Source organism: Stenella coeruleoalba (assembly GCF_951394435.1).
Source record: "Stenella coeruleoalba genome assembly, chromosome: 3".
In the NCBI taxonomy this organism is placed as follows: domain Eukaryota; kingdom Metazoa; phylum Chordata; class Mammalia; order Artiodactyla; family Delphinidae; genus Stenella; species Stenella coeruleoalba.
Window position 1 is genome coordinate 26851862 of NC_137148.1, and position 144179 is coordinate 26996040.

At 42.0% G+C, this 144179-nt stretch overlaps 1 protein-coding gene and 1 pseudogene across 2 annotated transcripts; one reads left to right on the plus strand and one right to left on the minus strand.

Annotated features, from left to right (window-relative positions):
- The first annotated feature begins 37022 nt into the window (after positions 1 to 37022).
- NPR3 (natriuretic peptide receptor 3) lies at positions 37023 to 101909 on the plus strand. Its single transcript, XM_079918272.1, has 8 exons — positions 37023 to 37906; positions 47181 to 47303; positions 61832 to 61998; positions 89922 to 90057; positions 95655 to 95749; positions 97579 to 97714; positions 99460 to 99547; positions 100549 to 101909. The coding sequence occupies exons 1-8, from the start codon at positions 37150 to 37152 to the stop codon at positions 100658 to 100660; spliced, it is 1614 nt and encodes a 537-aa protein (XP_079774398.1). The 5' UTR covers positions 37023 to 37149; the 3' UTR covers positions 100661 to 101909.
- On the minus strand, positions 67676 to 85517 carry LOC307184048 (coiled-coil domain-containing protein 167-like; annotated as a pseudogene). Its single transcript has 4 exons — positions 85513 to 85517; positions 85165 to 85226; positions 83945 to 84105; positions 67676 to 67953 (listed from the first exon to the last, which is right to left on the minus strand). The product of its transcript is annotated as a coiled-coil domain-containing protein 167-like (transcript).
- Positions 101910 to 144179: the final 42270 nt, after the last annotated feature.

The following is a 144179-nucleotide window of genomic DNA, read 5'->3' on the forward strand; positions in this document are numbered from 1 at the left end:
GCCAGGTCATACAGCTACTCTGTGCAAAATTTAAAATGCACTCTTTCTCTGGGTGGACACAGCCGCAACTGGCCACATGCCCTTGTGCAGTACACAACCTGCCCAACCACACATGGCAGCTCTGATTATCCATAGTGTTTTATACATCCTAAAATCGTGGATATGTTACAAACAATTTAAATGTGCAACCCCTTGCTTGGCAGAAATTTTTTAGGGTCTCTTTCCTCTGAACTTGCAACAATATGCATGCAAATGTGTTTGCTTTGCTGAGATGGCATGTGCAGTAAGAGGCATTTTTGTTCCTCTGCATCTGCATGTCCATTCAAATGGTCTTTGAGTCAGGACTGTTGAGTCATTTCTCCCACTCACCCCTTGTTCCAACATGATGGCCCCAATAGAGCCTGGGGAGGGGTGGTGGGAGCAGGCATGTGTTCAGGGCAGTGATCCATGTGGGGCTCCAGCAGCATGAGAACAGAGTAGTACAATTGTAACTTGGTTCTGCACACAGACGGCACCCTTGAGTAGAAACAAAATAACCTGTGCGCCAAGCTATATCTCCTAAATATTTTTGCAATGCCCACATGAAGGCTCCTCCCGTCAGCTGAAAGTCAGCAGTCCCAGGAGACTGGAATTCTGAAACTCAGGAAAGCATGGCACTGGGAGCTTCTTGTGGCTGGAATACATGACGGATTTCTTTTATTATTTAATATGCCTCCCTATAATTGGCTGGGATTAGAAAATTCCAAAAGGAAAGAAAAGCTGGAAATGTCCTGTTGAATTTTTTCAGACCATTGTCTCTGTTTCAATCAGAATTGAATTAGTGTTTCTATATGCACTTTAAGAAATATATATGTGTATACATAATACACACACACACACACACACACACACACACACACATATATACATAATTTTGGACCATCACACAGAAAAGTTGCAAGTACAACTCAGAGAACTTCTTTACCTCTGAAACTTCTCTTTTCCCCTTTGTAATTAATAAGTATTTTGTGGGGAGAGAATCTGAAACTATGTAAATATGTTCTACCTGTAAACTTACAATTCATTGGTTGTTTTATCAATATGAATATGGGTACATGTGTTTGGGTAATGATCTATGACTACCATAATTTATCTTGATATATTATCCCTGTTTTGCCCCCATTCAAGCTGGCTTTTGTGTCCTTTTGGCACGTCCCCTCATTCTTTGAGCACCTCTTACTTTTCTGGCATAAGATGCTCCCGGCTTACCTTATACTTTCCCCGCCCCAGCCTAGAGTCACCATTTCCTCAAAGAGTCCTGGTTCCTTTTAGTGGAGAATGGTGTTTAGGATTCAAGAACTGGGGACTTAGGTGTGCTCATTGCTATTGGGGTGTTGTTGCTCCCAGGCCCTTTTAGTGGATAGATTTTCTGCCTGTCTGTATGTCTCTCTCTCAATTGATGTATGTATATAAACACATACTTCCATCTAAGTTTATTGAAAACCATGACGTCACACCAATATCACCAATTCCAATCCATCACCATTGAGTTCATTCATCCCTCTCCATATTTACACCTCTCTTCTACATGAGAAACCTGGCTCCTTTATCTTTATTTACTCCTTTGATCAACCCTCCTGTATATTGTCAATCTACCATCTCTGCTGCTATCCCTTCCCCTGCCCAGAGGCCCTCCTTACTGGTGCTGACATCCCTTGCTGGGCTGCCTTTCCACAAAGACATCCTTCTCACCCTTGCCCCTATGCTCCACCTGGCACCTCCTCAGCGGGGACACCCTGTGCAAGAGCTCTGATTCCCCCCTGACTGTCCCCGTGTGTGGGTACCGTGTTCTCCTTGCTGAGCTCTGACACCTGCTCTGGGTCATCACGGCTCTTTCCTCTTCTGGTGCAAAGCCGCCTTGTCCTGCCTCACCTGAAAGCCTTAGAACTGCATTGTTTGAGAAGGAAAGAGAAGGGCAGCAGAAGGAGGGGGAAGAGAAGGAGTTATATGCACTTTTTTTTTTTTTTTTTTGCGATACGCGGGCCTCTCACCGTTGTGGCCTCTCCCGTTGCGGAGCACAGGCTCCGGACGCGCAGGCTCAGCGGCCATGGCTCACGGGCCCAGCCGCTCCGCAGCACGTGGGATCTTCTCAGTCCGGGGCACGAATCCGCATCCCCTGCATCGGCAGGTGGACTCTCAACCACTGCGCCACCAGGGAAGCCCTATATGCACTTTTTAATAATAAAAAGCCCCTAACCCTAACCTCACTAAATAAATGTTGAGCCATTTTTAAAAGTAGCATTGGTTTGAAAACGTGCTACATTGACGGCCTTCCCGGGCACCTTGTGTCCCTGCTCAGCCCTGGCTGTCAAGCCCTCTTATGTATGTCTTAGTTCCTTCCTTCTGTATGATTCCAGAGCACAATTCTAAGGAAGTAGGCTTCTCTCAGCTTCCTTTATCTTCTTAAGCGCTCACTGCAGAAATGCTCTGTGATTTACCTTCGTTTTCTATTTTCAACAATCCCACTTCCACCCCTGTTCTTCCTTATCTAAATATGCCCGTCAGGAATGACTTGGGTTTACTGGAATCAAAATTCTCAGGCTTGCCAAAGAGATGGATAGCAGTCAAGGTTTGTTGCTAGAATTCGTCTACCAGGAACTCGTGACTGAATTTCTATACGTGTTTATTCCTGAGTCTGAAGCTTTTTTAAAGTAAATTTTTTTGTCTTTTAAGACTTGGCATTGTACCTGGTACATAACAGGCAGTCAGCGTATGTTTGTTGGATTATAACAAGTGATCTTGCTTGATATTATAGCCCACAAGGTTCCAACACCTGAACCGAAACTAGAAAAACTGTCATTTTCAGTCTTCTGACTTTTAAATTTTTGAGTAGGTTGTCCCTTTGTTCTGGGGAGAACCAGTCAGAATGGCCTTTAGCAATGAAAGGTGGAGCAAAGACCCTCTTCTGGAACGGAGAGGTGTGCGCTAAATGATCTGTCGAATCGCGTACACGAGGGCCATTACTGGGCCGAGCTGCCTCGCTGCTCTCTTCCCTTCAGGGAGGGGAGGGCTTTCTAGGTCCAGATCCGGGCTGTGTTGTTTTGTACGTCGCTGCTCCAGATACTGGAGCAATGTGTGTTCTTCAGGGTCTCTTCAGTGGAGATCCTGGGAACACACACAGGCCACATCTTCCCTTCCCTTGTGGTGGAGGAGAGACTGTGTCAAGGAACTTTGCTGGGAGTAAAGGGACCGTATGGGATTATGGCTGACCCCACACGGTGTGATTAAAGAGTGAACCCTCTTGGCAAACATCCTGATCTAGAAATATGTTCTGATGTCTTTCGGAGCTAAGGAACACTATCCAGTCCCGGGGGTGGAGGCTGGAGTCTCCCCTGAAATGAATGGAGAGTCTGACCACCAGTCATCCTGAGAAGAGGTGGGAGCATAAGAGGAGGGGGAAGAACGTCCTTTCTCTCCGAGGCCTTGGGTCAATCGGGCCTGGATGCTGACAAGTGGAAGCAACCTTGTGTGGTGGTGGAGTATGCAGGGCTATGTGACCTGAACACAGATGGGGAAGGACCCAGACAGGTGAAGTGTTCGAATCTATTCTTTATGTTGTACTTCTTTTCTGTGATTTTGAAAACACACACAGACACACAGACAGAAACATACACACAGAATTTAAGTCACCTAGGTTGGAAAAAAAATCCCTGGAGCTATGGGTAGAGTTCATCACCTATAAATTAAAGAAAATACGACAGGCCACATAGGGTTGCTGTGTGGATTAAGTGGGGGTAACCTCAGAACACCTGTAACTGTGCTCATTAAATGTGAGTTTCCTCTACTTTGCACAGTGAGCTGCTTTAGGAACTATCTCCAGGGAAGCTTCTGTCTCACAGACTCTTAGACTTGCCTTGAGTCCTTCACTCCAACCAACCAAAGCCAACTCCTTACTCCACATTCTTAATTTTGATAAACGTGCTCATGTGTGTCATGGTGGCTCGCAGCATTTAATTATCTGGTTCATCCGACATAAATGTAAAGAAACAATGACAGAAAATAAAGTGATGAAATGTCCGAGTGAAAAGAACTTAGAGGTGATCTAGTTTAGTTCCACAATAGGACTCTGTTGGTTTTCCAGAAATAAAACAAAAACAAACCAAAATTTTGTTTATGGGACTATTCCCCCTGCTCATCCGCCCACCTTGTTACAGGGCATTTAGCGTGTTTGATTCCCTTAGTTTTTGTGCCAACCAAAGAACACCCCACACATTTCCAAATGACCCCGAGGGGGGAGGAAATAATGTTCTGTTGAGAACCATTAAAACTTTCATTTTCACTTGAAGATAGGTAGGGCTGGTGAAGTCATATGATGTGTTGAAATTACAGACCAGATAAGAGAGCTAGAAAGGAAACCTACAGGTAAATCTTATTACCCTCTTTACCTGGATAAAGGAATTGAAGTTCAGAGTGGTTAAGGACATGCATTACATCACACAGTTCATAAATGGCAAAGCCTGTATTCAGCCCCAGACCCAGCTGGTTTCAAAGCCCACATTGTACTTCATTATGTGGTGCTCATAAGCTGATTCACATTCAGTTAGAAAATGAAGACCCTGACATGCTTGACACTTTCTGCTGGATGTTTCCCCCACTCGTAACTCACAACTAACCCAGGGATAAGCCAGAGATTTTCTGGTATTTTGAAAATTACCTAATTTTCTCTTGTAAGTTACTGTAATTTTCACTCATAAGTTACTGTAAAAGTGATAGATAATATAGAAACCTCTAGAGAATTTGTTTTTGTTATTACCTACCTATTATCTCATTTTGAATTGTGCAAATAAACTTGCCCAATCCTACATTCTTTCCGTATGACCAACTTCATCACAGGAGTTTTCATACAGAGATATAAAATGTCGGTGGAACATTTTACCCTAACTGTATTATTAATAAAGGCCAATTCTTTGAATAGCTGACCATGGAAGTTAAAGATAATTATATTTCATAAAATGAAACTAAATATTAAGAAAAGGTTTCTGTATAGCCTCTCTTCACAAACCTAGCACTTTATTGATAGCTCTGTTAATATGTCATCAGAATCATTCTGTCATTTATAATACAATCAGTACACACAAGATTGCCTTTTCTTATATGGATGATATGAGAGCTATTCTTCACCAAAATATTCTTAGTGCTATCTGTTTGTGTTTCCAATATATTTGTAAACAAGGCATAATTATAAATTAAAGAGACTGATTTCACCAGTGAAAATAAAAAGATTTCTCATTGTTATAACACAGGTGATCAACCAAATAAACCATAACATACTAATATATAGTTTTTTGAGATTATTTTAGATATATAAATGCAAAATTTAAACATTCTTGGGGCACTCTTATCTCACATATGAAAACATTTCTTCACAGCTATCAGTGCTCTGTCCTTTTTTTAAAAAAAGATGCTGTAATTCTTAGTGTAATTCAGCCATGTAATTTAGAATAATTGTTAGAATGCAATTAGAAAGACAATGCATGTAAAATTTGGTTATGTTGAGGACCCTCAACATGGTGGAGGAGTAAGATGTGGAGATCACCTTCCTCCCCATAAATACATCAAAAATACATCTACATATGGAACAACTCTTACAGAACACTCACTGAATGCTGGCAGAAGACCTCAGACTTCCCAAAAGGCAAGAAACTCCCCACATACCTGGCCGTCTGGCTGACAGGGTCTTGGTGCTCCAGCCGGCTGTCAGGCCTGAGCCTCTGAGGTGGGAGAGCTGAGTTCAGGATATTGGACCACCAGAGACCTCCTGGCCCCACGTAATGTCAATTGGGGAGAGCTCTCCCAGAGATCTCTGTCTCAGTGCTAAGACTCAGCTCCACTCAACGACCAGCAAGCTCCAGTGCAGAACACCCCATGCCAAATAACTAGGAAGACAGGAACACAACACCACCCATTAGCAGAGAGGCTGCCTAAAAGCATAATAAGTTCACAGACACCCCAAAACACACCACCGGACATGGTCTTGCCCACCAGAAAGACAAGATCCAGCCTCATCCACCAGAACACAGGCACCAGTCCCCTCCACCAGGAAGCCTACACAACCCACTGAACCAACCTTACTCACTGGGGGCAGACACCAAAAACAATGGGAACTACAAATCTGCAGGCTGTGAAAAGGAGACCCCAAACACAGTAAGTTAAGCAAAATGAGAAGACAGAGAAATATGCAGCAGATGAAAGACCAAGGTAAAAACCTACCAGACCAAACAGATGAAGAGGAAATAGGCAGTCTACCTGAAGAAGAATTCAGAGTAATGATAGTAAAGATGATCCATAATCTTGGAAATAAAATGGAGAAAATACAAGAAACGTTTAGCAAGGACCTAGAAGAACTAAAGAGCAAACAAACAATGATGAACTACACAATAAATGAAATTAAAAATTCTCTAGAAGGAATCAATAGCAGAAAAACTGAGGCATAAGAACAGATAAGTGACCTGGAAGACAAAATAGTGGAAATAACTACCACAGAACAGAATAAAGAAAAAAGAATGAAAGGAATTGAGGACAGTCTCAGAGACTTCTGGGACAACATTAAATGCACCAACATTCGAATTATTGGGGTCCCAGAAGAAGACTTGAAAAAGAAAGGCACTGAGAAAATATTTCCAGAGATTATAACTGAAAACTTCCCTAATATGGGAAAGGAAATAATCAAGTCCAGGAAGCACAGAAAGTTCCATACAGGATAAATCCAAGGAGAAACATGCCAAGACACATATTAATCAAACTATCAAAAATTAAATACAAAGAAAAAATATTGAAAGCAGCAAGGGAAAAGCAACAAATAACATACAAGGGAATCTCCATAAGGTTAACAGCTGATCTTTCAGCAGAAATTCTGCAAGCCAAAAGGGAGTGGCAGGACATATTTAAAGTGATGAAATGGAAAAACCTACAACCAAGATTACTCTACCCAGCAAGGATCTCATTCAGATTCGAGAGACAAGCAAAAGGTGAGAGAATTCAGCACCACCAAACCAGCTTTGCAACAAATACTAAAGGAACTTCTCTAGGCAGGAAACACAAGAGAAGGAAAAGATGTACAATAACAAACCCCCCCAAATTAAGAAAATGGTAATAGGAACATACATATCGATAATTACCTTAAACGTAAATGGATTAAATGCTCCAACCAAAACACAGAGACTGGCTGAATGGATACAAAAACAAGACCCATATATATGCTGTCTACAAGAGACCCACTTCAGACCTAGGGACACATAGAGACTGAAAGTGAGGGGATGGAAAAGATATTCCATGCAAATGGAAATCAAAAGAAAGCTGGAGTAGCAATTCTCATGTCAGAAAAAATAGACTTTAAAATAAAGACTATTACAAGAGACAAAGAAGGACACTACATAATGATCAAGGGATCAATCCAAAAAGAAGATATAACAATTGTAAATATTTATGCACCCAACATAGGAGCACCTCAACACAAAAGGCAAATGCTAACAGCCATAAAAGGGGAAATCGACAGTAACACAATCATAGTAGGGGACTTTAACACCCCACTTTCACCAATGGACAGATCATCCAAAATGAAAATAAATAAGGAAACACAAGCTTTAAATGACACATTAAACAAGATGAACTTAATTGATATCTACAGGACATTCCATCCAACAACAAGAGAATACGCTTTCTTCTCAAGTGCTCATGGAACATTCTCCAGGATAGATCATATCTTGGGTCACAAATCAAGCCTTCGTAAATTTAAGAAGATTGAAATCATATCAGGTATCTTTTCCGAACACAACACTATGAGACTAGATATCAATTACAGGAAGAAAACTGTAAAAAGTACAAACACATGGAGGGTAAACAATATGCTACTAAATAATCAAGAGATCACTGAAGAAATCAAAGAGGAAATCAAAAAATACCTAGAAACAAATGACAATGAAAACAAGACAACCCAAATCCATAGGATGCAGCAAAAACAGTTCTAAGAGGGAAGTTTATAGCAATACAATCCTACCTCAAGAAACAAGAAACATCTCAAATAAACAACCTAAACTTACAGCTAAAGCAATTAGTGAAAGGAGAACTACCTCCCCACCAAGTTAGCAGAAGGAAAGACATCATAAAGATCACATCAGAAATAAATGAAAAAGAAATGAAGGAAACAGCAGCAAAGAGCAATAAAACTAAAAGCTGGTTCATTGAGAAGATAAACAAAACTGATAAGCCATTAGCCAGACTCATCAAGAAAAAAAGGGAGAAGACTCAAATCAACAGAATTAGAAATGAAAAAGTAGAAGTAACAACTGACACTTCAGGAATACAAAGGATCATGAGAGATTACCACAAATAACTATATGCCAATTAAATGGACAACTTGGAAGAAATGGACAAATTCTTAGAAAATCACAACTTTCCAAGACTGAACCAGGAAGAAATAGAAAATATAAACAGAGCAATTACAAGCACTGAGATTGCAACTGTGATTAAAAACCTTCCAACAAATAAAAGCCCAGGACCAGATGGCTTCACAGGCAAATTCTATCAACCATTTAGAGGAAAGCTAACACCTATCCTTCTCAAACTCTTCCAAAATATAGCAGAGGGAGGAACACTCCCAAACGCATTCTATGAGGCCACTATCACCCTGATACCAAAGCCAGACAAAGATGTCACAAAGAAAGAAAACTACAGACCAATATCACTGATGAACATAGTTGCAAAAATCCTCGACAAAATACTAGCAAGCAGAATCCGGCAGCACATTAAAAGGATGATACACCATGATCAAGTGGGGTTTATCCCAGGAATGCAAGGATTCTTCAATATAAGCAAATCAATCAATGTGATACACCATATTAACAAATTGAAGGAGAAAAAACATATGATCATCTCAATAGATGCATAAAAAGCTTTTGACAAAATTCAACACTGATTTATGATAAAAACTCTCCAGAAAGTAGGCATAGAGGGAACTTACCTCAACATAATAAAGGCCATATATTACAAACCCACAGCCAACATGGTTCTCAATGGTGAAAAACTGAAACCATTTCCACTAAGATCAGGGCCAAGACAAGGTTGCCCACTCTCACCACTATTATTCAACATAGTTTTGGAAGTTTTAGCCACAGCAATCAGAGAAGAAAAGGAAATAAAAGGAATCCAAATCGGAAAAGAAGAAGTAAAACTGTCACTGTGTGCAGATGACATAATACTATACATAGAGAATCCTAAAGATGCTACCAGAAAACTACTAAAGCTAATCAATGAATTTGGTAAAGTAGCAGGATAAAAAATTAATGCACAGAAATCTCTTGCATTCCCATACACTAATGATGAAAAGTTTGAAAGAGAAATTAAGGAAACACTCCCATTTACCACTGCAACAAAAAGAATAAAATACCTAGGAATAAACCTACCTAAGGAGACAAAAGACCTGAATGCAGAAAACTATATGACACAGATGAAAGAAGTTAAAGATGATACAAACAGATGGAGAGATATACCATGTTCTTGGATTGGAAGAATAAACATTGTGAAAATGACTATACTACCCAAAGCAATTTACAGATTCAGTGCAATCCCCATCAAACTGCCAATGGCATTTTTCACAGAACTAGAACAAAAAATTTCACAATTTGTATGGAAACACAAAAGACCCCGAATAGCCAAAGCAATCCTGAGAAAGAAAAATGGACCTGGAGGAGTCAGGCTCTCTGACTTCAGACTATACTACAAACCTACATTAATCAAGACAGTATGGTATTGGCACAGAAACAGAAATATAGATCAATGGAACAGGACAGAAAGCCCAGAGATAAATCCATGCACTTACGGTCACCTTATCTTTGATAAAGGAGGAAAGACTATACAATGGAGAAAACACAGTCTCTTCAATAAGTGGTGCTGGGTAAACTGGAGAGATGCATGTAAAAGGATGGAATTAGAACACTCCTTAACACCATACACAAAAATAAACTCAAAATGGATTAAAGACCTAAATGTAAGGCCAGACACTATAAAACTCTTAGCGGAAAATAAAGCAGAATACTCTATGACATAAATCACAGCAAGATCCTTTTTGACCCACCTTCTAGAGAAATGGAAATAAGAACAAAAATAAACAAATGGGACCCAATGAAACTTAAAAGCTTTTGCACAACAAAGGAAACCATAAACAAGATGAAAAGAAGAATATTACGAAAAAATGTTTGGTTATGTTGAGTTGATCTTTTTAAATAGAGCAGAATGTCATTTAATCTTACTGGATGAGAAATATTTCAAAATCAAGTACTGTGTTTCACAATCACTAGTCAGTGAAATTCTCCACATGTGCATTTACTCAGGAGAATAGCTAATTATTAGCAATTTCATAACTAGAAGAATGGTCTGAATCTTAAACTGTACTCATGGATTCAATTTACATGCTTTTTTATACAATTTGAAAAATATATATTAATATATTCATGGAAAGTAGAGCTTTCACCTACTTAATAGAGATTATCAGAAGGCTGTAAGGTATTTTTCTTTTTAAAATACATTTGCAGAATATCAAGGGCCTAAGAACTATCAGAATGCATGTGGAAATTTTACACCAAATACCTATCTAGGAATTTATAGCAGCAAATCATTGCCAAACCCTTCAAAGGGTTTATCTTAGGAGGGTACACATTTATACTAAGGGGGATGCCATTGCTCTAAACCACTTTTTCTCAAACTGAGGGTCATGATTCCTGGGGTTCCAAGGACATAGTCTCAGATCCTCCAATAGATAGTTTAAAAGTCGCATTTATATTTCTAAGGTATCTCAAAAATTTCATATCAGCACTCAGTTATGATCATCTGAGTGACCAGCTCATAACTGAGAAGTGCCAAGAATTGTTACACCTCTATTTGCATTTGGGTTTTCAATTCATTAACAGCAAGTAGCAGTACTCTAATTATCATGGGCTGATAGGGAGAGATATTTTCACACCAAACGAAGAAAAAGCAATGAACTGGCCCAGCTGTCGCAAGGTTTTCCAGTGGATTGAAGGGAAAAATGTTGGGGGAATTGAGTCATCATAAGGCACGCAGTGGCATAGCAATGCTGAGCTCCAGGATGCCCGCAGTATAGCCATCAGTACTACGTTCACGTCGGGAGTCGCAGCTCAGTTTCAGAAAAATATCACCTGTCAAGTTAAACTTAGGTAAGTAATTTGAATTATATTGGTTTTGTCATTTTGTTTGAATTGAGTGGCTGTTGTGTTAAACCTTGCTGTGGCTTTATAATTTTATAAGTGCTATAAATCCAAAGATTTTTACCCCTAGTTTTATATTGGTACACATCTAAGTAACATTGCAGTAAAAAGGTAATTGAAGACAACACTAGATGATCCACGAGGGTGTTTGTTTTATAATCTTTTATGTATTTTTTAAAAAGTGGTCCTTTTGAGAAACAGTGCTCTAAATGTTTTGGACTCTTTATCAATTGCCTCTATGTGCATTTCTTTTTATATTTTCAAGAGTATAAATCTTTCTCTCTGATCATGGTTGTGTTAAAGTCATTGCAGCAGACCTTTTGCACTTGCTTGCCTAGCGCCCGCGAAGCCTTCTTTTGGTTACTTCCCCTCTGTTTTCCTTTCTGGAATGCAGTCTTGGTGGAGCTGCCAATCACAGTGCCCCATCCTTCCTCCACCCCCATCCCCTGGCGTAGGGCTGGACAGAGGATCCAGATGATGTCAGTCATACTCTCCCTGGAATTTGAGGCTTGAAGCAGAGTGACACAAGGACTGAAAATAGTTGAAGCTGATTCATCCCAATGGTGGAGTCTGTCTACTACTTCCTGTTACCTTATTCCCTGCCTTCGCCTGGATTCTGTCCTTTCCAAGATTTGCTGGTCAGCTGCTGCTTGAATTCTGTGGACTAACCTGACCTTTCAACAAATCCCTTTATTTTTGGTAAATTTAGCCAGAGTTGGTTTCTGTTTAACAAGCCACCATTGATGGGGATGTAAGAGTGAAGTCTGATATAAAGGGTTAGTGATAATTCCAGGAAATTTTGTTCGGGGTCAGTAAAATAATGTGGAAATGCTACGGATAACATTTACTGGGGCTCCTCATTTGGCTCTTCATTCTGTAAACACTACTGAAAGAAGCCATGGAGGCTTGTGGCTTTAGCGTCCAAGAGCTGGTTCTTTCACTTACCAGCTGTGTGACCTTGAGGATGTTACTTATGTTAAACTCTCTAAGCCTCAGTTTTCTTCATGGATAAATGGGGGGATTAAAATGGTGTATACCACATGGAATTGATGTGAAGATTAAATGAGACAAGGTATATAAACCATATAGTAAACATTCAAAACATAAAGATTATTGTTACGATAATTTTGATATCACAAGAGGTCGTTTTATGAGGCCACAATTGAGCTACATGCTGGGGCTGCAAAAATAATAAAAGAAATTAAATCCACTCATATTCTTCTTGGAAAAAGCATTGACTTTGTTTGAAGCAGCACACTGATATTCTATTTCAGGTAGAAAGCAAGGAATTAAGTACCCCCAAGGAAATGCTTAATTAATAGTCGAGTGAGCATGGAGAGAGAAGAGACATTAGCCAGGGAATGACAGATTAGAGATTTTAGACTGAAAAATGATGTAATATGATCCAGCCCGTGTAAAATGAGGGGACAATTGCCATCTGTGTTTAATTCTGGCGTTCTATGTGGGATTATTGAACTAAGGGACAAACCCAGTTATAATTTATATTCGTTCTCTTTATACATAGAAAACAGATCCTTGAAACAGATTTTGGGATTGGATTGTGTGCATGTTCAAGGAGCACAGAGATTACTTCCTTGACAGGGGTCAGGGGAGTATGGGCTGTGGGTAGTTCGTGGCCTGGAGTGGCATCATGACTATTCCAGTCATCACTGCGTGGTATCCAGGAGTGAAGTGCAGGTGGCAGGAAAGGCGGGGGGAGATCAAGTGGCCGTGGGACTTAGTTGCTATAGTGACAGTAGTGTTTGTAAAGACTGTGGAGTCACTTGGCTTCTGAGAACCCTAGACAGTACGAGAGAAATGAAAAGCTATGATCATAGACTTAAGAGTACTCATAGGGAACCAGAAGCCCTTCACACAGCTTTGAAGGAATTCTCCATCCCTTCTAACTTCAGGGTTGATACAGCTGAGGGGTAAAGGATGAAGAATTGTAAGTCAATTAAATGCTTAAATTGCTAGGCTTCTTAGCCTAGGGTAAGGGCACTCGTGGGGCTCCAGTGGGACAGGAGCCATGGCTTGAAGACATTAGGACAAGGCTGAGAACTTGGAACCTGTAAATTCCCTTCCACTCCCTTGCCAGCAGAGAAAACCTCACCCGCCTCCGAGGGAATAAGCCTTCCTCTGCTAAAAGCCTTTAAAATGGAAACATCTGGTGATTGCCTCCTAAACTAATGTTACCACTTATTGCCTTGAGGCCTGTAACAAGAGTTAAAATCCAACAGAGCCCTGACTGAGAGGCACAAAGGCCAGGCTTGGAAGAGAGAGTTTATACAGAGTTACAAGATGTCACTGATCAGGCTTGGCGAGAGTCTGAGGAACATACATGAGAGTGGATTCTAAAGGTGTTAGACCAAATAAGACAACATTGAAGGCGCTTTTGGCTGGAATTGATTAACACTGGAGCATTCTTACAGCAGTCCAGATTTCACGTACTGGGTAGACTCAGCCATGGCTCGGCAGCATGGTGTATTGTCCAAGGTGTTTGGAATATATATCCCATCCCGTATATGTCAGTTCTCTTGCTATCACAGTATAGTTTGGAGAAATAGTGGCCATTTTGATATTCCCATAGTAGTTGGAATTATGCTAATGGGACTTGGTGATCAAGAAGTAGAAAATTCTTTTGATGCCTTTGCATGCCCCGGTATGAAAAATAAATACTGAGAAAGATTAGGGCTTTGCCATCTTGGTGAATTTCCAGAGTCCAGTGATCTGGGTATTTGGGGATGTTCTTTCTACAGTGAGAGAGGTGTTGTTGCACCACGCCTTGCTCACCAATAAGAACTGGTGAGCTTCTGTGGAGTTTGGAGGCCTATCCCATAGGGCAACAGTTTTGAATGGGACCTGGAATAAGAAATGGCTCTGCAGAAGGTCTAGGCTCTGACCCAAGCTGACCCTGGCTGCCCTGCCACTGGAGCCTTGTGACCCAGCAGAACCAGCAGTAGGAGAAAATTTCTTTGGGAAAAGAAACTCCAGTATAATAAAATAAAAATAAATATTTTTATTGTCTCATCTTTTCCCATTATTTTCTCATTTTTATAAAATAATACATACTTATAGAAATTTTAAGAATATAAATATGGAGAAAGAAGAAAATAAATCAACTATAATCTCACAGCCCATATCTACGGTGGATCCCATCTTGGTGCACATTCTCTGTATCCTCCCAGCCTCTTTTTTTTTAATGCATGTAAATACTTTTTTTTACAGAAAAGCAGGTCACCTAGAACACAGAATTTTGTAACTTACATTTTTCATTAAGTGTATTGAAAATATTCATTGTTCTTCAGCAACATTATTTGAAATACCTGTTTCATGTTTCATTGTATGGATATCTCATCATTTACTTAATCTCTTAGCTTTGGGTATTTAGATTGTTTTCAATTTCTAGCTACTCTGATAGGTTTTGCTGATAAACACATGTTAATTTTTATTCTATTCAACTAAACCACAGCCTAGAAAAGAAGGAAAACTGCTATTGGAAAAGTAATATACCTTTAAATAAAAAATGTTAATGCAGAAAGAAATATGTACATATGTACAGTTTTTTTTGTTTTTTTTTTTGTTTTGGCTTAAGACAATAGAAATTTATCCTCTCACAGTTCAGGAGGCTAGAAGTCCAAAATCAAGGTGTCAACAGGGCCATGCTCCCTCTGAAGGCTGTAGGGAGAGGATCCTTCCTTGCCTTTTATAGCCCTGGTGGTTCCAGGCATTCCTTGGCTGGTGGCAGCCTCATTCCAATGTCTGCCTTTATCCATATATACATTCTAAATTGGAGAGGAGGAGGGCAAAGCATCCATCTATCCTTACAATAATGTAAAACTTCCTGAACTTAATTATACTTCTGTGATTTAGGTTATTAGTTCAGTAATATATTCTACCAGCATTGATCAATGTTTGGGACAGAACCACATATAAAATCCAGAGATTGTAGATTTCCTCTTTTTTTTTCCGTAAGACTTAATGAATATTAAAGAGCAGTTCTACCATGATATTTTGTTTTTGGTTAACTCCACCAAAGAACAACTTGCCTAATAGTTGCCTTTTGTATTAATCATGATCTTTATCTGCTTTGACATCTCTGGCCACCCTTGCTGGCTTGGGAGAGACGGCCCCTCCAGGATGAGCTGCTTCCTAGAGAGAGCAAACAACTTTTCCATGAGCTTAACTTTCGTATGCACACTAACCCATCCGAAGACCCTGTCCCTGGCCACCTCCTTTGTTTAACTCACACACCAAACCAATTTCCTTGCCCTCAAAATCAGATACTGGACAACTGGAGACCACTCCAACAGCCCATAGCCCTACAAATTATTCAAATGATTCAATTCTACGCTTGTTCAAACTTGCCAACCCTGCCTTGCCCATTCCTTCCCTCAGAAACCACGAAAAAGTCTCTGGCCATACTTCTTCCTTCTCCCCTTCTGCCTCCTGACCCACCCACTTCGGTGCTTCCCCACGTGGTCCTGCGTGGTGTGTCAAGCCCCCTTCTCTTGGGAAATGTAAGCAATAAACTCTTCTTTCAAAGGCAGTGTCACTTCACCATACCTGATTAAAACAAATCCCGGGTACAGTTTAGAACACCTTCTTTCTCTTCTTAACCATAAACATTCCAAAGCTGCCTGGGGTCCCAATTCTATGCCTATCCTCAGCGCACTTTTCCAGTTTATAGCAACATCCAGGCAGGGTCAGTGTGCATCTGAGGTTTTAGGATTGCCCAAGCCCTGAGGCTCTGCACACTGTGTGGGCAGAGTTTTTTCCATAATACAGAATGCCTTTTGGATATTGCAATTTGTTTTTTATTTTTCTTGTTTTTTAACTGTGTCTTCATGGTTCTTCCTTGTTCAAAGGAAGAAGAAAACAATCTATTACTTTGCTTCATCATCTTTGAATAGCTGAATGAAACAAGAGGCCCCCTGGATTTTCTATGACGAAAATATGTCTACGGCTATGCAAATTTTACACAGTGTGAATCTTTCCCCAAAGTCCAGTAACTAGTCATGTAAAAGATGTGTCAGCCAAAGCTTCCGTTTGATCTTTGTGGCTCTGGCAGCTTAAAAATAACTCCCGTTGAGAAATAGAAGAGTGTCTACTCATGATGACACTAGGAAACACAGGAACTTTTAAGAATGAGTGATTCATTAGGAGGATAAACCAAATAGAAATATAACCCAATTAAAACCATTATTCCTGAAAAATAAGATGTGTAGATTTTAAAAAAGGACTTACTTGATAAAAGGCTGAATATAGAAAATTTAGAAAATTAGGTCAAATACTAAACAATCACCGAGTAACACCTCCACACACTTCAGGCTCAGAACAAAAATCTCCAAAGTTCTTAATAATAATGTATGATAACACAATAAGACGTATCCTACCGAGCGATGATAGAGTCGTGATGCCTTGCTTCTTGGCTTGGCTTTATTTGGCGGCACTGGCCATTCACGGAAATTTCTAGGCTCTCCTTTGTCTGTGAAATGAAAGATGGGACTGGCTGAATTCTTCTAAAAATTTGACATGTTAATAATTTACTTGGGATTTGTTCTATGACTGTTCAAAGCCCATCTTTAGGTCTTAAAATAGAAGCCCCCAGTAGTAGAGACCTTTCCTCTTAATTTATTAGCAGTACCTAACACTTTTGATATATGCTGAAAAATAGATGCATGGACTTACATTTTGTAATAAATGAAAAATGACCTGATTTCCACAACAGGAGGCAGAGCGCCAAACCCCACCCATATCACCCTAAAATCGGAAGGGGTGAAGGTTGGGGAGGCTAAGGGAAGAAAAGCCTGACAAATATTCATTGCAGCCATCACTTTGGCCTCTCGATTTTCACCCTCAAGAGTATCCCCATACCTCACAGCCAAACAAGAAAATCACCTCACATGATAAGTTATTCCTCATGTGCCTAAAAAGGCACTCACTCTTTCTCCTGAGGAAGAGCAACTCAGATCACATTGGTGATAGTAACCAGACTCTGGATCAGGAGTTTTCGATAGGGTCCATTATTTCTCTAATTCTGTGATGATCCCATCTCAATATTCCACAGCTGATGGACCACATTGTAAAGTTATCAATGTGACAGTGGAGCAAACAGAGAGAAAAAGAGAAAGTAGGTAAAATATACAAACATACGCGGGATAGAATGAGGATGGAAACAAGAGTAGAGATCAGAGCCCTCAAATCTGTACCAAATCAGGAGGCTATCATTGGGTTTAGGGACTCTGCCATGCCGTGGATCCTTTGACTTCAGCCGGTATCTCAGCTTGTTACTGTTCTTCACCTGATGAATTGACCCCCAAACCTTTAATCCACTGGAGTCTGATTCCTTGGCTCAGATATGCTGCCTGTGTTCTGAGGGTCCTGGTAGTCAGCCCTGTCTGCTTATCACTGGTGTTTTCATGCGAGGAGGACCTCATGGGAGCCCTTTAATTCCATTCATATTTCTGTGTTTCGGCACACCTAGTTCCCCTTAATAGTTAGGATTAACCCTTCTAGACAATGTAAGACCAACTTAGGACTCATTCTATATTTTGCTTATTTACTCATTGGTACACAGATTCCAAGTAGCCATTGTCAATTGTGAAATCATTCCTTCCTGGGTTCAAAACCAGCAGAACCCAGAGTCACAGAGGTGGCAGCATAACATTTGAAAGTGGGTCATTAGGAGTAATAATGACATGTGACAACCCCATTTCTGTCCCTTCATTCCTAGAGCCATGTATTCTGGCTGTGGGAGCAACAGCAACGTATTTTGATTGAACCTTAAATAGGTTTTTCCTATGTTCTTTAAAACTAGCTGCTTCTGACAGATAGCGAGTATGTGATAAAACCTGCAGATCTCATGGGAATGAGATTATTACCTACCTTTTTTCATTGTAAAGTTAATTCCTTGGTCATAAGTAATGGTGTGTGGGATACCATGACAGTAACTCCATAGATGATGGAGCTGGCAGAAGCATTGTGATAAGGAAATCAATCCAAATACAGAATAAGTATACATTTCAGTGAAAATATTACATTGCTACCCAGAGGAAGGGATTCAGTGTAGTTAGCTTCCCTTCAGAGAGGTGGATGTTTCACCCAGAGAATGGTTATCTCAGGGTTGGTCCCTGCTGTTGTCAAACTGGGTACTCATAGTAGCAGTAGCTAAGCCAGTTTTGCTAAGGCAATGTCTATTTTGTGGAGGTGATGTATAACCTCTGCTCCTGAGAGCATGGATAGTTTGTTTATGAGTCCTTTGAACAGCAATGGAGTGGCTGGGGAAGGAAGTTGCTAGACAAGGTCATCTTTCCCACCTGAATAACTAAGACCCTCCTCCAGGGTAGGAAATTTCTGCTGAGCATTGACATGGAACACAAATATTCTCACACTCTAGGCCCATTCAAAATGTCTATCAACATACCTTATCCCTACATCTCTTTGTCAGCAATCTTCAAATCTTCTTCCGACCAGAGCTCTGACCATGGAGTCATTCCATTAATCTTTTTCCATTACGTGAATTTGGATTAAGTTCATCTGCATATCACAGAAAAACTCAATGTAGTGGCTTAAGCAAGAAAGAAGATTATAACCTAGAGAAATCTTCAGCTGTACCATTCAGGGCTATCACTACCTCTTCTTCTTTAGGTGTGATCCTCATCCCTTGATCCAAGATAGCTTCTTGAGCTCTAGACATCATGTTTCCTTCTAACTGGAGAAAGGAGGAAGGGGGCGGATAGCAAACTCTGATTTCTTTCATAAGCCTCTCTGGAAATGACACATGACATTACTGCTTACATCTCATCATTAATCACATGTCTACATCAAGCAATGTGCCTAGCTAAAATCACCAAGACTGAAGGGGACAGTGGATCTTGAAAGGCAATTAACAGTCTCTCCCATATACATAAATCAAATATTCTTACTCAGGCCATATCTCCTTCAAGGTAAAGTAGACAGGTAAAACCTTTTCCACTGTCTCTTCGAGGCCACTTGCAAGTGGGTGAGATGGGGGGCTGTAACTTCAGAGTCTGCTTCTAGCTGATGCTAATATACTTTGCAGCATTATCCTTAAACCAGGCTTGTTTTTCTCCCCTTCACCAGTGAGTTGGCTGGAATATATTTCCTATGACCAAAGGTGTAAATTAAGGAAGGAGTATCAGTATGGAATGAGTAGTATTTATTCAGAGAGAGTAAAAATCTTCCCCATGACCCTCCAGTATCTGGTGGGCTTGAACTTATACATACTTCTTCCATTTGATGTGGGGAACTGCTGGGCATGTTTGGCTTTATGTGAAGGGGTTAGATAAAACTCAGTTCAGGATGGACAGCTCAGGACACATAGTCACTTGGTGGTCCATGGTCAGACATTCTGTCTTCATCAGGGTCCAACAGCAAGCCGAGGAATGCTCCTCACGAGGAGACTATTTACTTGCTCCAACTCCAAGGCCAGCTATTGTGATGCTTCTAATGAAGCTTGTATCTAGACAGTATCTCCATCTTCCACAGACACTTCAAGGATCTCCTACATCATAATGACAAGTAGCAGACTTCTTATACTTCAGCCTAGACTTGTTGGAGAGCTTGCATTTACTTTGGTCCCCACTTAAAGCTAGCAGTCTTTCAGTTTAGCTGGGTCGCTGTAGCAAACCCAAACACAGTATACAGTGCCTCCAAAATTCAAAGAGGCCCAGCAAGTGAAATGCATCTTTCTCTTTTAAGGGTATGGAGTATAAGATGCGTAAACTTGTCCTTTATTTTACAGTGCAAATACATGTATTTTCATGGGTTCTATCTTCTGTCTTCACCTAAGCATATATTTTAAATGGTCTGAATAGTATTTGTCATTTTATGTTTCCAGATACACTTAATATGTTACAAAAGTACTTGATCAGTGTGATGACCTATGAGATATTAAGACAGTCAAGGTGCCTGCAAAATTATGTTTCAAGCTAGTGAGTTGAAATACACCTGAGGTGCTGTCATAAAAGTATATTGCTTTCCCTGCCAGGTCAAAGAAACTTGATCTGGGGTTTTTAATTTATTAGGCTAGAGCTGGTGTCAGAAAATTACAGCTTTCTGTTCTTGTAAATCAAGTTTTATTGGAACACAGTGATATGCATTCATTTATGGATTCTCTATGGCTGCTTTCATGCTACAAGGACAGAGTGGAGTAGTTGAGACATACTATATGGCCAGCAAAGTCTGAAATATTTACCATCTTTATTGGCAAATTTTCTAAATCCTGGGTTGGAGAAATAACTTGTTAAGTCAGTAGTTGCATAACAGTTTCGAGGGGGCTGTTTGGTTTGCCCACATCTGTTTAGATGACTACAAATACTGTCTCTATAAGATTGAACATCAAATAGTTCACTGTCATTTCCCCAAGATTATACTCTTTTCATTCCAGCCAAATTGGACATATAAATGGACATGTGATAGGAATCATCCTCTTCCCTCACATATAAGAAATATTTCATGATGCCCCCAATCTTGGTAATTTCTCAGAAATGCAGAATTGCTTTTGGTATTCAATTTTGGAAAGGAGGGGAAATCCTTGAGTTTCCACTTGGTCTTGTCTACTAAAATAGTCTTTACTCTATGGGTTAGAAGGCAATGAAAGTATTCTTGAGTTGCTGAGGATATCTATATTTTTGGTAATCATGGATAGTATGACAGTCCCATTGGATCTCTGGTGAGGTGGATAAAGTTAAAGAAAAAGTCAGCATATCGTGTGTCCTTTATTATCTCTCCTGTGATTGGTAGACTGTAGTGATATCTGGGAGCTCTGGGAGTTAGAATTACCCTTGATTCAGTGTAACAATAGTTTTCCAAAATTTGGGGTATTTCCCTTTTTTCCTAGTGCATGGTTATACTGATGAATAGCTAAAGGTCCCTTTGGAGAAGAGTCGGAAGAAGAGCCACTGTACCCACTTGTGGTGTTACTTCAGGTTCCTTCTTTCCTCAATGGAACCCAGACTTTTCTTCACCAACTGTGTGAATGGATTCAGGACTGAAAATTGGGCAAAGTGTTGTTACTCTTAGGACTTTGTGTTTTTTATTCAAGTCAAGTAGGACCTTAGCAGTTTAACTTTATATTTTTATTCTAGGGACCAAATAATAAATTAAAAGTCACCAAAGTTTCACATGGATCAGAACATTTTAATTGCAATGATGACATTGCTGTTTATAAGAGCAGGAAGGGGAGGAAGGTAAGGCAAGCAAGGTGCCTAGGATACAAAATTTAAGGAGGCACTCACTCTCGGGGGTAACATGAGTGCTAAGCCCTTCACTGCCACAACCTTGAGAGTGATTAAATTTTGTGTCCGGTGTGTCTTGATTGCCTTGCGCTAGTCCCAGTCCTGTGGAATAGTAATCATGTGTTTCTACTTTACCTTGGATTGCTAAGTACTGCTTCTGGGTCTCCAGCATCTCTAACACATTGGATTCATTCATTCTTGTTGATATTTAAGAGACCATTTCACTTGCGGTGTCTCCTCGGCTATGGTGAATGTGTTCTGTGCTTTCCAGATCCCCGTTTTAGGGCAGAGACACACTCATTCCATCAGCTGCTGGGAATGTTGGTAGCTGAGGACTGTCAGCTGAGTTGCTCTCCAGGAATTGCCTTTATAAGCTGAAGAAAGCCACTTCATCCAAGGTCATTCATCTCTTAGGGGTCACACTTCAAGGTGAAGCTGGATACCTTGCTTCAAACTTGGGCATCCTAGCTCCAGAACTCTTGGTGGGATTGTATTGCAACTCAACCCCTCTCTCTGCCTAATTCTCCTGCTTCACTCTCCCACAGATGTTCTCATCATGAAAACATTTACTAGTAAATTTCCTGCATACAAATCTTCTCTTAGAGTGTGTTTCCCAGAGAACCACATCTATGAGAGTTGGTGTCAGGTGTGGTATGAGGAAGCCAACCCTACAATGAGATTTTGGAGCCGGATCATCTTCCAGCTGACTGGCATTGAGGACAGCATCAATGGTGGCAAGTGGAACACAGATCACCCCAGGCTTGTAGCAATGCATTCATTAAAACTGTCACGGTTGGTGTACTGGGATGGGATACCAACGGAAAGGAATTTATGGGTGGATTGTGGAAAGGAGTGCAGAGGTAGGGGCAATACCACAGGTGTCTGAGAAGTTTGGTGGAAGTAGTTATTATAAGAACTGTGGAATTGGATGGCTATTCCTGAGGAAAATTAATCAAATAGAGTAAGACAATGAAAACTGAGGGATATTAGCTATTAATTAAAGGTTAAGTATGAAAGTCAGAAGGCCTTTTGGGCAGCATATAAGCAGACGCTTAAAAATCAAAGGGATCAGGCATAGTGCATATAAGAATACTAGTGCTCCAGAGGTGGTTGAATTTTTAACATTAGAAAGTCTGTGACACCAAGGCCATGGCCCTGACTGGGAAAAAGTAGTAGCCTATGACATGAAATGGGGAAATCGGAACTTCCTAGGGCTGCAGAAAGGGCCCACTACTCCTTGTTAAAGGACGTTCCCTCCCACCCTCTTGCTTGAAAACAACTTGGAAGTCTCTGCCACGCAAGACAATAAGAAGTCCCCTTGGGATCCACACCCATCTCACATCCTGGCTACCAGGTCAATAATTAGGGTCAAATCACAATAAAACTCATCTGTGGAAGTGCTGGCCTGCTAAGGAAGGATAGCGACTCTACCTGGAAGGAAGTGCAAGAACTTACCAACATGGTAGCTGCTGCTGGGAGGATGGGTATGGAACTGGGTCCTGAGGGTGCTGCACGAAGGGAAGTTAGAACATAATAAAGGAGTTTATCACGTGAGCACGCTTCCATGATACATGATTTAACGATATTGGCAATGACCCTGAAAAGAAAGGGAAGGCTCACACCAAGCGAAATAGAAATTCCAGAGCTGCTGTGGTAGGCAGTGAAAAACAGATCAGAAGTTTCAGAGAAGAGGGCATGCTAGAATAGACATACAATCTAAGGTCAGTCAGCCCATTAGCTGATTATGTTCTGGGAAAGGGCCCAGAGAATAGTCTATTTATCAATGTATTAAACAAATGCTCTGGTGAGAGGGCACCAGATTCAGTGAAATGCTCACTGGTATTTGTCCTTGATGATAGGAGACGCTGATATAGAACTGAGCTTCCTGGTAACAAGGGGATAATAGGATTCTAAAATAATAAAGACCTGTTGGTCTTTAATCATCAGAAGAAACGAGGCTACAAAATCAGAGGGGCATGGGGTGAGTGGGTTTGACCTCTAAGAAGGCTCAGGGTTGGTTAACAGAAGATGTCTTCCCTAGGAGCAAGACAGAAGGCAGGCAATAAGGGTATTGCTTAATTTATGCAACAAGAGAAATCAAGGATGGATGATAAATGGACTGAATGCAGCCAGACCCAAAAGTCATGATCCTTTGCTCAGTTTCCAGACCCTGAGCTGTTTTAAGACCTAGAACCCCTGAATTAAGGGAGAGGCCATATCTCCAGGAGGAAGGACCCTGCAATACCATGGCAAGTGTATATGGTGACAATCCCCCTAGTCCTTTCCCAAGGACACCTATGGCATTTACGCAGATAACCAATCACTGGGGAAAAGGCAATACCCAAACATTACAAGGACTGTTGGACCTGGGGTACAATTTAACATTGCTATCCAGGGAACCAAAACATTTTTGTGGACCACTTTTATAGTGGGGGCAAATGGGAGACCAGGTAATAAATGGAGTCCTGACTCAGGTCCATCTCACAGTGGATCTGAGGGTTCTATAGACCCACCAGTGAGAAAAGTCTTCAAAGGACTTTTCTGTATAACAGGAAAGAATAAAAGGAAAGTAAATACCAAGTTTCAAGAAACCACAACAGCCTAATTTACATAATACAAGTTATTCAACCTACCTTGATGGACTAGGTTAGGACTAGGTTCATGTATATTGACCAAAAACTCAAACAAAGAGTGGCATAAAAATATGAATTCATTCACTCTTGTAAAAGAAGCCTGCAGGTCTATCATAGGGGACTCAGACACTGATTTTTCTATTCCACCATCCTTAACATGAGGGCTCTATTTTCAAGGTCATTTTATAGTCTGATATGATTGCTGGAGCTCCAGCCATCATGTACATATACCAGGAAGGAAGAATAGAAAGGAACAAGCGCCTTAGTGTATGCCCTCCCTTTAAAAAGAGCCTTCCTGAAATTTTTACCCAACTTCTAATGTAACTTGTAGTTACATTTGATTAGCTAAACTTCGTTTCACATGGCCATGATAAGTGTCAAGGGAGGATGATCAATAATAGTTTATCAGCAGAGAAGATTGTTTCCTTGAATAAAGTGGGGTTCTAAGAACAAAGGGGAGAATGGACATTGGATGGACAATAGCCCTGTCTGCCATTGTCATAGACGGCATCCATGGCTCAGAAGCTATATTCAGTAGATGTCCTTCAGCTTTAAAGAACTGGGAAAAATCCAAAGCCACATTGCCTGTATTTTGTCTGTACCTTGAGCTCCTCTCCAGAATCCATGGGGAGTTTTCATCTTAGAACCCATCACCTCAGTGCTCCCTCAGTCTCCTAGGCTGGCTCAAGCCAGAAGAGACAAATTTTTCTCTGGGCTTCTCCTACTTGGTTTCAGTTTTGGGCCAGGGAGTCATACCTCTTCCCTAGGTGACTCTCAGTAAAACTCACCATTTTAGGGTAGTATGTTGTGGAATTTTCTGTCCTCTAGCATGGTAGATTCTTATTTTAATGGCTGCCAATGAATCATGCATCTGGTACTCACTCCCTTATGTATTGTATCGCCTTCCCACACTGACGCTGGCCTTGGCCATGTGACATGCTCTGGCCAATGAGACATCAGCAAATGTCAAGCCAGAGACTTGATATGTGCTTTTGTACTGGGACTTGTATTCTTGGATCACCTGTAAGAAAGTGTAAGAAAGCTAGGTCATCTTGTTGGAGAGGTTGCATGGATGAGAACTGAGACTTAACAGCCAGCAGCCCCAGCTAATCTCCAGGCATGTGAGTGAGGCCCTCTTGGATCTTCCAGCCCTAAATAAACTACCAGATGATTGTAGCCACGTGAAAAATCATAAATGAGAAAAATCCCAGAACCACCCGGCTGAGCTCATTTGCAGAATCATGAGTAAATAAATGGTTGCTGTTTTAAACCATTATATTTTGAGGTGATCCTTTATGTAGAAACAGAAAACTGAGACATATTGGAAATTGCTCAGAGAAGTTATGGCTAGGGTTAGGGTTATGGGTTGGTCATATCCCCTAACCACAAGGCTATGGTTTTAAGAATGTGCTCTTCAGTAAGCATGTGTTGTTTTTGGCCACCCAGCATCCGTTCCTCCCTAATTTGGTAAGAACACTAGGATTTTACTCAGGGCAATCAATTATTCAATTCTCACATGTGATTCCTTTGGCCACAGTGTTTAGACAGGAAGAAGTAGGTGACTTAATTCAGACAATTAAATGTCTGGTCCAGGACTTTTGTTCAAACTCTCTTTTCATCTAGAAAGCAGACTCTGAAGTTATGAAAGACCTGAGGAAACTGGTTTGGCCCTCCTCTTTGGTAGTGGAGACATACCAAATAGCCACTGGAAACATACTGAATTTTTACTGTAAAGAAGTTCCTAAAGGAAACCCTCATGTAGAGCTGGAGGGAGTATAAATTGATGCTGCCATTCTGTTGTAATCTGACCATAATAAGTAAAGTAAAAACACATATACATGTTGATGCAGCAAAATATACCCCAGGGAAACTCTAATATAAGTCCAAAAGGGGACACAGATGAAAATCATCATCAGAGCAGTTTCTGGTAGCAGAGAATGGACACAGGTATCAAAAACTAGGAGAATGGGAGTTCCCTGGTGGCCTAGTGACTAGGATTTGGCACTGTCACTGCAGTGGCCAGGGTTCGATCCCCGGTCGGGTAACTGAGATCCTGCTAGCTGCACAGGGAGGCCAAAAAAAAAAAAAAAAAACAAACTGGAGGAGTGAACAAGTAAAATATGGTAGAATACTATGCGGCATTCAAAAGTAATGATGTAGGCCAGCAACATGGCAGGCTAGGAGGTCTCAACGCTTGCCTGCTCAACAAAAACAACAAAACAATAAGTGAGCAACTACAAACTGATAAAAATAGCTCTGAGAAAGCTCTGGACTGTAGTGAAGAAGTAGTAGAAACTCTGCAGGGCTCAAAAATGGAGGATGGCCACATGGAAAAGAGTAGGAAGCATTTTACCTGTGTCACCCATCCCCCAGTCCAAAGCAGCTTGGCACTGAGCGGGATCCCCTTGGAGGGATTTTACCCCAAGAGGCAAGGGACAGCAGTAGAAACCCAGCAAGCCTCATTGCTGTGGACGTTTGCAGGCTTTGCTACTGAGGACCCCCGCAGTCCTCACCAGCACCAAACTCAGCTAATGGAGCTGCCCACTGCTGTGTCCCCACTGCTGTGTCTTCCCCAGGGTTGAAACTGTCACTGTGGTGACATAATAAAGGCTATATATGACAAGTCCACAGCTAGCATCATACTCAACATTGTGAAGTTAAAAAGACTTCTCCCCTAAGATCAGGAACAGCAGTTGGCCACTCTCACAAGGAAAAGGCAAGGAAAAGGAATAAAAGGCATCCAAATAGGAAAGGAAGAAGTAAAATTATCTCTGTTTGCAGATGACATGATCTTATATATAGTAAACCCTAATGGCTCTCTGAAAAATTGTTAGAACTGTACATGAATTCGATAAAGTTGCAGGATATAAAATCAACAAACAAAAATCAGTTATGTTTCTTTACACTAACAATGAACTATCTGAAGAGAAATTAAGAAAGCAATCCCATTTACAATGGCATCAAAAACAATAAAATACTTAGGAATAAATATAGCCAAGGAGGTGAAAGACCAGTACACTAAAAACTATGACATTGATGAAAGAAGTGGAAGAAGACACAAATAAATGGAAAAGATATCCCATATTCTTGGATTAGAAGAATTAATGTTCTTAAGATGTCCATACTACCCAAAGCAATCTATAGATATAATGCACTGCCTATCAAAATTCCAATGGCATTTTTCACAGAAATAGAAAAAACTGTCCTAAAATTGTATGAAACCACAAAAGACCCCTAATAGCCAAAACAATCCTGAGAATGAAGAACAAAGCTAGAGGCATTATACTTCCTGATTTCAAACTATATTAAAAAGCTATAGTAATTAAAATAGTATGGTTCTGGCATAAAAGCAAGCATATAGATCAGTGGATCAGATTTAAGAACCTAGAAATAGACCCATGCATATGTGGTCAACTAATCTTTTTTTTTTTTTAATTGCGGTGCGCAGGCCTCTCACTGTCGCGGCCTCTCCCATTGCGGAGCACAGGCTCCAGACGTGCAGGCTCAGTAGTTGTGGCTCACGGGCCTAGCCGCTCCGCGGCATGTGGGATCCTCCTGGACAGGGGCACGAACCCGTGTCCCCTGCATTGGCAGGAAGATTCTTAACCACTGTGTCACCAGGGAAGCCCAGTCAACTAATCTTTGACAAGGGCACCAAGAACGGAAAGTCTCTTCAATACATGGTGTTGGGAAAACTGGATATCCACATGCAAAAGAATGAAATTGGACCTCTATCTTACACCACTCACAAATAGTGACTTGAAATGGATTAAAGACTTAAATGTAAGACCTGAAACCATAAAACTCCTAGAAGAAAACAGGGAAAAAGCTCCTTGACATTGGTCTTGGCAATGATTCTTGGATAAGACACCAAAGCACAAGCAACAAAAGCTAAAATAAACAAGTGGAACCACATCAAACTAAAGAGCTTCTACACAGCAAAGGAAACAGTCAATAAATTGAAAAGGCAACCTATGGAATGGGAGAAGATACCTGTAAACAATATATCTGATAAGGGGTTAATATTTAAGATATATAAGAACTCATACAACTTAACAGGAAAAAGCAAATAATCCAATTAAAAAATGGACAAAGGACCTGAATAGACTTTTTTTTTTCCAAAGAAGACATACAACTGGCCAATACATATATGAAAAGATGCTCAACATCACTAATCATCAGGAAATGCAAATCAAAACCACAATGAGATTATCACCTCTTACCTATTAGGATGACTCTTACCAAAAAGGTAAGAGATAACAAATGGTGAGGATGTGGAGAAAAGGGAACACATACACTTTTTGGTGGGAATGTAAATGGGTACAGTCATTATGGAAAACAGTGTGGTGATTCCTTAAAAAATTAAAAATAGAGCTTCCATATGATCCAGGAATGCCACTTCCGGGTATATATCCAAAGGAAATAAAATCAGTATCTCAAAAGAGATATCTGCATTACCGTGTTCATCACAGCATTACTCACAATAGCAAAGATATGGAAGCAACCTAAATATCCTTCGATGGATGAATGAATAAGAAAAATGTGATGTATATGTATATGTATGTATGTATTACAATGAATATACAATGGAATATCATTCAGCCATAAAAAAGGAAATCCTGCTATTTGCGACAACATGGATGAAAATTCAGGACCTTATGTTAAGTGAAATAAGGCCAGAGAAAGAAAATTACTATACACTGTATGGTATCAGTGGAATAAAGAAAAAGTTGATTCCATAGAGAAACAGTGAATAGAATAGTGATTGCCAGGAGCTAGGAGGAGGGGCATTGAGGAGATGCCAGTCAAAGTGTGTCAACTTTCAGTTATAAGAAGAATAAGTTCTGAGGATCAAATGTACAGTCTGGTATTGTACACTTGGAAGTTGCTGAGAGTAGATTTTAAGCATTCTCACCACACACACACACACACACACACACACACACACACAAATGAGTTACCTCTATGAGGTGATATATGTGCTAATCATCTTGATCTTGGTAACTACTCCACAATGTATATCACACCATCACGTTGTACATTAAATACGTATAATTATATTTGACAATTATTCGTCAATGAAGAGATGACTAGTTCTAAAAACTAAACAAAATGAAACTAATGATGTAGATTTTCTCCCTAATAGTTTAGTTTTGTTAAGATCAACCCATGACACTGTCTGTGAAAATAAGAAGTAGCATAATACAGTTTCTGTATTAGAATAACACATGTATGCACAAGACACACTCTTTTTTAAGAACATAGACTTATCTACAGTATGTATTAAACACATAAAGAGGATCTTATAGAGTGAAGGGAATATGAAGGGAGCAATGAAGGGGAGAACTTAAAATAAGACAAGAACCGTACAGATTGATCATGAATGTGCCAAGAATTGAGGCTATAGTTAATCAAAACAGTTGTACCTGAGGTTAAACAAAAACCCCCAAATGATTCACTAGAACATGAATGACTTGCAATTTGAGACAATTTGTACACTTATATACACTTGAATATGACAATTTGCCCAAGTGGAAAGTCATTTCCATATCTCACCTCCAGACTTCCAAAAGTCTGCAAAGCAACAGGGTTTATGTTAAAATAATTCTTACTATTTTCCCCAGGCAGTTAGTAAAGGGAAAAAGCACATAAAGGCTGAAAAGGGAATATTTTTGTGGGAAGGATGAAGAGAAAAGAAGAGCATTTAATGTAGAGGAATTACCAACAACTGAAAAGTAACAATGTTAACTTGATGAAACAGTTTTCTCCACTAGTGTCAGGGCGAAATTTGATGTCACAACATGATCACCAAAAATATGAGAGGGCAAATGTCAAGCATTTTCCTGATGTTTTCCTCATGGCATTCTATTCTATTTTAGTCTCATGCATCAGCTTTCCAAGATATAATACCTCTTGGAATGTACTTGCTGGAAAGAAATAAAAAACTGTATCTCACAACATTGTACACGGTGGTAACACAAATTTTCCTCATAATCTTTCATTCCTGTTCACAGCGTTACAAAAGATAATGTACTGAGTTTTTCTTTTTTCTTTTTTTAGAATACTGCATTTTTCTCTTAGCGAGGAAATAATCAAGAATTAGGTATGAGTGATGAGGTGCTGGTATGTCAATGTGTTAAGATCTCTTGAAGTTAGTATTTAGGATGTTTGGCTTATGATATTATTTGCATAATCGTAACTCCAATGTGATGATATCTGAATATTTAAAAAGTTATTTTAGAAGTTATGTATATGAATATATATGAGCTAATTTCTCTTTGAATTATCTTTTTCCTTTCACTGCTTTATTATTTCTCTTTTAAATTCTGTTTTATAGGAAACTTGCATTTTTTGGATTTATCATTGGTGAAATGAAATTTCAAGTGCCTATTACATCATTCTTGAAGGAGAGAATGCAGGATTAAAGAAAAAAAAATCCCAGTCCTCATGGAGTTTACATTCTAGTGGATTAATGCTGATTAATTTGGAGTATAAACTGCTCAATATTGTGATGTAATAACATCAGGAAAATGATGTTTATAAGATTAAAAAAAATGTTATGTTTATAAGATGAAATTTGATATATTTTTGTCCTGATAATGTTTCTCTTAAACTTTGCACATGCGACTATCACATAGATTCAAATATAACTTGGGTCAAATCATATCCCCAAATAAAACAAGTGAATGTCTGATGCAATAGGTTTAAGCTAGAGAACACCATTGTCCTTGACACACTGTAGATGTTTAAAAAGGTTTTTTGAATTGGACAAGAGCATTAAGCCCTGGGTCTGACATTTTTACAGCCTGGGTTTTAATACATTAGGACATTCTACTCTTTTCTCATTACTTATGGTAATATCCATGATCTATAAATTAAATACATTCCTTCCAGTACAATCCTCTTTGTGCTTCCCTACAGCATTTGTTCCCCTTTATCTTGAAGGTCCGGCCCCTTGCAGGCACCAGCCACTTCTATTTCTTCCATTTTTAAAACTGCTCTCTGATTTGCCCCATTTCCCCTTGCTCCCTTTAACCTGAGTTTCTGGAGGAGCCTTAAAGCTGTGAAGGGTAGCTATGCGCATGAGCTCTTGTTCTCTTTGCCCCACTATGCAGAGGAAAGAACACTGAACAAGCTCCTGCCTCAAGCTTATCAGGAAATATTTGAGTCTGGGAATCCAGGGCCAATATCAGAGTGATTGCCAAAAAGTTTCCTCCAAAAAAGCCACTGTTAAAGTTAAAAAAGAAGGCTTATTAAATAAAGTCTGTTGTGATCAGGCAATAGATAATTCCAAACAAGGTACGCATAAACCATCGTGGTTTTGGGTTTTAAATTCATTCATTCACTCATTTCATAATGAATTTATGGAACATTGATCGAACACTTACTTGGTATAGTACTCTTCACCAGGCATTGAAGGGAATGTAATAGCAAGAGCTGCCATTTATTAATTTCCTACTGTATACGAAGCACTGTGAGTCTCTCAATATTTTTTTTTCTGACTCTTACTTCTACAGCACCAGGGCAAGACCGTTATCTCCATGTTAGAAGGAGAAAACTGAGGGAAACAAGGAAACTGAAGGGCAAAGAAGTGAGGAGATAATCTTGGGACATGTTGTGAGGCTTCCAGATGCGTGCTGTTCCCGCAGGACACCGCTCTGAGGACTCGATCCCTATCCAGACTGCTTCCTTGTAAATGGAAATAAAATTGAGTGTGATCACGACCCCGAGGGATGCTGTGGGAACTCAGACGGGAGAGGTGACCATTGCCGAGGCTTGCAACCGTTAGTAAAACCTTAAGAAAAAAAGTAGAAGAGTAGGATGCAATGGCTGTGCATTTTGCCCTGAGAAAAATTCTCTAAAATTCCATTTTATATTTTTACATACCTTCTTAAGTCCTTTTTGGAGTAATGCCATGTACAACTAAATAAACCAATTAAATGGAGTCAGAAGTGTTATGGATAAAGTTGAGGCACATACACTTGTTTTTGTGAATCTAATGATTTATATTAAATGACTTGTCTATAAACGGTGAGAATTCTTGATGTAGCTTGCAAATCCTAGAAAACCTCATGCCAGCAACTCAGGTTAAATCACAGATGAGTTCTACATTTTTCGGAAGTGTTTCTAATGTCATTTTATCTCAGGACATCTCCAAAGACATGAAGAGAGATTGCGGTTGATGGAAACCTAGGAGGACAGTAATACAGAAACAGATCTGATCATAAGGAGATAAATCTGGTAGAGCGGCATCTTCAAAAGAATCCCTCGAGGCCACATTTAACTGCATTTTCTGATGAAAGTAAATCATAAGTTTAAATAGAAAAAATATGTAATTGCTTTTACTTACAGTGCTGGCAAAAAATTGTAGATTTGTATAAAAGAAGAAAAGAGATCAATTAACAGAGTCCCTGCTAAGGAAAGCTAAAACCTAGAGGCAAGGTTTCAATTTAATTTTTTGCCCTTTATTGATTTTCCTCCCATGTCTTGAATGGATGGTTCCCTCTAAAAGATCAACTATATGTTAAAAACAAAATCTCAACACTTATGGAATTACAGAAATGTTCTTGAATTATGTGTAATATTCTTTCATCTTTTCTGCCTCTAGGGGGAAGTGTGTTTTCAACAATTCTGTCCCCAGAGGACACTTTCTTTGTGGGCTACAGGCTTCATAGGGTTATTCTTCAATATGACTTCAGGGCTGGCTTAACAAGGGAGAGGAGATACTCTTTGAAAGGCACTTTAGAGATTGCTGTGCGAATTCTGAGGGAGATCACACAGACTGTGACAGTTGGTAGAGAAAACTTCCTTCTGATACAGCATTTCTAACACATTTCAAAGAATCACCTGTTGAGGTTCCCTATAGAATGTTGTCTTCCCTGGTGGAAAAGGAATGCCATAGAGACATGATTTCATTTCACAGATGGAAAGCAAACAGCTGAATACTTTATAGAAAACTTGCCACTTGATTTTAGTAACAAAGTTAAAAAATATGATTTGTGGATATCGATGAGAGTTCTAAATCCTATAAAAAGTCTATTATTGATGTTTTCTGTAATATCACATTTAGGGCTAACATTGCTTTTTATTTGGCTAATTTTATTTTATTTTGCAGCATTTCCCTGTAACTTCCTTTTGTTTTCATTCAGTAATTGTAGTCAGAAAGAATGCACTCGGTGAAAAGGTTAGCAATCTTTTGAATGTTAAAAAAAGTGCTTCTTTTTCCCCCCATTTCAAGTTTTACAGAATTGAAGGGAACAATATTGAAAAATTGAGTCCAAGGGATGAGTTATTTCTATTTTTTCTTTTTTCCTACCTTCTGGATTTGATTCATCTTTGTGATTATGACGCTGCAAAAGTTATACTATAATCTATTAGTAATTGTGTTACTATGCTGCATATTTTCAAAACAGCTTCATATAAAATCAAAGTTTGATATAAAGCATGTTACTCCTTAATGAAATTTAACTTTGTTCCCAACACTCTTTTACATGGTATAATAAGTATTTATTTCTAATCCAATCCCATGTAAAAATATTCTCTGGGGATGAAGAGGTATTTATATTCTTTGGCCTAGATTCTCCACATAGAGAGTGAAGGGTCTCAGGCTAGGTGACTTCTAAAATTTTTCCTGCCCTAAGATTGGAGAACTTCATGATATGCACACTTTCAGTTGCCTGGGAAAATCTAATTTGATGGAAAGTGAATAAAACTGGTAATGTTAAATCCATATACATATATTACTTGGCAGGTCTTCATATAATCTTGTGGCTATTTTCATTTGAAAAACTTTCTTCAAAAATCCTAAATTCTATAAAATGACGTCATGGGGATGTAATGTACAGCATGGTGACTATAGCTAATAATGCAGTATTGCATATCTGAAAGTGGCTAAGAGCAGATCTGTAAGTTCTCATCCCAAGAAAAAAAGTTTTTGTAATTCTATGGTGACAAATGTCAACTAGACTTGCGGTGGTGATCATTTCACAATATATACAAATATCATATCATTGTGTTATATCCGAGACTAACATAATGTCGTATGTCAACTATACCTCAATAAAAAAATCCTGCTCAATGGAAAAATTTCTGTTCAATGGAAAAATGTAAGGGGTGCTTTGAGCATTAGCAAGAGAGGTAACATTGGCTTTTCTGGTACTGCTGCCTAGTTTGGGGGCTCTCCCTTACACGGTTTGTCAGTGCTCTTGAATGACAAACTGGAAGTTGAGAGCTCTGATCCAAAGGCCACTGAGAGGCTGCGATACTCGCTCGAACATAAATGCACTGACTACCCTGCCCGTGACCCTTGGCGCGAACGGGCAGCGCCTGTTAGGGGAGAGGCGTTCACACCCGGTGCCACTGAAACCCCAGCCTTTCCGACTAAGCCCACGTTACACAGTGTGCGGAATCATATCGCCGTTGGCCAGTGTTCCCCAGACACGGGGCATAGCGAGCAGTAATAGTAAACCTTGGGTCCTTCACGTCTCCTGGCAACCAGTTTCGAAATCCATTAAGACCCTTGGAATTCGGGATTTAGCTTGTTTCTCTCTCTCCCTCTTCCCTCCCTCCCTCCCTCTTTCCCTTCTTCCCTCCCTCTTTCCCTTCCTCCCTCCCTCCGTCCCCCCTTCCTAGAGTTCAGGGGGGATTTTATCGCTGTGAAGCTCTACATCTCAATTTCCAGTATGTGAGGACTACCCTTTGTGTGGAATTAAATTGTACACAGATGCCTCGTTTGCTACTGGTTAGCAGCTGTAATAAAATAAATGAAAGTTTTCGCAGGAGTAATAAGGTCCTACTTGAAGATTCAGGGATCACAGTGCATAATCTGAACTCTAAATGCCCCGGAGGATGAGACGTTACTCATAATTACATTTACGGTGCCAGAAAGAGCGATAAGGAGGGTTCTGTTAAAGGTGACGAGCGCTGATGCCTGAAATTGCCACATCTCCGGAAACCCCAATTTGCCTTTTTATCGTCACAAATGAGAGCGACTGCTCTTTGAGGCCTCGGCGTTAAACAAAGAAAAATAAAACAAAGACCAAAAAGCAAACTCAGCGCCTGGGGTGGTGGCATCGGGGTTACAAGTCAGCTACAAGTTTCTGCCGAAAGAGGGCGTTGGTCTAATAGACTAATAGAAATTTGTGGACACGGACGCCCAAATGAAAGACCATTTTCAATTTATTTTAATTTGTGGGACTTCAGTGTCAGAATTCACCCGTCCAATGTAGTACGTTCCCAGCGCAAATGACCTCGGTGTGTTACCACGTTCAGAGGGTCAAGCTCCCATTCGGACCTGCCCTGCAGCACGGCGGACTCCGGCGAGGCTCCTCTGGCCACGGTCTTCTCCACGGCCGTTTCCACCCTCGTCTCCACCGCTGCTGTGCCTGTGACAAGTGGCAAGACTGGGTCTTGGACGCAGGACCTTCCTCGGCACTACCGGAGCACAGGGTCTCGCGCTGCCCGCAGGAGAAGCGGTGGGATTTCCGAGCGCACGGATTGGAGCGGAGGACGCGCCTCCACCCAGGGGACCCTCGGGGTAAAGCTTTAGGGCGAAGGTCTCTTTATTTAATTACCTGGCTTAGCAAGTAAAGCCCAGACGACGCCTTGGAGATGCTTTTCAAGCTTTCTTTCTGCCACCTTCAGAAGAAATGTTCTCTCGCCTTTGGAAGCAACAAGTTTAACTTTTCTGCTCGCAGCGCGCCGGCGGAGATGTCAGTGCGCCGGGGACCCTGGATGCCCGGCAGCACTGCGACTCTGGCGCGAACTCGCGCGGCTCTGGGGGAGGAGGCCGGCGGGGGTGGGGAGCGCGGGAAGGAGGGATAGCTGGGACGCCTGGGCTAGCTGGGCGCTCCAGGTCCGCGACCGAGCCGCCTGCCCCGGGACCTTGGTCCCTGTTCCCTGACCTTGCGCCAGGGGACCGGGAAGGTCGAGTGCACGCCCCGAGTGGGCGCATCAGGAGGGAATGTGGCTGGAGTGAGAAAGAGGTGAGAGTCATCGGGACCCTAGGGTGTTTTTTTGTTTTTTATTTTGCAACGAAACCACCAATTTCCAGGGCCACCTCCTTCCTTTAATCCTGTTGTTTTTTGCACGGCGTGGGGTGTGTGTGTGTGTGTGTGTGTGTGTGTGTGTGTGTGTCTGCGCGCGTTTCTTTACTTTCAGACATATTTCCATTTTTAAAGCCCGGAACTGGAAAGAGAGCTGCCGCGTGCGGGGCCAGGGAGAGGCGGGGACCCCGCTACACCCAGGTGGCTGTGTAGCGCGTTGGGGGCTCCCGCCGGTACAGAAGTGAGCGACTGTGGCTTTAAGGAAAAGGCCCAGGTCTGGCGGGGAGCTGGGAGTTAGGGACAGGGGAGGGGTGGGAAGAGTAGGGGTGCGGGGAGGAGTCCTGATGTAAGAATGTTAATGAGAGGCTCCCCTAGCCCAGCCGCCACCCCCCCCACCCTCCCCACCCGCTGGAAATACAAGCCGGGCCTCGGCGCGCCTTGTGTGGTAACACGCTCCGCCGCTGCCACGCTATTTAAACGCGGGTTATGGATCCAGGAACCGGCGCGAATCAATGAGATCAAACGCGAGGGAGATGCACCGTCAATTACAAGCACTTGGACAAGTCTAACTTTTTCTTCTTTTACAAATACGCTTTCAAAAGCAACCTTAGCAATGCCCAAATAAGAAGCCACCTCTAAGCAAAATAGTATATATTAAAGGGAGGGCGAATATATATATTTATAAGAAGTATATATATAAATATATTACAGACGTACAGGTTTACACCCGGTGAACTTTTTCTTTTTTTCTTTTTTTTTAAACGAGTGGCATTGCAAAGGAGGACTCTTCCTCTCTCTTTCGGCGAGTTAGTGAAGGGGGTATTCTGTTTTCTTAGAGCGCCCAAGGGGGCGCAGGGACCTCGGAGAGAAGAGTGGGGAGGAAAGAGGAAGGGTCGGTGGGGGGCAGAGGGCGAGTCCGCACCGAGGGCAGGCGCTTTCCTGCGGCACGATGCCGTCCCTGCTGGTGCTCACTTTCTCCGCGTGCGTCCTGCTCGGTTGGGCGTTGCTGGCCGGCTGCACGGGTGGCGGTGTCGGCGGGGGCGCGGGCCCGGGCGGCGGGCGCCGGGAAAGAGAGGCGCTGCCGCCGCAGAAGATCGAGGTGCTGGTGCTGTTGCCCCAGGACGACTCGTACCTGTTCTCCCTGGCTCGGGTGCGGCCGGCCATCGAATACGCGCTGCGCAGCGTGGAGGGCAACGGGACCCGGCGGCGGCTTCTGCCACCCGGCACTCGCTTCCAGGTGGCCTACGAAGACTCGGACTGCGGCAACCGCGCACTCTTCAGTCTGGTGGACCGCGTGGCGGCGGCGCGGGGCGCCAAGCCCGACCTCATCCTGGGGCCTGTGTGCGAGTACGCGGCGGCGCCGGTGGCCCGGCTAGCGTCGCACTGGGACCTACCCATGCTGTCGGCCGGGGCACTGGCAGCCGGCTTCCGGCATAAGGACACGGAGTACTCTCACCTCACGCGCGTGGCGCCCGCGTACGCCAAGATGGGCGAGATGATGCTCGCCCTGTTCCGCCACCACCAGTGGAGCCGCGCCGTGCTGGTCTACAGCGACGACAAGCTGGAGCGGAACTGCTACTTCACCCTCGAGGGGGTCCATGAGGTCTTCCAGGAGGAAGGCTTGCACACGTCCGCCTACAATTTTGATGAGACCAAAGACTTGGATGTGGACGACATCGTGCGCTACATCCAGGCCAGTGAGCGAGGTGAGCAGAAGTGCGCCTCGGGCCCCAGGCCCTAACCCAACCGCTCTCCGCGGCTCTCGCTACACGCTCGTCCGCTCCTCTGGGGACCCCACTACCCGCTGCGGCACTGAGGACCCGGGGAGGGCGCGTGCGCTTGGACTCGCCGGGCTGTGCGCTGTCTGGCTGCGACGACCTTTGACCATCATCCATGGCTGTGGTCGGGTGTACGCAGAGCGTCCAGGGGAGGTGGTGGAGCCTGGGGGAGGGGCATGTGAGCTCGCAACTCGCTAGTGCTCTGGTCCAACAGGTGCTGTCAAAGCTCCTGGGTTTTTTCTTTCTCGCTTCCCTGGCTCCGGCGCCGGGCTTGTGGTTAGGGGCTCACTACGGGTGCCCTTCTCCAACCAGGGTCTGAAAGCGTGACGAGGCCGAAGGAATTTGTTACCCGGTCTTTGCCGACGTGCGCCCCCTCCGAGTGCGGAAGTGTACGCTCTACAGCAGACGCTCCGCCTCACGGTTCGCTCCGGTCTCCGGGTTTCCCGGCTGCTCCTCGCACAGATCCCAGCTTTCTTTTAAAGGCTCATTGTATCGCCCTTCTCATTCCTTCCCTGGCCCCTCCAGCCGCTTATGAACGGGCTTCTGTGGTTTCCATCAAAAATGCCTCGCAGTGTCTGGACTCTGGCGACACTCACTGCCCCCGGCGCGTTCGGCATCGCGGTCTAAAGCGCCGGCAGCTAGGCTTTGCTAGAGCGCGCGCGCTGGGGAAGCGGGCGCTGAACCTCCTTTCCACGTCCTCCCGCCCCCGCCCCCTTGAAGTTTTCTCCGCGGGTCTTTGGGGGTTTGAATAACCACCAAACTGGCCAAAGAGCTCAAGGTTGAGGGTAGTGTCTATGGCTACAGGGAATGGGAGGAGAAGCGGCTGGTCACGGATATATAATCGCGGAATCCCCCAGTGCGGCTGCCTCATTGTACTGCAGAGTAGACCTGCGGGATGGCGGGCGGAGATGCCAGCATAGCGCAGCTCCCTCCTTACCGATGTCAGGTTTGGGTGCATATCACTCAGGGAATCCTGCCTGCTCCCGCTCGGCGCGCACGCGCCTCTATTGTCAGTGGGGTGCAACCCCAGCAAAGCTCCCCACTACCCGACACGGGGAGATGGAAGGGGAGAGGGGCCGAGCCGGGCGCGGGGCTAGCCCACGACTTGGCACGGCTGGGCACCTGGGCGCTGGCCGTGGGAGACAGCGCAAGCGGAGGCAGGGGGCCTCAGGAACAGGTGAGAGTGGGTAAAGGTTCCAAAGAGGATGGCGCTGCGGTCATCCCCCTTCCCAGTTTGACTACTTCGGACTCGGAGTGAACGCACTCTTTAGAGCGAGGAGGCGGGAAGTGTTGACAGTGGGGATGCACGGCCAAGTTTTGAGCATTCGAACTACAGGCTGTCTGCGCCGAATTCCTGCCAGCCAAGCAGGCGGGGCGCCGGCTTTGCTGATTATGAAAAAGGGCGCTTGTATACAATGGCTGCGGATTCGCCACGCCAGGCTGAGAAAGCCACATCTGCTCTCCCACTCCCAGTCCCCAGGTTACGGCAGACCCCTGCACACCTCGGGCTGCTCTAGCCCCCGAACCTGACTATTCAGCTCTCGCTCTCGAGGGCTTGGAGCTAGGAGTTGGAGACTTCCCAGCTTGGGCTGGGGCTGGGGGTGTGTCCCCCTACGGGCGAGATCCGCGGTCTGCCAATGCGTCCGTGATGCTACTGCCCTGAAGGTCTCAGTGCCAGTGGTGATCTCCTCGCACGTGGCCTGGGATTCGTGGCCGAGGTCGGCCCAGAAGAGGGCAGATCGAGGCCACCGGGGCCCCTCAGCCTCACAAGGGTGTGGCTGAGCCAGAGGGTAGGGAGGGCGTCAGGGCCCTAGTGGGTCTGGGGGCTTCAAAGAGATTGGGCTACAGTCTTGCTGCTGATTATTTTTTAATTCCGAAAGCCTCGTAGATGTTCCCAAGCCTCTTTACTTTTTTTCCCCCCCAAGTTTGAATCTAGCGGTGAAAGTTTGTTTGACTGACCGGTATGTTTTACAGGTGAGAAGGTTACCATTCTTACTCTAAAATACATTTCCAACAGTGACTTGGCAGTTGTTCAGAAATATGAAACAAAATAATTTCTCCCCTAAGCCCTCCTCCCTCCCCTGAAATTCCCTACTCTCAGGAGAGAAAGCTGCTTGATAACAGAGCTCTCTCTGGGGGTCTTTCAGTTTTACTAATCACCTTTATTTCACCATAAGTGGTTAATGGGTTAAATAGGGGTCCAGTACAAGGATTTAGTGGCGTTTGAATTTTCAGAGCTCTTGGCCTGGCTGAGGCATTCACTGGGGAGGGAGCTTGGGCTGCCATAAACCTCTGTACCTCGGGCTCCTCAGGTAAAGTGGGGGGATGCTGGGAGGAGCAAATGAGCTATCTTACAGGAATGCTCTGAAACAGTGCAGATGCCTCCTGAGTGCTCCATAAACCTAGGTTTTATTAGAGTTGTTATAATTATTTTATATATATGGTGATAATCTCCTTTACCGGAAGGCGAGACCCTGTCAAGGGTGAGAAGCAGACCCTCTGGATCTGGCGGCTGCACTCAGCTGCTGCAGGGCCTGCCTAAGTCACTTACTTTCTCAGAGGCCGAATTTCCTCTTCTGTGAAACGGAGGTGGGATGAGAATCAGGCCTCTTCAGACTGGTATTTGGTGGTTCTGATTTCTGCTCACTCGAGTGTAAAATGGAACTGACTCTATTTTTGTCTTTGAAAATTCCATATTAAATATCATAGAACTAGAGAGTCACCCCCCCCCCTTTTGAAGATAATGCTTTTAGCATCTTTTTGGACTTAAGTTCATCTTTAAAATCAGATCACAAAAGTTTTAATCTCTCTTTTTTTAAAAAATTAATTAATCAAGTTTTTGGCTGTGTTGGGTCTTTGTTGCTGCGTGCAGGCTTTCTCTAGTTGCAGGAGCAGGGGCTACTCTTTGTTGCGGTTCACGGGCTTCTTATTGCGGTGGCTTCTCTTGTTGCGGAGTACAGGCTCTAGGCACACGGGCTTCAGTAGTTGTGGCACACAGGCTCTAGAGCGCAGGGTCAGTAGTTGTGGCGCACGGGCTTAGCTGCTCGGCGGCATGTGGGATCTTCCCGGACCAGGGTTTGAACCCATGTCCCTTTCATTGGCAGATGGATTCTTAACCACTGTGCCACCAGGGAAGTCCCAAAAGTTTTGGTCTCTTAAAGGGTAAAACTGATAATGCCACCATCTCTAATAATAATATAACTAAAATTTCATTTGGCTACGTGTGTGCTATAGAATGAAAAACTGAGGGGTATTATTTATTCTTCTTAGGGATTTACTATCAAAATCAATAATTAACATTTTTTCTCTCATGTTTTTAGCTAACATATATCACTAAAATACACACACCTGAGCATGTATTATTTTTAAAAAGTCAACTACTACCCTCAATATTCTATACTCAACGATAAATTTATTTTTAAAAAGGGAAGTTTAAAAAGAAATATTTTTTTAAGCAATAAAAGCCAGCAGTTGTTTTGTCTATACATCTCATAAGATGCAGAGCCAGAAGTGTGTGCACACAACATTTTTGTATGAAGAACTGTAGTTTTATCTTTTTAGTTATTAATATGTCATTATTCTTGGCCTGCATAACAACTGTAGTGATAACAGTATTTAATCAGTAGAAGAGTCATTTATTTTTAGAATTAGGCTGGGGTAAATGACAGAGAGTTTGGTCAGAGTTTTTAAGCAAAGAACCCACGATAAATGTAAAATAACTAATTCATAGCGGGGGTAAAAGAAGCATTGTAGGCTGCAGTGTAGAAATTCTGAAAGCCTTTGGAGTAGATGGAACTTTGTGAAGAAAAAAAAATAAAGGTGCAGTCTCTATTTTGCAAATGAAACCTATTGCTTATGTAAAGTAAAAACAGCCAGAGAGAAATATATATTTTTAAATAATAGATTTTATTTTTATGAAAGTTATACAGCTATGTAGTTTAGAAAGTCAGAAAATGACACAACTCTTACTAGGAGTAAGAGTTTCCTATCTCCTGCTCCCCATATCTCACCTCCCAGAGGCAACTATTTTCAACTCCTGTAGCTATGTCTGTAGGTATTTGACTTCAGACCTCTAAATAACATTATTTTTTATTTTTTTCAGGTTTAGGTCTTATTTCTTGCCATCCCAGGGGAAGATAGTGATTTAGTTTTCTTCTACTGCCTGTTAACCACACACTCAAGCTTTCCTTCCAGTCATCCTTTCAATATGATCGTGTCAGGTTTTTTTTTGGTTAGCTCAGTATTCAGTGTCTGTATTATTATTACCGTCTAAATGCTATATGTAGTTGAGCCATATAAGCTACTACAATGATATTTCTTTATTGCCCTACTTGTTTTCCTTGGGGTTAAAAATATAGTCTATTTTTGCTTAGTTTCCTATGAACTTATAACTAAATTATCTACCAATTCTCTATTTTAAGCCTCCTGAGTTGCTCCAGTTTGGTTATTTTCTAAGCATACCACATGGTTGCCACTCTGGATTCTTTCTTCCACATCCTCTGCAACTCTATCACCTCTCCCTTTTGAGCTAGATCCCTATGTGTTCCTATTTCTTGGTTTATGGCCTTCTTTTGGTGGAGCACATCCTCCAGGAGCTTTCTGAGAAAGGATGGTTGAGAGCTAAAGTTTGAGACCTTTCATGACTGAAGTTTCTTCTTCCTACCCTTATACATAACTATAGAATTCCAGGTTGGAAATAATTTTTCCTCAACATTTGAAGAATTGTCATTTACGTTCCAGTGGTGCTATTGGAAAGCTTGATTCGATTGTGATTTTTGACCTATTGTTTGCTATTTTTTCTGTAAATTTTTAGAATCCCCTTTTTCTCCCAGTGTTTTAACATTTCATTTTGATTGTACTTGTGTGCCCATATTTTGCCGTATGCCCTTTAGGGTATTGAAGGGTAAGTCTCTTCCGTTCACAAACTCATGTCTTTTAGTTCCGGGAAAATGTCTTAAATTATTTCTTATATCCCCTCATTTTCTCTGTTCTCTCTTTCTACAATTTGTTTTATTTGTATGTTAGGCTTTCTGATTTGGGACTCTGTTTTTCTCATCCCTTTTCTCCTATTTACCACCTGTCTTTTAAAAAAAAGTTCCTCTTACTTAGATGTTTCTTTGGCTACTCCCACAGTTACTATTGAGTTTTAGTTTTAAATTTCTGCTGTCATATTTTCAATTTGCAGTACATGGCATATCTTGTTTTGCTTCCATGGAATAACCTCTCTTCTCCCTTGTAAGTTTAGAATTTAGTAGAAGATGGATGCAAGAGTCAGATGGAGAATATGAAAATGTCATTTTTATTATTGATAACCTGTTGGAGAACATGGGTTTAGATCTGTTGCCAAAAGGGCCTGCCTGCTATTACTTCCCCTCATAATTAGGCAGGGTCATCCACTAAATCACAGGTAGCGCTGCAGGCCCCCCTCCAGGACACGCCCCTTACTACAGGGTGAAAGTTGCCCGTAATGTGTACTCTCTGCAAGCAGACACACCCCAAAGAGGAAGGAAGAAAGGGCTGCGTCCCGTATGCCCAGTTGTCTTTTCCAGACTCAGCAATCAGACAGTTCCCTCCTTCTCCTCCCCCACGGGAATGGGGGGAGAGGGACAAATGAAGGCACATGGGGAGATGAAGAGTGGCCTTCTGTTAGAGGTTGCTCCAAATGTAAACCTGAAAGGGGGAAAGGGTATCACCCTAACTCAGGTATGCTTCCTGGATTGTTTTGGGGTCTCTGAATTGACTTCTCTAGCCACCCCTTTGTACTTCTCTCTGCTGTTCTTAGAGTGATTGCAAGAACGTGTTGCAGTAGGGAGAAGCCACTTAACAGAAGACATTGTGGGAATCAGATAGTGGAGGGTAACATGGAATATCACAGATAGTGGAGGGTAACATGGAATATCACATGTTCTTTGGCAAGGGGGAAAAAATAGAGCAGAATGATGAAAAGTCTATCCAGAAACTTGGAATTGCATCATCATTTCCTCTTCTAGAAGTTTAACAATTTGACCAAAAATGTTAGTACTTATATATTTAAATATCTATTTAATATACTTAAATATACTTAATATATGTTTAAATATTTATATATTTAAATATACTTAAGTGTAGCAGAAATTATTTTAATTGACCTCCACTTAAGCAGCTTGCAGCGTTAGCTGATGCTCTCCTTTTCTCTATAAACTTTATTGGCTGTCAGTGAACGCTGGTAGCCGGTATACTTCTCCCATGTTTGCCAGCACATTTCTCATAAATCTGTTTAAAGCAGTTGTACTTATTATTATAAGTATGCAATTTAATTAGTTATTATGTAAACTGATGAAACATGAGTAAGAAGAGAAAGCTATTTCAGTGAAAACTATTTTCAACCTTCCGAAAGATTGTATAGAGGCATGTTGCTAAAAATACTTGCTGTTGAATTAGGCATGAATGAAAAAGCCATAAGAGATTAAGGAACATTCTACAAATGTAGAAGGACTCTGCATTCTGACTGCTCGGCCAGTGTCATTAAGTGCTTGCTCCAACTTAAACTGGGCGATAATGTGCACTATGGGTTTGTTTTGTGGAAGAAAAACAATACCTGACCCATGAAGATGGGAGTTAGGATTTCGTTTTCAGAATTGGACCACATCGTCCACACAAAACAGATGGGATCTACAATAATTCCAGTCTGCTCAGATAGGCTCAGTGCTGCTCTGTGTCACTCTTGCTTGGTCCAAGCAGGTACTGACATTTAAAGAAAGAATGTGTCTATCACAAGGGGTTGATCTTAGTGGTGATGGGAAGAGAGAGAAGGAGAAGGGCCAGGGCTGTAAACATAGAAAAGAAGTGACAGAGAGGCCAGTGTTGGGCTGACAGACAGCCCATCCAGGACTTGGGGAAGCCTGTGCTCTGGCCTGAGGACACAGCCTGTTCAGGCCTGGGCCAGGTGTAGCTCTTAGACGGATGCTTTGGGTTATCAAGACCTGATGCCTTTGGATGCTTGAACCCTGCAGCTGATCTCCCTGATTCTGACGTCACCCTCACTAACATCCTTCTGCTTATAATTTGGCTCCTCAACGAGCACTCCCAGGTTTATGTCGGCACAAACATGTTTGTGACCACTGTGGTCCTCATTGAAATTAATCTTCACTTCAGATTATCTAAAAATATCTGAGTTAGGTTATCGGGACTCTGCTCCCCCAAGCAATGACTCTACTCTTTATGTGCTGACAGAATCAGGTTCTGTGTCTTAAGGTTTAGAGCCAGACTCTGGACTATGGTCAAGTGATCAAAACATGATGAGGTCTGCCAGTGGAGAGTCAGCCAGGCTTCCTGGAGCCTCCCGGTGCTGCCCACCCTTGGAATCCACACTCTTCCAACTTGTCCAGCCTTAGCCCAGGTTGTTTTGGGAGACACCTTGGCTCTTTTGTCATTTAGAGGACTAGAATCAAATTGGAGCTAAAACAAGTGTCTAGATCACAGTGAGTAATGAGGAGTTTCTTCAAAAGCTTCCTTACTGAGACATCTTGAAATTTGACTATTCATCCCAAATATATAACTGTATTTCCAGGCACAAACAACACCTACTCCCACAGTTATAAATCTATCGGAGTTTTGTATTGTTTTAAAAACTTGTTCTGCAGACTTTGAGCCTGTCGCCTGAGCCCTTTTGTCGAAAGAAATGTCAGAGTCATGATCTAACGCTCTGAATTAACCTGTGCAGTAAACGAAATGTCAGCAAGCGCCTGGCCCTTCGCGCAGGCTGCCAAGGAGGCTTTGGCACAGCCTGAAGTTTGTTCTGCATCTTTCAGCACCCATGCTTTTACAAAGAACATACACAACCTGCAGGGCTGGCACGCATGGCGATAATGTGGTTATGGCGCCCAGGCTTCTCCTCTCCTCCATGTGTGCAGAAAAGCACAGCGGGCACTGTCTTGGGGGCCAGGGGCCATCAACAGTGATCAAAATAACTGGATGAAGGCCAGGTCCCCACTTCCCTCTAGTCCGTTGCAGCTCTTACGTGGCAGACAACGCTTTTCTGCAGCTGCTTAAAGCCTCTCAGCTCTGACAGTGTGGCTGTGAACTGAGAGCACGTGGGGAGGGACCTGGAATCTTGGTAACTATTTCCTATATATGTTGAGATAGCTTGAGAAAAAGGGTTCTACATTCAGACTGCAGAAAGCCTGTAGCGCTCGCTGCATCCTCTGATTTGCCAGATGAAAGCTTTCTCAGGAAAGTAGGTTTACTATGCGAGTAGAAGCATAAAAAGCAGCTGACAAGCCTCACTATCTTATATTGGGCAAATCTGGGAATTTATTGGAAGTATTTTTTTTAAAGGAATTCATTCTGAAACAATTGTGTATGTTTGGAAAAGACGTAAGAACGTATAAAGCACCTCCTATAGCCTTCACCCAGACTTTTACCAATGGTTAGCATTCTGCCGGTATGCTTTGCCATTCTAATCTCCCCCTTCCCTCCCTTGCCCCTCCAAATATATACACAGGTACATATACATGCACAAATATTACTATCTTTTTAATGAACCATTTGAGAGTAAATAGAGCTATCATGCTCTTTTACCCCTGAAAACTGAAGTGTGTGTTTCCTAAGAACAAGGACATCCACTCATATAACCACAGTAGAATTATGAAAAGCAAGAACTTTAACACAAACACAATACTATTATCCAATTTACAGACCTTATTCAAATTTCTCCAGTTGTCTCAATAATGCCCTTTGTAGAAAAACTTTTATTATTATTTTTCTAAGGTCCAGGATCCAATCCAGGACCACACACTGCAGTCAGCTTTCTGTTTCTCTAAGTCTCTTTTAGTCTAGAACATTTCCTCAGGCCATCTTTGTTTTTCATGAAAGTGACCACTTTGAAGGGCGCAGGTCCGCTATTCTATACACAGTCCCCCAAGCTGGGTTTGCAGAGCCTTCCTTCTGATTAGATTCAGGTCGCCCACTGTGAGGTTTGGGGCCCGGGGTGTGTTACACCAGGGGACTCCTGAGTCTGCTCCCATGGTGGGTGATGTTGATGTCCATCACTTTGTTATGGTGGCGATGGATAGCTTTCTCCATTGTCAAGCTATTATTCTGCCCTTTGTAATTCATGAATAATTTGTGAAGATTCTTTAGGACTTTAGCCGTGCCCTGCTCCCCGTCAGATGCTGTCCTCCGTGCAGGGGCGTTTCACGCGTCTGTTTGTTCCTCCCCGCAGTGGTGATCATGTGTGCGAGCAGCGACACCATCCGCGGCATCATGCTGGCGGCGCACAGGCACGGGATGACCAGCGGAGACTACGCCTTCTTCAACATCGAGCTCTTCAACAGCTCTTCCTACGGTAACTCTGCCTCCGGTTTCCCCTCCCACTGCCAGGGTGTCAAAAAGGGATTGTGAGACAGGGCCAATAACTTGAGTCATCTCTGTAGATTTGATTTCCATAGATAGAGTTTTAGAAATTTGTGATTCTGAACACTCCCACTTCTCATAAGGTCTCAAGCTTTCCTTCTCTGAGAACTCAGAGCAAAAAGTTACCACCACCTGTGATGCCAAGGGACTTGGGGAGAACATAGCTCACTCCAGCACTCCAAAGGATCATAAATCCAGGCCCTGAGGACCCCTCCCCAGTGCATTTCCAACTTTGGGTTGCCACCATGATGGACTGCTGGAGTAATTTTAGAGAGATTTGGACAGAATTTTTAGTAGCATGGAATAGACTCGAACACATCAACGTAATAGAATAGAACATGTCAAAGTGTGTCACACATAGCATATGTACGGTTTCATACAACTTTTATTTTAGGAATATGATTACATGTTTGTGTGTATATATTTATGCATGTTACACATGTATTTGTAATGGACCACAATGTGAAATAAATAAAATAACCATTACTGTAAATCGAGGTAAAAAATTTTGAAAGGTGCTGCTCCCAGTCCCTCCTCCTTCCAGATTACTGTCTCTTAGCTTCTCTTATAAAAAGTTGGGGAACTTGGGCTTCCCTGGTGGCGCAGTGATTGAGAGTCCGCCTGCCGATGCAGGGGACACGGGTTCGTGCCCCGGTCCGGGAGGATCCCGCGCGCCGCAGAGCAGCTAGGCCCGTGAGCCACGGCCGCTGAGCCTGCACGTCCGGAGCCTGTGCTCCGCAACGGGTGAGGCCACAACAGTGAGAGGCCAGCGACTGCAAAGAAAAAAAAAAAGTTGGGAAGCCACTAACAGTTACAATCAAAAGCATTTAACTCCTTAAAATGGATCTGGGGAAGTTCCCAGGGTTCCTGTGATGGAGGGTGTTCTAGGAAGTCATCAAGATCGCAGGTATAAAACATTTTCCCCAAATGTGGTTAGGGCTCTCTCTGAAGTAAACAGTGTAGGGCTATGGACCATTTTCTCAAGTCCTGCACGTTGGCAGTTACAGGGGAACTGTAAGTGTGTGTATCACGAACAGCATGTTCACGCTGAGCTCCACTTCTCAGTTATCATGGTCGAGATACAGTTAGATGGGATCTAAACCTTAAAGCATATGCCTCAGTTTCCTGCTCTGATAAGCTCCTGGCTTACTTAAGCAGTAGATCATTGTGTATAAACATAATGAATCATACTTCTCACGGGAATAAAGCAAAGTTGTTGAATCAAAAGTAACCTCTCTTCCTGTAGCGGATAAAATTGAAGATTTCAGGCTTGAAGGATAAACACCCAGTTTTCCCCTGCTTGCTCCCATCACTGTCTTTCCCCCTATCTTTACACAAGCAGAGTGGCAGTTTTGCTTCTTGACCCAAGATCAGAATGTAATTACATCATTGGTTACAGTATTGAATTCATTGAGATAGTGGTAGAGACTGGTGAAAAATGAAAAAAATTTATTCTGAGTTTTGCAAGTTGGCTACTGCAAGCATAGCATTTTGAGGCAATGCATGTGAATGCATATTATAAGTGCGCAAGTACAAATTAGGTACTGGAATTCCTTTCATCCACGGATAGAGCTTGCATTACTTTTCCCTGCTCATTACAATACACAAGTATTACAGAAAATTTGAGAAACATAGAAAAGCATAGGGAAGAAAATAAGTTACTGAAACTCTGCCCTGCAGATAAAGGTACATTGATAATATTTAGATGTCCGTCTTGTCTATTTTATTAAAAATTATATATTTATGAAAAATGTTCAATAAAATGATCATACTATCTACAGTATGGATACATAGTATTTTATAATGCTGATATGCCATCTTTCTTAATCAGTCTTTTGTTTTTTAATATTTATGTCGTTTCCAGCTTTTTGCTGTAAGAGCAATGCTATATTGAGTTGCCTTGCCATGTGCATTCATGTGTGCACATACATACACACGTATGTATGTGTGTGTAATCTGTAAGACAAGCTTCTAGAAGTAGAATTCTGGGTCAAATATTACATGCATTTAAATTTTGATGGATATTGCCAAAGTTGTCCTCTAAAGAGGTTTGCCAATTTACATTTTTGCAACAGTGTATGAGATATTTTGTTTTCCTGTATCTCTGTCAACCCTGTATCATCTAACTTTTAAATTATTTTATTTATTTGAATTTCTTTTTGTGTCCATAAGCAGAGTTTTGCAGTTTTCTTTATTTGAATTCTGCACCGTTCTTGCTGAGTTCATTCTTAGACATTTTATGTTTTTTGGTTTTTATTATGTTCATGATCTTTTCCTATTACATTTTGTAACTGTAGTTGTTATAGAGAAAACAAGAATTCCACATATTAAATCCTCTGTTCTAATAGATTTTCTTAATCACTTTCAAATAATAACAATAGTTATGCCTCCATTTTGATAGTTGAATGTTCTATTTATCTTTCTTTTCTTACTGCATTGGCCGTAGCCTCTAGAATAATATTATATAACAATGGTGATACTTAATTTCTAATATCTTGTCAGAAGTAGATGTTAAAATATTCTTTAGTTTATGAAGTGTGGTTTTAAAAATTGGAAGTGAGTGATGAGTGTTATCAAATATATTTTATCTGTACTTTTAATAAATTTCCTAGTATTGAGCCATTATAGTATTCTTGGAATTAAGCATAGTTTGTCATGATTTTTTTAGATGTATTGCTGATTTTAACTTTTTAGTGTTTTATTTACGATTTTTGAATCTATACTCATGAGATTAGACAGTTTTCTTGCATTCAGGTGGTATTGTCAGATTTTAATATCAGGTTAATATTAGCTTTATAAAATTAATTGGGACACTTTCCATTGTTTTTATGCTCTAGAACAGTTTATATACCATAAGAATATTCCTTGAAACAATTCAACTCTCGATCTGGACCTAACTTCTTTTCAGAGGTCATTTTTGGAAAATTAAAAAACAAATCTATTTTGAAATAATTTTAGATGTACAGAGAACTTTAAAAAAAATAGAGTTTGTGTATACCTTTTACCCAGATTCCTCTAATGTTAACAATTTAAATGGGCATAGTACAGTTATCAAAATAAGAAAATTAACATTAGTACAATACTACTGACTAAACTACAGGCTTTATTTGAAATTTACTACGTTTCCTCCGAATGCTCTTTTTCTGTTCCAGGATCCAATCTATTTAGTTGTGTGTCTTCTTTTTGTTTGTTTGTTTGTTTGTTTTGCAGTACGTGGGCCTCTCACTGTTGTGGCCTCTGCCGTTGCGGAGCACAGGCTCCGGACGCGCAGGCCCAGCGGCCATGGCTCACGGGCCCAGCCGCTCCGCGGCATGTGGGATCCTCCCGGACCGGGGCACGAACCCGCGTCCCCTGCATGGGCAGGCAGACTCTCAACCACTGCGCCACCAGGGAAGCCCAGTTGTGTGTCTTCTTAATCTTCTCCAGTCTGTGATAGTTCTTCAACCTTTCCTTGTTATTTATGACCTGACACTTTGGATAAGTCTGTTATTTTGTAGAATGTCTCTCAATTTGGATTTATCTGGTGTTTTCAAATGATAAGTTGAGTTTACACATTTTTGGCAAGAATACTACAAAAGTGGTGCTGTATCCTTCTCAGTGCAAAATACGAGTGCATAAGAAGTCATGTATATGTATATACATAGGTATATGACTTACTATTGGCTTTATGTATGTATGACTTATTGTTGGTGATTTTTGGGACAACTTTTTAAAACTTATTTTTCCATTAGTTCAGTTTTTCTGCTTCTTGAAAACTGAATTGCATGGAGTTATACAATGTGCTCTGATACAATCTACCAAATCCTTGGTTTTTCTTTTTTCAAATTTTTAAAAATTTATTTATTTTATTTTTTAAAACGTTTTACTTTATATTGCAGTATAGTTGATTAACAATGTTGTGATAATTTCAGGTATACAGCAAAGTGATTCAGTTATACATATACATGTGCCTATTCTTTTTCAAATTCTTTTCCCATTTAGGTTGTTACATAATATTGAGCAGAGTTCCCTGTGCTATACAGTAGGTCCTTGTTGGTTATACATTTCAAATATAGCGGTGTGTGCATGTCAATCCTAAACTCGGTAACTATCCCTTCCCCCGACCCTTTCTTTCTGGTAACCATAAGTTCGTTCTCTAAGTCTGTGAGTCTGTTTCTGTTTTGTAAATAAGTTCATTTGTATCATTTCTTTTTAGATTCTGCATATAAGTGACATCATATGATATTTCTCTTTCTCTGTCTGACTTACTTCACTCAGTATGACAATCTCTAGGTCCATCCATGTTGCCGCAAATGGTATTATTTCATCCTTTTTAATGAATGAGTAATATGTCATTGTATATATGTGCCATATCTTCTTTATCCATTCCTCTGTTGATGGACATTTAGGTTGCTTCCATATCTTGGCTATTGTAAACAGTGCTGCAATGAACATTGGGGTGTATGTATCCTTTCAGACCATGTTTTTCTCTGTATATGTGCCCAGGAGTGGGATAGAGGAATCATATGGTAGTCCTATTTTTAGTTTTTTAACGAACCTCCATACTGTTCTCCACAGTGGCTGTACCAATTTACATTCCCACCAACGGTGTGGGAGGGTTCCCTTCTCTTCACGCACTCTCCAGCATTTATTGTTTGTAGATTTTTTTAAAATTTATTTTATTTATTTATTTTTTAGATGTTTGCGGTAGGAGTTTATTAATAAATTAATTTTTGCTGTGTTGGGTCTTCGTTTCTGTGCGAGGGCTTTCTCTAGTTGTGGCAAGCGGGGGCCACTCTTCATCGCGGTGCGCAGGCCTGTCACTATCGCGGCCTCTCTTGTTGCGGAGCACAGGCTCCAGACGCGCAGGCTCAGTAGTTGTGGCTCACGGGCCTAGTTGCTCTGCGGCATGTGGGATCATCCCAGACCAGGGCTTGAACCCGTGTCCCCTGCATTAGCAGGCAGATTCTCAACCACTGCGCCACCAGGGAAGCCCTGTTTGTAGATTTTTTGATGATAGCTGTTTTGACTGGTGTGAGGTGATATCTCACTGTAGTTTTGATTTGCATTTCTCTAGTAATTAGCGATGTTGAACGTCTTTTCATGTGCCTCTTGGCCATCTATATGTCTTCTTTGGAGAAATGTCTATTCAGGTCTTCTGCCCATGTTTTGATTGGGTTGTTTGTTTTGATGATATTAAGCCACTTGAGCTGTTTGTAAATTTTGGAAACTAATCCCTTGTTGGTCACATCATTTGCAAATATTTTCTCCCAATCTGTGGGTTGTCTTTTTGTTTTATTTATGGTTTCCTTTGCTGTGCAAAAGCTCTTGAGTTAAATTAGGTCCCATTTGTTTATTTTTGTTTTTATTTCCATGACTCTGGGAGACAGATCAGAAAAAATCTTGCTGCAGTTTATGTCAGAGGGTGTTCTGCCTATGTTTTCTCTAAGAGTTTTATAGTGTTCAGTCTTACATTTAGGTCTTTAATCCATTTTGAGCTTATTTTTGTGTATGGTGTTAAAGAGTGTTCTAATTTCATTTCTTTTACATGTAGCTGTCCAGTTTTCCCAGCACCATTTATTAAAGAGACTGTCTTTCCCCCATTGTATAGTCTTGACTTCTTTGTTGTAGATTAATTGACCATAGGAGTGTGGGTTTATTTCTGGGCTTTCTATCCTATGCCATTGATCTATATTTCTATTTTTGTGCCAGTACCATACTGTTTTTTTAAAAAATTTATTTATTTTTGGCTGCATTGGTTCTTTGTTGCTGTGTATGGGCTCTCTCTAGTTGCGGTGAGTTGGGGCTACTCTTCATTGCAGTGTGCAGGTTTCTGATCGTGGTGGCTTCTTCTGTTGTGGAGCATGGGCTCTAGGCTCACGGGCTCAGTAGTTGTGACTTGCAGGCTATAGAGCACAGGCTCAGTAGTTGTGGCGTATGGGCTTAGTTGCTCCACGGTATGTGGGATCTTCCCGGACCAGGGCTCGAACCCGTGTCCCCTGTATTGGCAGGCAGATTCTTAATGACTGTGCCACCAGGGAAGCCCAGTACCATACTGTTTTGATGACTATAGCTTTGTAATATAGTCTGAAGTCAGGAAGCCTGATTCCTCCAGCTCCATTTTCTTTCTCAAGATTGCTTTAGCTGTTCAGGGTCTTTTGTGTCTCCATAAACATTTTAAGATTTTTTGGTTCTAGTTCTGTGAAAAATGCCATTGGTAATTTGATAGGGATTGCATTGAATCTGCAGACTCCCTTGGGTAGTATCGTCATTTTGACAGTATGGATTCTTCCAATCCAAGAACATGGTATATCTTTCCATCTGTTTGTGTCTTCTTTGATTTCTTTCATCAGCATCTTATAGTTTTCAGAGTTCAGGTCTTTTGTCACCTTAGGTAGGTTTATTCCTAAGTATTTTATTCTTTTTGATGTGATGGTAAGTGGGATTGTTTCTTGAATTTCTCTTTCTGATCTTTTGTTGTTAGTGTATAGGAATGCAACAGATTTCTGTGTATTAATTAATTTTGTAACCTGCAACTTTACCAAATTCATTGATGAGCTCTAGTAGTTTTCTGGTACCATCTTTGGGATTTTCTACGTATAGTATCATGTCATCTGCAAACAGTGACAGTTTAACTTTTCTTTTCCAATTTGGATTCCTTTTATTTCTCTTTCTTCTCTGATTGCCATAGCTAGGACTTCCAAAATTATGTTGAATAAAAGTGGCAAGAGTGGACATCCTTGTCTTGTTCCTGATCTTAGAGGAAATGCTTTCAGCTTTTCTCCATTGAGTATGATATTAGCTGTAGTTTTGTCATATATGGCCTTTATTATGTTGAGGTATATTCCCTCTGTGCCCGCTTTCTATAGAGTTTTTATCATAAATGGGGCTGGGTTTTGTCAAAAACTTTTTCTGCATCTATTGCGATGCTCATATGGTTTTTATTCTTCAGTTTGTTGATGTGGTGTATCACACTGATTGATTTGTGGATTTTGAAAAATCCTTGCATCCCTGGGATAAATCCCACTTGATCATGGTATATGATCCTTTTAATGTATTGTTGGATTCAGATGGCTAGTATTTTGTTGAGGATTTTTGCATCTATGTTCATCAGTGATATTGGCCTGTAATTTTCTTTTTTTGTGACATTTTTGTCTGGTTTTGGTATCAGGGTGATGGTGAGCTCATAGAATGAGTTTGGGAGTTTTCCTTCCCCTGCAATTTTTTTGAACAGTTTCAGAAGGATAGATATTAGCTCTTCTTTAAATGTTTGATAGAATTCGCCTGTGAAGCCATCAGGTCCTGGGCTTTTGTTTGTTGAGAGTTTTTAAATAACAGTTTCAATTTCAGTGCTTGTGACTGGTCTGGTCATATTTCTGTTCTTCCTGGTTCAGTCTTGGGAGATTGTACCTTTCTTAGAATTTGTCCATTTCTTCCATGTTGTCCATTTTACTGGCATACAGTTGCTTACAGTAGTGTCTCGTGATCCTTTGTATTTCTGTGGTGTCAGGGTTTTTCTGATTATATCCCCTTTCTTTTCCCTTTTACAGCCTGGTTGCTTAGGCTTTGCACTCGGCTGTCAGCCTGCCTGAGAGTCTGTGCCATGTACTAGCTCTTGGCAAACTGACATAACCCTGCCCTTCCCCTGCAAGTCTTAGTTTCTTCTAATGATAATAATAGTACTTATCTCATGGCATCAGGCTGAGTAATAACTGAGGTGGTGTATGTGAGAGAAACAGAAAACTTCTTGGAACATGATGAGTGTTTAGTGAATGTTCACTATATTTACTATTAATTTTAGTTTACTTTGACCATTACATATAGTACTTTAAAAGGGATAAGTTAAGTTTGTACATTTTCTTGTGGTGCAGTTATATAGCTTGATTTAGGCCATACTTTTTTTTTTTTTTTTTGTGGTATGTGGACCTCTCACTGTTGTGGCCTCTCCTGTTGCGGAGCACAGGCTCCGGACGCGCAGGCTCAGCAGCCATGGCTCACGGGCCCAGCCGCTCTGTGGCATGTGGGATCTTCCCGGACCGGGGCACAAACCCGTGTCCCCTGCATTGGCAGGTGGCCTCTCAACCACTGCACCACCAGGGAAGCCCTAGGCCATACATTTTTTTGTTACCAAATTAGTCAACTTTTATCTAGCACATCCTCAGGACCTGGGTACCTTAGGAATTATATCTGCCTGCAAATAACCAAGACTTCCAGCTATAGTAATTTAAACAAATGTAGAGGTTTATTCTCTCAACTGTAAGAAGTGCAGAGGTGGGCAGTCCGGGGCAGAATGATGGTTCCATAATGTCATCAGGGACCCAAGCTTCTTCTTGTTTTCTACTCCCTCAATCCTAGTGAATGGCATCCATCCTCAAGATCATGAGATAGTGGCTAGGATTCCAGGGATTGTGTCTTAATTCTAGGCAAGACAGAAGGGGAAAGATGAGAGGCAAAAAGAGATCCTTTTCAGTTGACTCAGTTCTGTTTGAAGGGCTCTCTGGAAGCCCCACTCATTAACTTTCGCTTACGTATCATTTGCTACCCGTGGTTGGGAGGGGGGCCAGGAAATGTGTGCTTTTAGCTGGGCTCACTGCTACCCCACATCAATTCAGGAATCTGTTACTAAGGGAGTAACAGAGAGAATGGATGGGAGAATGGATGTAGGGAGGTTTGCCGCAGACCCTGAAGCACTTTTCCTCTTCAGAGTAGAAGCAGGAAATAGAATCTTATGGCAGGCACAGTGACCTAGACCAAGGTTCTGGTGTCTGTCGCTCATAAAGGACTTTCTCTGAGATTTTTATACTCTAAGAATCAGATATATTATCCTGAAAATTTCTCCAACATCCTCTTCTCCCTGTGCTTCCTCACATCAAAGTCTACACCAGTTCTAGAAAAAGGCTCTGTTTTAAATAATACTTGAGATTGGTTTTTTAAGAAAACATATTGATAGCGTGTCCATATTTACTGATTATTACATTGTCTTGGTGAGCACTCAGAAAAATTCTCAGATCTGCCCCAATTATATTGTTACAGGAGTTCTGAATATATTATGAGGGAATTCAAGTGATGGAAAATAAGATTGAAAGGATAGGTTTTAAAAAAATCCAGAGTGAAGATGATATATATTGCGCTGCAGGGTTTTGAATAGCACCTGTTGGCATTTTCATTCGCTGGCATTATGTTCTTTGGATGTAAGTTAGGTGGAAAGTCATTTGCGCAATCTTGTCTGGGACTGTAAGGTTATTGTAGAGCTTTCCTGACTTCCTGAGACCACAGAGGCACTCAGTAAGGTGAGGATGGGAGAATTCCAGGGCTGGTCATGCACATAAATTACTTGACTCGCTAGAAGTAGAAAAATGGCAGAAAAACTGGGGAAGGGTTAGATTTATATTTTGCTATTAAAGTGATATATTCCTGTTATCGTCAGTTTAGGGTAATGAGAAAAGAGAAGGAATTCTCACACAGTCTTTCAACTGTAAGAGTTGTTAAACCACGTTTAGACACTTCCTCCTCTGATCTTTCTTCCTCTGTTACTTTTATTTTTAACATTCTTGTCCTCCACTGAATTTGAAGTTTTAAATCTTAGAACGCACCAAACTTTGATGAGATGAATGAAGAACAGGCACCGCACTGGAGTTTGGAGGCTGGCTTGCGTTTGAATCCTGCTTCTACTTATTAACCAAGTGACTTCGGGCATGTTAATCTCCTTGAGCCTCAGTTTCCTTATCTGTGAGATGGGGATCATACTTAAATATTCCTCATAGAGTTTTCATTAGGATTAAAAAATGAAATGCTCCAGGCAAAGCCGTTCACAATGGCATCGCTCAGGAAGTGGTGCTGTTATCACTGATGGGAGAATCTGGACCAGCCTCGCTCAAGGCAAGCAGGTAACTCCTGGGTATTTGGAGAGGTTGGGGTGAGGCAGGGTGGCCAATCCTTTTGTCTCACTTAATTGGCTTCCAGAGGGCAAGAGCCACGTACTCTGCCGCCAGCCCAGGTGTACTCCGGGCATCGTTTTTTGGATGTAGTCTGTGATGTCTCAGCTCCGTCATTCAGCGCACATTTACCGAAGGCTTTCTATGTGCTGGGTCCTTGGTAAGTGCTGAGAGCTACAGGATGACACAGTTATCCCCGTACTGCCGACTCTCACCAGCTCCCTGGCTGCAGGATTGCCAAGCACAGGGCTTGGTGCTGAACAGGTTATTTCCTCTTTCACAAATATTCTGTACCCTTCTCACGCTAAATGCGAGCTTGGGGCTCCATGATGTTTAAAACCAAACCAAACAAAGAAAGCAAATTCACTTTCCCTTATTCCTGAAGCAACTGCAAGCATCACCTTCTCTGCCCTACTTCTCATTAGCCGACTTCTTTCTCCTCTTCTTAATCCCTTGTTCAGGACCATTGTAAGAGTATGACAACAAGACCCACCACTCCTCTGAGAGTGTTAGGTCGCCGCTGACCTTCTCATCACCAAAGCCATCAGCCTTAGTGCAGACCGTGCCTACATGTCTCTAAAGCAGTGTTGTCCAGGGGAACTTTCTATGATGCTGGCTGTGTCCTACTGTGTTGCCCAGTACAGGAGCCACTGGCCACATGTGACTATTGCACATTTAAAATGTGGCCAGTGCGAGTGAGAAACTGAAATTTTATTTAACCTTGAGTAATTGAAATGTAAGCAGTCACCCATGGAGCTAGTGGCTGCTACAGTAGAGCTATATACAGCTCTAGTCCTTGCCGTACTGTTTCCGTCCATTTCTTTCCGGAAACCCTGTTTTTCTTAGCTTTGGTGGTACAGCATTCTTTGGGCTTTCTCTTAGCTCTTCTGTCTCCTTTTAGTCCTTTGCCCACTAAAAACAGCATCCCCAAAGTGTGTGTGCTCACCCTCCGCCCTCTGCTTCTGGGTACTAAGTATAAGACATATGGACGCGACAGCCAGCATTCTCTCTAGCTCTCACTTCTCTTGCTGGCTTCAGACCCCTCTTTCCAACCCCAGCCTGGTGCTGCCCCTTGGGTGCTCTGTAGTCAGTCACCTTGGATTGACCATGACCCTAACTGAAATCACTGTCATTTCTGTGTCCACGTAACCCCTCCTCCTCCCTCTGGCTCTGCTATTTCTTCTGACAACCATTTGCTTTTCCCCTCTGGCATCACTGGTGACGCGCGTCCCTCTCGGCTGTCGTTCACTCCCTCACTCTTGTAGAGTCTTCAGATTCCTCTTGCACAGCCCTCTGCATTCATTCTCAAGGGCCCTCCCTCTTTTTATGATTATAAAAGCAGTAAATATACTGCTGAAAATTTGCTAAAGTCAGAAAAACACATAAAAAAAGAAAAGAAAAGAAAAGAAGCCTGTAATTCTAACCACCCGGAGAGCCATGTTCAATTTTGGGGGTGTGTGTGACTTCCCACATATAACCTCTGGTAACCCCTTGCCTGGATTACTGTGGCTGTGAACCCTCAGCGTCTCCCCAGTCTAGTCCATTGCTATTTCCCAAGGCATGAGTCTGATCATGTCATTCTTCTGTTCCGCTCGTAGATCTCCAGAGGCACCCAGTGTCTGCTGAATTAAACTTGTCCCCACTGATGGGGCATCATGCCAAGCCGACCTCTGCTTTTCCTAGGGTTCAGTGGCCCCGAGAGGTTACTGACATAGTACAATAAGAAACACACACAAAGCAGGAAGTCATAGTATTGGTTATGGTTGTGACTAGATACCTTTAGTTTGGCTTACATTTACTAAGCACTTTTGTTTCCATTCTTCTTTCTCTCTTTTTTAAAATTTTTGTTTGTTTTTATTTTTTGGCCGTGCCACACGGTAGTGTGGGATCTTAGTTCCTCGACCAGGGATTCAAACCCATGCCCCCTGACCACTGGACCGCCAGGGAAGTCCCTTCTTTTTTTCTAGAAAACGAAACCCCAAGATCATTACCTTTTAGATTGTGGTAGACAGATTTATTGTACTGTATTTCACTTCTTTCAAGATTAAAAAAAAAAGTTTTTTCCATATTAGTAACTAAGATAGTTGCTGTTTCCAGTTCTATGTGAATTACACAGCATAATACCCTATAGGGTTATTTCCTTTCTTGTGCCTGGAGGGTTCTCTTACTCAAAGCCGAGAAACTCTGACCCTCATTGCCTAAGAAACACCATTCCTGCTGATTCTTGATACCTCGAGTCAATTAAAAAAGAATCGATACATGTGGATTGCACACCTAGAAGAAATGGGTTCCTTCATGGGTTGAAGATGGACATTCTTAGAATTTGGGGTCTTGCTGGCAAATGGATTTGGCCTCTTGACAGAAGGCTGCGTTGTCCATGTCTTCAGCACCCAGAGGGGTTGGCCCTGGCGGATGACAGTGTCACACAGCTCACTTGCCCTCTGAGCAAGCGCCGGCATAGCTGTGGCCTCCCTGGGATTTGGGAGGTTTCATAGTGGAGGAGGAGGACTTCATCAAGTTTTGTTCAGTGGCTTGAAATTTACTCTTGTGCTCATTGCGAATGGATCGAGCCCTTAATGAATTCTGTCCTTGACTCTGTCTTATTTATCTTTTAACAGCTCCCTGGCACATACTAAGCAATTAATAAATGGCTGCTATTTTTAGGATTATGATTAAACAGATGCCTCCACAAACAAATTCTTCGTCTCTGCCTTTTCTCATGCTCCAGACAGAGGTTCCCAGCTGCCCACTGGATGTCATGCACATTTGCACCTCTGCCCGTGCCGTAGATTCTGCCAAGCATGCTTTTCCATCCCCTTCTCCTCTTATTAAAATCCTATTCACACATTTAGGGCCAGGCTGATGCCTCCTCCTGGCATGAAATTTCCCTCTTTGGAGCTGGTTACCTCTTCCTCTGTACTCTGCGTGGTTTCCATGTACCACCGCCCGCCCCGCATAGTAAGCTAACTGTTACCCTGTAATGACTTCAGGTGTTTACATGCCCATCTCTAAATTCCCCTCTTGAAGTGGTGGAGACTGTTCAAAACATTTATGGTGCCCACTGTGCTGGCTGTCACAGAAACTTGCACGTAGTTCAGTTAATCCATGTTTGTCTGATTTAAGCTATGATAGAAATTCCAAAACCACCAGCTCCTAACTGAACTTTTTCTGTAAGAGTAGAGCAAGGGCCATGGAGCCCTGGCTGCACATTCCAGAAGCATCTTCACTTAGCCGCTGGGCTCTGGGCATCTGCACTGGACTCTGGGCTCAGGGCAAACAAATGACTGTGATGTTGGACTCCAGCTGGTTGAATGCCTTGTTGTATTTGCAGAGATCTCAAGAACTCATAATGATAATTCACAGAATTATTATTATTATGGTCAAACGTTAGAGGTCCATGTTTCCTTTTGGGGTCCTGCAAGCCACATGTTTTCTCAAAAATGAAATAAGAAAGAGAAGAGGAATGATTCTTATCCATGTAATTTGCCTTTGCTTTTGTGAAAGGGAGAGCTGTGAAGCAGCGGGGTACCCAGCTTCTGAATGCCTCAGTTTCCTCATCTGTAAAATAGAGAGGATAATTGTACCCACAGTCACGGGATCTTGTGAGGATTAAATGAGTTTATAAATATAAAGTGTTCAATAACTAAGCTTTTACTATAATATATACATACATATATATATATATACACTCAACAAATGTTAGCAATTTTTATTTTATTACTATTGATGCACAGATCGACTTGTCCAATAAATAATCTTTTTGATGTTGCCAGCACTAGAGAGATATAAATCCTCAAGTTCACCTAAGCTACTTTTCAGTCTGAAGAGATTCGAGAAACATTTCAAGAAATATCAATAATCTCAAACCTTTTTTTTTTTTTTGCGGTACGCGGTCCTCTCACTGTTGGGGGTCTCTCCCGTTGCGGAGCACAGGCTCCGGACGCGCAAGCTCAGCGGCCATGGCTCACGGGCCTAGCCGCTCGGCGGCATGTGGGATCTTCCCGGACCGGGGCACGAACCTGCGTCCCCTGCATCAGCAGGCGGACTCTCAACCACTGCGCCACCAGGGAAGCCCTCAAACCTTTTCCTTTTAGCACCAACTTTATAATACTCGTGTTGTCGTACGTAGCCATCCCTGCCTTCCACATCTACATAGTGTCGGGTTTACTGTAGCGCAGTAACATCTTGGTTGACCTCCACAGTTGATTAAAAAATATTAAAAACTAAGTGTGAATGGAAAGGAATAGACCTACTGTTTACTCCTGCAGTGCTGCAATTCTCGGGGGTTGAAAATTAGTTACAGGGTTATTATAAGGCAATGAACCCAACAGTGCTTTTGTTTCTGCCTCACATTTCAAAGGAATACGTGTTCTTCTCCTTTGAGGATCTTGACATTGTCACTTTCTATCCAAGTGCAAAACTGTGACAATACCTCCTGCCCCAGCCACCAAAAGAAACATGTAGAGACACTTCGCAGTTGGAAAGGGAGAATGGCCCCTTTATGGTGACTGGCTTGGAATTGTAAATATTTTTCCTTCTCCCGTAGGAGATGGCTCATGGAAGAGAGGAGACAAACACGACTTTGAAGCTAAGCAGGCATACTCATCCCTCCAAACAATCACTCTACTGAGGACAGTGAAACCTGAGTTTGAGAAGTTTTCCATGGAGGTGAAAAGTTCTGTTGAGAAGCAAGGGCTCAGTGAGGAGGATTACGTAAGTAACTGATTATGAGTCTAGACCTTCGCATCCTGAAAACAGTCTTCGAATTAAATCAGGTGTGATAAAGCGTCCTGTTCTGAACCATTCCTAGGTTCTCGTCTGAATGTCACTGTTGCTTCCTGTGTGTTTTTTTTTTTTCTGGCCAGCTCTCCCCCCTCCTCCCCACCAGGCGCCCATCACCCCACGCTTCACTTACACTTTGCCCGCTGCTGAAGGAAGGGAAACTGCTTTCTGTGGGTACTTGTGGTCATGCTGAGCAGAGATCTGGAGACTTCCATCACCTATTCTGCTAGGAGCGTGTTGGGGGAGAAGACGGATGAAGGATTGCCAAAGTTTTGCATGCCTGATTTTTCCAGAGCTTGGTGAGGAAGGTATTTTGGATTTTAGAAGGCTCCTTCTTTTGGCAATCTGTCTTAGCTTCGTGGCCAGTCTGCTTCTCTCTTTTGTGGCCGTGTTGTCGCCTCCTTCTGCTGCAGGCTGTTCCCTACTGAAGTATTCCAGAGTGTCGCACACCATTAGTGAGGTTGTTACTCATGCCTCTTCCAAGAGTGGACTGGAGTCAGGAGCTCAGGCCAGGCTCAGGATTAAGTAGAGGGACACCTAGCTGTGTGATCTGGGGCAGATTCCTCAGTCTCCCTCATTCAGATGAGGATGGGAGGGTTACAGATAATCTAGCTGAAGTCTTTAGCACTGTCAGGTCAAAAAGTTGGAACTCAACGAATGGTGCCTCTTTTGTACTATTGTTATAAGATCATGCCTATCTTTATAGGAATTTGCTACCAAATGACATACAAAGTGTCTTATAAACATGCATTAATGTCTTAAATGCGATTTATATATTATACACGTATCATTTAAAATACCTTTTGACTTTCTAAATTAACACTGTCTTCTAGATATGTAATGTGAGCCACAAATGTAATTAAAAAGTTTTTAGTAGCCACATTAGAAAAAGTTAAAAAAAACAGATGAAATTAATTTTAATAATACATTTTATTTCACTTAAATAGAAAAAAATCATTTCAACATTTGATCAATGTAAAATTATGACTGAGATTGTATATATTTTTTTCTTGTATGAAGTCTTTGAAATCCAGTGTGTATTTTACCCTTACAGAGTATCTTAATTCAGTTCAAGTGCTCAGTAGCAATAAGTGGCCAGTGGCTGTCGTGTTGGACAGGGTGTTCTTAATTATGAAAGAAGTAGAGCCCAAGTTTGCAGAAACCTATGATGGTATTGTCATCATCCGAATCTTTTGCCTCAGGAATGTGAAAGGACACAAAGGACATTGTAGTTCTCTTCAGTAGTTCTGCCAGAGGTGGCCTGTGTCAATACTGAAAACATCCAAGTCTTATACCTATGCCACTGTATGTTACTTTACTTTACTGGGTTCATATTAATTTTCTGGTTTAAAAACTCAGAAATGGTGTCATTTTGTCTAACCTCTTTCCTAAGGTTGTTGAAGTTCAAGTATTTCAGTACAGGTCGTCCAACATGATGATACTTAGTGGGCAAAAGTTGGCATTCCATTGCACTATCAGGTACATCTTCTTGGTCATTAGTTATCCTGTGTTCAGAATGTTAAATCTTATTTTAATGGTAGTCTAGGCAAAATCTCCCTGGAAGGTGTACCTACTCCAGAGATCCATAATACATTCCAAATCCAATACTGCTGCTTTAGAGATTATTTGTAGTTGTAGATTACAATATCGCTTCCCTCTGATGGTGGGATCATTAAAACGGATTTTATATGTAAATAAAAATGATAATGTAGAAATTGGAGCTCCTCATAATGACTTATTCTGTCTTTCGTAGTTATGTGTGTTTTAGCTGTGCTCTTTTGAGTGCCACTGCAGCCGTTTATCAGGTTAGTTTAGACAGGTGGTCGTGGTGAGTATCGCGGAAGAGGGAGATACGGGGCCTCGCGGAGGCTAGAGCTTCATCTCCTGCAGCGGGAGATGCTGGAGCGGAGTAACAAGGCTTGGTGGTCTTCATCCTAAGCCTCAGCTCTTTCCTCATTCTTGCTGCTTCTCATGGGTTGAGACAACTCATGGGTTGTCTCATCTACTTAGAATTTCTGTTAGTGACACCCATCGTGAGCTCTTCAGTCCTTGTTACTGGATCTCAAATCCAGCAACTTGGGTGGACTCTATTCTAAAGTTTTACCATGCATTTTCTAAACAACCACAAGACCTGTGAACAGTAACAGTTTTGTTTCTTTTCAGTTCTTCTTTTAAGTATGCTTAATCAAGAGATATTTAATTACATTGTCTATTAAATTAAGTATAATTAATTAAATTAAAACTTAATGATACTGGCTAGGATCCCAATACAGTATTGAATATAAGTAGTGGTAGTGGGCATCCTTGCCTTGTTCTGAACTTTAAAGTGAACAGCATGTAACAGATTTCATATCTGTTCACATCACCATTTAAGTGTGATGTTTACTGTGGGGTTTTGGGGAAAGAGTCTTTATTAGATGTGGAAGTTCTCTTTTATTTGTTGGTGAGGTTCTGTTCTGGCAAAATGATACCCTTTATTAGGATAACTGAAACAAAAATAGCACAGAAAACATAAAGATTCACATAATGTAGATTAGGAAAGGATCTGGACACAGGTTTTTTTCTTAATTGAAGTATAGCTGATTTACAATGTTGTGTTAATTTCTGCTGTACAGCAAAGTGATTCAGTTATACATATATATATTCTTTTTCATGTTTTTTTCCATTATGGTTTATCACAGGATATTGAATATAGTTCCCTGTGCCATACAGTAAGACCTTGTTGTTTATCCATCCTATATATACTAGTTTGCATCTGCTAACCCCAAACTCCCTCTCCATCCCTCCCCCACCCCCCTCCCCCTTGGCGACCACATTTCTGTTCTCTATGTCAGGACACAGCTTTTGATTGTAGGCATTGTAAACTAAATGATATCCTTGACCCCATGTCATGTATGCTAGTATCACAGTCATCAGATTAGCATGTGGTTGGCATCTTTGGAAAGCTTGGGATCTTCTCAAGATGCAAAAATTTGGAGCTTAAAAAATTTTATAAGGCTATACTGAAACATTAGAAGGATGGAATGGCAATTTTTAATAAAATTATTATTATATATTTTAAAATTACCAAATTTTGTTATTAATGTTGCTTTGTTTCTCCCCCTCTCTTATTCTCTCTCTCCTTCTCTCTTTCTCCCTACCTTCATCTCCAACTCTTGCCTTCTCTTTTTTTAAAGTGACTTTTTAACTGAGATGAGTGCAAATTTACATGCAGTTTTAAGATGCAATATGGAGACATTCCTCGTATATAGTGCCTAGTTTTCCCCAGTGGTAACATTTTGGAAAACTATATGTAAGATCACAACCAGGATATTGACACTGATACAATGCACTAATTTTACTCACATTTCCTCAATTTTGTTTGTACTTACGTGTGTATGTGCATGTGTGTGGGTATTCAGTTCTGTGGAATTTTATCACCTGTGTAGGTTGGGGTGTTGGAATATTATCAAATGCGTTTTCTATATCTACTGAAATAATCAGATTTTTTTCTTTATTCTGTTATAATGTGGTGAGTTGCCTTACCAGGGTTTTCCCTCTGAACCCCAGTTTTATTGAGATATAACTGACATATAACATTGTATAAGTGTAGGTACAACATAAGGATTTGATATTTGTATATATTGAGAAATGATCATCACAATAAGTTTGATTAACATTGATCATCTCACATAGTTACAAACAAATTTTTTTTCTGGTGATCAGAACTATAAAAATCTACTATCTTAGTAACTTTCAAATATACAATACAGTATTGTTGACTATGGTCATCTTGCTGTACATCTCATCCCTGGAATGTATTGATATTTATCTTATAATTGGACATTTGTATCTTTGAACCACCTTCATTACTAGAGTTTTCTAACTTTAATAATCTCTGCACTCCTGGAATAACTCTGCTCTCTCTCTATACCAAGTCTTAAACTCCTCGATTTCCCAGTTCATACCTTGGAGAATATAATTGTGGTTGAACCTGTACAAGTTTGCTTTGGTGGAGATTTCCATGCTGGGTTGTCTCGAAGGCTATTGGCAGCCTGTAGATTAGGCTCTCTAGGTTGGAAGTCCACTCCTGTTTCACTCATCTCTGGTGGGTAGTTGGGCGGGTACACATGTGCGATGCGATGGAAAACAGGATTGCTTAGGGCTGGGCTATCACTGGGGCTCTGGGTGTTGCATGTACTGTAATTGTCTCATTATTACCACATGTATCTAGGACAGTGTCTCCGCCATTCCTTTGGGTACTATAATAGTATTTTTAAAAGTATATTTGTCCTTTTACTAGTGAACCTGGTGGAAACCTTATCTATTCTGATGCATCATCTTTTAATAGGACCCATTATATTGGGAGATGGTATAGCCTGATGGTGAAGTGTGCAGGCGTGGGGTTTCACAGACCTAGCTCTGCGTCTTACTGTTTTGGTCTTGAGCATGTGTCTGAAACTGTGCCTTAGTTTACTGACTCTAAAATGGGGATAAATAATTTTTAACTGACAAGGTCACTGAAAGAACTCAAGCATTGTATATAAATAATATTGAACACAATGCCAAGCACTAAGTAAATATTCAATACGTGGTAGCCATGATTTCTCTTACTTTTGTTTCTCATATTCCAGGCCAACGTAACCAATGTTTATGAGGCTTCTGTATGTCAGTGTTCTCCCCAGCACCCCTGCTCATCCTTCAGAAGTTAACTCAAACACCACTTTCTCGGGATGTCTTTTCCTGACACTCCAGACGAGTCTCACACACTCCGCTCCTTTCTATCATAGCATGCCTCTCTGGTTGTAACCACATGTCTATGTGTGGGATTTTTTTAAGTTAACGTTGGCCTCTTTTGCCAGACAGTAAGTTCCATGAGAGCAGCCACCATGTCTGTTTCTGTTCACTCTTGCATCCCCCTTACTGTATGCTCGGCACATAGGACGCAGCCGATAAATGTAATCTATTATTATTATGCTTATCATTTGGGGTTATTACTGGACCAGAAGACATCAAATCCAAGCCCCTTCCTGTACAGTGGTGAAAACTGAGGCCCAGGGAGGTGAGGTGGCTTTTCCAAATGTAACCGCTATATTGCAGTCAGTACAACAATGCTGGGTGGTGACAGAGTCCTGTGCTTAGATCTTATCAGGTACACAAAGCCAGGAGTTCAGATCCACTTATACTGTGGGAGATGGTACTGGGGGGTAGTAATGGGTTTTTACAGTGGGGATTCTGAAGACCTTCTAGTGGGCGGCATCAGAAATCTGAAGTTAGAAGTAAAGCCCCACTGGAGAGGCCGTCAGATATCAGTGGGACTCCCAGCGTGGCTCAGACAAGTGCTTGCCAAGTGTCTGTCTAGCCTCCTCTGGTGGGGTTTTGTCTTGCAGCCAGGGTGGTCTTTACTGCCTTTCCCTTGGGCTAAGCCAGCACAAAGTCCTTCTGGAGACTCAAGCCCCACAGCAGGAACAGGAGGCGAGAGGGGCTGGGCCGACAGGAAGCCCTGCTGCGATGTCTGGGTCAGGCAGAAATGGCCCTTGTACCTTGGCCCTCTTGAGGCTTGACGGGCCTGCTTGGCCGTGACCACGGCGCTGAGGAGAAGCCTGTGCTGACTGGAGAAATCTCAGGCTCACAGGGTCCAGTAGGCGTCGATGAGGGTCCGAAGGAGGAAGATGGCCACCGACAGCAGCATGTTTTCCGGTTCTCCTGCCGAAGCAGCTGCAGCTCCTTCTCATAGTCGGAGGCTTTGTTCATCGGGCTGCTTTTCTCCTTCTCCAGAAACCTCCTGGCCTCTGAGCCCAGCTCCGCCCCGTAGAGCCTGGAGTTCACAGCCTCCAGGTCCCTCCGACGTGACAGCTTCTTCTCCAGCCCATCGATCTCTAGGGCGATGCCCAGATTCTCCAGCTTCTTTTTTTTTTTTTTTTGCGGTACGCGGGGCTCTCACTGTTGTGGCCTCTCCCATTGCGGAGCACAGGCTCCGGACGCACCGGCTCAGCGGCCATGGCTCACGGGCCCAGACGCTCCGCGGCACGCGGGATCCTCCCGGACCGGGGCACGAACCCGCGTCCCCTGCATCGGCAGGCGGACTCTCAACCACTGCGCCACCAGGGAAGTCGTCCAGCTTCTTTTTAGTCATGTTACTTGCCGGGTTCCCGGAGTCATTACTGGACGCTCTCTGGTGGTTTATATTGGGTCGCCCACATGTGCAGTGGCTCTCACTCCAGGGTGTCTGGATGGAGCTGTTTGGCCTCTGCCACCGAATTGTTCCAATTCTAGAGCACTGGTATTTGGTTTTAGAATGCGCTGTGTGGTGGCCAAGCCAAGATTAGTTGCATCCCCTGACTCCTGGTCAGTGGCTTTCTTTATCCACTACATCAGTCTGACCTTTTTAACAACAATGTGCCCAATATGGGGGCAAACCCATGACCCGAAGATTAAGTGTCTCAGGCCCTACAAGCGAGCCCGGCAGGCGGCACAGGCAGGAGCGCTTCCTTCCTTTTCCTGCCCCCTGCCTGCCCAAACGCACACTTTTAACATATCAGTGTCTCTTTACTCTTTCACATACTTAACAAAGTCCGGCTAGGACTGCGTCTCCTCTCCATCTGCAGCGATCTATTTTGCCTGTTTTCTTCTGAAGTGTCAACCACCATTTCCTAAATCAGCAGATGCTGTTTATTGAGCACCCCAGGGACCATGGCTGTGAACTTGATCCTGGACCATGTAATGGTCCCATCTTGGGTGGGATCTTCATCACCTAAAAATACTTGAGCAAGTATATAAATATCCATGGCCATGAGCTCTGGGAGGCTACAAGAGCTGCATTCCTGTGCCGGCACAGATTGGAAACATCATTCACTTCAGTGTCAGCACTCTGACACACTGATGGCATTCACACAAGTCTGGACCGTTTATCTTGCAGTAGACCAAATGTGGCACATGTGTGAAAATATCCATGTTTCTAGAGAAATGAAATCAAACACGGTGGAGTGGGTTCACTTAGTTCGTTAGTAGGAGGCTCCCTCCAAATTCATCCAGCTTTCCACGACCTCTTTAAGTGGATGAGGGTTTCCTAAGTTAGGGTGCATTAACTCTTTACAATTCTGTGCAACATTTTGTACGTAAGGGCACGTGTGTATATTTCTGGAGAGAGGGGCCAGCACCCTTCATCTGATTTTTAATGGGGTCCATGTCACAAAAAGGTAAGAATCATTGAACTAGACCAGAGTTAGTCAGCATACCGTTTGACCAGTTACTGTCCCAAGCCCTATTTATTCCTACGGATAGGGTACAACATTGTGCAAGCAAGGTTGCATTGAAAAATCACTCCCCTGGAAGAAAATGAAGAGACACCTGAATGCTCTAACATTTTTTAATCTTATATTCTAAAACCATTGGTTTTATTTCTGAGATGAAAGAGATACTAATTCATTTATTTATTCCTTCATTCTGAACTAGGGAGTCAGTCCAGTCTTTACAACTACCAGTGTTTTCACATGAGATCTTTAAGAGGTAGACTTAACTTTGTTGCAGCTACTATTTCTCAGTTTAGACTGAGCCAATGTTGGAGACCTCTTTTCCCCTCTGGCAGCTGCTCTGACTTCTCGGTCCTGTAAATCCCACTCTTGGCTTTGCCCCATTCTCCTATTGTGTTTGGCACTTCTGAGACCCATTCACTGGCTGGCCCTTTAACAGTTGGCTCTGCCCTTGGGTGAAGCTCACCCTCTTTCCTTGATGTTGTAGTTGTTTAAATCAAAACGATACATGATTTTCTAGATTGAATACAATGAAAGAAGACCCACACTGAATTAAAAATGAATTCATAATACTCTGAGAGTTAAGGCAAACACAAGTCTCCCATTCTGCTCTTCTCCACTCCTGACTGCCATTCTTTGGAGGCCATAATCCTTAACGTTTTTATTGGCCTCTGCTGTTTCCCTTTATATTTCTAAAATAGCTTATCTATATTGATGTTTTGAATATTAAAAATTTTGATATTATTTTGTGATTTTGTAAAATGGAAAAAGATTTAGCTCCTTTATACACTCTTCCTCTACCAATACTTCTTTTTCCTCCCATCCTCCCAATATTTTGTGACATAATTTTTAGTTAAAGGTATAGTCACAAAATAAAATTTGAAGCTAAAAAAATAGAGCTTTTATTATTATGACATGCATATATATGTATATGTGTATACAACTGAATCATGTAGTGTTCTATGATTACATTTCTTTTCCTGCCTAGCTTTTTGTTTTTTCTGCAGTTAGTAATTTCCTTGGTTTTTTACTTGCTTCCATGTAATTCTCACTATTTCATTCTTATTCCCTCAGCCAAAAATTTTGGATAATGACGTTTCTTTTTTCCCCCTTTTGTCTTCCTGCTCTAGTTTAGAGTAATTGCTTTCTTCAGTACCAACCTTTAGTTCTCTCCTGTACTGGATCCTCTTTTTCTTGGATATCAAATCTCCTTCTTTGTTGAATTTCACCTTAGTTTTGAAGGACAGGGGTGCAAGGATTCTTCGGTATATGCAAATCAACCAATGTGATACACCATATTAACAAATTGAAGAATAAAAAGAACCAGCTTTTAGTTTCATTGATTTTTGCTATTGTTTTCTTTGTTTCTATTTCATTATTTTCTGCTCTGATTTTTATGATTTGTTTCCTTCTACTAACTTTGGGTTTTGTTTGTTCTTTTTCTCTAATTGCTTTAGGTGTAAGGTTAGGTTGTTTATTTGAGATTTTTCTTGTTTCTTGAGGTAGGATTGAATTGCTCTAATCTTCCCTCTTAGGACTGCTTTTGCTGCACCCCATAGGTTTTGGGTCATCGTGTTTTCATTGTCATTTGTTTGTATATAATTTTTGATTTCGTCTTTGATTTCTTCAGTGATCTCTTAGCTATTTAGTAGCATATTGTTTAGCCTCTATGTGTTTGTGTTTTTTTTACAGTTTTTTTTTTCCTGTAATTGATTTCTAATCTCACAGTGTTGTGGTCAGAAAAGATGCTTGATATGATTTCAATTTTCTCCTGCTGAGAGAGGAGAAATTTACTGAAACTTCATTTGTGACCCAAGATATGATCTATCCTGGAGAATGTTCTGTGTGCACTTGAGAAGAAAGTGTATTCTGCTGTTTTGGGATGGAATGTCCTATAAATGTCAATTAAGTCTATCTGGTCTATTGTGTCATTTAAAGCTTGTGTTTCCTTATTTATTTTCTGTCTGGATGATCTGTCCATTGGTGTAAGTGAAGTGTTAAAGTCCCCCACTATTATTGTGTTACTGTCAATTTCTTCTTTCATGGCTGTTAGCATTTGCCTTATGTATTGAGGTGCTCCTATGTTGCGTTCATAAATATTTATAATTGTTATGTCTTCTTGGATGGATCCCTTGATCATTATGTAGTGTCCTTCCTTGTCTCTGTGACAGTCTTTATTTTAAAGTCTAGTTTATCTGATATGAGTATTGCTACTCCAGCTTTCTTTTGATTTCCATTTGCATGGAATATCTTTTTCCATCCCCTCACTTTACCTGTATGTGTCCCTAGGTCTGAAGTGGGTCTCTTGCAGGCAGCATATATATAGGTCTTGTTTTTGTATCTGTTTGGCCAGTCTGTGTCTTTTGGTTGAGGCATATAATCTGTTTACATTTAAGGTAATTATCAATATGTATGTTCCTATTACCATTTTCTTTATTGTTTTGGGTTTGTTTTTGTAGGTCTTTTTCTTCTCTTGTGTTTCCTGCCTAGAGAAGTTCCTTTAGCATTTGTCGTAAAGCTGATTTGGTGACGCTGAATTCTCTTAGCTTTTGCTTGTCTGTAAAGCTTTTGATTTCTCCATTGAATCTGAATGAGATCCTTGCTGGGTAGAGTAATCTTTGTTGTAGGTTTCCCCCTTTCATTACTTTGAATATATCCTGCCACTCCCTTCTGGCCTGCAGTTTCTGCTGAAAAGTCAGCTGAAAACCTTATGGGGATTCCCTTGTATGTTACTTTTTGCTTTTCCCTTGCTGCTTTTAATATTTTTTCTTTGAATTTAATTTTTCTTAGTTTGATTAATATGTGTCTCGAAGTGTTTCTCCTTGGGTTCCCCCATTTTTTCAACTCTTCCAACTTCTTTTATTTTCTGTGATTGCCACAACTTTATCTTCCAACCTGTCTACTGAATTTTTAATTTTTGATATCATATTTTTAATTTACAAGACCTCTTTTTTGTTCTCTTTTAAAAGAATAACACACTGACCTTGTTTCCTGGATGCAATATCTTCTTTTCCTGAGTATACTCTTTCATCAGTTCTAGAATATACTTCGTTCACATTTTAACTTATCTAAAGTTGAGATTCATTTTATAATTGGTGGGCTGTCATAATTTTTTCTTTCTAAGGGCACATATAATAAAGGTGCTTCATATAATTGCAGATATTTCATCTTTGTTGAGATTTTTTTAAAGTTTTCTTGTACTTCCTGCTTGCCTATTTCTTTCAAATTCCTTTCTAAAAATATTCATTTTGAATTCTTTCTCTTTCATATTATAAGCTTTTCTTAAACTGTTGGTAATCCTTATCTAAGTTCTATGTGCATGGGAACTTGTCTAGTGGTGGACTTTATTGTAGGGTAATAACATGTCAAGTTGGCTTTTTCAAAGGGTTATCCCAAATATGATTATGTGAGGGTTGTTTCTCTTAGGCTGGTCAGTTTCAATAAATAATTCTCCTCCAAATAACTTCTTGAGAGTCATAAGCCTGCCCTACATTCTGGGAGCCTAGAAAGGGGGGACTCTCACCTTTAGGATTGAGGACTTTTCACCTACACCTCAATTTTCAGTATTATGCTTCACCCAATCTCCAGCTGTGCCTTGTACCCTCCCAGTCGGATCTTTGTGTCAACATATTCAGACAATAAATCTCCTGTCTTCTGCCTGGATAGGAAGGGACAGTTTCTTCTCTGTTTAAGGCTTGGGGGTGGGGGGATCTGACATTTAAGTGCTTCTTGTACAGATTTTCAACTAATCCCAGTATTTCCAACCCCACTGCATCCCTGCCTCCAGAGGTAACTAGTGTCTCCAGGTTAGAGCCTCTGGACTGGAGTTCTTTGCTTCTTGTTGGAATTCCCTGCCACGCTCCCATGCACACTTGGATTTAGGTTTCTCAGGTCTGTTGAGTCACCTACCCCTTTCCAACTTCCAAACTTTTTTTGACTTTCCTCATCTACTTATTTCCTTCCTGTACTCTTTCAACTGGTAAACTTACCTCTTAAAAATGTCATTGTCATTTTAGTGGGGATTTTGCAGGGAACGTATGTTTCAATGGTTGTGACTTACTGAAGTCTCTCAGTACCAGGCAAGTATGCAGAGATGGTGGCGCCATCTTTATTTTTTGGGGGTGGTGGTGGTTGTGGTGATCTGGTTACATTCAAAGCAAAGAAGGAAGAGGAGGAGAGAGACAGAGTGTGTGTTTGAGAGAGGGGGTCAGTGTATTTCTTTTAGTCCAGAATGCTCTTGCTCCTTTAGAAATTCCCACTTGGTTACAGCTTCTCTTCTAGGGGCTACTTAATCTTGATTTATTAGCTCAGTACTTTCTTTCTTACCCTCACAGATATGCCTGCCCTCTGTGATTCTTCAAAAGCAGTTGTACAGAAGCAACACACATGAACAATAATATATACTCACTAAGAAAAGGCTTGTTCTTTTACAGGTTTGTCGTACTAGTGTATGAAGACCTTATTTTACTCTGTGTCCAGGGCTAAACTGTTTCTTCTAATACAGCTCTTATGTCAGTGTCATTTGAAAAAGGAACACGTATAGGAATATCATCTAGGAATCCTGGTGCCAGTGTAAGTAGAAGTTTAGGTTTTAACGTGGATTTTTTAAAAAGCTAAGTTTTAAGGTTAAAAAATGGAATATTTACATAAAAATAATGGGACCTGTTTGTGTCCTGGTGGGTTATTTGTAATTTATCACAATGCAGTGGTAGCAATTTTGCACCCTTTCTAGAATCTCTTAGGACTCTCTTATTGTACAACAAAATACTTCAGAAAAAAGTGAAAACATTGGAAGACATAAACTTGTATAGAGGGTTACAACATGGGACTCAGTCACCTTCCAGTGCAACCTTGGGTAGTAGAGACCATCTCCTCTGAAGAGCATCTGTTCCCTAGTAATCTCCAATGTTGCAGACAGCATTATTCTAGAACCAAAGGCAATCCAGCTGGGAAAGGAGCTGTAGGAGAGAAGGCAGCGCTCCTGACCCTGGACTTGGGCTGAGAAGGCCCTTGGCTGGGTCCCTTTACTTCTTAGGGCTTCCTCTGTTGTAAAACCAGAGATTGGGGCCACCACCTCAAGGGGCTTTCCCATTCCCAGGTTTCTGTTATTATATGTTGAAAGTGTTTTTCTAACTTTAGTCTTAGTTTAGATGTTGTTATTTCATTGTCAATATCTGGATATGGAATTTACTTACCCTTTATTGAAAAATCACAATGTAACAATCATCACAACCCACCCACCTGCATTTTAGGAGAATTTTATTCCAGTAAAGTATTCTGCTGCTTATAACATTATATCATAAAAGTCTCTTGGAAATTTTCATTACTCCAGCTTTAAAATACAAAGGACTAACTTTTCTTCAGCTCCAGACTGGTCACCGTTCTGCAGCCTGAAACCCTTTGTATATGCAAAACTCATCTTTGTGTACACAAACTAAGTAATTGCAATGTTCTGCGTCCAATTTGCATTTGCAGGGATCCAGCTGCAAGTGTCGTTTTGCAAACACAAAATTAGAGCCTGGTTTTTAAGAGTGGTTTAGATGCATTTTTTAAAAAAGTATTTCTCCAGTTAATCTCAGCGATGGCTTTTTGATGTTGTTGTTAAAGAAAGGTGTTTTAGTTATAGAGAATGTGCAGAGTCCATTTTTTTAATGAAATAATGCTGCATCCTTGGTACTCTGGCTTTCAAATTCAGTTTCATACTTCTTAATGCGACCTCTGTTCTTGACTTGGGGTAGAATTTGGTAAAGGCTGTTTTTATTTCTAACCAGGTATTCTGAGCAGGAGGTGATTTTATAACCTTGGATATTTGCTCATTTGAGGTTAGCAGGCCACCCATAGCTTGTTTTTTCTCCTTATTTAAAAGTTGAAAATTTAACTAATTAAACAAATATTCCGGCAGTGTCTGATGCACAGCAGAATTGTTAGGGAGGTGGGATGTGTATTGGGCCATCCCTCCCTCCCAGGTTCCCCTCTGACGCTGGAAAACGAAATGGGAGCCTGGAGCCTGCAGCTTATCTAGCCACAGTATTTGAAAAGAGACAAGGTTTAATAAATCATTGTTTAGATAGGCCAGGCATTACATTTTGGAAAGTCCAAAATGTTGAGAAACAACACTCTCATTTCCTTCAATGAGGGGAAGGCCCAGCAGTAAAGCTGTCGAATCCAGCTTGTGTTTTGACACTGGTTTTCCACAGATGCAGTGTGGGAGGTGTTATCAGTTGAGAAGTTATCAGCTCATCAGTGAAATCTTGGCCAGGCACTTCCCCCCTTATTGTCTTATATAATATCACATAATTGGAACTGGATACTCTCTTTTTTTTTTTTTTTTTTGGCGGTACGCGGGCCTCTCACTGCTGTGGGCTCTCCCGCTGCGGAGCACAGGCTCCGGACGCGCAGGCCCAGCGGCCATGGCTCACGGGCCCAGCCGCTCCGCGGCATGTGGGATCTTCCCGGACCGGGGCACGAACCCGCGCTCCCTGCATCAGCAGGCGGACTTTCAACCACTGCGCCACCAGCGAAGCCTGGAACTGGATACTCTTACTGAAAATTTTCAGTTAGCTCTTCAGTAAAACCAATGAAAGAGAAAAAAAAAATGCAGCAGACGCAAGCAGTATTTGCCCCACTTCTGGTGAAGGTGTGCACAGGCAGCCTTTTGTGTCTGCCAGAGCTGCATCAGAATAGAATACCCCCAACACCACCCTGCCCTGGGCCCTCACCCCCTTTCTTTAAAGTCAGCCAGGGAATAATTTGTCCAAATGAAAAGGCCCTTTCTGGCACTGGAGGGCTTTGCTAATTGTATTTGAAAGAATCAAAGCAAACCACAAGTTGGCTTTTAACAAGAGAAAAGTAATGTGTTCACATACCAACATATTAATAAGATTAGTTTTATTAGGAAGAGGTAATCAGGCAGAATAAGGACTGCAAGAGGAATGGCTTTTTAAAAGCCATTCTTTTATTTTCTCGCTAAAGAAATACCAGTCGGCTTTCAAAACACATTTAAAGAAAGATGTACCGAAATCTAAAAAAATACATCAATTTCACTTTCTTGACATAAAAGGGAAAAATGTTTTAAAATTGTTTATTTCTGTAACTTTTAAATAGCTTTAGTTGTGCTAAATTAGAATAGTAAAACAACTTGGGAATCTCCTGGCTAAAGTATTTTTGTTTGATTGTAAATAGGTATCCATTTACTTGTGATTTCTACATATTGGCAGGTGTGGATTTATTAATTGCAAAAATGCTGTTGAACTGGTGCAAGTGGAAAATGTTCAAGGAGAATCCGCAGCACCCCACTTGGAAATGATTTTTCCAAGCAGTAGACTTCATTTTGACCTTTCAAAAGACAATCACTGCATTTTTTTTTCCATTATATGCAGTGATGTAGTTTCAGTTAGAAAGCTATTTTGCAATAATGGTGACAATGTACTCAAATGCGCATGACTAAAATAGCAATGCAGTGTGGAAATAAGTTTCACAATCCAAAAGCCAAGCGATTTTCCTTTGTTTTTCTTCCTGTATCGTCACTGAATGGAGTAGAAGGGCGTTTCACGCATTTGGCCAAACTCTTTACAGCAGAAGCACATTCTTTCTAGAAGAGTCAGGTCACTTAAAATATGGACTAGAGATGCATTACCAGTTCAGCTTGCAGAAAGAACATACATCAGCTCGAACAGTTATACCCATTAGCATAAGTGAAGGAGCATGGGGCAAAACTGGAGAGGATGAAAGCTCAGAGTTCTTTTTTCTGCCTTTCTCCTCCCTTCTAACATCTCTGTGCTCTGGGGGCCTCAGCGTCCTTCTTTCTCCACTTGGTGAGGAACTCATTTCCACAAAGATATTGGGGGTTCAGTAGATTAGCTTTACCAGGATATTGCATTTCAATGGAAAAGGAAGACAACATAAGTAAACCTAAAGGTGATACTTTTCTGTTCCGTGGAGGAGATGAGTGAGTCTTTCAAATGCCAGGCTTTAGTCTTTCTGCCAGAGAGCTCTGCTCAGGAAACATTTATTTAGTCGGGCCACCCTGTGGCTAGAGCAGCGTGGTACTTTCTAAACTTACGTGAAGCTTTGCATTTTACTAATAGAGCGGCAGCAAAATGGCTGCATTTCCCATAATTTGACAGGAACCAGAAAGGAGTGCCCATGTGTTCAGCCTTCCAGCTTGGAAGAGGGGAGGGAGGCCGATGGGCCCCGTCGGCTTCGTTGGCCGCTGCACTAACAGAGGACTCTTGGTGTTTGATGCTGACTGCAGCCACAGTTTTGAAAGTCCATGGGCAGAGTTGGGTTCATAAGGCCTGGCCATCGATGCTTCTGTCCGTGTGAGTGGATATGGCGGAGGAGCCCAAGGTAGTGGTTCAGTAAATGTTAATTGATAGGCATTAAAACAATCGGCGACCCGGGGGTGTGCCACCTTGTGTGCCGAAGACGTTAATCTGTAAAATGGAGAAAACCACACCAGGTTGCTCTTGGAAGTTATGAAGAATGATTGTAAAGGGGTTTTCGAAGCTTAAGCGCTTTGACTGATAGTGTCCGAAGAAAACAGCCCCAGCTGCAGAGAGCAGAGCATCTCCGTGGCCCTGTGAGCAGTGTGCAGCAGCAGTGTCAAATGGCATCCTTTCTGGGGTCCAGCCAATTGTTAAAAGGGAGGAACTAGAATAATATATTGCTGGGGGCTCAACCCCTTCCTGGTTATGAAATTCGAAAGTGACTTAAGCTGTAGGAAATTATTTTGGATTAGTCTTTATCATCTGATTTCCCCCCTGGAGAGAACTTGCTTCATTTTATAAGGTTCTAAAAATCTTTTTTTTTTCTTTTTTTAAAACAAGAGGCATCAGCCACCGTGTCCCTTGCTCTTCTTTTTTTTACAAAATTTTATTTATTTATTTTTGGCTGCGTGGGGTCTTCATTGCTGCGCGCAGGCTTTCTCTAGTTGCGGCGAGTGGGTGCTACTCTTCATTGCGTGGGCTTCTCATCGCGGTGGCTTCTTTTGTTGCGGAACACGGGCTCTAGGCGCACAGCCTTCAGTAGTTGTGGCACACGGGCTCAGTAGTTGTGGTTCACGGGCTCTAGAGCGCAGGCTCAGTAGTTGTGGCGCACGGGCTTCCTTGCTGTGAGGCATGTGGGATCTTCCCGGACCACGGATCGAACCCATGTCCCCTGCATTGGCAGGCGGATTCTTAACCACTGCACCACCAGGGAAGTCCTGGTTCTAAAAATCTTGCTCCCACAGACTGTGGTTTACAGATAGGGAGGAGGTGAGCAGAGAATTTGTGTGTGTATAATGAACAATTTAACAATTGGCCTAAATTTGGGGACCTGTATTATTCCCTTTACCGTTATCTCTATGTGGGATAATTACTAAATCACTGAAGTCAGCCAGCTTTGTTTTTACCCTATCCTAAAGATCTTAAAGAGATTTCATTTATTAGTAAATAGTCCTGCATCAGATCGGCACTCTAATTTGCCCATCGTTGCTCTACAAACTACATTCATTTCAATTTGGGGCCATTTTCTCTTTTCGTAACTCAGCAGTGACTGAAATATACTCAGCAGTATATTTATGGTAGCCCTATGTCTAAGAATTTCTTGGGTAGAACAGATTTCAGATACAGCACATATGCCCTCTAGATGCACATGTGTTTTTGTTGATCATTTGACCCTATGTATCACCAGGCATACAGTTAAGCCTGCAGACGGTTGTTCATTGAACCTGTGTGCCCGCCATTGCACACTTACTGAGCGCCTCCTTCAGGCAAGGCATTGTGTCTTGTGAGGACAATTCATCACTTGTGTGGGTGGCTCTTGAAGGATGGGTAAGAAGAGGTGGGTGCAGAAGAGCCTCCTCAGAGAGGCTAATATAGGGAATCCCAGCTTAGAAGAAGGAGGCAGTAGACACATTTAGGGAATAGTGAGCAAAATCACCTGCCTTGAATGAGGGGATTTTTGTAGAGGAGGAGTTTGGAAAGGTCTCTCTTTTTTGAAATTTGCTCCTCCCTTGGCTGCCAAGACACCACCGTGTCTAAGTTCTCTGCCTACATTGCAGACTTTCCTGGTCTCCTTTCATGACTCCCCTTTTCCACTTGCTCCACAAATATTAGTGTTTCCCAGATTCTTTCCTTGGCCCTTTTTCTTCTCTAAACACTTTCTGGGCAGCACATCCACTCGCCTGGGTGGGATGTTCATCTTGATGTGGATAACACTTAAATTTCTATCTCCAACTCCAGCCTGTCTTTGAGTGGCAGACCCCGGGTTCCAATTGCCCATTGGCACCTCTGCCTGAATAACACTGTGTCTACCTGCCTCATCCTTTCATTCAGAACTGCTCCATTCTGAGCTCTGCTGGACCAAGCCTAGAGGGGGAGTCAAGGAGGATGGAGCTCCGAGTTCAAAGAACTTATTCTGCATGCAGAAGAAAGTAGAAAGTAGGAGACTGTAGTCAAAAAGAGATTTTCAAGGATTTTGAAAGTAGAGCAGTTCTGGGTGATGATAAGATCTTTGCTACTCAAAGGGTGGTCTATGGACCAGTGGCACCAGCATCACCTGGGAGACTGTAGAAATGAGGAGGTGTAGTGCTCTATCCCTCAGACCTGCTGAATCAGAATCTGCATTTGAACAAGATTTGCAGGTGAACTGTGTGCACAGTTCTGAGAAGCTTTGGCCTAGGGTAAGTGCATGAGAGTGAATTGATGAAGTTCAGTGGAGATGAAGTGTTCAATGTTCAATGAATGGATAATGCACGGGGAGATTGAAATGGTTCAGTACGAATGCAATAATGTGGGTGGAGAGGAAGAATGTGAGCTGACTGCCAACCTTAATGCATTCATTATGCCCTGGGAGTGAGGGAGGGTCCTTGCGTCAGATGACAGTGATATTTGACATAGGATTATTGACGTCTTAGTTCTTTGAGAACAGAGCCTCTGATTAGGATTTTTCCCCTTTAAGTTCTGTGCCTCAGCTCTTAAGAAAGATATAGCAGATCCTTAAATAATGATGAATTGACTTTACGAGCAGTGGGCTTAAACAGATTAAGCCTTTTGGTCAATTTACATTGTTTTAAAGGGAACCTGGAGCTAACGTAAACAATCTGGTATCCAATATCACCTTTTCTCCCCCCTCCTTTGATTATACTTTCCTGACAGGTAATTAAAAATGTGTTTGCTAGGGCAAACTTCTTCGTTCTTCTTTTCTCTCTCTTGATGTGCATATAACATCTTGGAAATCTTATACGTGTTAGAGAACTCATATTGATGCTCTATCCTTGGGTGTGAGTTTGGTCTTTAAGGAGGTGCCTTGCTTGATAGACAGATCAACACTGATGATGCAGGTACTGATTTGGAGCCAGGAGATTTGAGCTCCAGTCGCAGCTCTGTTCTTACTATCTGTGCAACGTTGAGTGAATCAGGCAACTATTACAGGCTTCAGCTTCTCATTTACACAATATGCTGGTTGGACTATATGAGCTGTAAATTCCCTTCGAGTTGTAAACTTGTGATTCTGTAATTCTTTTAGGCTGTTAAGAATGCCTGTGAGGTTAACATGATGCAGCTCCCTAAGATGTGTACCCAAGGGTCTCTCTTGTATTGTGGCCAATATATTTATGAAACTCAGTGTCATTCTATCCATGATTCAAAATCATGATACATCTGCATCTAGAGTACTCTGCATAGTTCTGGTAACTTTCTTAAGAGAAACGAGTCTCCTCACATTAGTAGAATATGTTAGCCCTAAATGTTTTTAAAAAGAAATAGAGTATCTTTTAATTGCCCAAGGGAGTGAAACAATTTTCTTATAGACTTATAGACTTAAAAAGATCCATCTCTTTGAAATGTTGCACCATCCAACCTTGTGAAGACCATGGGGCATTTCTTGAAATCTGAAGACTTAACTGAATTCTCAAGCAGTAGACCTGAAGGGATACTTTCAGGATAATGACAAGGAATGACTATTTTTCCTGGTAGTTAGTAAGCATATGAAACTCATTACTTGCACATTTTCCAAAGGCTGTCTTAACATGGGTTCCAGAATGATTTAGATCAGTTCATTATGCTGGATCCCAAATGGGATTCAGAGCGTGTTGATCTTTTGGTGTGAGGCCCTATTCTTTAAAGTTGATATTGGCGATATACAAATACCTTTAAAGACTTATTCATTTAAAAATTAAAAATGAATTTAGTTCAGTGATAGAAAACAGAACTGGACTGGACAAAACATGAATGTTGACCTTATGATTATGTATTTTCATATGTTCTTATAGAAGCTACTGTGGAAAGTTTTCCACAATTTTCCGGACTTGGGATATTCATTTAGGGAATTAAGAAAATGTTTATTATGGGAAATTTTAAATACATACAAAAATGGAGAGCACAGTATGTGAAACTCTGTGTCCTCACCACTCAGCTTCAATAATTAACCAAGTCAGTCTAATTTCATCTCTAACTTTTTTCCCACCCTTACCCCTCGGCGCCAGTAATTCTGAAGCAAATCTAAGGCATCCTCGTTTCATCTTAAGCATTTTAATATGTATCTCAAAGATAAGTTTATTATTTTATTTAATAAAATTTATACACAATGAAATCCATAGCTCTTGATTGTGCTATTTGATCACCTCTGATAAACGTGTATGTCCATGCAACTACTACTCCTGTTAAGATATAGGAGATTTGCAGGACCACATGCAGTTTCCTCATGTCCCTTTCCAATCAGTTTCTACCCCCATAAGCAACCACCCTCCTCCCCCCACATCTTTAATGAGCTATAATTGACAAATGTATTCACATAAATTGAAGGTGTACGACATAGTGATTTGCTATGTGTGTACATTGTGAAGTGATTACCACAATACGGTTAGTTAACACACCATGACCTCGTATAGTTACGTTTTCTATTTTTATTTTCTGGTGGTGAGAACATTTTAAGATTTACTCTCTTAGTAAATTACATGTATACAATACAGTATTGTTAACAGTAGTCACCATGCTGTACATCAGAGCCCCAGAACTTATTCATCTTATAACTGAAAGTTTTTACCCTTTTACCAACATCTCCCCATTTCTCCCACTCTCCAGCCTCTGGCAACCACCGTTCAACTCTCTTTTTCTATGAATCTGACTTTTTTAGATTCCACACAGGTGAGATCATATAGCATTGTCTTTCTCTGTATGGCTTATTTTACTTAGCATAACGCCCTCCAGATTGTCACAAATGGCAGGATTTCCATACTTTTTTATGACTAAATTCTATGTGTGTCTCTCTCTCACACATTTTCTTTAATCGTTCATCTGCCAGTGGACACGGTTGTTTCCATAGCTTGGCTATTGTGAAAAATGATGCCATGAACAGAGTGCAGTATCTCTTCCAGACACTGACTTCCGTTCCTTCAGATATATACCCAGAAGTGGGATTAATAGGATTAATAGGCCTTTTTATTCACAGATGGGTCAGAAATCCTGATTCACTTGATCTGAGCTGCTGGTTTAAATATCTGCTTAACAGTTAGTGTGTTGCCTCATGTCCCCTCTCCTCTTTTCTTCTTCCATCTTCTGCCCTCTCATTCTGTCTCTAGGTGTGGGTTCTGTCCCTCCCTCATCTTCCAGTACATTGTTAGTCTTCTCTTTTATAGACCCTCGCTGGTCTTTCCAGCCTACGTGCTCAACTTGTAGAACTCCTCAACTATTAGCCGCTTAGAAGCAGAAACCAGAGCACAAAACTTTTACAACCTTAGCTGGCTGAACATATGTGCCAGTTGGATAGATGTCATAACTAGGCAAGACTGGTTTGGACCCCTACTTAAGAACTTGCCCACCCAACATTTTCTGCAGTTTTGACCCCATCCACCGACAAAGATCTCTCGTTTCTGTTTAGGATGTTAGTCAGAGTGTCTCTTATAGGATAATAACAGTGTCCATCTATGAAGGTTTTGTAAGAACTAAACACAGTAGAACTTAAATTCTATTAAGTTCAGCTCCTAGAATATAGGAGATGTTCAATATCATAGTTAATACCTGGAAGTAAAGAGAACTGCTTGACTTTGTTCAATCTAGCATTTTGTAAACCTGTTTACCCATGATAGTGCTATTTCTCGAGCCATCTGTTAACATGTTAAGGAATGCTGCTGCTGTATGGAATCCAGCTTCGGAAACTGAATTAAGAATTGAACAAAATTAAGCTGCTGACTGTTCACAGTGAGTGAATAAACCAGAGCTGCTTGAACTGGGAGTCGGGCTTCTGGATCTTAACTCCGTCCTCACCACACCTTGAAACTGCTTGAATAAGAAGGAGAGGTTTCATTTTAAGACACAAGACAGAAATGAAAAAAAAAAGTCATCCTGATACAAAGCCTAGATTTTTGCTTATCTCTTCCTTGTAATCACATCTCCAGGTGACTCGAGAGATTTAAGGAAAGCTGTCTGAAGTTCTCAGGCTCAGCTTTCAAGGATGTCGTCAAGGTGGATAGAGTAGAGTCTAGCCTTTCAGAAGGAGTGAGGCCAGAAATTGTCCCCCTGTGTCCCCCGGTCTCCATCTCACTCTGGCTTGGTCACCCCACTTGCAGTCTTGGGGCTGCCCCACCGTCCAGCAGAGTGAGCGGGACACTTGCTGCCTGCCTCGGCCCTTCCCCCTTGGGTTTGGTGTGTGTGTTTACCCACCTCGACATTGTGCCCGACAGGAACATAGACCCCTGGAAAGAAGGCCAGCAAGTGTCCAGAGCAGTCTGTGGGGGTCGGGTCCCCAGGCTTTCCGGAGGCACATCTGGTCGGGCACTGGTGGGACATGAAGGCCAAGGACAGACATTGCTCACCTGATTCATCTGAACGCCAGAGACGATTATGTCATTAGGTATGTGCATTTCTCAGCTAAGCCTTCAAGAGTGATAGGTGATGAGAAGCATCCTCATATGACGTGTGTGTGGGACACATTCAAAGGGCACATGTATCAGATGACCGAATTCCCTGTATGAGCACTGGGAGAATTTTAAAAAGTCATTCTCGTGCTTGCGCTCCACACCCACTAATTCCAGCAGCCCAGTTCCACGGAGTTCTCCTCCACCTCGTTTCTCGGGGCGGCTCTCCTGGCTGAGGTTGCCTCATGTAAGTGGATGCCGTCCACCAGCACCGCGGCACCTGCGCACAGCCTGCGCTGCCGTTCCCGTCATTAGAAGGGCAGCCGATTGCGGTAGCGTGGGAGACACCTGAGGGGTCAGAACTTGACTTAATGATCTTCCCCGGGGCTGCTTTTGTTTAATGATCCATTTTGTTTTAGGTGATGAGAGAGAGAAAAAAAGCTGCTTCTATTTGCAGGCAAGTTAGTTAGTTTCCCAGTCTAGGGCATTACTGTAGGGGCAGGGCTGAGCCTGGGATGGAGACAGTCATTTGGGCGACTTAGGGCCCATCCCCACCCCAAACAAGTCTGCCAGACGATATGGCAATTCTTCGGCCAAGCACAGGGCTGGACCCTGGCTCTCTCCCAGGTCTGCTGCCTGACTCTTGGTAAGCCGCTTGCCCTTTGCATTTCCTCGGAGTTACTAGGATAAGGGTAAAAATGTACAACTTCACTTTCCTCAAGGCTAAAACAAGTCAGCAAGTGACCAAGTGTGAATTCCATGAAGGCAGGCCCAGTATAGAAGAGCAGTATAGAAGGCCCGGTATAGAAGAGGGGTGTATGCCAGTAAGAGTGAGAACCCCTCTTTTGATGTTGAAGAATTGGTGATATCGCTTGATTTACGGAAGTTCCTGCTGTTGTTACTCTATATTGTAGATTTAAAATTTTATGTTTCAAAAGCAAATGGAATGAAAACAGATAGGATCTATATTTTTATTGTATGGAGGTCATGTGTGCAGTGTTCATCGAATGCATAATGTCCTTTAACCTTCGGCCTCCCCATGCAGCATGGCCAGGCCACTTTCTTCTGTGTCTACCATCTCCAGTGGCCTAGGAGGGCAGGACAAGGTTCATTTTCAGGGTCTTATTACTAATAATTCAAGATGAAGCTGCCACTGTTTCTGCTGTGATAGGGAGAGGCAGGTCCTGGACCATCTCTCCTCTTACCTGCCTGCCATCAAAATGTCCTTGTCCCTGATCTCCCCTTTAACTGATGGGGACGTTAAGGCTCATGTCTTTTCAAAAGACTCTTAAGAAACACTGCCCCAAACCCTGTGCTCTCCTGATTTGCATTTGGAACCGTTGGTTTGTGGTGAGAAAGACAGAACCACCTTACGACATGCTTGAGTACATGTGAACACCACGAGCGAAGCCCTGGGAGAGCCTAGCCTTGTGCTTAACTTTGGTAGCTTTCTCCCACTGGTCTCCATCTGAGAGCTTTACAGGCTTTCTCAGGTATCCAGACGACCCTGGGAGTGAGATTACTGCCGGGTGGTCCACTCTCACTTTACAAGAACAGCTGAGGCATGTAGCATTCTCTGCTGTCTTGTTTGGAGCACAGGCATTGAGGAATTCACCTATGAATTTGTCTCCCCAAAGAGAAATGAGAAAGACTCTGCTCACTGTCACAGATAAGAGCCATGTCAGGAACGGCAACTCTTTATGCTCAGTTAAAAAAGAACTAGATTTCTTCTTTTTTTTTTTTTAATTGAAGGATAGCTGATGTACAATATTATATAAATTACTGGTGTACAATATAGTGGTTCATGATTTTTAAAGGTTATATGCCATTAATAGTTATTATAAAATTCTGGCCATATTCCCCACATTGTACAATGTGTCTTTGTAGCTTATTTTATACCTAATTGTTTGTACCTCTTGATCCCCTATTCCTATATTGCTCCTCCCTCCTTCCCTCTCCCCACTGGTAGCCACTGGTTTGTCCTCTGTATCTGTGAGTCCGCTTTGGAAAAGAACTAGATTTGTATTCAGCTTTTCCCATGATAGAGAATTAAGAAGAAACTACACTAACAAATAGACGTGGCTGACAGGTGCTATCAGGGAGAAGGCCAAAGGCAAAAATGGCTTTCTTTTATGTGGAATAGCTGTCACTGGCCAGCACCAGAGGACAGAATCAAGGGAACTGAGACGAAATGACGGGAGAGCATGCTTCCTTGTTCTGGGCAAACTCCCCAGAATGAGCGGAAGATGGTGAACGATTTCCATCTTGTTTGAACGAAAGACACTTTGATGCACAGCGCAAATCATTATCATCCTGGAGCTGGTCCCTCACGGGGGTCGACTTCACCAGCTGCCTTGTGTGGAGTCCATCTACGCACCAGTGGGGGGCGGCGGTGCTGTTTGGTGGAGACGAAACTCCTATGGCTCATGAACTGTATTTGTTCTCTTAACTCTGCCATCGAGCAGGGGAATGGCTGCATTTAGGAATTTAAGGAAGACTCATGGCTGATGACAGTAAGGAAGGGCTTTCCGGCTAGAAATGAGGCTTACTACTAGAACAGGTCGGTCAGAAGAGGGAACGCTGTTTTCTTCCTTTAGTAACCACTGCCTGATCTGTCAGGCAGGAGTTTGAAGTCGCAGTGTTGTTCTGGCCAGAGGCGGAGGTGGGGGGGTGGGGGAGGACGGACCAGATGACCTCGTTCCTTTCAGCCTGGGGGCCAGTGGAAAGTGTTCCAAAGGCAACTTAATACTCTGGATTTATTTTTCTCCCTCATTTTTTAAATAAATTGGCACTTCCAATTTTCAGTGTCTATAATGTGCTAATGGGCTTTCCTCCCATTAAAAAACACGTGTGGATGTGAGAATGTTCTCCTCGAGAAAAGACGGTCTCTGGGGTCTTGCTTCTGGCTTGAGGTCCTATGAGGTAGGTGTTATGAAACGTCCCCCGCAGCGGGCTGGGGTGTGAGTGAACCTCAGTGGGGGCCAGCAGCTCTCCTGCTAATTTTGGCAGGAGAAGGAGACACTCAGCCAATTTGAGAGGAAAGAAGGTAAATTTTGCATTTCATTTGCAAACCCAGATAAAATGAGTTTTTGGACGCGAGCAGGTATTGAGAGCCTATCTATTCTCTTCTACCATTAAGCCTGTGAGGACAGAAGTAATCCAAGTTCATGTTTTTCAGCCAGATAATTATTCTTCCCATCCTGATTGTAGAGGGGGCAGCTCAGAGGGCGTATCAAGAAGGAAGGGAGTTCAAGAGCCAGACAGAGGGTGGTGCTGGGACACGTGTCCAGTGCTTTGGGTGGCCAGTGGCAGCGTGGCGGCCCAGGGTTAGGATTTTGAGAAAGAGGAGGGAGCGAGGTGGACAGGTGATGTCCAGCAGCTGGTACTTCACAGTCTAAGGAGGGGCTGTCTTAGACTCCCTCAGAGCAAGGACTATAGGTGGAACAATTCTCACTTACAGAATGCAGGGAGATGGTAGGTGAGTGATGCCTTTAGGTTCTCAAAGTAAGGAGTGGATCGGACCAGGGCTTTTCAAAGGCATCTTATGTTTCCCATATTCCACGATTCTATGATGCTTCCCTCTGTAGCAGGGTGGTTTTTATACAATTATCAAAGGGAAGATTGATCTTTTGAAAAAATAGTTTTCATTGTGGCCTGAGGATTAAGTTACACAGCTACAGTCCACTCATTAACTCATCAGCATGCTACGTTCTCAAGCCATGATGACTTCGTGGCCTAAGTGAAAATTTCATATTCCTCTGGAAAATTGAATTAGCATAGCACAATCAGCAGAAAATTATCTTTGACTAGTAGATTTTATTTCTACATCATTCTGCTTTGCCTAAAAAAATAATGACTCTGAGACTTGATGGCTAACAGTAAGAGCTAATGTCTACCATTTGCTTTCACAGTCCCAAGAGCTGTGTTAGATGTTTTACGTGCACTCGTTCATTTAATCCCCAGAAGAGCTCTATGAGATGAGTAGATACTGAACTCACATTTAGTCGATAAGGATATTGAAGACTTGAGAGATCAACTAACATGTCAGGGCCAGGATTAGACTCTGGGTCTAGCAGCTAACTGAGGGGTCTCCTGTAAACCATACTCTTCTGTCCTCTGCCTCTCCCAGAGGGTCAGTGGAATTGACTAGCTTGGGCTGCATCCATCGCAGTTGGGTGGAATTAAGGACGTGACTTTGTGGAAGAGAACTGTTTGGAATATGAAAGCATGAACAAGGAGGCTTAGTTTCCATTAAGTGTAAAGTGGGTCAATAAGATATGTTGTAATAGTAATTAGATCCCTTATTTTCTGAACACTGCTATTAGGAATTAGAAGCTAAGCAGGATTCCTAGGTTTATAATTCTCTGTCTCTAGACAATAACAACAAAGGTAACAGGGAGTGCTGACTTTTACATATTTTACATCTATTAGTTCACTTAAACATGACAGCAGCCCCTTGAGATAGGCACGAGTATTTTCCTCATTTTCCAGATGGGGAAAACTGAGACCCAGAGTGGTGCAAAAGCACAGCCAGGAAGTGGCAGAGCTGGGTGGCGAGCCCAGGCTCTTTAACCATTATTCTAGCCTGCCTCTCGGCACTAGGCTTTGGCAATTCTGAAATATTTGCTCCTCTGATGCAAACACGACTTATTGTCCTTCAGGGTGGGATGAGGCCAAGAAGAACTGGACGTTGAGCCATGTCTTATGTGAATGTTTGTGTATTTGAACCAGGTGGCTCTCTTCCTCTGGGGTTTCTTTCTACGACTGGGGCAGGAATGCCTCTCTCAATGCCTCACCGTGGTTGTCTGTGGGATGCCCAATTCACTCTGCTGCATGGAATTCCATTCTTCTGAAAGAAGAAGGCTGGAATTTGGGGGTACTCTTATACCTAATCTGTAAGCTACTAAGTGTTTCAAGATTGTATTTGCTCAGTTCATGTTCAATGACGTTACAGTGGGTTTAAATGTGGTATCAGAACTTGCCAAATGGTGCTTATAGAAGGACACAAGGCTCAGAAGGATTGACTTCTCCAATTTCACATGAAGTTGTATGTTTCTGAGCGCAAGGGCTATCTTACTTGAGCCAGGACTCAACTGAGATAAACCAATGGGCTGTTTCCATTCTTGTCTTTGGAGCTTGGCAGGGACTGGAGGTAGGGAGTGGTCAGATGCCCTGGAACTATTCAGAACACAAACTGGAAAGAGAAACTGAGATGTTGATGCTGGTAGAGGAGAGGACAGAAATGCTGGGCAGGCAGAGATGGCAGCGTCCGTTCCTCTTTGCCCCCTTTGTGCTCTACTAGGAGTTCAGTAGTATTTGAATATGAATGAATGGATCCCTACTGTGTTTTTAGCCATGCTCTACATTCAGAGCATGGAGATCACAGGGGCTGGTGAAGATGGAGAAGACCTCAGGGGGAAGGTTGGACTCTGGTTGGCTTGAGGTAGAGAGCAGATGTGGGAAGAAGGAGGGCACGTGTGCAGAGGCCTCTATGGGCAAAGGCTGATGCACCTGGAATACTTAACCTGGCCCACAGGTACAGTGTTCTTGACTTCTGTAATATCTTGTCTGCTCTCCAAACTCCCAAACGGGGGAAGGGTTTTCCTGACGAAGCCAGTGCCAAGAAGATTGTGGCATGAGTCTTTTTAGCTACTCTTTCGCACACCTCTGCCATCGCTTACAGGCCTCGAGTCTAACTTGTTAACCACTTGGATTTGCCCACATTATTCCCGAATGTGAGTCGTTTGTTGTCTGGGCTCACCCAGCTGGGCTTTCCTTTCCAGGTTAACATGTTTGTTGAAGGATTCCACGATGCCATCCTCCTCTACGTCCTGGCTTTACATGAAGTACTCAGAGCTGGTTACAGTAAGAAGGATGGAGGGAAAATTATCCAGCAGACTTGGAACAGAACATTTGAAGGTGAGGTTTCAGTCTACAAGGCAACAACACTCTGCAGCTGACCAAGCTGCTTCTTTCCTGGTTCTGTTTTTCTCTCTTACAACCTTGGGACCTTGCCAGCGTCTTACTTTTCTCAGCTGTAGAAGAAGGAGAATAAGTTAAGATCAACCCACTTCACAGGCTTGTTGTGAAAATTAAATGAGATAAACTTGTGAAAGTGCTTTGGAAGAGTCCCACTGATATAGGAAGTGCCTTGTCTCCTGATTACTAGATGACAGCTCTAGGCTTCTTAAAATTAATCACAAGCCCCATTCACAACAAATAATCAGTTTGTGAAGAGTTCTGTGATCAGTTTTTTTTTTTTGGCGTTACGCGGGCCTCTCACTGTTGTGGCCTCTCCCGTTGCGGAGCACAGGCTCTGGACGCGCAGGCTCAGCAGCCGTGGCTCACGGGCCCAGCCGCTCCGCGGCATGTGGGATCTTCCCGGACCGCGGCACGAACCCGTGTCCCCTGCATCGGCAGGCGGACTCTCAACCACTGCGCCACCAGGGAAGCCCTGTGATCAGTTTTAAAAGGAATAATCCCAGACATACATTCCTCTGTTCAAAACTAGGAGGTTTGAGATGATAAGCAGGTCCATTTGAGCTCTCTGCTTATATTTTATTTTTTAAAATGGTGAATACCAGCTGTTGCTTAAGAACAGAGAAGTATAAGAACAATGACAACAACAAAATGGCTCGTCATCTCATCACTCAAGCAATCTCCGTTGACATTTAAACATTGTACAAGAATGAGACCATTCTTGGCTGGAAAATTTGAATGCTACAAAAATGTACAATATGAAAAGTGAAAGTTTTCCCTTCACACCCTAGTCCCCTGTCCCCAGTGTAATCACTATTAACAATTTCCTATGATTCAGCCTAAAAATATTTTATGCCTTCTGCCAGCACATATGCATTTGTATATCTTATCTAAAAAATTTACACAAAAGGGTCATACTATGAATGCCATTCTTCATCTTAGCTTTTTCACTTGTATGTCAAGTAGAAGAATTTTCCATATAAGCACTCATAGATTCAGCACATTTTTACATGATGGTTCCATATTTTTCCACTGTTTGGCTGTACAAGTATTTCTGTAACCAGTCTCCTATTGATGGGCACTTCAGTTGTTTATAGTTTCTGCTATTATGCAAAATGCTATTATGATCTTACACATCTTGATGAATTTTTGTGAGTACATCCAATAGGGAACATTCTCAGTCATGGCCTATATGGGTCCAAAAGTATGTTGGTACCTTTTAAAGTGCATTAGGTATTGCCAAATATCTTCCAGAAAGGTCTACCAGTCCATATTCTTGGTAATAGCATGTGGAGTGCTAGTTTCCTCTCACCTCCCCATCAGTCAAAAAAAAATGAACATGAGACTCAATATGAGAATGATCCAGCTGCTGGAGCCCTGCGGATGTCAACTTCAGATTCACTCATTCATTCATGCATCAGATATTCTTGAGCACTTACTATGTGCCAGGAGCCGGTCAAGGCGCTGAGGATTCAGCGGTGAACTAGGGAAATCCCCTGCAATCAACTGAGCTTCCATGGTGGTAGGGGGAACTGGCGATAAACGAATAAATATACCACTTCAGGGGCTATAAAGTAAAGCAGGTTAGGGGGCTGGAAAGTGATGGGAGGGGTGTGGTAGGACTGCTAATTTAAATAGAGTTGTCTGGGAAGGTCTTTCTGATAAGCGGTGGTTGAGTAGAGACCTCAGAGTAGTGAGAGAAATTATGTAGATGTTTAGGAGAGAATATTCCAGAGGCAGCAGCAAACACAGAGACCCTGAGTGTATCTGGCAGGAGAGTGCTGAGGGCCCCCGTAAGAGCGAGGAGGCCGGTGTGGCTGCAGCAGTATGTGAGCCGCAGTGTGATCGTAGCCAGAGTCAGAGGTAGTGGGGCCAGATCCTGTGGGCCCGGAAGCTGCACTGAGGACCTTGGGTTTCCACCTGAGTGAGATGGAAAGCCACCAGAGGGTGTCGAGGGTCAGGATCTGTCTTGAGTCTTTTTTAGATGGGGGCTTTCTGGGGGCTGAGGAAAATAAACTGTAGTATGCTGGTGGGTAGCATCTGAGGACCGCTGCCATACAGGTCACTGACCAGAGGTCAGGAAACCCACAACCTAGCCACTGGCTGTGACCTCAGTCCTTTGGGCTTCTTCTTTGTCATCAGTACTAAGGGGGCTGGACTAGCCGATGACTGACAAAGACCCTTTCAGTTCTGCATCATGCCAACTCGTCCTTTAATGCACTGGGGCTATGCCTATATGTATTTATCAAGGCTAGATTTGGGGCACGTGTTTTTTTTTCCCTTGGGACTCCCGTCCACTCCACTGCCTCGTCTTGCCCTTGGTTATTAGAAAGGGTAGGACGGTACAGAGAGGTCAAGTTCCAGCGAGAGTTGTCTGGGCAGCAGCTATGGTGACATTTGGTGGATTTCATTTCTCCTTGGTGGTTTCAGTGGATGCCACATCTTACTCAAAACTAGAGTGACATCTGCTTTAACTCTGGACAGATTGTAGGACATGAACAAATAAAATAAGCCTCCAGGATTATCTTGCTCGACCTCTGACTGCTTCAGCTGAGGAGTTGGAATCAAATAGGATAAGTCAGGGGGCATATTAGGACTGAGTCAAATTTCCCAGAAGTTGTGTCCTGTGCACTGAGAAACCGGCATGTGTGGACATGACCTTGGTAGGCCACATCCTGTTCCTAGTTACTCCTCACTACACGATGTGGTCATTTGCTCTTGGTCATCTGAGGGAGGTTGTTAAGGGAAGGGCAGGTGCCCACAATGGCTGGAACTCAGTTTTCTTTAGAGGACATGGACTAAATTTTCCCATAGGCCAACCTGATGCTTCCATTCTAGGGCTGGGTCTACACAGGCAATACGAAATGAGTCCCAAAACAATCAACTGTATAGTTCAGTCTAAACTTAGAATCTCATTTGTCCAAATGTAAAGATAATTGAAGCCAAGGTAAGTTTTGACCTTGAATTGTTTGAAGAACCCCTTTTATTTGCTAAACAATGATCAATCTGAGGGTAGCCCACAAAAGAACTATAAAAAAATCCCCAACTGTTCTAAAATTAAAAACCATTTAAATTTTAATGGTCACTGTAAGTGACCATAAAGTTGTCAAGGGAAAAATACTCTGGACGTTATTTGACAGATTTGGATTTCATTACCGTGAAACCTATGACCAAATCTCAAGGTTTTCAATAAATGGCCTGGGAAGAAGCTGAATTTCCTCTCTGTGTGAGACGTCAGAGTGACAAGGTAAATAGGACTGTGGCTCAAACCTTGAGCTCCGCTACAGGCCAATAGAAATGAGGGTGGAAAGTCTCATTACTTATGTACAGGAAAATTCTGCTGTCAGCCTGACGATCTCACCTTATGTACAATACTCTCAGGTGAAGTCTCACTTGCTAATTGGCCACCTGAGGGTTCACACCCCATTTCTTGGCAGAATTGTAATAGCTTAAAGTGTAGTGAGGTCTTGGATTACTAGGGCCGCCTTGCCTTATAAAATACTCTGCAAAACACGTAGCAGAACACACCATCATAAACACCTCTGAACAGAACGGCATGTGGTTTTAGACAGCCAATATGTTTGGAGATAAATATATATATATTTAAATGACATTAATTACTTAAAAGTTGTATAGACTGTCAAGGATAAGCTAGCTTGAGATAGGTGTATCCTTTGTAATCAGTCTATGTTAAGAAGACAAAGAAATCAAGATGAATAGTAGCTCCATTCTGTTTCCGGCAAAGTAGACCAAAGTCTGGAAAAATCAGTGGGCCTTCAAACAGCAACCCAGAGGACAGTAAACCCACATACTTGCCCTCTCCAAACCACACTAGAGGATGGAGCGTTCCCTTGGGATCCCTTTTCCCAGACATTCATTTTACTTCCGGAGAGAACCACATCAGTAGAGGTGCCAATTAAGAATTACACTGAACTTTGCCACAGTTTAAATTGAAAGAAAACAAATACTTAGAATGTGGCTGACATATAAATTCTCTTAGTTAATGAAAATTGCAATATAGACATATTTAATATCAACTAATAGTATATACGTATTTGCTTTTATTGATTAGCTGCTGTAAGCCACCATTGCTAACCAAAGTAAATCCAAATCCTTTGTGTGGCACTCAAGGCCCTCCATGCTCTGGCCACCCTGTTCCAGCTGTTCCAGCTTTACGTCTCACTGTTCCCTTCCATACACATGGGCCACCTCCCCCAAAACCTCACCGTCCCTTGGATTCCTTTCAGCTTTTGTGGCTTTGTAAATACTAACAGGGCTGCCTTTCTGCCTAGAACACTCCCACACTCTGCTGGCTGCTTGTCTGAAACAGAGGCTTCACCAACATTCCTATAAAAGACCTGCTCTCTTTTACTGAGTCCCCCAGGAGTCTCCAACTAGATGTGCCAGCTCCTCTTCTGAGTGGTGTGGGCACAGTCAGAATGTCCTCTCCCAGATTCCAGGCATAGCGATAGAAGTAACGACAAAAGAAGGAAACGACCGACTTCTCTTAAACCCATGTTGAAAGTACTTTACCTGTTTCAGCTCACTTAATCTTTTCAGCAGCCTCTTGGCAGGGAGCTACTATTATGCCTCTTTTACAGTCCTGGAGACTGAGGCTCCGTGGGCTAAATCCTTGCCCAAGGTCATAGGCTAGGAAATGTGAAAGCTGGGATTCAGATGCAGGCAGTTGGATTCCAGCGCCACCAAAATAAACCCCTTGTCTAGCCTGTCTCTCTCTTGAGCAGACACTGTGTCCAGATCATCTTTGCCTCAGCATTAAATTCAGCCCCTAGTTATCACTGGATAAACAATGAATACTTTACTGTATCTATATGAGATGATGAATGTTAAACTCATTTCACAGTATCTGTAAGTCAAACCTTTATGCTGTACACTTGAAACTCACACAGTGAGATATGTCAGTTACATCTCCATTAAACTGGAAGACAGAAACAAAACCCCCAAAACAATGAATGAATGAACACACGTGAGATAAAACTAGCTCAGCTTTGCTCTTGGCTCCCATGACCTGCGAAGCAGGCCCTTTGCTCTCCTGGGCGTCCAAGGAGCCCACAGGCAAGCACATTCACTGAGTCCTGGGCCTGGAATGGGTTTTCTTTTATAATGTTTGCCCAGTGATAACGTGAACCCATGACAAGTCTAGGAACTGTACTACAGCTCCGCTTCTCGCTCTGCATTTTTAAAAAAAATTAATACAAAACTCTGGGATAAGCATACTGCTTTCAGGATTAGCCTTAATCTTTTTTTTTTTTCTTCTTTAACATATTCCCCAAAGAAGGTCATTTGTTTCTTTTTCTTTTCATTTTTAAATGGAGAAATGTTAAGAATTTAGGAATGCAGACACAGATGAAATTACAATGTCTTTTCAAATGCCAACAAAAATGCTCCGAGTTTGATGAGATTCCCTGTGGCATGAGTTTGTTTAAAAAAGTCCTGTCGATTCATTTTCTTGTTTTTGTTGGCGGACAGAGGCATTTTAAGTAACCAACTGGAGTCCTTTCCATCTCATCCTCTAGGTATTGCCGGGCAGGTGTCCATAGATGCCAATGGAGACCGGTACGGGGATTTCTCCGTGATTGCCATGACCGACACGGAAGCGGGCACCCAGGAGGTAAGCAAACAGGACTTCTGCCCCAGCCGCTCCTCTGCTTGTTGAAATTCCAAGGAATGTATTTGTCCTGGTGTCCAAATAGCTGCCCCGAAAGCAGCCTCCAAATAAAATGAGCTGCACACAAGGAGTTTCCAAGAGAGGGCTTCCTTCTGGCTGAGGGTATCAGGGAAGACTTCAGGAAATGGTTCCACGTTTATCCTAAGTGGGGAAATCCTACCTTTCAAGTGGCCAAGAATCACACCTCAGTCCTAAGATACAGGACAGCATCATCAGCTGAGAGACGTAAAGTGAAATTGTGTATTTACTTCCTCCCTAAAAATTTGAAAAAAAAATTGTTTTTGGCGGGGGTGGGTACAAACTGGACATGCATTAGTATTTCAAAAGATGATGGAGTTTCAGGATAGCATCACGAAGAGAAAAGGGTGCCCTGGACACACAGAGGAGTTTCTGACACTTCCTGGGGTGTCAAGCTCTTGGCCTCAGCTTCCTCGGCTGTAATGAGGAAATCATAATCTCTCCCTTGCTGACCTCACGTGATGATCACAAACACCAGATAAAATGGAACCTAGAAAAGGACTGTATAAACTTTACATGATAAATACATAAATAAAGATTATAGGAATAGGCAGTGTTTCAGGTCCCATAATGAGGCTCCCTCTCTGCTTCTCTGAAGGCTCTCACCCAGAGTTGATGCTCCTGTCACACTTCCTGCGACCCTGCATGAAGGACTGTCTTCTCTCAGTCCACACGTACTTGGCCTTTGTGGGAGGGGCTGAGCCGGCAGGACCCACACTTGCTGCATTTACTGCACGGTTTTTTACTCTTCGATGGTCTGGGTCTCGTGTATGTTCGAGTCTCCCCCTCTATAAAAGGTGGATAGTAACCGTCTATTATAGATAGGGTTGTGGTGAGGAGTCAGGAGTGCATGTGTGTAAAGTACTTGGTATGTGCTCAGTACATGCCAGTGATTGTTAGTTTGGTGATTATCTAGAATTCTTTTCATTCTGACATGAAATGGCCTATGAGAGCTTGCTGGGCCTCTTTCAGGAGAGAGAGGGGGAGGGAGTGTCACAGGCCGCTCAGGAGCAGGGTGCTGGTGCCCAGACAAAAGGGAAACGGATCCCGAGAACCTGGGTGCGAAGGTACTTCTAGGTCAGGGCTCAGGGAGCTGATGAAACGGCTGTTGAACCAGAAACTGAGAGTGAACCTTGAACTGACCCATAAAAGAATACTGATTTTTTTCAGGGACCACAGGAGCTAATTGAAAAGGAGTTCAGCTTGGAAGTGGGGTGTAAATAGGGTAAATTCATCAGAGAGGAGAATGTAACCCCTGAAGTCAGGATGGGGAATAGTTTTGCAACCCGAGGAGGGTGAAGTGGGAAGTTCCTGAAGACGCTTTTTAATGCTTGAATTATATGCCAAGCTAACTGAGTGGTGTGAGGCCCACTTAGCCTGGGACCCTTAAGATGGGTCCTGACATCACTCATCCCTGAAAGGAACTTGGGCCTGACAGATGGCTGACCACGTGGGCTGCTCTGTGGCAGGTGGGAGAAGCAGTACCCTCTCCCGTGAGCAAGGGAAAAGCCATGCCTTCCCAGCTTATTGCTTTCTGTATAACCACCTTCCCTGCCATGGGGAGCCCGCTCTCCATAAATTATGCTCACCTTAAGAGCGCTGTTGGCGCCTGAAAATCTTGACCTACAAAGTCCTCAGAAACACACCATTGTAGTCAGTGTGAACGACAGGGGAGCCCACTCTGTGCCTCCTTTGGAACCAGATAACTTTGACCTTTCAGTGTGTATATGTATATATTTTTTGCCTTTATATAGGTTATTGGTGATTACTTTGGAAAAGAAGGTCGTTTTGAAATGCGACCGAACGTCAAATATCCTTGGGGACCTTTAAAGCTGAGAATAGATGAAACCAGAATGGTGGAGCACACAAACAGCTCTCCTTGCAAAGCATGTAAGTTTAGAGACTTAATTCGCTCTGTGTTTCATCATCTATGGTATCAGTATAATGCAGGGGTCATGACCTGAAAGTGCAGATTCCTGTTTCTGATGTGGTAAACCCATGGGAACAGTTCACAAACTGGCATCCGCCTTCAGCAGAGGCTTCTAGGTCCTTCTTCCCTTCCATCCTTTTCCAAAGTGGTAGAAGGCATCTCCCTATTTTTACATCTTGTACTATAATTTCTTAGTATTTGAGGTTTACACTTTTAGGGAGGATTAAAATATCAAATACTAAATGTCATCGCTTATTCATCTCTTGTTTCAAAGTTTGTATTTATTCTCTTATCCCTCAGAACCAGTGTCCCTTAGGCACCTGAAAATTTACAAATTGGCAAATAAGTGTGAAATCTGTTATTTATGAGCAGCCTTGTCATAAATATAGAAGCAAGTGGAGGGTCTCATAAGGAGCTTAAAAGTAGGAAAATGGTTGGAAATCATTGTTTTAGCAAGACCCTTTGATAAGCTATTGAGGGAGGGCAAAGTGAGTATCGACCTTTCAGGGAACTTGTTCACTTTAGGCTAATGTATGTGTGCTCCTTATGTCTTGGGAACAGTCTTTAACCTGTGAGGTATTTTTGTATATGCAATAGTTACGGGAAGGCATAAGGCAGAAATATGTTAAGAACACAGTCTCTGGAGTTATTGGGCCTGGATTTGGAATCCCACCGTTGTCACTTACTGGTTTTGTGAACCCAGGAGTGTTCTTCTATTTCTTTAAGCCTCAGTTTTCTCATATGTAAAATGAAAGAAATGTATCCCACTCTTAGGACTGCTCTGAGGATTAAATACGAATGCATATAAGACTGTGTCCTGAACTCTTTCTACACAAGCTAGCTATTTATCGTTTTTATATAATAACTGGGACACTACTGAACTTGATTGTTTCAAACTGTTACATTTTCACAAAGCTATATAAGACATTTTGACATGAAACTCTGGCTTTGGTGAGAGAACATCTAGAAACAGAACATTAACCCAATGAATTTTCTCACCAAATCTTCCAGCACTTGGAAGTGTCACCATCCAAGTGACACTGAAAATGAGAAGAGCCGGCTCAGTCCCATGGTCTCCATGGTTGTCTTCTCTGCCTGTAAACTCAAGAGTGTGGCTAGATCTGAAAACTTCAGTTTCCAGTTTTCTTCAAATCCTCCTTGAACCTGCTTTATCCCCACTGTGCTCACTTTTTTTTTTTTGTAACAATCATTCATCTAGTATTTTCTTAAGTGCTTTTTTTTTTTTTTTTTTTTTTTTTTGCGGTACGCGGGCCTCTCACTGTTGTGGCCTCTCCCGTTGCGGAGCACAGGCTCCGGACGCGCAGGCTCAGCGGCCGTGGCTCACGGGCCCAGCCGCTCCGCAGCATGTGAGATCTTCCCGGACCGGGGCAAGATCCCGTGTCCCCTGCATCGGACTCTCAACCACTGCGCCACCAGGGAAGCCCTTAAGTGCTTTTTAAGCTTTGCACTTGGTAAAAAACCCTCAAACCCCAAACCAAACCACAACCACCACTGCCACAACAACGAACAGGATCCCCTAGAAAATAGTTCTCAAAAAGAAAGGAAAATTGGAAAATTTGCCCCAAGTGGGAAATTGAGAAACACCTTCCAATGAATGAAAGTTTTCAATGACTGAAACGTCAGAATGAGGGATTTCTAGCTATTTCTCAACATGAACTCAGATTATCTCTGTTTCTTTTTCAAGCAGGTGGCCTAGAAGAGTCAGCGGTGACAGGAATTGTTGTGGGAGCCTTACTAGGAGCTGGTTTGCTAATGGCCTTCTACTTTTTCAGGTTAGAACCACTTTATAAGGTTTTAAAATTCACTCCCCTTTGCCACTTGCCTTCGAACGATCCTCCTTGTGGCCTGTGCCTATCTTGCTCTTACCCAAAAAGCATGTGGTGAGAAGAACTGAGCCATTCCTTTGGTGTGATGCTGGTTTGGTGGTCAGTGGGTTAGCATACCAGGCAGTGGGTCAAGGTTTCTATTGCCTCCCCCTATGGGCCACAGAACCACTGCTGTCTTTGACTTACAAATATTCTGACCCCATTCCTACCGCCCACCACATGCAAAAGTGGAGAGGGAATCTGGACAAAGGGAGAATCAACTTCCCCAGTCTCCGGCTTCCTCCAGTTTAGAAACAGGTGCTGGGCTCACCTTCTGTAGAGGACGTAGTGGCTCCAAGCAGCCTATGCTCTCAGGACATCTGTGCTCAGTATTTGAGAACCCACATGCTTAGTGACCACTGTGGTTAAGCCCCGAGTCTTGTAAAGTTGTAATATTTATGTGTGTTCAAGATACCGATAGTTTCGCATCTTGAGACCTGTTCATTCCTCTGCAATCTTTGGTGGTTGAGTTTGTGGCTTATTCTTAAGTCAGTGGACCATGATTTTTTTCATTTCTGTATGGAACTGTAACTGCGGGTGTATGTGACTCTTTGTGGGGACAATTGTATTCCTGTACGCTTCATCTGATCTTTATCTAGGGCATATCCTGGGAGCTGGGGAGAGCTTCTGTGGCAGAATAGACAAGACTTAACCCACGAGGCACCCAGGGAAGAAGGGGAAGGCTTGTTCTATGGCGTCTGGGAAAGCAGGCCAATTTTCCTCCTTGAATAAGGGCACAATGCCTTAGGGCACACTACTTTAATCTTTGACCAGGGTTTCATATTGTGTCACTTCTCATTTATTAACCCAAACCCAGATGTCCCTTGAGGGCATTCTTTGTAAGAGAAACCATAGTATTTTGTAGCCAAGCGAGGTTTTATTACTACATTCGCTTTCCCTTTACCCAGGAAGAAATACAGAATAACCATTGAGAGGCGTAACCAGCAAGAAGAAAGCAACGTTGGAAAACATCGGGAGTTACGGGAAGATTCCATCAGATCCCATTTTTCGGTGGCTTAAAAGGAAGCCTATTCTTTTGGCTTGAGATTCTTTAAGGAGATAAATGGGATGAAAAACATCAATGGAACAGAAGGGGCGCTCTTGAAAAACTCATTCTTTTAAGCAGTTAGTCATTTCGTTGTAAAATTTCTTTAGAAGCTCAGGAACTGTTATTAATCACCATATGCCTCCCGGCCTTTCATCTCGTGACAAACAAATATAAGAATATAACGTCACTTTGTTCAATGTTCATACTATTTCAAGGGCACATGATCAGATTTATGTTTTGAAGGTCTGATGTCTCCATATCTTGATGGCTTTTGCGGGGATTTTATGCAAGGCTATAAAATGTGTTTTTCTTAAATGAGATGTTTTATAGCTAGAATAAAATAATTTTTACAAGTAGAATATCCTTGAAAAGAATTTAACCCCAAGAAGAAGAAAACGTAATGAAAAGTCTCAAGGTAGGAAATACATCATTCCTTTCTCTAGGGCTGGTGGACAGATCTGAAGTTGAAAACTGCTCTGTCCGATGTATACATTCAGGTCCTGACTTCATATCTCGAAAAAGAATCCCCCCCTGCCCCCTGTCTCCTTCAGCGTCTCATAAAAGCTACTCTGGAAAGTTGTAACTATTAATAAGTTAAGAGGATTTATACAAGAAAAGCAAATCTAAGATGTTTCATTTTTTAATATAAAAAAGCCCTATTTCACACTAACACTTTATTTTTAAGTATTTTAATCTTATATTTTACTATTAGAAAATGTGTCTATTTTTTCATTTTGAAGATTAAATTTCACTTCTATTTTAAAAGCATGGGTAAAGTGTACAACAAACCAATAATGATGAAAGATGCCTCTCTTTTTCTCCCTCTTTTCCTCTTCCCCGTGGCTGTAGCCCAATACGAATTGCTGCTTTAATTACAGAGATCTGGAAATGTACTTAGATTATAGACTCTACAGGAATACATCAATTTACCTGTTTTAAATGCAACTTGTTTTAGGGATAGACTCCTTCCAGTTCTGGCCAGTGATGAGTGTCAAGACCAAGGATGAAATTTAATAGAATTAAGTCAGGTTTTATAAAAGGGAGGCGGTCCTTTTTTCTCAAGAAGAACTTTATAGAGTTAGAACTTGACAGTAAGCACAGAAACGATACATTTAATAGATGACATTTTACCAAAATTCACAATGACAATTTTGGTTAAAAGAGGGAATCTAAATAGCTACTATATTCCCTTTTAGTAAACTCCAGAGAGGCTTGCAGTCATCCACTAGTAACCCATGTAACAGGCGTAGGGATATGAGGAATTTGGACAGGGTTGAATAAGTATATACCAAATCTCTACTTTGTGCCTAGTACTCTGCTCATAGGTTTAAACTCAGGTTGCCGCTTTCATGTATAATTTGTGGAGAAAATAGACAATGAGGGAAGAATGGAAAGTTGCCAGATCACTGTCCCATCTTATCATGACGTCACGAGGGTCTTTCCTCAATAATGTTTTGAGCAGCCGGAAAATAGTTTTAAAAATTATCTTAATGTCTGGAAAAGACCATCTATAGGAGGAAAATGGGGCAGTTTAAGAAAATAGGGGAATATCAGAATTGGAGCAATTCCTAGGTAGTGATGGAGGCTGTGGCTCACACTGGTAATGGTGGAGGTGAGGCAGGGCGAGTGAGAGCCGCGTGTCCTGAAGTTGGCCTGAGCTTGCTTCCCTGGAGGTGTCCGCCACTCCTACTTCAGCCAAAGTGAATGGATTATTTCTGCGTGAGGCACATTCCCCCTCTATTGTTTAAAAATGGAACGCAGGCAGTTGGAGAACATGATAAAAGAATGAACTCTGATCAACTCAAGGGACTATGTTGTAGTTCTCCATGCTGGGTGCAAATGAAAAAGTGCTGAATTCAAAACAGGATGGAAAAAGCAGGCAAGAGAGGCCAGCGCCAGAAATTCTGACACAGGAAGACAGTTTGGGAAGTAAAATCCAGGAAAGTGACGCGTGTAACATCTCAGGACTCAACGTGAAAACAGAATGGAAGAGTTGCATCCATCTTATTTTTGTGAGTTGAGAGACTATTTCTCTCTCATTTATGTTTTTCAGTGATGTTTTCCACGTATTTTAGAGATACTCATTCTCTATTATCTTGTGTTTGTAAAAAAACATTAAAATTTTGAGCCTATGTGCTTATTACAGGGAAAAAACACTCTTACCTGACTGCAGTCTTTGGGTAGAAACATTTCTAACCTTTCTAGAATTTATATAGGGACTGTTAACGCTAACCTTTTTAAAGCAAATATCTTTTATTTCTACTTCAGGTAGAGGAATAGTTCTAAACTTAATATTATATTCCCAGGTAAAATCTTAAAAATTTTAAGTGAGAATTTAGTCTTTTAAAAATGGTAGAGCAGGGCTTCCCTGGTGGCGCAGTGGTTGAGAGTCCACCTGCCAATGCGGGGGACACGGGTTTGTGCCCCAGTCCGGGAGGATCCCACATGCCGTGGAGCGGCTGGGCCCGTGAGCCATGGCCGCTGGGCCTGCGCGTCCGGAGCCTGTGCTCCGCAACGGGAAAGGCCACAACAGTGAGAGGCCTGCGTACTGCAAAAAAAAAAAAAAAAAATGGTAGAGCAAATCATGAGGTTTCTGGTATTTGGACGCCATTCTCTTCCAATCTTAAAGTGATTCTAGTGTTCTTAAGATTGTTTATTTACATGTCTGTTTGCTATCCTTTCTTCCTTGAAATTGTCACATGAGTTACAAAACTCTATTAAGTTTTTAAAGCTCCCTTAAGTTGGGAAACGTTTGCTAAAAGTGTAGGTGTTTGGCCCAAGGTTACCCTGGGTTAAGACTTCTGGAGGTTATAAATCGGGATTGAAATTCCTAACTGCTAACATGTTTGACAACTAGTTATTCATGGGGCAACTTCACCAGTAGCCACATATCATATGGTAAAATAAATAGGACTTTAGTTCTTAAATCGTTCATAAATTATTATCCTGAACTCCAGGGCGTTCAGATTTCAAAAGGGATACTTTATCAGTATTTTCTTATCTGGCCAAACATAAGCTGACATTGATACAGGTCAGAATGAGTATATACTTTTTGTGTGTATACTCTTGGTGTTGGAAATAAGTATAGGTTTTTATGGTCATCATCATCATCTTAGATTTTTTCTTTTCTGGACTCAGAAATAAAAGCTTTCTCTAGGTGATCACTTCTATCCAGGAAGAACTTTCTGTGTAGAGTGTGGAGCTTCCCCCAGAATGACCACAGGCTCCACAAGGAAGTCCCTATAAACACTACATTTCTAGGAAGAACCATCAGCTTGTCCTTTCCTGAACTGCAGACATGGTTCCACAGGCTTTAAAATGGTTCTTTACACCTCAGAAGCTATATTTAATGGAGGAAGGGGAGAAAGGTAGGGAAAGTTAATGCCTCCTTTTCTCGTCTTCCGTAAATTCAAAGTCTTTTGCTTTGGAATGTCAAGCACTTCTCCCTAATCACATGCTCCTGGTATCATTCACTTATTCAAGGCACCTGTGCCCTTTGCTCCCCTAACTGACCACTTTACTTCTGCTTGCCGCCGATTTTGGGAGTGTGAGATTTGCCGTTGACCGTGAAAGTAAGGCCATTGTATAGACCTTATACAGACAGAGACAGGAATTCGGAGTAGGTCCAGTGGGCTGACCACCTTCTTGTGAGTGAGCATAAAGTAGCTGTTTGTGGAAGTCTCTTAGGAGACCAAATAGAATATTATGCCGCTGGTATTAAGGGAGTGTTTATAAACTGAAAGGAACACATACCTATGCTTCTTGGGACACAAAGCATTCGGATCCTAAGTGGATGCAGTCATAAAGCCAAACACCAACCAAAATCAGGTCCCTCGGTCTACGTTTCATGGGGTTGGTTTAGTTATGCCGTGTGGTTCAGTGCTTCATAAGGAAGCTGAAGACGAGCTGAGTTTCTTCTTCAGTAGAAAAAGTGGAAACTAATAACATGGAGTATGTTTGGGGGGCAGTGCGGAAGCACAGAGAATGAGGTGGCGCTGTTCAGAGGAATCTGTTTCTTTTTCAGTTGATCTTTAGAACTATAGAATAACCTATAATTTAGCTCCTCTTCAGTAAGAAGCTTGGGACACACCCAGCAAGAAGAATCAGGATCAAGCTCTTCCGAAAGAAACAGAAGAGGGTAGTGTTGCCAGCTGCCAGCATCTTTACCGCCCCTCCCGCCAACACCCTTTCCACTGTCCACCATGGCTCCAAAGATGCAACAGCATCGTGCCATGCAGGTAGCAGCTTGTGAGTACCTCCATGCTTCCTCAGGGGGAAAGAAGACCATGTGCTGGCTGTAAGAATGTAGCTGGCTTTTGATCAGAACCCTTACCTAACTTGACCACGTGCTCCCAGGGCAGTTCAAGCCTCTGATGTGCATATGCTCCAACAAACCTGGCTTCGGTTTTCAGCATGTAGAGCTTGCAGGTGTGCCCCCATAGCTAGACTCCAGGATTAAATCGACTTTCGAAAGGTGCTGGATTGCAGTTTGTTCAAATTTCTCATTAACCACTAATGTTAATTCCTACCAAAGGCAAAGCAATTCTAAACCAGCTGATGCTGTTGATGTTCATATTTTAAGCCACTTCAAACACAGTGAAGGGGTTTCAGTGGGAGCTGAGTCTCAGAAGTAAAAATCCATATATTACAATAACTCTTTGATGTATCAGGTGTGGGATGATTCCTAGGGGACATATTTGAACAAGCAGTATTAAGAGTTAGCTACAGTGCTGCATTGCTTTGATTCACATGTTTAAAGACCTAAATTTCTACGTGCAAGGAATAAAGAGCCCATTCACCAGGGTAAGTCACAACATAGGCTACCAAAGTGTATTCTATTTGCTAGGAGAACAAAGCTGTCATAGCACATAATAATTGCTCAGAGAAGGTTGAGAAAGAGGAAAATTTGGATTTTGAGACAGGCTATCCTATTTATTATTCAATGCCAAGATCTTAAAATGTTCAGTGTGGTGTGTCCTACAAGACAGCAATGAGGTGCCCATAACAGCCTGGAGATGCTGTGAGTTTGCAGATCTTTCTGCTGGGTCCTGGGAATCTGAGTTTTGTTCCCTGTGCATGGTGCATAATTGAATTCAAGAGGACACAGAACAGACACGTGGGGGATTACTTCTGCAGCCCTTGTCTTCTGGGCCATATTATTCACTGATAATTTACTATATAGGACTACCGAACAGTACATACCTACCATGAGTCTGGTAGAAAAGTAAAAGTAAAAGCTGACAGCTACATACAGTTTATTATTCGAATGTAAGTAGAACTATCTGCATATAATGTGATTTAATTTATTGTTGTTTTGTGTAGAAAACGAGAGTTAATGACTGTGGATATAACCCCTGTTTTGTATAATATATTTTATTTCTGGTGCAAATTGGTCAGTTAAGATATCTTCATTTGGTGTTTGGATATAAATGTGTATGTGTTCTTGTAAATGTTTCTGTTAAGCAAGAATGCCACATGCTCACAGTATAACAATGTGTTCTCATTAAAAAAATACGTCCCACAGAAACCTTTTCCTGTTTATAATTCAACCAACATACACTGCACATATCCATATTCTCCGAGGACTTTCTGGTCTCCTAGGACCAGTTTAAGTAAAAGATTAATTAGCAGATGGGATGAATTGTGCTGTCTGAATGGTACCCATGAAAGAACTCACGAATTTCTTCCCAGGACAGGGAAATTTGCAGAAATAAGAAAAGAATATATTATTAAAATGAGGAGCAAACCTTGAATTGGCAGGTAAGGGGAGAAATCTTTGTGAATGATATCCTGAGTCTCCACAGCTTGAGGACACCACATAGCTCCACGTTGGCCTCATATTATTATGTGCCTTGCCCACTCTGAAGAGGTCTCAAGTCAGTTTTGTCACTCTAAAGAGCTCCTCAGTTTCTAGGGTACTAAACAAGTCAATAGCCTGGAGCATCTACAGGTGACTCTGGCTTGTAAAAAGCTGCTTCACTCTCTGGGAAGTTAGTCATGATTTACTTTAAGCCCAAGAAACACATAGCAATCCTCAGGGTTGGATCAATGTGTCCCGGGCCCTGCTGCTGCTGTTGCCACCGCCAGTGAGGTCCCCTGGCAATACCACCAATGACACATTGGGTACTGGAGTTTGAGAAGGTTCTGCATCAGGATGCTGACTCTAGGGTTGGAGGTTGGGTCCTGGCAGGAATGAAGGGCGGGGCCAGGAAACCTCCAGGAAGCACAGGTGTCTCAGTCTACTTGGGCTGTTGTAACAAAATACCATAGGCTCGGGCTTATACAACAGAAATGTATTTCTCACAGTTCTGGAAAGTTTGGTTCCTGATGAGGGCTTTCCTCCTGGCTTGTAAATGGCTGGCTTCTTCCTGCATCCTCACATGGCCTGTCGTGTGTGTGTGTGTGTGTGTGTGTGTGTGTGTGTGTGTGTGTGTGTGTGTGTGTGTGTGTGTGTGTGTGTGTGTGTGCGTAGAGAGAGAGAGAGGGAGGAGGGAGGCTCTTTGGTGTCTCTTCTTATAAGGACACTAATCCTATGATGGGGCCCCATCTTTATGACCTCGTTTAACCTTAATTGCTTCCTTGGAGGCAAATACAGCCACACTGGGGTTTGGACTTCAACATATGAATTTTAAGGGGGACATAAACATTCAGTCCATAGCACAGAGTATTATCACTACTTTCCTACATCACTTTGGGGACCATGGCCTCCCTGAATCTTTCCATTCCACATCCTACCCATTTTGAATTTCTTCATGAACACCCAACACCCCACAATAGGCTAAAGATGCCTCACGACTGCAACTAGCGGGAGGTATGTCCCTGGAAGAACCCTTGGGAGCTCCAAAAACCATTGATTTAGGGCCTCACCCTAACCCTAAATCATGGGCTTCTGAGGTTGACTTAAATAGCATCTACTATTGGGAGAGGTACCAATGGCTGCGGATCTTTAAAAAATTAGCAATTTAATAAGCGATCTATTATCATCAAACTAGAACCACGAAAAATAATTCCTTTTGCAGGCTTTGTGCATCCCTGTCATAGCTGCCAAAGCCCTATCATTCCCATTTCATAGACGAAGACACAGTGGAGCCAGACTCCTGGGGTTTATATCCTGACTCTGATCCTTGCGGCTGTGTAACCTGTGTGACAATGGGGATAATCATAGTGCCGAGTTCATCAGCCTGCTGGGAGGACTTCAAACTTGCCACACAGTGAAGCATTCAAAAGAACGATTACCACACTCTCCTGTTTCCTTGGATAAGGAGACAAAACTCTCAGCTGGCCATTTTTGAGCCTTTTCAAGGCAATTTGGCTTGATGACACCTAGTCCTGCCTTCTTAGAGGATGAGATGAGAGACTATGAAGAGAAAGAGGTCCCTTTTCCGTACACTGTCTCCCCCACCCGCCAAAAGGTCCAGACAAGGGACAGGAGGGGACAGTGATGAAGCTCTCAGAGGGCGTGAGCAGTTTCATTCAAATCTGTTTTCTCCTCAGCTGGACCAGTGTGTCACACCTGCCACACACATCCTGATTTCCGCCACTGGCTGAGAGGACCTTAAGGACCGCTCCCTGGACCTCATCCCCCCTGGGCAATGACGCTAGCAGCTGTGATCAGTCAGAGCAGTACGTTCTCCCCTGCAACATGAGGGACTCTCGTGTGCCCTAAAGAACATCTTTCCCACCAGGGGCTGCCCTCACCCCAGGCCTCCCCTGAGAAAGCCGGGATTTTGTCCCAAACGCAACAGCGGCACCTCATAAGTGTGTTAGTGGATGGGGGCGGATTTTCCAGTGTAGACAAAAGGGGGTTCTTTTTCCACGGCCACTCCAGTGGGCCAAGAGAGACCAGGCATCCTGCTGCCTACTGGAAAGTGACCTCATCAAAGCCATGAAATCCCTGGTGCTTGTGGGGCTTCTCCCCATGGGACCTAGTGGCCCCAGAGACCAGACGAAGACAGAGCGCTTTTCTGGAAAGCCCGCCACAGTGCAGAGGGTCGGGTGAGGCAGGTCTGGGAGGCTGCATTCCAGGCTGCGGCCCCTCCTCCACATCCCTTCTTGCAGGCGCCAGTGCTGGGCACCCTCTGGCGGGGGTGGACCAGTTCCATCAAATGCTTGAGAAGCCCCAGCTGTGCGTGAGAGCTGTGCTCCCCCAGCTGTGGCCGTCGTGGGTGCCGTCAAAGGTATTTTATGCTTTCAGGCGAAAATCCTGCAAGAGGCCCTATCTAAATAGAGCTGGCCCCCTGGTGTCTTAGTCGTATACCCTTGATGACTGTTCTCAGCGTTTTATTCGGAAGGAGAATGAAGAAGGAGAAGGAGCGTGCGCCCATCTCAATCCAACCCCAGTGGCTATTTATGGGGAGCTCCCTACATGGCAAGACTGCGCCAAGCACCTAAACTGTGCTCGTTTATTTCACCAGACATGGTTATCCATACGTCACCCCTACGAAGCAGGACTACGGTCAACCTCCTCACCTTAGAGGCACAGAGAGGCTAAGTAACTTGCCCAAGGCCTCCCAGCTACTAGGCGGCAGGGCTGGGGTTTGAAGGCAGACCGGTGGCCGTAGCGACGGCCATGCCAAACTGCTGAATCCCGTGGCTCGTGGTCAGTTCAGTCTCGATTAGTAGACCTCGCGCCCTTTTCACTCTCCACAACCAATCAGATTCTCATCCATCTCTGCCTCTCCATGTTTACTGCCGCCAAACCAGGCCTTTATCTAAACCTCACCCCAAATTAGCAGGGAGCAGCCTCCTAACTCTTATTTCTAAGCTCTCCTCTTTTAACTCATTTGTCTCACCACTGCCATGTCAGTCTCCCTAAAATACTGCTGTGATAATGCTTCTCTTTCTCTCTTTTTTTTTTTTTGTAGTATGTGGGCCTCTCACTGTCGTGGCCTCTCCCGTTGCAGAGCACAGGCTCTGGACGCGCAGGCTCAGCGGCCATGGCTCACGGGCCCAGCCGCTCCGCGGCATGTGGGATCTTCCCAGACTGGGGCACGAACCCGTGTCCCCTGCATTGGCAGGCGGACTCTCAACCACTGCGCCACCAGGGAAGCCCTAATGCTTCTCTCTTGTTCAGTAACCTATAATGACTCCCAATCCTCAGAGGTCAGCTTCCATATTCGGTTCCTGGTGTCACAGCCCTACCCCCTCAGTCTTCCTTTATTGCTTATTATTCACTATTCCTTGTTCAGTCAAATTATGCTGAAATTGACTTACTCAAATTGATTTACTTGTCATCCACTAAACTTTCCCTGCACTTTCCTGCCAGCAACGTTTTATTCCCACTGTTCCTCCCACCTGGAAAACCCTTTGCTTTCTAATCAGGTCCATCCATCCTTTATCTGCAGTTCACATCCCAACTCCTCTGTAAGCTTCCTCATCCACCCTCGCCTCGGATGAGCGCTACTCTATTTTGTGGCATTTGTTGTCGCAGGGGTTACGAATGGGTGGTCTGCAGATGTGTTTTGTTTGGCCAGCCAGTGTTTAGAAAGGAAAAAAAAGAACAAAAGGAATTTGGATGTGTTTGGATGGGGCAAATGCTCTCCAGTTTGCCAGATCCCCACACTCTCGATGTTCTTACACCCAGTTTTCTGATTTACATCAGGGCTTCGGGGCTTGCAAACTCTGCACGTACAGCTAACTGGACAATCACGTGGACCTTTGCCCCATTTCTTCTACTGCCACCTTACTTATCTTTTCAACGTCATAACTTCCAAGCTGCTGGTCTTCAAAGATTTCTCTGACACTTTAGATTTGTTTCTCTTCCTGTATCATCTTTGTCAAGTGCTAAGTGATTCCAAAATAAAATATTTCCCGCCCCAGGGGAATTATTACCCAAAGAGACTCCATGTAGTTTTGTAATGTTAATACTCAATCCATAATCTTTCTGCTTTGTGAAATTTTCTTAAAACTGGGATATTCTTAAATGTCCTCCCACAAGGAGGACTCCAGAGCTTAAATTCCTGCTTTTCTGTTTACTAGCTCTGGGGCCCAGCAAACCACAGGCCTCGCTCAGCCTCAGTTTCGTCCTTTGTACAATCAGGAGAATATTAACTACTTTGTAGGGTTCAAGCGATGTCTGATATGCAGCAGCAGCTCAATAAACTGGAGCTGTTACTATTTTCATGAGACAGCTTTACTTATTGCCTCAAGTTCTTGGGTTCCTGGTGTCAAGCCTGGTCCCAAACAGAAGACGTGGGGTCTTTTTGCCATGAACCTTGCGGTAGACATGCATCCTTCCAACCTTATCCTCATTTCATAGATGAGGATGCTGGGGGGTACCAAGATTGTGGCTGTGAGGTTCCTGGCACAGAGCAGCTGCAATAGCTTGCGTCTGTTGCACAGACCCTCTGCCAGAGGCTGTTCTAAGTCCTGTATCTTACACAGTCCTGTATCCCACCACAGCCCTACGAGGCTGGCTCTGTGGTCACCTCTGAGACACAGACTGCTTCAACACCTTGCCCTGATCCCCAGTAAGGACATGACAGCACCAAGGCGTGAAAGTAGCAAGTCTGTTCTAGAACCCGAGCTCTCCTCCCTCTAAAACACACCAGAGGCACCCTCGGTGTCCTAATGTCCTCAGTATGTCTACAAGACCCCCAAAGACCCTCCACCTTTAATCCTCTGTCACCTCTCGTCCTACCACACATCAACCACTATGATAAGAAAAGGATAGTATGTTTATAGCAGAATTTAGCACTGTAGCTCAGAGGTTCCCAAGTATCAATACCATTTGCAGACTTGTGTCAATCCATGGAGTTTTACCAGTTTGTGCTGAAATAAGAAATATTAGGACAATAATAGGGAAATGTTCATAAACACAAGTTGATTCAGTATTTAAAGCACTGGCTCTTCTTCTGAGATTATAACTTAGTGATTTTGTGTCTGAGTTGTGAAAAAAATACCTTTTCTATTATAAAATGGTAGTGACGCTAGTAGTGGGTTTTTTTTTTTTTTTTTTTTGGCTGTGTTGGGTCTTCATTGCTGCGCGCGGGCTTTCTTTAGTTGCGGCGAGAGGGGGCTACTCTGCGTTGTGGTGCGTGGGCTTCTCATTGCGGTGGCTTCTCTTGTTGCAGAGCACAGGCTCTAGGTGCGCAGGCTTCAGTAGTTGCAGCATGCGGGCTCAGTAGTTGTGGCATGCGGGCTCAGTAGTTGTGGCCCACAGGCTCCAGAGTGCAGGCTCAGTAGTAGTGGTGCAAGAGATTAGTTGCTCTGCAGCATGTGAGATCTTCCCGGACCAGGGATCGAACCCGTGTGCCCTGCATTGGCAGGCGGATTCTTAACCACTGCACCACCAGGGAAGCCCCAGTTTTTGTTTTTTTTTAATGTCTTTATTAGACAAAATAAAAAGTTGGCAAATAACGGTTGAAATTCCTGAAATCCACCAGTCTAGAAACAAAGTCTGTTGTCTGATGGAATTACAAAATGTCCGCTTGTTTATTCATTGTTACACGAGACTGTATCTTGTCTTCTGGGCCAGCCTTCCCCCCTTTGTGTATCCCAGGAGCTTAGAGATATTTTTTGAGTAAATCCCTGCTGGCTGATTCTTTTAAGGGCCACACAAAACCTGTGTCCCAGCCCAGACTCTTTCTTTTTTTTTTTTTTTAACATCTTTATTGGGGTATAATTGCTTTACAGTGGTGTATTAGTTTCTGCTCTATAACAAAGTGAATCAGTTATACACATACACATGTTCCTACATCTCCTCCCCCCTGCGTCTACCTCCCTCCCACCCTCCCCATCCCACCCCTCCAGGCGGTCACAAAGCACCGAGCCAATATCCCTGTGCCATGCGGCTGCTTCCCACTAGCTATCTACCTTACTACGTTTGTTAGTGTGTATATGTCCATGACTCTCTCTCGTCCCGTCACAGCTCACCCTTCCCCCTCCCCATAACCTCAAGTCCGTTCTCTAGGACAGCCCAGACTCTTAATAGTCTATCTTTGCCCTTCTTTGAGCGATCCCTCACATTCTGACTAGTCATGATTAAGTCATCTTCAAACCAAAACCGTTGGCAGAACAAACATCTCAGACTGAAGCTCTTTCCTTCAAAGGTTTCATAGCTGTTTCTCAAAACCAGTCCCCAATGCTGAACTCTTAGCTACCTTACAAGCAGCTTCTATAGTGAGACAGATCACTACTTATCAGCTTACTATAATAACAACAATAAGGATAGTGACAATAATGTGACAACACATTAGAGACCTCCACTTAGTGTGTCCTTCCAAACCATCACACTGAAACTGTTTTTTCTTACTTTAAGCCCTTTTAAACTTAGCTGCTCTGACTTAAGAGAAAAAAGAACAGCCCCTGGTGCCCAAGTCCTGCATATCACTGTGGATGCTTTTTCCATTTTATTCTCATTTCTACCCAACCAAGATCCTATATCTTCTCATTCAAGTGAGCCTTGGCTGAAAGCCTTTCTTAGATTTTATTTAAGAATGAATTGTCATTCTCTGGTTCATCTCTGTCATATAAAGAAACCAAACCCACTGGTGGTGTGCCGGAGCTGGCTCCTACTGGCTTGTAAGAACAAGTTATTACATTTTCAGGAACTCCGTGAGCTGGTACGCAAACAAAGCCATTCTTAAAAACTAGATCACAATCAAATAAATTTTATTAAAAGCAAAGGAAATAAAGACTCGAACCATCACTTTCTAATTACTACATTTTCCCATTACCTATGCATTTGAGGTTATTTTCATTATCTGTAAGGTGTCTGTACGGAAATACAAAATAATGGTGTGCTTGCTACAGTACATCTCTTCTCAGCTCCACCTTCAGCGACGTCGCACAGGTAGCTAGAAATGGGCCATGGTACGAGTATTTACACCACGGAAATCAACAAACACTCCAAACCACAGCACATTCCCTTCAGAGACACGGTTGTTAAATGCTCACCAGCACACCACCGTCTGCCATTCTTGTCTTCCTAGTAGGTGAACCCAGAACTCAACCCAACAATGACACTTCTCTTTCACAGATAAAGAAATTGATGTTCTGAGAAGTTAAATGATCTGTTCAAAATCTCACAGTTGACAAACAATAATCTCAGGTCTAGAACCCAGGGCTTCAAAAGTCTAGTGCTTTTTTTATACTAGCGGATGAAAGACACCTCAGACCCTAAAAAGAATCTTGAGTGTTAGGATGAACTTCCCAGCTTAACAAGAGCCCTGGAGTGAGTTCTGCCCTAAGGGTCTGCTGAGAGAGCAAAGATTTCGATTCTTATAACAGAAATCCTTAAAATATGAAAATGTTTTTGCGGCCTCAGCTAATATTCCCAAATTGTTGTCTCACAAGAAACCCTTAGTATTTTAGTGAGGTTTGTGTATGGATTGCAAGTTGTGGGATGGCAAAGGGAGAATGGCACAAAAGGATGAGAATCCCTGGGGATCTAATAATTGGAAGCTTCGTTGTTGAACTTTTTAGACTCTCCCACCTCTTTAAATGTACACCCACCCTCACTCACCATGTGGCACACATGATAAATTTGGCAACATGATAAAAAATATAGAAAATAAAAATCCAATTCAAGGGACTTCCCTGGTGGTGCAGTGGTTAAGAATCCTCCTCCCAATGCAGGGGACATGGGTTCAATCCCCAGTCCAGGAAGATCCCACATGCCACGGAGCAAGTAAACTCGTGTGCCACAACTGAGCCGGCGCTCTAGAGCCCGCGAGCCACAACTACTGAGCCCCTGTGTGCCACAACTACTGAAGTCCACATGCCTAGAGCCTGTACTCCACAACAAAGACGAGCCACTGCTATGAGATGCCTGCGCACCGCAACTAGAGAAAGCCCGCATGCAGCAACGAAGACCCAACAGAGCCAAAAACAAAATAAATAAATAAAATAAATAAATAAATAAATAACTCAATTCAAAACAATTGAAATATAGTAGGCCTTCCAAGTAAGATCTCAGTCCATACCATTTGCATAACACTATCTTGTGACATTTTATTTTATTTTTGCGGTACGCGGGCCTCTCACTGTTGTGGCCTCTCCCGTTGCGGAGCACAGGCTCCGGACGCGCAGGCTCAGCGGCTATGGCTCACGGGCCCAGCCGCTCCACGGCACGTGGGATCTTCCCGGACCGGGGCACGAACCTGTGTCCCCTGCATCGGCAGGCGGACTCTCAACCACTGCGCCACCAGGGAAGCCCTCTTGTGACATTTTAAATATTGTATTCTAGTGTAGAAACGATCTAAGCACACTCATAGTGGAGCAGAGAAATTTTTACAGGCTTCCCCAAGACAAGTGAATATAATTTCCTAAATAGAATGAGAAATCCATCATCAGCCTCCATCTTGGAAACCATTTGTGTGAACTATGTAAACTCTCAGAGACCGGCTACCATCTTTCTTTAATCTCTTAGAGAGCAAATGGTGTTTTTAATATACTTAATTTTATTCTTATAAAATCAATAAAATGACTGCAATAGCTGATAATAAGCGAATTTTCAGGTTATTATCTGCATGGCCCAGCTACTGCCTCAAAGGACCGGCATTTTCCTCTCTCTGCCCTCACAGCTAAGCTTGCTCAGTCCTCCTCAGGCATCGTGTCTATGCTTCCGTGATGGAATTTCTGACTCAATATTCGACTCTCAATTTCATACCTAACCTCCAACAACCCAAACTTTATCTTCTTTTCTCTTAGGAACTCAGGTACATTGTAAATGTTTCTGTTGACGAACCCAATATACAGTATTAATACAGTGTTTACATAGATGCAATGTTATGCTAAATAAAAAAGAGCAGGGAATGTTCTTCACACCAAGCCATAGACTCGGGTATTCAAACTGCAATGATTACCTGAATTTTTAAAGTATGAATGACTCTTTCTGCTATATAAATCAAGGACTATGAATAGGCAAGAAAGAGTGAGTGCACCCAGTGGCCCTCTGGAGGGCTGGGGGCCAGTGAGATGTTCACATGATTCTCCTTTTTACAATTATTACATCCAAACAGGATATGGAGAAGCGTAGGAAGCGTAGTACACTGTTAGTTTAACACAGAACTCGAAGAGAGAAGATCTATCTGGGTAACCTCAGTAGATTTTATATTGCTGTTCTCATATATCATGTAGAAGATACAAAGTCCAGGCATGCCTTATCTCAATGAAAATCGCTAATTCTTTCACTCCACTTGGTGAGCACGATTCCTGATGTGACCTGGCCTTCTCACCCCTTGCTTGAGAAGCCCATGGTAACTCAGTTGAACTGGTCAGTCCCCAAGGGCTTCATTCTTTAAATCCCATTTGAACATGTACAGAAGACATTCCTGCAGCTTTCTTAGGAAACTATTTCTTGAGGAACAGTCATCACATTTCTGAAAAATTATGGAGGCAGCTGATCCAAAGTCTTGGCCTTGAACCCCAGCCAATGTTTTCTTGACTCCAAAGTGTCCTGCCAAAACAAAGTAATCGCACAGCTGACAGAACCTCTCTTGTTACCTCTTAGGAATGACCATAATTTACAGCCTGCAATGCCAGTGGGGGTCTCCCAGTGAACATACAGCTACTCTGGGTGCGTTTCAGTGAGTCATCTCAGGGCTAATAAACTTTTCATATTTACCTTCTCAGGAAAACACGGAATTCCTTGTTTAAGGACAAACATCACCGATAAGGAGTTCTGTTTCTACTGTAACTGTGCGCTCCTTTTGTCCTTCCAAGGTGCCTACTGGTCTCCTGACCTGACAGTTTGGTGCCATGTCCTGAGACCTCCAAATTTTCTCCTAGATGCTGGTTCCAGACTTGAGGTGGCGGTGACCAAAGTTGTCACTATGGAGACTTGTTAAAGTAAACGCATCATATTTGGCTTTAAAAACAGACAGGCTTCCGCCTTCTAAAAGGAATAATTGTTTAATTTTTCAGAAAGAACATTCTAGGCTTGACTGCTCATTTTAAGGCAAAGTAGACTCTGAACTCAGGATCCTCTGGGCTAGAGATTCTAGACTCTAGGTGCCTGGGAGCGGGGCAGGCAGGAAGAGTGGAAGATGTACCCCTAAACTTTGTGAATCTGTGTGAGAAAATGAGGAGCTAAAGGCTCTCAGGTGACTAAATGCCCAGAGCCAGAGGACACTGAGGGTCTCCAGAGTTTATAAATTGTACTTAAGTACCTTCAATGTCCTCTGCTTTCTGACAGAGATAAACATATCCAGAAGAACCACCAAAGAAAGTTTACCAGGTTCTTTCTCAGGACCAGTCAATGGGAAGAAAGATCTGGACACTGGTTCTGACTAGAAGGCTAGAAGTCACCCAGGGTCACCTAAGAGAGATACCTAGTCATGGCATATTTTCTCGGAAACATTCATTCTCTCTTCCTGTCTGGCTAAAACCCAAGTCCTGGTTTCTGTAAACTGACAAATCCCCACCTGCTTTGTACCAGGGCTCATGCTTTTACTGTTCCAGTGTTCATTCCGCTCCTTATGCATTTTGGGTTCCTGAGCTTTCCATTGATTTTTTTGGTGAGCTCAAGTGTGTATTTAAAGGAATGTTTGTTAGAGTTACCCAGCATTTCTAGCTGTTCTGCAGTGGGCAGTTTCTAGGTAATCCCATCCTCCATACTGCCAGAAGTGAAGTCTTTGAAATCTGATGTAAAGAGAATGGAAACAGATCAACAACAGATGCACCTTCTTACCCTTAGTAGAAAGTGTCAGGCATTGGTGAAGTCCTGAATCAGAGTCTTTGAGATGAGGTGAGTTTCTGTACTGGGTGGTCTGTATTACTCCTGGGAAGAGCTCTCTGACAGGGGCATCAGTTACATTTTGCTGCAGGGCTTCTGCATCTGCTGCCTGGACCACCTGACTGAGTCCCTAAACCTCTGTTGGTCATACTTCCCACCTGGGGAAGGGAGGCTCCTAGTCATGTCTATGGTCCAGACTACTGGTCTCTGTTTCTTAGGCTCTGACCCACTGGCTGGCCTTCTTTTCATTTCTTTGTAATCCTGTGGTTTATTGTGTTAGCCTGTGCCTGAATATTTTGAACTATTGCCTTGATCCAACCTAAAGAACCATGTGTTTCCACCCTTAGATGGCTCACCTGCCTCTTGTGTTGTAGCTCTCAGGACGCAGTACTTTCTCTGAGTCTTCCTCCCAGCACGATAGAGGCAAATCATATGAAGACTCTGCTTTGACAGTTCAGGTAGTACAGATTCTGAGAAGGACAGAGTGAGTGGGTGTGTGGTATCAAAAGATGCAGATCTATCAAGAGATTCAGAATTGAGGAGACCTGAAGCTAGCAGGAAGGAGGTCTTGCATAAGCCTCTTCAATCCCTTTTGTATCCCAAGGTTATTATCTCAGCTCTCTCTTCATTTACGCTTTGCAGCCTCAATAGTTCCCAAGTTACTGGGAAGGACAGACAAATCCAGACCCCTTAAACTCTCCGTATTCTTTCCCCCATCCATCTTCCCGTTACCTGTGAGGAAGTCTCTCGCCAAGTCTCTCCTGAAGTTAATTGCCAATGAAGGAATTGGCAATGTCTTTTTTGTTATGGTGGTGGTAAAAAACACAGAACATAAAATTTACCTTCTTAGCCATTTTTAAGTATGCAGTTCAGTAGTGTTAAGCATATCCACGTTGTTGTGAAATGGATCTCCAGAACGTTTTTTATCTTGCCAATCTGAAACTCTTTACCCATTAAACAACTCCCCCTTTCGCCCTCCCCCTAGGTCCTGGTAACCACCATTCTTCTTTCTATTTCTATGAATTTGACTACTAGGTGCGTCATATAAGTGGAATCATACAGTATTTTTGCTTTTTTGGGACTGACTTATTTCACTTAGCATAATGTCCTCAAGGTTCATCCATGTTTTAGTATGTGTCAGAATTTCTTTCCTTTTTAAGGTTGAATAATATTCCACTGTATGAATACATCACATTTTGTTTTTACTTTCATCTGTTGATGAACATCTGGGTTGTTTCCATCTCTTGGCTATTGTCAGTAGTGCTGATATAAACGCGCGTGTGCAAATATCTCTTTGAGATCCTGCTTTCAATTCTTTTGGATATATACACAGAAGTGAGATTGCTGGATCATATAGTAGTTCTATTTTTAATTTTTTGAGGAAGCTCTGTACTATTTTCTATAGCAGCTACCCATTTTACATTCCTACCAATAGGGCACAAGGGCTCCAAATTCTCTACATGCTTGCCAACACTTGTTATTTTCTGTTTTTTTGACAGTAGCCATCCTAATGGATGTGAGATGGCAATATCTTATATTTCTTCATAAGATTCCTGGAATTATGGATGTTTTGAAAATATTCCATCAGTAAGTCTCTAGTTGCTTAGTTCAGTTTTCAATGGCGATGGGTATTCGAATGATCTTCAAAATTAAAAGAAGTTGTTACAAATTAAGAGTTTTCTGATCAAGAGTAGAAAACATCCAGAAAGTTCATGTTTGCTTTCCATCCAAAATTATCACTCAATTAATGTTCACTACCAAGTTCCACCTAGGTTCATTACATAAGCTTTATAGAACTCTCCTTATAAGCCTTCTGTGTGTTTTCCTAATGAAGGAAAGACCACTTCATCTTGGCTTCTGCTTTTCCTCTGTGAGCTCATGCTAGGGTCATTGTGCCATGTCTTTTATATGCTTGGAACAGACTAGACTAGAACTATAGGAGTCCATTTCCTTCTGATTTTCAGTCTCGGTCTCTCCTCAAGCTAGGGTGGTTGGCTTTTTTTTGGAGGTCGCAAAGGTTGCCTTGGCTACCTTTAAGTAATGACTACAAGCAACATAGAACTTTTACTGTAAATGACTTTCTGTTCATCAGATTTTATTTGCAGTTAATATTGGATTAGAACCTGGTGTATTTAGCTTTGCAAGCTGTATTCCTGTCAGCATTATGCCATTCCCAAAGAGGGTATCTCATGGTGCATTTCTGCCTGGTGTGCCTCTCCCCAGAGCATGGCTCTAAAATAAGAAATTGTACTTCTTACATTCCCTTTTATTTCCTTATCATCTCTTGAGTTACAGCCCTGTACCCATTTAACACAACAAATACATGGCAAGGGGAGAATTTATGACTCACAATCAATAAATATTTTATCTTATTGGGAGGTAGCTTGTAGGAAACACAGTGTGCCAACCTATTCATGACTGAACACTATTAAACATTTCATTCCAATACAACAATTTTTCTGACCTTGAAACTCATTGGCTTCTGCTGCTTTACAGATAAGTTAGTATGGGACCATGACCCTTTTTCGCCATGTGACCAGTGTGGTTGTTCTCAAAAATGTGCACCTTAGTGAAGCAACATATCCCAACATAGTAGGTAGGTAGGACCCTACCTAATCACACTTGAAAGTGCCTTGCAAAATGCCCTCATCATAATTAAAAGACAAAATGAGGACACTTTAAATAACAGTTCAATGAAGGATTGATATGGGAAGAAAATGTTTCCTTCATGAACAAACTATGGTGAACATAAACCAGAAATCTTAAAACAATTCAATGGCAGAGAAAAAAGATGGAGGAAAATTGGGTCCTTGAAGATGCTGATGATCCATCTGGAGCCACCATTTTAAGGACTTCTTGTTAAGTGACATCATTATTAGTTAAGCTAGTTGAGTGAGGGTTCTCTGTTATTTGCATCCAAAAGCATCCAAAATCAGGAAGCCTTGTAGGGTTTGGTCTTTAGCTAATGAACAATGAGAAGCTGTTAAAGGATCTTAACAAAAGTGTGACATGGTCAGCTATGAGTTGGAAAAAAGATGGTCTAATTTCAGTGTGTGGAGATAGGTTTGTAGGGGTTTAAGGATGGATGCAGGGAGTAACTATAAAGGAGGACCAGGTTTAAGGGGGAAGATTATGAAGTACATCTTGGAAGTGTTGCGTTTTCCTAGTGGAGATGCCTAGTAGGCAGTGAAATATATGGAACTTAGAGATGAGATCTTGACTAGAGAGATAAATTTAGGAATCATTGATATTTATAGCTTGAAGTCGTGGGTATGGATGAATGGGCCTGAGATGAATATTTGAGGAACTTCAATATTTAATGACAGGGTAGAAGAGGGTGAGTCTCCAAAGGAGACAAAGAATGAGAAGCAATGTAGAAGGTCTAAATACTCTAAAGTCAGTCCATGGATTTCTACTTAAGAACCCATGGGATAAAGGATTGGACTTGAAGATTTCTCAGAAATCCTTGATTCTAAGATAAATCTGATTGCTCCTTACTGTGAAGTCAATGGCAAATACTATTGAATATTTTTTTGACTCCTGCCAATCCCAAATAATCCTTCTGTCTTCAAACTCACATTTTATATTACCTGTATTCCTCTTACAGCGTATCTTACCTTGTATTGTGGTTGTACGTGACTATGTCTCATTTCTCCCACCAGGACTAGTTATTCTTAGAGGCCAGGAATTATGTCTTCTTTATTTCCTATGTTTCTCTCCAAACTGCTCTTCTTAATTGGCAAGACATTTTGAATGTAGTTGGACACAAATACATTTTTTGGTGAGTGAGTATTTGATATGTAATTAAATACACTGAGTGAAATTGCTAAACATTTTCTTTTATTGAATTCTTGAATGTGAACTAGAAAGTCTGAATGAACTCCAAGCTAAGAAAAAAGCCCATCCTGAAGAGATCTAAGGGTCACAAAACATTTCCCTGAAGTCCTCCATCTGATGAGCATCCAGCTATCTGTTTAAGGTGGTAAGATCACTACCAATCATTGACTTCCAGATTTTTGATTCAGTCTAATTAGCAAAATATACAGAAGATAAAATAATCCTTGCTCTGACCAGGCATTCTTATGTCCCCAAAGTTACTCATTTTCCTATCTCCCATAGTTCTTCCAAATTAGATCCTTCCTCAGTTGAGGAAGAAAGGAAGGTTGCATTTGACCAACGCAAGCTTCACAAATGGATGTAGCATCAGAGATTGGATAGTCAATATTCTCAGCTTAGTCTTACTATAGTCCAGTTTTGTGACTGTGTTTTAAACTGATGTTCATCCGAAACAACACATTTAACATTCAGCTTAGTTCATTACAAAATCTAAGAGTTGGCAAAGAATTGTTCCATTATCATGGGACATTTGAATAAAGCACAGAATGGAAGATGAAATGAAACCTACATTTATTTTTATTTTTTAATTTTAAATTAAAAAAATTTAACCTTTTTATTGAAGTGTAGTTAAGTTACAATGTTGTGTTAGTTACAGGTGTACAGCAAAGGTACATATATATATTAAAGAATATATATAAGATATATATAAATATATATATTCTTTGTCAGATTCTTTTCCATTATAGGGTATTACAAGATATTGAATACAGCTCCCTGTGCTATACAGTAGGTCCTTGTTGGAAACCTACATTTATTGACACCTTCTATTTGCTGGGCTCTTTAATATTGTTATTTCATTTGACAAGAGGAATAAAGGTATATGTACATTTGTTTTCTGGTTTTACCTATATGTTTCTAAGTAGTTAAGAATTTTGAATATTATTAGACCAATTATATGATAAATTTAAGATAAAAATTAAATTAAATGACTTAATTTAAAAAATTAAATTAAATGAACTTAATTTAAAGTTCTAGATTTTTAAGAAATCTAGGTTGGCTCTTCTGCTTTCACACATCCAACAATAGCTCAAAATTCCCTCTTTCTTAAGACAGCAATCATTAAGTTACTCTTAAACCCACACTAAGTGCTATGTAACACAGGGGACAGAAAGCCAGATAGGTCTGGTTTTTGGTATCAGTAGTGTCTTTGTTGTGGACAGATGTCAGTTTCCAAATTCTCACTACACTGTACAGACTTGTATACCTCAGGCAACTTTATAGCTCAAACCCTACTCCTCGGGGACTTACAGCAACTTGTAAATCCATGAGGAATTTTTCAGCAAAGTTTTATTTCTTAGTTTATTCATGGATTAGACTTGTAAGAGTAGATTCATGCTAAGGCCTTAATGAGCAGGGCTTTTTTTTTTTTTTTTCACCCTGAAAAGAACACTTGCTTCTCTTTTTCCAACATTCAGCTTATGATGGTTTTAGAATTTATGTTCTCAGTTTTGCCCCCATTGACTTTGAAATCTTAGAAAATACTCACCATGGCTCTTCCCAGAATCCAGCACTATTCAAAGCCTTTCTTTATGTGGCATTAGAAAATGGAGACCCACAAAACTATTTCACATGAGTTTGTTGCTTGGGTTTACTTCTAGGAACATTGGCTCTGCTCTTCCGACTAACAAGAAGTCATGACAGTGGTCTAATAACTGAGCAATGCCTAGTATTAGGGGTGGAGAACATGAAGAGGATTTCCACAGAGTTTCTCAGAGTTGGGCTAAAGGTAAATTCTTTTTTCTTTCACTGGAAAAGACTTGAGCTAGATTAAAAAAACACCCAAACAATGGATGTCTTCAGAATGAAGTCCATAAAACCAAAGGTGGGAAGTACTAATGGTCCTATTGCCCACTTGGCGGGGTGTGCCAGCGTCGTGTCTGTAATTGGTCTGGGTCATTTCACTGACTTCTATGGAGCCATCAGTATATGGGCTTTTTAAACTTTCTATTCTGAGCTGAATTTCCTTTTAGTCTTCAATACTTGCTCATTTCTGTTCCATTATGTCCAAACTTCATTCTTTTCTGCTTCACCTCAGTTCAAATGCCTTTCAAGGGTATCTTCCTCTTTTTGGGCCATAAGACAAAAAATTCTTGAGCTGTAATGGTCCTTAGAGTTCAACTACTATGATATCCTCATTTTACAGGTGAGAAAAATGAGGCATAGAGAAGGGAAGGAAATTGCTGGTCACAATTTAATGGGGACTGTCTAATGGGATCCTAGCTCTTCTGAGTCCTGATTCAGCCACCTGACTAAAGGGGCAATATAATCTGAAGCAGAACAAAGGCACATGTCTGAACAGTTTGTTCCCTCACTATATGACCCTGTATTAGATTTCTGTGCCATGTCACAAATTGCTATAATCATAGTATCTTAAAACAGTATACATTTGCTATGTCACTATTTTATATATATATTTATGTACTATATATATTCTATACTATATGTATCTTACTATTTCTGTGGGTCAAGAATATGATCAAGGCTTAGCTGGATTCTCTGGATTCAGGCTGCAACAATCAAAGTATCAGCCAGGCTGTGTTCTCATTTGGAGGCCTGACTGGAAAAGTATCCTCTTTCAAGCTCTCTCAGGTTGTTGGCAGAATTTATTCCTTGTGGCTGTGAGACTAAGGGCCCTAGCTTCCTGCTGGCTGCTGGCTAGAGCGTATCCTCAGCTCCTAGAGGCCATCCTCACCTTTAGTATAGAAGGTTACAGATTACACTATAATACAGCAAATATATTGAAGACAGCTCACAAAACACTGTGTACAATTCAATGGCTTTTAGTATATTCACAGAGTTGTGCAACCATCACCATAATCTAATTTTAGAATATTTTCATTATCCCAGAAAGAAACCCTGTACCTATTTGCAGGCAACACCCCTTCCTCCCTCCCCTAGCTCTCGGCAACCACTACTGTTGTCTCTATAGATTTGCCTATCATGGCTATTACATACAAAAGGAATCATACAACATGTGGTCTTTTGTTACTGGATTCTTTCACTTAGCATAGCACTTTCAAGGTTCATCCAAGTTGTAGCATGGGTCAGTATTTCATTCATTTTTATTGCCAAATAATAGTCCTTTGTAAGTCAGGCCACATGTGATTTATCCCTTCATCAATCGATGGACATTCCGGTTGTTTCCATTTTTGGCTATTATGGATAATGCTGCTTGAATGTTCCTGAACTGGTTTTTGTGTGGACATATGTCTTATTTCTCCTGGATATATAACTAGGAGTACACTGCTCCTCTTTGGTCTCAGACCATTGAGGTTTACTATAAGTAACAGAGCAGAGGGAACTTAGGTATGATGTCTCAGAAGCCTCTGCCATTAAAGAAGGAAGGAAAGCTCATCCCTTGCAATCTCAGAGGGCTGTGGGAAGGAGGAAGGAGCTAGAGTAAGATATGGAGGTCAGACGTAAGGGCTTTGGGGACTTTATTCAAGGCCAAAAATGTAAGGACTGAAGAAATATCCAGATAGGTTTCCATAAACCCAGTCATATTGGGATGATTGGTCAGTTTCTTTAGATGTAGACTGAGATGACTTGCAAAATTCTGGAACTGGCCTCTCAATGGGTTGGGCAGCCACAGCTTCCAATGTGGTATGTCCCAGACAGAGAAGCAGGTTGATGGAAGGATCAGACACACCACTTCCGGCCTCCTATGATCTGTTTGTTTCATTTTCAGAGCCCAGACATTCTCCCGTGCCCCAAGGAGGGCACATGGAGAAGCTGAGAGGACTTAGAGTGAAAACAAAAGTTCACAGTGATAGTGTTAGACCTTACCCGAACCCTGTGATCCTGGAAAACAAGTAAAGGATAAGAAATCCCCCAACCTTTTGTGTTCCAGGAAAGGGATCACCGTAAAGAACCACCCTCCCTCATAGGACCTAGAAAAGACTTTCTGATGCCACCTTGTCTACCTATGACAAGACCAGATACACAGTCCCCAAATGCCCATTTTTGCCTCATAAATGATTAGCTAAACTGCTTGTGTATACTGATCAATTGGAACAAAATAACTTGTTAAGCAAACTGGCTTAGTTAGAGTTAGGATTCTCTCCTTCTCCCAGGTCTCTGAACTTTGGCCTACCCTGAGCCAGAATACAACCCCTCCTAAGAATAGGCTGGTCTCAGAGTACAGTATACTCTCTGCTCTACTATTCCATCACACCACCCTTTCATCGAACTTCCCCACACCCAGTTCTTTTTAGCCCTGTTTACTCCTCTCTATAAAAGAAAAATTATTTTTTGCTGAATTCTTGAGAGGCTTGCAGACCTATGGTCACAAAGTCCTCCTATTACAATAGCCCCTCCTCCTTCTGCAATAACCTTTCCCCCTTTTGCAACAATCCTTTGGATAAAGTCTCATCTTATTAAGTCTGGATTTGTTTTTATTTGACAACAGCATACGGTGAGTTTGTGACCAGAGGCAAATGGCCAGGGCTACTGATCCAGCCGTGGGTGCCAGTATGATAACCCAAGGCTCAGTTGGGGCCATTGATCTCTCAGGGATGAGACTGGACAAGCTGCTCCATGGTTAGACCAGTGAGAACCAGAGGATGCCACTTGGATTTGGGGACCCTTTTCCATCGTCATGAGGTCTCATGATTCCCTCCTTCAGCTAGTTGACATCTTGGAGAAGAAGGGCTGGAGTGCCCCAACGGACTGAAAATTTATTCAAAAGAACTGAGTCAGTTTCTTCTGGCTTAAAAGTCTTCTTTAATGAAACATCATTACCGGAAAATTTATTTTTTTTCCTGCCACCCAGCAGGGTCTTATGAGGGTGACTAGCTCTGTTACCAAAAGGTTACAAAAGCCACATTTTCTTAGCACAACTGAAGGTAGTGTGTGCAAATTTGTGACCAGCTACACTAGAATTATGAATCAAATAAAACCAGATGATGTTCCATAGCAGTGAATGTAAGATCCTGCTTTTGAGTTCAAAAATCCGTAAGTACAGGTTGTGAATATTTGGTTTAGGAACAGCACAGCAGCACTCAGGAAGAAAAAATTACGGGTTGTTTTAGTCAGGAATTTTTTGGTTGCAAACTTACAGAAACCCAACTGGACTTAGGCAAAAGGGCAGAAAGGGAATTGATTGGCTCTCGGAATCCAAGAACAACCAGACCAAGGGAAGGAAAGGAGGCTGCTGGGTTTCAGGGGTACATGGGGCAAGGGACACAAGAGCCCTGGGGTTCTCTCCATTCTAGTCTCAGCTTCCCTTTGGGTGGCATTCTCTCCTTTGGGTTTTCTTCTTTCTCGCTACAGACCATCCTTTTGCATTAGGCAGGGTCATGGCCCTTAAATGCTTATGAGTCTCACGTCTTCTGACTTTTGCTATTGGACTTGAAAAATTGGCTCAGAAAAATTCTGTGGAAGATTTCTGATAGGAAACCTGGTAAGGTCTCTCCTGTAACCAGGGAAACAGAACCATATAAAAAAGGGCAGCTCTCAAAAGAGCCATTTAATTGTCCTTGAAATTCCAAAATTTCAAGAAGTAAAGGAAGTTTCTGGGTAAATAGCCCCCTATAGTCTAAGCATAAACATGTGGTCAACACTGTTAATATTAAGTCAGCAAGAGAATGTGTTTTTCAGAGAAGCTGATGTGGCCACAGACTGGGTCTGTGAATGTGGAGTTGCAGGTGCAGTTGTCAGCACACCTGGAGGCAGGGGTTCTGTTATGGGGATCATGCTCAGAGGAGCTTATAGACCAAGTGGAGAGAATTTTGAGGGAAGCAAGGAGACTGGTGGAGCAACTCAAACCATTCCATGCTATTCCTGATGTAGCTATCTCAAGGAGCCCCTGAAAACACTGAGGATGTTTAGACTGGAGAGGAGAAGGCCCAGGGACATAGCAGCTGTCGTCAGCTGCTCCTATTCTTTATGGACTAATACATAGAAGCTTCAGGGCAACAGACTTTGATTCAACATCAGGACTTCCTCACAGTTAAAGCTGTCCCGGATGGCTGGGGGTATATGATGAAGCAGTGAGACAACAACATAAGACAGTATGGGGTTCATTTATTCGCTCCTTTGACCCTTCATTTATTCTGCAAATATTTATGCATTAACGAACAGATAACATTAACAAATAGACAACAGGTTCTACAAGGCAGCTCATCACTGTACTACCTACACCTGGCCCAGAGTGCTAGCACTATATTAATATCTGTTAAATGAATGAAAGAATACATGAATGAGTGAATAGGGGTGGTCACTGGGCCAGGTACTAGAGATGGCCATAGGACCCTCACAGAGCTGACAATCTCACAACAAAGGCAGCTGATCAAACAGTGGTGATGCCCTGCACACAGTGCTCTGGTGGATGTTTGCACATCCAGAGAGACTTTGTTCTTTCAGGGGACTTAAAGAGGAGCTTGCCTTTATGTGTTCTCTGTGTTCCAGGATGGGTGAAGGCAGAGAGAATGCCTCTCCTACTGCGGAGTTCTCTGTCGTAGGTGGTTTTTACGGATCAGGCTGCTTCCTAACTACACTCTGATCATTTGAAAAGTGAAACTCCATTTTGTTTATGGTTTCCTTTGCTGTGCAAAAGCTTTTAAGTTTAACTTGGTCCCAGTTGTTTATTTTTGTTTTTATTTTCATTAATCTAGGAGGTGGATCAAAAAAGATATTGCTGCAATTTATGTCAGAGAGTGTTCTGCCTCTCTTTTCCTCTAAGAGTTTTACAGTATCTGTCCTTACATTTAGGTCTTTAATCCATTTTGAGTTTATTTTTGTGTATGGTGTTAGGGAGTGTTCTAATTTCATTCTTCTACATGTAGTTGTCCAGTTTTCCCAGCACCGCATATTGAATAGGCTGTCTTTTCTCCATTGTATATTCTTGCCTCCTTTGTCATAGATTAGGTGATCACAGGTGCATGGGTTTAACTCTGGACTTTCTATCCTGTTCCATTGATCTATATTTCTGCTTTTGTGCCAGTACTATACTGTTTTGACTACTGTAGCTTTGTCGTATGGTCTGAAGTCAGGGAGCCTGATTCCTCCAGCTCCATTTTTCTTTCTCAAGATTGCTTTGGCTATTCAGGGTCTTTTGTGTTTCCATACAAATTGTGAAAATTTTTGTTCTAGTTTTGTGAAAAATGCCATTGGTAATTTGATAGGAATTGCATTGAATCTGTAGGTTGCTTTCATTTTGACAATATTGATTCTTCTAATCCAAGAACATGGTATATCTCTCCATCTGTTTGTGTCATCTTTGATTTTTTTAAATCAGCATCTTATAGTTTTCTGAGTACAGGTCTTTTACCTCCTTAGGTAGGTTTATTCCTAGATATTTTATTCTTTTTGTTGCAGTGGTAAATGGGATTTTTTCCTTAACTTCTCTTTCTAATCTTTCCTCCTTAGTGTATAGAAATGCAACAGATTTCTGTGTATTAATTTTGTATCCTGCAACTTTACCAAATTCATTGATGAGCTCTAATAGTTTTCTGGTAGTATCTTTAGGATTTTCTATGTATAGTACTATGTCATCTGCAAACAGTGACAATTTTACTTCTTTTCCAACTTGGTTTCCTTTTATTTCTTTTTCTTCTCTGATTGCTGTGGCTAGGACTTCCAAAACTATGTTGAATAAAAGTAGTGAGAGTGGACATCCTTGTCTTGTTCCTGATCTTAGAGGAAATGCTTTCAGTTTTTCACCATTGAGAATGATGTTAGTAGTAGGTTTGTCATATATGGCCTTTATTATGTTGATTTAGTTTCCCTCTATGCCCACTTTCTGAAGAGTTTTTTTTTTATCATAAATGGGTGTTGAATTTTGTCAAAAGCTTTTTCTGCATCTATTGAGATGATCATATGGTTTTTATTCTTCAGTTTGCTAATGTGGTGTATCACATTGATTGATTTGTGTATGTTGAAGAATCCTTGCATCTCTGAGATAAATCCCACTTGATCATGGTGTATGATCCTGTTAATGTATTGTTGGATTCGGTTTGCTAGTATTTTGTTGAGGATTCTTGCATCTATGTTCATCAGTGATATTGGCCTCAGAATGGGAGAAAATATTTGCAAATGATGTGACTGGCAAGGGATTAATCTCCAAAATATACAAACAGCCCATGCAGCTAAATATCAAAAAACCAAACAGCCCAATCAAAAAATGGCTGGAAGATCTGAATAGACATTTCTCCAGAGAAGACATACAGATGGCCAAAAAGCACATGAAAAGATGCTCAACATCACTAATTATTAGAGAAATGCAAATCAAAATTACTATGAGGTATCACTTCACACTGGTGAGAATGGCTATCATCAAAAAATCGACAAACAATAAATGCTGGAGCGGGTGTGGAGAAAAGGGAACCCTCCTACACTGTTGGTGGGAATGTAAATTGGTACAACCATTATGGAGAACAGTATGGAGGTTCCTTAAAAATTAAATATAGAAGTACCATATGATCCAGCAATCCCACTCCTGGGCATATATCTGGAGAAAACCATAATTTAAAAAGATACATGCACTCCAATGTTCATTGTAGCACTATTTACAATAGCCAAGACATGGAAGTAACCTAAATGTCCATCGACAGAGGAATGACTAAAGAAGATGTGGTACCTATATACAGTGGAATATTACTCAGCCATAAAAAGGATGAAATAATGCCATTTGCAGCAACATTGATGGGCCTAGAGATTATCATACTAAGTGAAGTAAGTCAGCCAGAGAAAGACAAATATCATATGATATCACTTATATGTAGAATCTAATAAAAATGAAACAAATGAACTTATTTACAAAACAGAAGCAGACACACAGATCTCAAAATCAAACTGATGGTTACCAAAGGGGAAATGTTGTAGGAAGTGATAAATTAGAAGATTGAGATTAACATATACACACTACTATATGTAAAATAGATAACTAATAAGTACCTACTGTATAACACAGGGAACTTTACTGAATATTCTGTAATAACCTACATGGGAAAAGAATCTGAAAAAGAATGGAGATATATATATATATATAACTGTTTCACTTTGCTATACAACTGAAACTAACACAACATTTTAAGTCAACTATACTCCAATAAAATTTTTTTTTTAAAAAGTGGAAACTCCAGGTAGCAGTGGCACAGTGAGCAATTCCTCTGACTTCTCAGAGCCCTCAGACCCAGTGGAGTAAGTGGTTACCTTAATGTTATAATATCAATATTTCAAGAGCTTCAGAACATGCTCCCTCCCTGAAGTTCCACCTTACATTAGCCCCAATGAAAATTTCATATACTGGAAGAAGTCACCTCTGAGCCTTAGGTGTTATCTAAATTTTAGTATAAAAGGTTTTTTACTTAAAAGGACAAGGTTGGGGAAGGCTGGGAATATCAAATGTTACAGCATTTCTCTCACATTTGGCCCCATGCAATTTGAACAGACTTGTTTCATAGTTTAATAAATAAAGGTTTATAAAGAAGCAATGAAATGAAAAGTGGCAACAAGGGTCGCAGTAACCACTATTTTAGGGAGATACAGACCATCATGATTATCAGGAGGGAGGATGGAGTTACTGACAATGCTGACTGAGAAATGGCAAAGGTAATCTTTTAAGTAGAGCTTTGCTTAGAAATGAATGGTCTGCCTCCGGTTCTAGCAAAGTTACAGGAATTACAACAAATATGATCCAAGTTTCACTGGAAATGATTTATGGACCAGAGAAGCATGTTTGGAGAGACAGTTGAAGAAAATTCAGTGAAAGCTATGAAATGTAAATGAAGTCTAAGAGGCTGGAGACTTCCATGAATGCCTGTGAGGAGTCTTTCAAGTAGGATTATTTTGGGGATGTAATCCTGCATTCTTGTTTTCTTCACTGGGAGCCTAACCTGTGCATCTCTCCTCTCTGTGAGCTGGATATGAGTATATGTAACATTTCTCCCACTTCCTCACACTGCTTAGCAGGATGCAGGGGTTCTATGGATAAAGGCTGAAAGGAAGGAAGGAAGAGTGAAAGGGAAGGGAAAGGCAATACAAGGCAAGGGATACAAGGGAAAAAACGGGAGGAAGGAAAAGAAAGAAAGTAAAAGAAGCAAGTCCTATTAGAGCCTAGAAAAGAGAATGCAGACAGAAATAGAGGCAGGCTTTGTTTATCCTGTTTGAACATCAGGCTGCAGGAAGGACTGATGCCTGCTTCCTTGTCCAGGGACCAGCAGGGACCTTGTCCATCTGGGATATGACCAGGAGTGGGATACATAGAATGAGCAGGACCCACAAGTCCCCCTAGGAGTCAGATTGAATGAATTTAAAGAGGTAAGAAGAAGGAGCGAAGGAGAGAAAAAGGCCCAGAGGTGTTAGGCAGGAAAAAACGAGGCAAGTGAGTTTATTTCCAATGCACAGCAAATGTTTTGCAGGTTGTGCAAACTAATAGTAGATACATGAGGTTGGCCTTGGCACAGAGTAGGTAGTCTGTAAATGTTGCTGGGTGAGGTCTGATAATGCAAACTAGGGGTAGGCAGAGAAGTAGGTGCTAAAAGATTTAAGGGAATAAATTACTTTCAAGCATATTGGAAGCATTTATGTTTTGAATTGATGTGCCAGTTATAAATCTTTTTTTCTTTTTTTTTTTTATGTGAAACAGGATCTTGCTGGCAACACGCTCTTTTGTTCTGCTGTGGTCATCATATGGACCACTTCCTAATTCAAGACTCTAAAGTATTTACTTCTTGTTTTGGAGGCCAAGCCAGAGGCTCATCTCCCTACAGGCATGACCGCTTATGTGAGGGGCCACCTCTTCCTCCTCCTGTTTCCTGACTCACCATTTCCTCCACTGTTGTCATTCAGCAAGGATGGAGACCACCATGTGAAATGTGGACAGCTACTACCGCTTGCTGTTGTTCAGTGAGGACCTCAGCTTCTGTTGCTGCCATCACCCCAAGTCTCCCCCTGAAACCCCCTTTCTGCTTTCTGGGATCCCCATCTCACTGTTGCGAATCCTGCAGACCACTGTGGCTGAAACAGGAGAGTCCCAGGAACCACCTCCTGAGGTCCTGAGTTGGAACTTGGAATGTTTTAATTTCAAAAGCAGAGTTGAAAGTGGTGATGAGATTTCATGGTACTCTCAGTGGACTGCTACACTCCAGGCACAAAATGAGTTAAGGAAGCATTCTGGGGGTCGGCTCAGAATCTAACTGCAATGTTTCTATGGCAAATTGACTTCTAATTTGCCAATAATCAACTTAGAAATGACTTTTAGGATCAAGACATATTCACTGAGAGCTAACCTAACTATTTCAGATTTTGCACAAAACTCAGATGGCTCTAACTTGTCTGAATTAGGGCCTTCAAATAAAGTAGATTGAATACATCCTCTTCCAACAGGCTTGCCCTCATTACAGGCTGGTTTGCTCATAGGGAAAGAGGCAATAAAATCTGATATTCTGGTGGTGCTAACACCTTCTGGATGTTTGTAGAAGGAGCAACCTTGGACCAAGTGAACAAGAAAAGAGGAAGTTCCTGAACCACTTGCAAAGGGTTGAGGCTGAGGAACAGATGTCTCTGGGCTGCCCAGACGTCTGCCACACGGCCTAGCAGAGCTACCACTGCCGAAACCCCAAGCCTACAACTCAGGGTGGTCTGGAAGTGAAGGATTGTTTTCCCGAGAGTGGTTTCAAGAATGTAGCTCCTCACCTAATAAAAGGAATGTGCAACGATTAACCGAGTCTAATATTAGCATCTGCAAAATAAAGAGCAATTGGGCCTGCCATAAAAGACAGTGAACCTCGCATGCACCCTCTGCCAGGTAAAATCTGTTCTTTTTCAATCATAAATCTTTCTTGGAAGCCAGAGAAGCATTTCACTTCCGTCAGAAACAGTGGGTGAACCAAAGAGAAAGAACATGCTGTTTTGGAGATGAAAGCATCTTGAGTTTAAAGCATCTTGTCATTTCTGCCTGTTTTGCTGGTTTCTTTCTGATGGTGTCCTTGACTTGGCCATGACTTGCACTGTTTTTCATAGGATAGAGCAGCAGCAGGGAAAGGTCAGGGTGGGCCATTTGCTTCCGGATTTAGCTTCAGTCAGAGAACTAGCATCTGACATGGAATCTCACTGTCATCCAAGGTGTGCCCTTGGTTAAACTTCTTTGAACACCAAACCTTTGATAATTGTGAAGAATATATTGATAGAATTTATGGTTTTTCTATCTCATGAACACCACTCGTTGAGATGCAGAAGTTGAATTGACTTTTTCTTCACACAAGGTTACCACTCTTGCTGAACCAGAGATTCAAATCAGTAGTAGTCGCTTTACTTACATTATCTAATTTGTCTTCATGAAACCCTTTCATGTAGGGCAGTGGTTCTCAAAGTATGGTCTTCACAATATCAGCATCACCTAAGAACTTGCTAGAAATGTGCATCCTTGGGTTCCACCCCAGACTTACTGGGCCAGCAATCTGTACTTTAGCAAGTCCTCCAAGAGCTTCTGATGCATACTAAAGTTTGGGAACCACCGATGTAGGACACATTATAACTATAGAATTTATTAGATGCTATCATATATTGGATCCTTGAAGTCCCTTATAGCTAAAGCTTTCAATGTTAAATGCTGGATTTCCAAGGATCTTCAGTACTATGCATACAGTAGGCAGTCAATAAATGTTCCCTATAGATGCTGCATCTCTGAGGTAGTAGTCATCTTTTACTTCCTCCCTCCTATCTCCCCTCCTTCCTGCCTTCTTTCCTTCTCCTTCCTTTTTTTTTTCTTCTGCCCTATGTCACTTTAGAGGACACGCTCTTCCCCTTTATGCATAGTTTATTTATTTATTTTTGTTTGTTTGTTTTTCAGTATCCCTCTTAGTAACTCTTGTTCATTCCACAATCCAGAAATTCTTGCATCTGATTTGATTTCTTTCCACATCCGTTTTTTTTTTTTTTTTAACATATATTCCAGATAGGGCCAATAATCAAGTGGATCTTATCTCACCTGTCACTTGGTAGCCACTTAACCCAGGCTGGCCAATCAAAGTGTTCTACTCCCTGGACATAGCGATTGGTCCCAGCAGGGCCACTGAGAATCGCTGGGGTGGGAGAGAGCAACACGAACTCGATGAAGGAGAGACTCTCCCTATTCCTGACTTTGTGAGCGTCGAGAGGCCTGGTGTTCCTGGTGCTCACGGATGAACTTGGAACTTCTGGGAGGTATATTTCCTTCCACATGGAGACAGTCTGCCTGGGAATGAAGCCAACGCAGAGGAAGGCAAAGCCAAGTTTTGGAGGGAGAGAGGGCAGGGAGCTGATGTCATCTTCTGAATCTAGAGCTTCACCATGCCTTGAAGCCAGAGTCTGCTCTCTGCATGGACTTCATATTTAATTCAACATTCCCTGTGAATCCCTTAACCTAAGATCCTGGGGACGTTTATATCAATGACTTTATTTCTTCTTGCAAAAGTAAGAAACACACATACAAATTTGAACTTAGAAGAACTGTGTCATGTAGAAAGTTAAAGTCTCTTTTGATCACTCCCACTTCCTTGAAAATCACGATACTATATGGTTTTGTGCATATTCCTTTAGATTTTTCTATCAATATACTAATGAAGTGGGATGTTAACTGAGAATTTTCTTGATGTCTCAGTTTTTCTAGAGGCCCAGAAAATCAAGGATAAAATAAGTGTGGGCTCCCCTGGTGATGCAGTGGTTAAGAATCCACCTGCCAATGCAGGGAACATGGGTTCGAGCCCTGGCCCAGGAAGACCCCACGTGCTGCGGAGCAACTAAGCCCGCGTGCCACAACTACTAAGCCTGCACGCTAGAGTCTGCGAGCTTCAACTACTGAGCCCACGTGCTGCAACTACTGAAGCCCGCATGCCTAGAGCCCATGCTTCACAACAGGAGAAGCCACTGCAATAAGCCTGCGCACCACAACGAAGAGTAGCCCCCGCTCGCCACAACTAGAGAAAGCCCGCGCACAGCAACAAAGACCCAACACAGCTAAAAATAAATAAATAAAATATAAATTTATATATAAATACACCAGTAAGTGTGAATACCTATATTATGGAGTGAGATTATCAGACCATTTTTGCAGGACTTGCAAAGTGAGTGATCCAGATCTGCTATTATTAGCTCATATAAGAGGTTATATCTTTTTTAAAGGCTATGAATTAATGAGGAGGTTGACAAGGTTAATAGGAGCACATCTCTGGAGAAGATTCTCAACATGATCCTGGGGTGGGGGCAGGGAACACTCCCTTTCACCCGAAGCCCAGTGCGGGGAGGGGACTTCAAGAAAATCACTCCGATGACCTTCACGGCATCCACTGGAATCTGGGGGATGTGGTATCTGGTACCTCATTCGTTCCTCATTCCTACCTGCAGGGCAGCAGGGGGAAGAGCAAAACTGAACTCATAACTTGATTTGATTTGACTTGATTTCCTTGCTGACTGCCAACTGTTTCCAATTTGGAACCGATGCAAAACATGAACTCATCCAGGCAGAATGCATCTATCTGGTTTGGCTGACACTTGGGAAACCTTCCTCCATCGCATCCAATCATGTATTTCTCCTTCAAACTCATGACCTTTCTTCTCTACTCTCCTGAGTCACTGCTCCCATTCTGGGTTGTCTCCACTCAACCCTCAGGCACAGCACAAATGGGAGTTATTATTGTGTGAAGTGATTTTGTAGGACCAGCTACATGTACAATGACTTTAGTTATGAGTGCACAGACAGTGGAGGTTGTTACAATAATTTCCAAGTCTATGTCCCAGTTAACATCAGAGATTTCGGGAACTATAATTCTTTTTCTGGCCTCTACATCTATGTTTTCATCCTCAGTTTCTTCTCCCTGTACCCACATGAACTCTACTGTATAAAGTTTTGAATTCTGCCTCTTATATCTCTCCTCACTAAATCCCCTCTTTACTGAGGATCTAGCCTTCAGGTTCTACTTCCTTATAAGTAATGCAAGAACACTCTTTATAACAACCGTTTATCAACTTTAAATGAGTACATTTATGCCACATGACCTCATTTCCTCCTCATAATATCCCTGTGAGGTATTACCACCTCCATTTTGAAGATAGGAAAATGGAGGCTCAGAGGAATTGAGTGATTTGCCCAGCGTCACGCAGCAAGTTAGTAGTGGAAATAGGACAAGAATTCAGATTTTCCTGCCTCACAAGGTTTATATTCTCTTCCTTACAACCCTATCTCCTCAGCTGGCTAATCCTGAAGCCACAGAATTACATTCTGGTCAACCAGCTTCAGCTATTTCCCTCTTCTCTATAGCTCTATAATTTCTCTCCAAACTCCCTAAAGTTTCTTAAAACTCGTTCAGAAGTTTCTATTAGAAGAAGTTATATTTCAAGTAGTCTAACCCTCATCAGACTGAGAGCTGCTGGTCTACAAAGGAATTTTGGGGAACAGATTGCCTCTGCTGATCAATCCAACTTGAATATTTGAGTCTTCTGTTCAATTAACTTTTCTTCAGAGCCGTTTTCTTTTTTTTTCAAGAAAAATGTTTCCTTCTGAACAGAACAGTCAAAATTCCCATTTACAGGATGAAGGAGGTTTCTTAAAAAAACAAGACTTCTGTAAAAAGCAAGAATTGAGCAAAAATCTGAAAAATATTGGTAAATTAAAATATTCACCCAGAGACTTCACTGGTGGCGCAGTGGTTAAGAATCTGCTTGCCAATGCAGGGAACACAGGTTCGAGCCTTGGTCCAGGAAGATCCCACATGCCACGGAGCGACTAAGTCCGTGCGCCCCAACTACTGAGCCTGCGCTCTAGAGCCTGCAAGCCAGAACTACTGAGCCCATGTGCCACAATTACTGAAGACCACGTGCCTAGAGCCCATGCTCTGCAACAAGAGAAGCCACTGCAACGAGAAACCCATGCACCACAACAAAGAGTAGCCCCCGCTCACCGCGACTAGAGAAAGCCCGTGCGCAGCAACGAAGACCCAATGCAACCAAAAACAAACAAACAAAAATATTCACTCAAAAATCATTGTTTCGTTATCACCGTGTACGTATATAACGTATTTACTTTCCTCTTCCCATGTTACTCTTGGCTGCTAGCGTCTTTAATGAAATCTTTGTTCTATGTAATTGTGTTTTTGTAACTTTTCAGTTAAGAAGAGAAAAAAGGATGATCTTTATTAATATTATTTGCTTTTGATGTCATATTATTTAAAAATAGTTGACACTTCATAATAATGGATATAAAGAATAAAAAGGGCTATTTTTACTTGTACGTAACTGCCTGAACAGATGCTAAGTCATTTTTACAGCTGATTTCAGAATTTAAACCTGTCTTTTTTAAAAAATACACTTTCAAGTACATTAGTTTTTATCTTAATTTGTTTAAATATTAGGCTTCCTGGTTTATATGTTCACAGAAAGTGGCTTGGATTAACAGTATTTGTTCTTGGTTCTTGGATAAAAATGACATAACTTCTTAATTTCATATATTCAAAAACACGAGTCCCAAAACAGCATTTACAGTAAATGTTTACAGACATAACCTCACTTGATCTTCAAAACAACCCAGTGAAAAATTATCATTATTTACAAGGTGAGAAGTTTGAAGGTCAGAAGGCCCTCACTCTGTAAACATTGATTAAGGTTTACAGGGCCAAAGAGAGGAGAGGTTCAACGAGGCCGTTTGGCCCAATCTACAAGCTCAAGAGGGATGTTCATTTTGGCTGCTGTTAAAGTGGAGATTTTGTCTATGGAAACAGGGTCTGTCCTTGTCTTTGATGCGAACTTTAACTTATAATTACTCTTCTATCTTTCTCAAAAGCCACACTGCTGTCATTTCAGAAACTGTGATGGTCACTCAGAGGTCCTGGGAGATGGCAAGCTGGTAGGGTTGCCAGATAAAATATAGGACACCCAGCTACATTAGAATTTCAAATAAACAATGAATCTTTTTTAATATAAGTATGCCTCATGTAATACTGGGACATATTTATACTAAAAAAAAATATTCATTGTTTATCTGAAGTTCAATTTTAACTGAGCATCCTGTATTTTTAATTTGCTAAATCTGGCAACCCTACAAGCTAGCTTCCAAGGGCAAGAAACAGTTGGTGGCCTGGTCCGAGCTTTAAGGATAGCGAATCCATTAGTAACGCAATGCAAGGCAGACAAATGTAGAAGCTAAGGCAGGACTTTGTTGCATGGGTTCATATTCTGGTCCCACTGCTTACTAGCTTAGTTCACTTTCTTAAGTCTCAGTTCCCTCCTCTGCAAAACAGCAGATAACAGTCTCTATCTCCCTAGGGTTGTTGTGAGAATTAAATAATCTAGCATACCTTTCACACGATAAGTGTTCAATAAACTTTGGGTTTTTTTAACAACTTATTGGAGTATAATTGCTTTACAATGGTGTGTTAGTTTCTGCTTTATAACAAAGTGAATCAGCTATACATATACGTATATCCCCATATCGCCTCCCTCTTGCATCTCCCTCCCACCCTCCCTATCCCACCCCTCTAGGTGGTCACAAAGCACCGAGCTGATCTCCCTGCGCTATGCAGTTGCTTCCCACTAGCTATCTGTTTTACCTTTGGTAGTGCATATATGTCCATGCCACTCTCTCACTTCATCCCAGCTTACCTTTTCCTCTCCCCGTGTCCTCAATAAACTTTGTTTTTAATGTTAGTATTTTCACATATGGCCTCCACTTCCCAGAGAACACAGAGATGATAACACTCTCACTTATCCATAATACATCTTATCTATGTCTATGTCTATCTCTGTATTTACATCTGTATTTATATTCAGAGTTTCTTACTGGCCAGGACACTTGTATGTAGTAACTGCATTGTCCGGTGAATCTCCTTAAAACTACTTTTCTCCATTTGTAGAAGGTTTTGTATTACGTTGTCTATATTTATTATTGTTGGTTTCAGCTCTGGTTTAAGAAAAAGTATTCAGTTTTAAAATATTTCAACATAGGTATGTTTAACTTCATTTTTTGTTAGCTTCATCATAATATTTGTAAACTTTTAATGTATAATTATTATAAACTTTTAATATAGTCAGAGTTTTATTTGCCAAATTAAAGTTAAAAACTATTCTTGACTACATATTAAATTTCCTGAATTTAGATATTAATTAGGAAATAACTTAGGTAAAAACGCAACTATTGTGTGCTCTGAATAGTGCAAGTATTTTAGATTCAGAAAATGTCATTCTCTTGTATGCGTCTATGTATATATACGTTTCTGAATTTGCCTCTTTATCTTTTAATTCATGGTTATCATAAATTCTACCTGAAACTAATAAATCTAGTAATAGCTACACATGAGGGTGAGAGGATAGGGTGAGGGACCTCAACGTGTATAAGCTGTTTGAATTTTTCTCATGCTTTTAGAAAGTCTGGTGATGTCTATGTACCTGTCACTGTGTCATGCAAAGCTGCAGAAAACCCAAGGGGCTTATGATTTGTTTGAGGGTGAAAGGCTGTGGGATAAAACATACATGAAAGTAACCACAGTAAAAGCAGCAAGTGATAAAGGACTTTGGATGAATTCTGATAACGAATGTATGAGACCAGATGCATTTGTCCAATTACAATAACAAGTGATAGCTCCAACTGCTACATGTGACAATGAGGACTCAAGGTAAGATACTTTCCTACTGAGGTTTAATTTTCCTGTTCCTTTTCTTTTTTTCTCTTCTTTTTTCCTATCCTTTCCTCTTCTGCTGGATGCAGACTCGCCCATTAAGATCAACTCGAAAGGTGACATTTAAAAATAGTGTCTGCTGAATGACGTCACTAAACAGCATGCTTTAATTTTTTAAAATGTTGGTTTTTAAAAATTGCAAAATATTTCAGACATACAAAAAGTACATAAAATAACATTTTAGCTCAAATGAGAATAACATTAGGCTATTTTTTTCCTGTTAAATGAACAAAACTGTTGCCCAGCACACAGTACCCATGTCCGCCCCATCCTCTGCCCCGTGCCAAAGCGGATATAGTCAACCTGTCCTACCAGGATTTGCTGGTGGCATTGGAAATCACCACGCCCTTCATCAAAGTAATCTGTCAACGTACACTCAGAATCCCAGCAATGTTTATGCCTTTGTCTCAGTAACCCTGCATCTAAGCAACTAGTTTAAGAGAACAATATAGGGAAGAGTCAGTTCTACGTATGTAAGTGCATGTGTGCATATATCCTCTGTTTATCTAAATCTATATGTTTATAGAAACTTGTAATTTTTAGCTTTATATCCATATTTCCTGTATTAGAAGAAAACAAGGCTGGCTCTGTGAGTGGGTGCCCAGTGCAGTTATACAGGGTCCCACGTTCACACAAGGGTTCATGCTTGGAGTTTAATGCTCTGTGGTCACCATCTTGAAACTCTTAATTTTATCTTTGAATTTGTGTTTTGTAAGTCCAGTCCAATGGGACAGTGGAGCATGCACAGGGGGGCTTGGAGCCTTGAGTTACTTGTGCTCCTGTCTCCTGCCACCTCTGTTGGATGGGTTCTTGGCCTCCCACTCCCTGAGACTGCCCAGTTATTGCTGCTGACTTCTATCTCTGGTGGGGTCATGGATGTGGTGGACAGAGGTTTGGTGGTCAAGCATATGCAATCCACATTGTGGGGTGAGGCCCCAGACACCTGTGAGGGTCTCCACTCACCTTGAAGTGCTCTGTTGCATGTGCAACATTGAATAGCCAATAAAAAACACCTGAAAAAGGTTGAAAGCGAAACCACAAAAGAACTATCTTTTTTCTCTGCTTTTGTGGACAAGGAACCCACATTTGCATTTTACACAGGGCCCCATAAATTATGTAGCTGGCTCTGGAAGAAAAATTCTAGTAGGTGAAATTCAGAGGGCTTAGGGTCCAATACAGCTTTACCAAAAAGTTATTCTAGATAAAACCAGACAAAGGCAAACTCATCCCCTTAGCTTCAGACCCAGGCAGCAGGAATCCAGCCAGGAAGAGAGAGAGTGAACACAGAGCTCATGGCATTCCCGTGGTCAGAGCTTACGGCTTTTCCCACACTGGTAAGGAAGTGTCTTCAACTCTTGGCCCTGAGCGTTATTGCCCTTCTGGGGTGTGTGTGCGTGCACGTGTGTGCGTGCGTGCGTGTGTGTCTGTGTATGTGTGTAGGACGGAGGTGTGGAAGTCAGTGCTTCCTGAGTCACTTTCTGCAATATTTCTTGTGGTTTCCCTCTTTGTTTCCTTTTTTCTTCCATTTCAAGAAATCATCCCATTATTTGAGATGAAATTTGTCCCAGAGCTTTAGTTCTTGTGTGTGAAGATTTTTCTTTAAAGAAAACGAAAGAACTAAGGTAGATTTAGCGCGCCAGACAGACCCATCAATCTTGTCTGTAATTGAGGCTGCCATTGGTGAGTAGCCACTTGGGAGGAAATTGCTCACCCACGTGGAGTGAATGAACTCTTTCAGGGCGCTGGACTCCGCAGAGGGCTGTGCAGTGGCCTCCTGCCAGATGGTATCGTCCTGGTGCCTGGCTTGGCTGTAGACTCAGGTTCAGACCAGGGAGAAGTTTGTTCCTCTGGTCCTGCAGATAGGCATCTGTTTGCTCTCTCTCTTCTTGGTTCAGCAGGGCTGAGGTCCCTTTTCAGAGACGTTGACATTTAAACGCATGAGGGCTTTTGGTGATGGGAATAGGAATGTGTGCCCACGAAGAGCTTTGAGTCCCTTCATTTGATGGAGGGAAGAGCAAAAAGCAACAGTAGTTTTATGACGTCAAAGTGAAGGCTGATGAGGCCATTCCTGCTTCCGGTCAATTAATCTCTGGACCATTCGAAGCCAACTGTTTATAGAGAAATGCCAGCTCCATTGGCAGTTTCTCCATAACTGTCCCAAAGAATTGGCTTTACTTTTCCTTTCCTCTAACATAGTCCAAATAATGCCTTGTTGCTGGAGAGCTTAAGTAAAATCTTACAACCCATCTCAATCAACAACGTGAGATCACCTCTTCTATCTGTCAGAAGCATTGGAGATAAATCGATAGGGAAGTGGAATTCCTGTGTTTATACTTTCAGATGATTGAACTAAAAGAACATTTAGCTGCCAGTCCTTTCTGTTTTGAAAGAAGCCCCTGCTTAGGGGCCAATGACTGAGTTAACATCTTCAATATTCTACATAAAATCGTTCAAGAGAAAGGCCTCTCCTCCTCTTGAATGAATTCCATGGCGCAAAAGCTATTATTTGGAATGGCATGGTACCGCGGAGAAGAGAGTCAAAATTCCCCAAGGATCTTTATGATATAGGGACTCTGCTGGAACTACAGTGGAACAAACAGCTCTGCGGGGGACACATTTAGACTTTCCAAGGCCATCCATTAGAAAGAGTTGAGGGTAGTGCTCTCTTCTGGAAAGGACGGGGCTAAAGGAGATATTTCTATTGGGGGCACAGTGAAGAGTCTAAGAAGGCAAAAGCACAGAGATGAGCCCATCATTTAGTTGTGGACAAGATTGTTGAAAAATATTCCAAAGCACGTTGTTCTAAATCTCTCAGCAATAATCAGCTTGGATTATGGTTTTGTGTTGACTTGTTGACCTCTCCCACTTGCTAAAGTCCTCTAAGCTTAGTATTTGGAACAAACATAATCCTTAAAGGCTTAGTGAAAGAAAGAATGGACGAAAAGACTCATTTCTATATGTTATGAGGTATAGAATACGGAGGAGCCCTCAGGGTGTGGTGACACCTAGTGCAAAGCCCTTGATGTGTTCTTAAGGCCTTTGCCTCAAACAAGCCAAGATGAAAATGTTCAAGGAGAAAAGCGCTCCCTGAAGGGAAGGATGTATTGGCAACACCCAGCTTGTCTTAAGCAACATTAAACAATTTATAGTTCTTGATAGATGAGCTAGGAATTTGGAACATATATGCCCCTGGGAAATCAGCCAAAACCATTGCATGGCTATATATTTTAAATCTATAGCAACAGCACAGACAAACTGAGGTTGTTCTCAACTCTGACCCTCATGGGGCTCCTCCCTGGCCAAAGCTGCTTTCTTTTTCCCTTGGTGTTCTCGTTTTACTCCCTGGAAGAAAGCAAAATGTTCTGTATGAAATTTTCCCTGTATGGAATTTTATCTTTAAATTTCTGTAGCCAGTGAGGAGAGCTCAAGGGCACGTCTCAGGAAAATGGAAGGACCCAAGTGTGCATCCTCTTCTTTTTCAAGTGACATAAAATTGACATGCAGTTAACACTTTAACGGTCTAAATCAAGCAATTGAATTTGGGGCGTTTATCTAACTCAGGGAAAAAAATCATGTTTTGACAAACAAATTCTATACAGTTCAACTAAAATCAAGCCTGTTAACCAGAATTAAGGGCCATAGTCAACTGTCCTTAGTAAATCTAAACTGTCATCTAAATAGACTCTTGAGAAGACGTGGGTGTCTAGAGTAATGTTTTTTCACAGACCAACCTGACATGACAGGAACGTTTATCAAGGAACGAAATTCATGTCAGGCATGAACACGTTCAGCTGTCTCCTTCAGTGCTAAGCTTGAACTTGTCACAGCACAGGACTGTGCTTGCGCACCTGGTTTACCCAGAGACATTTTTGTGTTTGACAGTTGCAGCTGTAGAATCCTAACATCCTTCTGATTCCTCAGAGGCAGATTAAATTGTCTTACTCAGTTATTTATTTATCTATTTATTTATTTATTTATTATTTTTGGCTGCTTGGGTCTTCACTGCTACACGCAGGCTTTCTCTAGTTGCGGCGAGCAGGGGTTACTCTTCGTTGTGGTGCACGGGCTTCTCATTGCAGTGGCTTCTCTTGTTGCGGAGCAAGGGCTCTAGGCGCCCGGGCTTCAGCAATTGTGGCACTTGGGTTCAGTAGTTGTGGCTCGCGGGCCCTAGAGCGCAGGCTCAGTAGTTGTGGCACATGGGCTTAGTTGCTCCACGGCATGTGGGATCTTCCCAGACCAGGGCTCGAACCCGTGTCCCCTGCATCGGCA

Coding starts and splice junctions, on each gene's coding strand:
- NPR3 (XM_079918272.1), top strand. CDS start 37,150: ATGCCGTCCCTGCTGGTGCTCACTTTCTCCGCGTGCGTCCTGCTCGGT. Junction 47,304..61,831: donor CTTCAACAGCTCTTCCTACG/GTAACTCTGCCT, acceptor CTTCTCCCGTAG/GAGATGGCTCATGGAAGAGA. Junction 97,715..99,459: donor CAGCTCTCCTTGCAAAGCAT/GTAAGTTTAGAG, acceptor TTCTTTTTCAAG/CAGGTGGCCTAGAAGAGTCA.